Below are 134699 nucleotides of genomic sequence, written 5' to 3'. Positions count from 1 at the left end.
AGACGTGATGACGCAGCTAGCTCAAAGCCGAAAGGACAGCTAGCGGCCGACGGTGCTGGTGGTGAACGGCGAAGCCGATGTTCTAAGGATCAACACGCCATTGGAACCTGGAATGTAAGATCTATGAGCCAGGGCAAATTGGATGTGGTTATTGGTGAGATGTCAAGATTAAAGATAGACATTTTGGGCATCAGCGAACTGAAATGGACTGGAATGGGCCACTTCGCATCAAATGACCACCAGATCTACTACTGTGGACAAGAGGACCACAGAAGAAATGGAGTAGCCTTCCTAATTAATAGTAAAGTGGCTAAAGCAGTGCTTGGATACAATCCAAAAAACGATAGAATGATCTCAATTCGAATTCAGGGCAAGCCATCTAACATCACAGTGATCCAAATATACGCCCCAACCACAGATGCTGAAGAAGCTGAAGTAGAGCAGTTCTATGAGGATCTGCAGCACCTACTGGACAACACGCCTAAAAGAGATGTTATTTTCATCACGGGAGACTGGAATGCTAAGGTGGACAGTCAAATGACACCTGGAATTATAGGTAAGCATGGCCTGGGAGAACAAAATGAAGCAGGACATAGGCTGATAGAATTTTGCCAAGACAACTCACTCTGCATAACGAACACTCTCTTCCAAAAACCTAAGAGACGGCTTTATACATGGACTTCACCAGATGGACAACACCGAAATCAGATTGACTACATCCTTTGCAGCCAAAGGTGGCGGACATCTATACAGTTGGTAAAAACAAGACCTGGAGCTGACTGTAGTTCAGATCACGAACTTCTTCTTGCACAATTTAGGATCAGACTAAAGAGATTAGGGAAGACCCACAGATCAGCTAGATATGAGCTCACTAATATTCCTAAGGAATATGCAGTGGAGGTGAAGAATAGATTTAAGGGACTGGACTTAGTAGATAGGGTCCCGGAAGAACTCTGGATAGAAGTTGGCAGCATTGTTCAGGAGGCGGCAACAAAATACATCCCAAAGAAAGAGAAAACCAAGAGGGCAAAGTGGCTGTCTGCTGAGACACTAGAAGTAGCCCAAGAAAGAAGGAAAGCAAAAGGCAACAGTGATAGGGGGAGATATGCCCAATTAAATGCAAAATTCTAGAGGTTAGCCAGAAGAGATAAGGAATTATTTTTAAACAAGCAATGCGCGGAAGTGGAAGAAGACAATAGAATAGGAAGGACAAGAGACCTCTTCCAGAAAATTAGAAACATTGGAGGTAACTTCCAGGCAAAAATGGGTATGATCAAAAACAAAGATGGCAAGGACCTAACAGAAGAAGAAGAGATCAAGAAAAGGTGGCAAGAATATACGGAAGATCTGTATAGGAAGGATAACAATATCGGGGATAGCTTTGACGGTGTGGTCGGTGAGCTAGAGCCAGACATCCTGAAGAGTGAGGTTGAATGGGCCTTAAGAAGCATTGCTAATAACAAGGCAGCAGGAGACGACGGCATCCCAGCTGAACTGTTCAAAATCTTGCGAGATGATGCTGTCAAGGTAATGCATGCTATATGCCAGCAAATTTGGAAAACACAGGAATGGCCATCAGATTGGAAAAAATTAACTTACATCCCCATACCAAAAAAGGGAAACACTAAAGAATGTTCAAACTATTGAACAGTGGCACTCATTTCACATACCAGTAAGGTAATGCTCAAGGTCCTGCAAGGTAGACTTCAGCAATTCATGGAGCGAGAATTGCCAGATGTACAAGCTGGGTTTAGAAAAGGCAGAGGAACTAGGACCAAATTGCCAATATCCGCTGGATAATGGAAAAAGCCAGGGAGTTTCAGAAAAACATCTATTTCTGTTTTATTGACTATTCTAAAGCCTTTGACTGTGTGGACCATAACAAATTGTGGCAAGTTCTTAGCGGTATGGGGATACCAAGTCATCTTGTCTGCCTCCTGAAGAATCTGTATAACGACCAAGTAGCAACAGTAAGAACAGACCATGGAACAACGGACTGGTTTAAGATTGGGAAAGGAGTACGGCAGGGTTGTATACTCTCACCCTACCTATTCAACTTGTACGCAGAACACATCATGTGACGTGCTGGGCTTGAGGAATCCAAGGCTGGACTTAAAATCGCTGGAAGAAACATTAACAATCTCAGATATGCAGATGATACCACTTTGATGGCTGAAAGCGAAGAGGAACTGAGGAGCCTTATGATGAAGGTGAAAGAAGAAAGTGCAAAAGCTGGCTTGCAACTAAACCTCAAAAAAACCAAGATTATGGCAACCAGCTTGATCGATAACTGGCAAATAGAGGGAGAAAATGTAGAAGCAGTGAAAGACTTTGTATTTCTAGGTGCGAAGATTACTGCAGATGCTGACTGCAGTCAGGAAATCAGAAGACGCTTAATCCTTGGGAGAAGAGCAATGACAAATCTCAATAAAATAGTTAAGAGCAGAGACATCACACTGACAACAAAGGTCCACATTGTTAAAGCAATGGTGTTCCCCGTAGTAACATATGGCTGCGAGAGCTGGACCATAAGGAAGGCTGAGAGAAGGAAGATCGATGCTTTTGAACTGTGGTGTTGGAGGAAAATTCTGAGAGTGCCTTGGACTGCCAGAAGATCAAACCAGTCCATCCTCCAGGAAATAAAGCCAGACTGCTCACTTGAGGGAATGATATTCAAGGCAAAACTGAAGTACTTTGGCCGCACAATGAGAAGACAGGACACCCTGGAGAAGATGCTGATGCTAGGAAGAGTGGAGGGCAAAAGGAAGAGGGGCCGACCAAGGGCAAGGTGGATGGATGATATTCTAGAGGTGACGGACTCGTCCCTGGGGGAGCTGGGGGTGTTGACGACCGACAGGAAGCTCTGGCGTGGGCTGGTCCATGAAGTCACGAAGAGTCGGAAGCGACTGAATGAATAAACAACAACTATTAAGGTACAGGCAACTTATGTGGTTTTTAATTTGATTCTTATTATAGTAGACAGAAATGTATAGAAAAGTTGTAGGAAGGGAATAATTAAATAAGTTTTATCTTTTGGAGGGGCAAAAGATGTTTAGGAGGTTTATATGAACTTTTTTTTCTTTATTTTAATGTAAGGGGGAGGAGTAACTGTACTTACTGATTTTTATTATGTGAAAATGGAATGACTTGTAGAAATAATGTGGTGTTTTGGTTTAATATAGAGTAAGAGATTGATTATGGAAATTTTTGTATATCCTTTCTGTTAAAAGTCAGAAGCCACATCTTTTTGTAAAGTTGAAAATTTTTTCTCTTGTGTTTCCGCACTTTTTTAGTTTTTTTCTTTGTAGTTTTTTGTTTTTTTGTAGTTTTTATTCTTCTCTTGAAACCTAATAAAATTTACTACATAAAAAAAATCACTACAAAATATGTGCTTTAGATTACTACTAACCATAAAAACTCAACCTGGCAGAAATTTCTACTTTACAATGAATGTAAGTACACCATTAATTATAAAAGTAAGAAAAAAGCTAACTCTACTTTTAAGTTTAAGTATAGACATCAAAAAATCTTAAACCTACTCCTAGCCCTAACTTCAGCACAACAGCAAAAGAAATTTTACACCTGAAATGTTATCCCAGGAAGGAGTCCACACAATAACAAGGAAGCATAATTCTAACTGTGTTTTCCCTCTTCTGCTAAGTTTCTTTCCTCAGAACTACCGTCACAGGAAATTCCTACCTTAACATGGAGATAAGCATAATGCCAATAATAAAAACTCAGACACACACTAACCATACTGTTTTTCCCAGGTTTATAAATTTAAATTTATTTAACAACTAGCAATACAGTGGAGCATTTGTTTATTTATTTATTTATTCATCCAATTTGTCCCCGCCCATCTCCTCCCATCGGGGGTCTTTGGGCGGTTTTATATATATAAGTATGTATGTATATAGGCAAACTACATATAATCTATCCTTTCTAAATGTTCATGTTCAAAAGAAATGGTATCTGAAAACTTTCTTGTTCTTGAGAAATAACTTTGGCAAAGAGAAGTGCATTAATTTTATACGCTCCATTTTTAGCCAAGGTGTTAATTCTTCTGACTTTATTAAGCTAAAATCTTATTGATACAATTAGCATCATAGTAGGAGTTAATACCTGAAATTCTGAAGCCTCCTCCATTGTTATTTTGATAAAGAACTTTTGAATTTATTCTTGCTTTTTTGCCAGCATGTATACACTTACTAACCATTTTCTGACATTTATTAAAAGATTTTATATCCATGCATGCCTGTGTAACAAAAGTCAGGCCTTACAGAAAATGTATAAATTACACTTATTGTTTGAATTGGTTGCCATTTTCTTCTAAGTACTTCCTTATTCGTTTGACACATGACATTTGAACCTTCCTAAGTACTATACAGTAACATTTTCTCTGAAAAAATATCAATTAATTAAACATACTGTGATTGGCCTATGACGCCTGACTTTTGGTATACCCCATATATATCTGCGTATATATTATGTTTGGAAAAGCTGAAAGCAGTGAAGAAGTAGCCACATTTTTACTATAGTGCTGTTTTAGCAAATTATGATACAGGTAACTTAAATTTTGATCTCTCCTTCAGTTTACTGAGTGATAGATTAATGGTTTGAAGTTCAATTGAAATAATTTGACCAATTTTTTAGGAATGTGAACCCCTACATACTTGAAAGAGTGCTTACGTATTTTAATTCCTGATTATTTGCTTTGTACTATAATAGGTGTATTTACACAAAGAAATTCTGACTTAGCAAAATTAATACTTAAGTCTGATAATTTACCAACATTTGAAAAAGTATTCATAATTCTGGAGAATGTCTTAGGAGGATTTGATATGATCAGGGCAAAAAGATTTACTTTATAATGTGCAGCATTGATTTCTAATTCTGTATATCCAGGAATTCTTACCTTCTGCGCTAAGGATTCTAATGAGATGGCAAATAGCAATTAACTTGAGAGGTGTGGTTCCTAGTAATCATTTTGTTTTTATATGCTTGCAAGGAATTTAGAATTTTTGTCATTAAATTCATGAAATGTTTGATTAAGATTCTGTAGATTAGATACTGTTTTGTCTATATCTAAATTGTGGAATTCTGTTCTTTTGAAGTTAGTTCACACACACACTGTATATATATAGTCACTCTTCTTAAATATGCAACTCTGGGCAGTAAACAGTACCCTTAGGATAGAAAATGTACCAGTAGCTGATCATCACCAGATGAACCTTCAAACAGCACATTGCACCCTAATCAAGGAACTATTAACTCAGGCAATCAACCAAGCAGCAAACAACAGCCCAATCAAAGAACTCTCAAGGAGAGAACAACACCCCCACCACCACAAGCAGGGCAAGCCATGGCATATAAACTGAAGCAAGGCCCACTCCCTCTTTGCACTGAAGATGTTGCCTAGTCTGGCAGTGAAACATCTGCAAGAAAACAGCAAGGCTCAGAGAGCACCAAGGACTCCACAAGATATATTTGTTTCATCTCTTTCTGTGTAGATACAGATTTTTTTCTTCCCATATAGAGTTACTACTAATCCAAAGGGAAATGTCCTGCTATATATTTTCCTAGACTTTCTAAGATTTTAAAGTCAAGGTTTTAAATTGATGCCTTTTTCTGAAGAGTTTCAGTTGATATATCTTGAAATATTTGGGCTCTGTCTTCACCTCAATATATGTTTTCCATTGTTCTAGCCTTTTGCAAAGCATTTTTAACACAATAATGTGAAAATTTAATAATAATAATGTCTCTAGTTTTTTTTTTATTACCCAGAAGATTATAGTGTCCTATCTGGTGCACACTTTCCATGTCTTCAGGACTAATATTAATCTCTGGTAATAATATTTTAGCCAATTTACTTGAAAAAATATAGCCTGTCCATGTAATTCTTTTTAACCTAATGTTGCAACAGCAGTTGGCATTCTCTAGATACAATAATATCTCACATAAATCTTGAGACTCTCTTTTCATTAGCTAAATTGTGGATGCATTCCTTTCAGTGACTTCAAGTGTTTTATTTGTGGTGTCACCAATGTTTACCACAGTAGAGGACAACTTGAGGGTTTCTTCTTGCAGTGGTTTAATTACTTTTGATCAATTAGCCTTTTTTTCAACTCAGGCACTTTTAGTAGTAAGAGACAGTTCATTACCATCTTTGTGTTGTAAAATATGGGGGCCATGATTCATTATGACCTCTTTTGAGGTCTCTGAAGGAGGACAGGTTCTATCTGCCTTCTTCTTAGAAAAGTAGGATGGTAAATTCTTATTGTTTTTTTTTAACAGCTTTTGTTTTTTGGGACGTACCCCAACAATAAACTTTATCAGGAGACAGAGATAAGTGTTTCTTTTCTTTTTTTAGCTCAAAAGAGGAAAGAACAGTAGAGCTAAGACATAATTTCTATCACTGATGTCACTCCTCCTCCCCCCCCAAGCTAACTGTACTGTTAAATTTTACCATAGGTCTTATGGAAGTCTGACACTAACCCTAACTTCATCCTGATGGCAAAATAAATTTTGGCCTGAAATGTTATTCCAGACAACAATAATGGTATTAGCACTACTACTAACCAATAAAAGCCACCTCTCATCCCTAGAGCCAAGGAAACTCACTCCTCAGCTGATCTTCGCCATATGCTACCCCGCAAGTCACCCTGCCAGGAAATCCCTACCATTACATGAATGTAAGTGTCCACCCCCAGGGTTGCTTAGTTTAGGCATCAGGAAAGGAAGGTAACATATTAAAGAAGTTAGCCCCCCCAAATCCTATTCCTAAATTTAACCATAGCCCACAAGGAAGCCTAACCCTAACCTTATCTCCCTCAGCTACTGGTACATTTTCTATCCTAAGGGTCAATTTTGTTTTTGTATCCACTGTTTACTGCCCAGAGTTGCATATTTAAGAAGAGTGACTATATATATACAGTGTGTGTATATACACACACACACACACAAACACATAAATAACATTTATCCTAACAGCAAAATAAACTTTGTACCCTCAGTGTTATCCCAGGAAACACCGCCGCCTGTAACATGTCCTCAGGAGTACTGCAAATCATAAAATTGTCACTCTAAATTGAACCACCCCTACCTTCCCCCTATTGCCAGTAGAAACCTTCTGTCCTAAAAGTCAACCTGGCAGGAAATTTAAGGGTACCACTAATCATAACTTATATTGATCATCAGGAGGCAGAACAGTTTCATCATATATTAGGACTCATCAGATGTATGTAGCCAGATCTCTCTATGGAGTTCAAACCTTCTATGGGGAATTGAACTCACCAACCATTGCACTTTAGACAACTATATACAGTACATTTGCTTTAGGAGCTATCCAGGTTCTGGTGCTCAGTCATGTTGCAGGAAAGGATATGTGGTATAGAACCTATCAGAAAGGAATACAACAACCCACCTTCCCTTAAGGTCTCAGAGCAGAGAAATACAGGTGTTATGTTATATCATGTCCTAGTGTATGAAATTTACATTATTTCCACCCCCCACTTGGAGGAGTGGTGAGTCCCAATATAGGATAAAGCTGGTCCCATACTGCCTCCTGGTGGTCAATGTAAGTAAAAACACCACATAGGATATATGCTGTATAAAAATAGTAAAGTTTTGCCTCTCCAAGTGGTGCAGGGTGGAAGTCATATAAAACTTCATACATGGGGACATGATATAATCTAACATCTGTATTTCTCTGCTCTGAGAGATTAAAGGAAGATGGACTCTATGTACCCTACGTTTTCTGAAATTTTTTTGTTGCTGGCTAATTTGGAATTGCAGGATGGATATCAAAGCAGGAGGACATTAAAGGAGGTGCTAGGACCAAAACAAACATCATGTTTATTTAAATTGTTTATAGCACTGGGGTCCTTCCCTAATTGCCATGGTGAGCCCAAGTGACAGGGACGGTCTTCAAAATTTGTCTCACAAAGAGATTGCTTTCGCTGGGCAAGTTGTATAAGCCCTGCAAAGTTTCTTTCCCACTCCACTCCCAGAGTTGCTTAGTTTAGGCATCAGGAAAGGAAGATAACATATTAAAGAAGATTAAATGTCTAGAAGGTATCCGTCACCTAACTAAGACAAAAGAGAGAAATAATTATCTAATTGGAGTTAGAGCTGGAAGTTTGTTGTCTCACAGCTTGCGAGAGTAAATAAGAAGGGCTAACTTGTCTAAGCAGCCTTTCTTCCAGGTGTTAATTAAAAAATACAAGTCAATCAGAGAACACCCTAATCATAACAACTAGACAAAAGCTTGCTCCACTTTTACCTTTAAGCACAGACATCAAGAAATCCTTACCCTAATCCTAATCCTAACTCCATTGTGGTGGCAAAATAATTTGTGCAACTGAAATGTTATCCCAGAAGGGAATCCCCACAATAACATGGCCTTAGCATTGCTACTAACCATAAAATTCACCCTAAAGCTAATCCTCATTCCAAACTGAATCCTAGATCCCATGGAAACCAAACCTTACTTTCCCCCTAATGCCAGTAGAAATGTTCCATCCTAAATATCAACCTGACAGGAATCTTTACCATAACATGAATATAAGTGTACTGCTGATCATAGCTTACACAAAAGCTAACTCTCCTTTTAAGTTTAAGCATAGACATGAAGAAAGTCTAAGCCAAACCCTAGCCCTAAGTTCACCACAGTGGCAAAATAAATTTTGCACCCAAATGTTATCCCAGGAAGGAGTACATGTTATAACATGGCCTTAGCAGGACCAATAACCACTACCAGTAAAAATGTACCCTAAAGCTAACTCTCAATCCAGATTAAACCACAGACTCCATGCAAGCCTAACTCTAACCTTATCTTCATTTTGCAGCTGTTATACCTTTTTCTATCTTCAGAGTCGACATAGCAGGAAATTTCTACTTAACATGATAACTCTTTAACATGATAACTCTGCCACTAATCATAAACATTCAGCCAAAAGCTAAGTCTCCTCTTAAACTTCATCATCAGTCTTACTGAAGCTGAAGCCTAACCTTAACTTTCCCATAATGGCAAAAACAACTTTGCACTCAATACAAAATCCCAGAAAGCCCCCTGACAATAAGACTACCATCAACCATAACTTACCCTATGGCTAACCCCCATTTTAAAGTGAAGCACAGACTTCTAGTAAACCTCATCCTAACCCTACTTTTACTGCACTGCCAGTACAAATTTGCCACTGTAAAATTACACTGTCACAAAATCCCCATTGCAATAAATGTCCTATATCATGTTGGAAGGAAATCTTACCAGGGTCTGTTCCAAGCCAGGAATGAAGATACACAGGCAGTTGCTTCAACAGAGGTGATTGCTTTATTGTCCGAGAGTGCGAAATACAGAGAAGTCACCTGTCGGAGGTGGCCACACTTGTATTTCCCCACCAGCCCTTTATATAGGGATGCAGGTCTTATAGTTAATGAAAGAGCGCAAAAGACGATGTTTTGTTTGTGAGAATCCAGCCTGCCTCTGACTCAGAAATCAAAACTTTCTGAGTCAGAGGAGGAAATAGAAACTTACTGGGCTGAAACTGGGAAAGCGAAACCTTGAGATGAGTCAGCAGCATGGGAAGAGTCAAAGGTGCTGATTGGCCAAGATTCAGAGGAGGATTTGAATCGTCCAATCAGTGCACACCAAAGATGGACAGAAAAGCACGCGAAGGAGAAGGCAGCCCGATTGGCTGCAGAAGGGAACAGGCGTGCGAAGGATCGGCATAAAAGGCAGACGCACGAAGAGCAAGCTGCCAGACACGACCGATCCTGCAAGCCTGCAGCGTCCACAGAAGAATCCTTAACCAGCGTCGGAGACAGCGTCTGCTACCAAAGAGGAATCAGTGCTAGTGTTCTCCACTGAGGAGGACTTGAATCCTGCTTCTGCTGCTACCAAGGATCTTCTCCTCACCGAACCCAGCAACCTCAGTCTTGCATCCAGCCTCAGATCTTTGTGTTCACCTTGTGTACGTTCCAGGTGTGCTTCTTGCCCCATTTCAAGATTTCAGCCGTGTCCAGAGTCTCCAGTCCAGCCTTGTCATGCCTCCAGCCCACAATCTCGCTCCAAGCCTTCGGTGCAGCCTTGCAACGTTTCTAGATCGCCACTTAGCTCCAGGTCTCCCGTGCAGCTTCAGTGTGCCTTTGACCTCCAGTCTCACAGTGAATCTTTGGTCCAGTCCAGCCGTGCTTTGAGTGCTTGACCTTGTTCAGGAGTTTAACGCCTATCTAGTTGTGAACCCGAAGTGCTGCCTAGTTCAAGGGTTCCAGCCGAGTCCAGCCTTGTTCCTAGTTCCCAGTTGTGCTCAGAATTCTTAGTCCAGAGTATCCAGCCCAGTCCAGGGCTTCCAGCTGAGTCCAGCCTTGCTCTGAGCCCTCAGCCTTGCTCTGAATTCTTAGTCTAGAGTATCCAGCTCGTCCAGGGCTTCCAGCCAAGTCCAGCCTTGCTCCAAGTCTGCAGCCTTGCTCCGAGTTCCTAGTCCAGAGTATCCAACCTAGTCCAGGGCTTCCAGCTGAGTCCAGCCTTGCTCTGAGTTCTCAGTCTTGCTTCGAGTCTTCAGTTCCCAGTATCCTGTCTAGCCTGAATCATCGAATCCAGTCCAGTCTGGTCCTTAGATCCCAGAGGTGTCCAGGGGGCTCCAGTCAGCCCTGCCCAGAGTTCCGGTACCAGCCTAATTCAAGTGGTGTTCCAGTTCAAGATCTTTTGACTTCAGCTTCAGTAGCGTCTCGCACTCCAGCTTCTTCCAGCCTTCCAGTCTCTGTCAGAGAGTCCTGCTCTGCAGGCTTGCTGTCATCTCCTCCTGCAATCTTGCCAGTTTCCCCGTTGCTGCCCAGTTGGTCTTAACTGAGACCAGTTCTTCTTCATTCTAAGGACTTATTCATTTTATTTAATAAAGAGTATTTTTGATAATTAATCTGCCTGGCTGCCTCTAAGTCTGAACAGGACATTGTCTTAGCCAGATCGCGCTTAGTTGGTTTCCTGGAAAGGTGGCGCTTTCTAAGAATTCTAAGAAGTGTAATTGACTAAAGATCAGAGGTATTTCTGTGGTCGCACCCCCTATTTTTTCGGGGTTTCTTGCTCAATTAAGCTCCGCCTTTCCGCCTTTGTCCTCTCAGTTTCCTGACCTGATCGGCTTGCGTGGAATTTGAACAGGTTATCGGGAGGTTCCTGTATGGCTCATCTTGGTATTCTCCTATTATTCTATTGTGATCCTTTATATTTAAGTCGTTTTCCTTCTATTTTTAATCTTAGTCTTCTGTCCTGAAGTTTCCATCTTCTTACCTGTTCTGGGGACGTGTTTTTGGTGGGAAGTGTCTATCAGAGAAAGATATGGTTCGAAAATGGAAGTTTACAAGAGAAGGGTAAATAACTGTATTTGCTTGAGCCCTTGCAACAATCACTAATCATAAAAACCTCTCAAAAGTTAACCCTAATGTTAAAATTAAGAAAGTTAAACCCTAACTTCAATGTAATTTTAAGAATTTTTTTTATCCTAAAAGTTATCTCACTAGGCAATGCCCAGATAAATTAGATTTTTGTTTGTTTTTTTAATTCATTCAATCATGTCTGATTCTCGGAGACTGCCTGTTCAAGTCCCTGCAGTTTTCTTGGCAAGGTTTTTTGGAAGTGGCTTGCCATTGCCTTAATCCTAACCTTATGTCAGCCAAATGCTGGCAATGGAAATACAGGTAGTCCTCGTGTTATGTTCATTTATTCAGCAACAGTTCAAAGTTATGATGGCACTAAAAAAATGGACTTAAAAAATGGTCCTTGATGTTCTGGCCATTGTAGCACCTCCACAGTCACATGATCAAAATTCAGGCCAGCCCACATTTATGACTACCACCCCTTGCTGCCACCAATATACAGTAGTATACACAGTCAGTATACAGAGATATATAATGAGACTTGCTTGTGATCAAGGACACTATTTTAAATGTTAATAGCTGAAGATTACACTAAATTACTGATTTACAGTATAACAACACCCACAGCTCCAGAAGGCAGGTTGGTCCACTGCTTAATAGATCTCAAGCCAGGAAATTCCTCTTTATTTTGAGTTTGGATCTCCCTTTGTAAAGCTTCTGCCCATTAGTTCTCGTCCTATTCTTGGGCAGTATGGAGAATAAACCTACATTATCTTCACTGTGATAGCCCTTCATATATTGCAAGGCTGCTATTATGTCTTAGTCTTCTCTTCTTTATGCTAAACATACCCAGTTCCTTTAACCATTCTTTGTAAGATTTAGCCTCCATGCCCCTCACCATCTTTGATGCTCTTCTTTGCACTCTTTCACTGTTCCAGTTAGGTCTGACCAGTGCAGTGTAAAGTAGAATTATTGTTTCCTGTAGCTCAACACAAATCGCTCTGTTGATACAACCAAGATTGCATTAGATATTGTGGCAGCTGCAGTACATTGCTGGCTCATGTGGTCCACCAGGATGCCTAGATCCTTCTTAGAAGTATTACTCTAAGCCAGGTAGCATACATCTTGTACCTGTACATCTGGTTTTTCCTGCCAAAGTGCAGAGCCTTACATTTCTTGCCATTGAATTATGTATTTTTGGATACAGCCCAATGTTCAAGTTTATCAAGCTCCTTTTGAACCTTGAGCCGTCTTTGAGTTGTAGGCAATCCTCCCAGCTTTGCACTGTCTGCAGACTTAATGTGTATGTCTTATATCCCCTCACCTAAGTTATTCATGAAAATATTGAAATATGAAATATTTCATGAAAATATGAAGATAGAGAGCCAGTTTGGTGTAGTGGTGAAGTTTGTGGGCAAGAAACCAGGAGTCTGTGAGTTCTAGTCCCACCTTAGGCATGAAAACCGGCTGGGTAACCTTGGGCCAGTCACTCTCTCTGAGCCCAACTCACCTCACAGGGTGGTTGTTGTGGGGAAAATAGGAGGAGGAAGGAGTATTAGGTATGTTCACCACCTTGAGTTATTCATAAAAATAATAAAGGTGGGATTTTTTTAAAATTAAAAATAAGTGCAGTGACTTTCCTATTTTGTGCAAAATGAGATCCTAAACATGTGGTCACAGAAAATACAATTATATTCAAAGGTCCAGGCACCCCTGGTCTAATTACATGCCTCAATGAATCCACATATGAACATAAGCCAACAAAACAACACCTGGCAAACTCAAAGACAACATCTTCCTATTAGTATTATTTCTAGGACAGCTGCCTGACCTTGGCTGATCTTCCAAAAACTAAGCAGGGTTCGACAGATGTAGTTAGTCCTTGGATGGAAGCCCACCAGAAACTCTAAAAAGTTGTAGACTGGGAAGTGTTAAAAAAAAATCTGGAAAGGAAGTAATGACAAGTTATTTCTATACTGCTGCCAACGAAGTACCTGGCCATGGCCATGAAGCCACCAAGAGTCAAGCTTGAGACTTGAGGGAGACTTGCCTTTTTTAAAACTGAAGCAGCATTAGGAGTTGCCATACTTTTGACTGATTTTTTTCCTTAAGTGCCATAACATGTACAAAACAATTGCTGTCTTTCAAACCTGTAATTCAGCTGGACTACATCTTATATTATTAATTTCGTTTCATTTCATACTCTCAAGGCATTTAGATGTAGCAACGCCTTCCCCTTGCGATAGAAACCTGCCCTACTGTAGAGCTATTTGGGTGACTATTTTTGTTGGCCAACCAATGTTAAGCGTATGCTTTTAAGGGCAACAGAACTGGTCTTTCAGTAACTTTTGCTAAAAGGCAAATGTCAAAAAATACTTTTCATATTTTAATAAATTAGTAAAGAATAAGATGACATTCGATTTTTGTTTGAACAGTTTAATTCCATTCCACAGAATTAAAACACAATGCTATGGATATCTATTCAGATAAGACCTGTTTTATCCTCCCTGGGGCTTACTTACAAATAAGTGGGTGAAGGGTTGCAGTATAAGTTGTATAATTCAATCTTGTGCAATTAATAAAATAGATAAGATGTGACTAACTTGTTATTTGACCTAATACTTTCCATCTGATTTGAGTAATCAAACGGTTATTTCCCGGGTTAACAGCCTGCTGTGGGCTTCAGTACGCTTTCAGTGTTTTCCTTGCGTACTGTGAAATTCAAAGGCTCTCTTGTTTTAGGGAACTTTTAAAAAAATAATCCCGTGGAGGTTTTTTCAGTCGGAAATGTCGCCCATCCATCGCGTCTCACAGAGTCGTAAATGAGCTGGAGTAAACGCCGAACAAAGTGAGGGCGCTGTTACGTCAGCTCAGTTCGTTTGCCCTGACCTTAACGCGCATTCTCAAGCAAAAGGGGGCGGGGATTTTCGACAGTCTCTCCTGCTTTCCACGTTCCCCTAGCAAGAGGCAGGACGGCGGAGATGTCAGCCAATCAGCAGCTCCCACGACCCACCCCGGGGAACCTGGTTTAGAATGTTGAGAGTTTCAGAGTCCCGAGGTAAACTTTCCAGCGAGCCCGGAGGTCGTGCGCGTGAGTCGGCAGGCAGTCATGGTTTCTCCTCGGACTTGTATGAACAAGCTTGGCTCGACGCTTCCATTGCTGTTGGTGCTCTGGGATCTCCACTATGAGGGTGAGAGAAAGTTCTGCTGCTTGTAGGCAAACGTTATCTGGAAAGTTTAGCTACTTGGACGAGAGGACTTGCGGCGTGGCGGAGGCAGGAGTATGCGTGCGGGGAGGACTGATAGAAGGCCTCTCCGCTGACTGGGCTGTAAGTGCGTGCATGTATAATGAAGATTCTTCTTATAGAACTAAAAACATGTTCTGACTTCGGATAATTGCAGATGTAGGGGAAGAAGCTACAGCCTTTCCTGTGGAGAGGGGCTGCAGTGAAGCCCCCTTGGAATTATAGACGGGGATGTCCCGAGTCTATAATGCAGTGTTTCTCAACCTTGGCAGCTTGAAGATGTGTGGACTTCAACTCCCAGAATTCTCCAGCTGGTTATTATTAGATAAATATCTAAATATTAGATATTTGCTGGCTGGGGAATTCTGGGAGTTGAAGCCCACACATCTTCAAGCTGCCAAGGTTGAGAAACACTGCTGTAATGTAATCATGGATAAAAAAGGTTTGCTTGTGGTGGGTGGTTTAAAATTAATGAAGCTGAAAAGGCTCAGGAAGAGAGGAGAAAAGATCCATCCATAGTCCTGGGCTGTTGGTTCTAAAATGACAATGTTGTAGCTTATATGTAAGGCCGTACAAATTTGCTCAGTGGGTTTTACTTCATGTGAATTGTGTTTAGGAATTCAGCCCATGAACTGGTAAGTGCCCAGTGTCTGTTTTGCTCAAATCTGCTCAAGTTTCCTAACATTAAACCATCTACAGGTCTTTCGGGATTGGCTCTTCCATCTTTCAGAGAGAAAGTATAACACTGACCTTTGTCACAAGTGTTTTGAGGCAGTAGATAAACTGCATAAATAAATAAAATGAATAAATGTAGCAGCATGCTTAAGGAACAAATGATGAATATAAATTAGCAAAGGATTTCCTCTTAGTGACATCAGCATGCTAAACTTGTATGATGGGACAGAGTTGGCATGCTCCAGGCCCCATCCATTAAGCACTGTCACCTGCTGAGACCTGGAAAGCCTGCCTTTTCCATTGCAGCACCTGCCTCTGGAACACCACCCCACCCTGACCATGTTCAAAAGGGCTCTAAAAAATGTGACTCTTTCCCCAAGCTTGGGTTAGAGTGGGTGGCAGGTCGTGTTTGAGTGTCTTTTAATGGTTGCTTTTCCTCCAGCATCTGTGTGTTTTTATTATTATTATTATTATTATTATTATTATTATTATTATTATTATTATTATTTTATTGTATGGTTGTTTTTACTGTAAGCTGCTGAGAGCTGTCATAGAGTTGGGCAGCCTTATACATTTCTAAAAGAAATAAATTTTAAAAACCCTGAGTTCATTTACTGTATTTTGCAAATAAATTGTTAGTTGGATAATTGCAAATGCATGTGCACAGCTGCAGCATGCCCAGTATTGTTTTAAAGTTTGGTCTCTTGTTTGCTCCCTCCCTTTTATGCAATGGTTCCCCATAGCTGTAGGAGTTCCATGGGTTGCAGATGTTTTGACTTGGTTGTGAAAAAATATTTTATCCTGCAATCATAACTTAATAATAAAGCTTTCACATCGTGCTACCTTTTTGAGTTCAGGGATATGGACTTTTTAGGTACTAATGTATGTTTATTCTGTTGAATTTTACTTAAATAACATGTTTTGCCCTTAAAAAAGGCCTATACGTATTTAAATAAATAGTTCCTAGTTCTCTGTTTTCCTGAGATCCAGATTATATTTAGGCAAAGGCTCAGATGAAATCTTTTGGGGGGAGATAGGCGGTGATCAGATAGATAGGTAGATAGATAGATAGATAAGACTTTTGAAACAAGTATGTTGGGAAAGGGGGCACAATGGCTCAGTGGTTAAGACGCCAGGCTTGTCTATTGGAAGGTCGCAAGTTTGGTGGTTCGAGACCCTAACCCTGCATGATGGAGTAAGCTCCCGCAGTCGCCCCCACTCTTGCCAACCTAGCAACTCGAAAGCATGTAAATGCAAGTAGATAAATAGGTACCACTCTGGTGGGATGGAAACAGCATTCCGTTCCTGCCATGCCGGCCACATGACCACAGAAGCGTCTTTGGACTGTGCTGGCTCTTCAGCTAAGAAGTGAAGATGAGCACCACTCCCTAGACTTGGACACAACTAAACAGGAACCTTTACCTCTATCTATGTTGGGAATCAAGCTACTCAGTTCATTTATGTCATTTATGTCTTGCCCTTGAATGGTGAGCCAGGGACTGTACTTCAGAAAGTCACCAGGACTAACATTAAATTTGATTTAATTAAATGGAATTAAAAGTAAATATAGTTGATTAAATACATCCCACAACTTTAATGATTTCTGGCGTGGGCTGGTCCATGAAGTCACAAAGAGTCGGAAGCAACTGAATGAATAAACAAGTGCAACTGATAAAATTACCTTTATTAATTGGGTTCATTTTTATCCATATTAAAATATTAATTGATGGAATGAATAGGTTGGGAGGTTGGTATAGTATTCACCAGCCCCCTGGATCGCCATGAAGCTCTGGGGATGCACAGGAAGCCCACATGTGAGCCTTAAGGCCACAGAGGCCAAAAGGAGGCTGCTGGGAACACAGAAGTTGTGCAAGTGCATGCAGAGGACATGGAGGCTACTCAGAAGGCTCTTGAGGATGCTGGGGACATGGAGGCTGTGTGGGAGGTGGAGATGCTGCTGAAGCTGCAGTGGCCTCGGAGGCCTGGGGGTTGGTAGCCCTGACCAAAGCCAACATGGATGCAAAGTTTGCTGGGCCTGGCAGAGCTGGTACTGACAAGCATTGGGAGCCTGCGGGCCTAGTGGAGCTGCTGGGGCCAGCAGGGGCCCCAGAATTCAGGGAGCCAGTTGTGTCATTGGAGCCTGTGGTAGGATGATTGCACAGTGGACTGCTTGGGCATTTAGGGCCACTTGTGATGTGTCTCATGCCTGAGTTACCACGAGTGGCTTTTTAACATCTGCACCTTCCTTGGACATTGGATGACTAGGGTGTGGGCTGGTTTGGTCCTCTCAGACTGTCTCTAGACCTGTGTGGACAGTCCTGAGGGCTGCTCTGGAGGGAGGCTGGAGGTTGTGGGGCATGGCCAGGGAGTGCTGGGCTTGGGGATGCTGTGCTTTTTGGGGTCTTTGCTGCCAGCTTGGGGCCTGGTAGTGGCCCGACCCTTCTTGCTGGGCTCTGGAGTTGCCCAACCAGGGTTCTTCCCTGGGTCTAAGAAGGGGGTGTCTTTCTGCCCCTCTGACCCTTTTGGGTAGTGATCTTCCACCCTGATGGTGGGTGGCAGATGGCCCTGGGTGTTCTTTCCCTAGAGGGGCTTGGACCCCTGATCCCACCAAGTGCTCAGAGTGGTTGGGTCCCTTGTGGGATAGGGTGGATTACTGTGGCTTGGTTATGAGTTAATTGTACGTGTGTGATGTGTGCCTTGGTCTGGGAGGAGGGACCAAGATGTGGAGAGAGCTGAGGGGGCAGGCAGGAACATCAGGACAATCACAGGCAAAGGTAGGTATGGTGGCGACCCAGTGGCAGGCCACATTTGAGGACATTGGACTTGCCATTTTTCTAGCCATGCAGGACTGATTTCAGATATCAGTGGTATCAGGGACATTGGTTATTTTTGTTATTTCCATTTTTAAAAAAATGCAGAAACTCACCCTTAATTTTTTATCTTCCTCAGGAGTACAATGTGGCATAAACGCAGAAGTAGAAAAGCAACTTGAATTGGGAAAGAAACTGTTGGCAGCCGGGCAGCTCGCAGATGCTTTGTCACACTTCCATGCCGCCATAGGTACGTCCCAGAAGACCACTGAGTTTTCCTTCTGAATATGTGGGTTTTGCCACCTCTAGTATAGTGAGTTAAATTATTGTGGTGTTAGTTTCTGTGTACTGTCCCTCTCACTTAAATCTCCCCTCTTCCGGGGGAGATGGGCAGTGGCTAAATTTGAGTGAGTGAGTGAGTGAGTGAGTGAGTGAATGAGTAATAAATAAATAAATAAATAAAAAGTTCACTTCCAGATGACTTCTAGATATTTTGTGGTTTGTTTCATTTATCTTTATTACAGTTTGATTTATGATTAGAACACAGATCAATGGAACTTAAGTTAGTCATGGTTTTAATATAAGTTCTTCAAGGCAGAGATCAATTGTGGTATAGTGGTTTCAGAGTTGGGCCCAGGGGCAGACCCAGATTCTAGTTCCCTGCTTGACCATGGAACTCACTGAGTAACTTTGGGCCATATTTCAAACTCATATGGTGGAGATAAAATAAGAGGAGATTTCTCATGTAAGCTGTTTTGAGCTTGTTGAGGAGAAGGGAAACTATCAGTATAACAATAGTGGCAGACTTTGATAATTCCTGCAGGCTCAGGGGTGGCTATTGCAGGTAAGATCTTCAGTACTGCATTGTCGATTGTGACTTGTTCAAATTTTCCAGATTATGATAGGTTTTTACATTTCAGTGGGTGAGTCAGGCTTGTGCAGGGATTCCTAGAATCACAGAGTCCTACAGCCTGTTTAGATCATTGAGTCCAACTCCCTGCTCAGAGTAGGAATTCACTTTGAAGCTTTTTCAAGGGATAGTTTCTAGCTTCCAGTTGAAGTTTTTCAGTGAAGGAGTTCAGTGACACTGTCAAACTGTCCTTACTATTAGGAAGTTTCGTCTAACATTCAGTTGGAATTGTCTGAAATCCAATACTCCATTTTTTGGATTTTGTGCAGATAGAGATCAGGTCTTGGTGATATGTTAGACCCTCATCCTATGCTGGTGTAGGAGAAGATAGATATAATAGGCCTTCATTTGAAAGGTTGCATGAGAGAGGGATGCCGAGTCACTGCCATTCTACCATTTTTCTCTGCAATTGGATGCTTCAGCTATTTTCTCTGTTTGCAACTCCAGTCTTTAGCCAAACAGAGATGAGAAATAGAAAAAAGGGCCAGTGTCAGGAAATTATGAGGGGAGTAAGGTATGGGATGAGAGTTCTGACTTTCTGCCTCTCTGTGCTTCTTGTCATATCTTTATTAATGTGTGATGAAGTAGACATAAGAAAATAAATGTTTTCCATTGTTGATTCGGTATGGTTTTTTGAACAATGGTTTATTAGCTGAGTTTGCATAGCACACTGAACTGTAAACTATTTCCAAAGTAGTGATTGAATTAGGGTTAAAGGAGGGCTAGGATCATGGGTGGACTTGTGCATTTTATTAACCCATTCCCCCAGTTAATACAAGTATGAGATTAAAATTAGGGGTGCTAAGAAACTCATTCTTGCTGAATGAATGTTTTTATACTTGGTTCACAGTTCAAAAATATTCTAACTACCTGAACAGGAATTAAGTGAAAAGGCTGGTATGTTTTGGTTGGGTACATGTTAAATGCTTATTGATAGGGATGGCGAGAAGAACATTCCATTACTGGTCTCCAGCGAGTCGATGATGGTGATGATGATGATTACTCCAGAGAGCAAACCCTACTCCCTTCTAGCACTGAAGATGTTGCTTAGTCAGGCAACGAAACGTCTGCAAGTTCAGAGAGCACCAAGGACTCCACAGTTAGATGCTGTAGCATGTTGGGGCTCAGCTTTATTCCTTAAATGCTCACTTCTGGAAAGCCTTTAGAAACAGTCTGGGATTCAATACCTGTCCTATGCATACCATTTTTAAAATATTAATTAGAGTGCCTACATAGCTGGAGATATTCCTTCATCAAGTTATATGAAATGTCAGACACTTCCCCCGCCTAATAATTGTGTTATTATTCCTCCTTGTTGCTTGCTTCCTTCTTTCCAAAGCTTTGGCTGGCTTGAGGCAATGTTCTGATTGCTACTTTTTCTCTTGCAGAAGGAGACGCTGATAACTACCTTGCCTATTACAGAAGAGCCACAGTATATCTAGCCATGGGCAAATCAAAAGCTGCCATTCGTGACTTAAGCAGGGTAGTTGAATTAAAGCAGGATTTCACATCGGTAAGCAGTGCTTTCTAAAAATTCCTTCAGGGTGGCTGGAAATGGCTTTTGGTCTTTATTTTTCTGTTGCCTTTTAAATGGGAGCCTGTCTCCCTTTCTTTTTTTAGTAAGTGGTTTAATCTAACAGGAAACCTCAATTATACAACTTGGGGGGATTAAATGTAGACTAAAATTGCAGCTGGGGAGACAGGATTTTCATAGTATTAATTCAGCATGTGGATTTGCTCTGATTACTGCAGGGGGTATTAATATATTACTGTGATTTGGGACTGAAGATTTTGGCATAGCTACAAATTGTTGAAGTATGTTCAGATGGATTCTTAAATCCTTTTTAGATGCTCAAGTAGTCTTTCCTCATTATCAAAACCTTGAGTGTTGTATTTGGAGCATCCATAATCTTGCTAATACAGTGGTATACAGCACTATGTATCTTGATGCCACTACAGTATATCAACAATAACTATAATATTTCTAGTGCTTGGGAGGTATATATTTTTAGAAACGTAATGCTGATGCTATAAAATGTTTGAATAACAAAGTAACACTTTTTAAAATTGGAAAAATTTGGAAATATTGTGCTGTATATCAGTACGTAGTAATTTTATTGGTGACAGATTAAAGTTATATTTGTAGATCTTTATAAGATTCAAACTGTGATCTGGATCATTTTTGGAGTAACGTATAGTAATTTGACATTGTCTTGTGTTGAAACCAAAAGCAGATTCTAAAATCAGAAGCAGAGGCATCTGTGTGTGTGTGTATGTTAAAAAGTCAAAATGGGGGCTGTAATGCAAGTAAAAAAGGAGTAAGGCTTTGATCATGCAGCTGCAGCTGCCATATTGACTTTTTTGATCCCTCATGTCTCCAGTCAGAAATATTTTTTTCTCTCAGCAGTAATGATTTTGATATTTGTTTTGATGTTTCAATAAGACCATAATTTGAGGGAATTTCGAAGTATTTATACACATGAAGCATTCACTTGTAAATCCTTTCAATTTAAAGGAAAATTATTAAATTGTGCCTGCATTTGCAATGATACACTTTTGACTTTGGTATACTAATTTTAAAAAACCATTGCTAAAAATATGTAACTTGAAAATGTAGAAGCCATACAGATTAGGCAATCAGGCAAGGTCAGATATTGTCCTTAATTTCTAAAGTAATTTAAGTGGAATGTACTTTTTTGCTTGTACTGAACAGTTCCGTGTACAGTATTTAATAAGGTCTAAGGAGCTATGCCAACCTCTCTATTAGTCCCTTCTCCCCCAAGAGGTAGTGAAGGAGGGAGACTGGGACCATCCCAAGCCTCATTAGAGTTATGCCTTGGAGTACCCCAGTCTTAATCTGGCATACTAATCACAGTGGCTGTTTTTATATTACAAAATTATTTTTCTTTAGGCAAGACTACAAAGAGGGCATCTGCTGCTTAAGCAGGGAAAGCTGGATGAAGCTGAAGAGGATTTTGAAGGCGTGGTAAGTGAAGTGCCTCCTCAAGGCATAGTTGAAGTAGCAGCATGTGATGAAAGGGTTTAAGCAGTGTATGTCCCCCTATTCCTATACTATATGATGGCGGAATAGTTTCAGTAGCGCTGGAGTCAGCAAGAAATTAGGCCCATGTAAATGGTGCTGCTGCCCTGCATCTTCAACTATCTTTTAACATTGAAGTGGCCTAAACCTGGAGTCCTGCACATTTTTGCACCAAGGAGCATACTTGGAGAGCATTAAAGATATCTTTGCCCAATGGTTGCCAGTGGGTGGGTGCATTGGAACATTTCATATCTAACTGGGAGGCAGGGAAGGCTAAAAAAAGAAGAACACCTTACCCACAATGCTAAATATAAAGTGGGGATCGGGGGCGATGTGAACTCCAAAATACACAACAGTTCCTTTTCACAGAAGGTTGATGAGTCAGAGACAAGAAAATGAGTACAAAGTAAAGGTAACAAATGTGACTTAAATGCCTGATTGTCTGTTCTTCTTCACAACGGACCATATTGTGTTATTTCACTGAAAGCAAGCTGATGATTCTCAGAAAAATATGCATCCCAGGAGACAAACATGCCCCAAACCTTCAGCCGAAACCTAAGCCTGGAGCAGAAGGGAAAGTGCAGCCTTTCCCCTGCTTTCTACAGCCTTGCAGGAGGCTCTTAACCAAACTCCAAGCTGTACTGGATGCTCTCATTCACTTCTCCTAGTCCTGCAAGATGCTGCCTCAGCTCATGACTTCTGCTTTGCTTTCTTTTCTTGAGGGAAGAGTGAAATACTTCCGTATGAGGTGCTGACCTGCAACTGTGTCCTTTTCATTCTCTGAGAATGCCTCTGGCTCCCCAGAGGAATTTCTAGAGGTTAAGATGATACTGAAACCTAGCATTTCACTTTGTACCATGCTGACATTTTAAAAAAATTCAGGTGGAGCAGAAGAACTTAGAGGGCACCAAAAGAAGGATCCACAGAACTGTGTTGTCCTTGGGCAACATTATGTTCAAATCAGTAAAAAGGATCAAGCTGCTCGGTTAAGTAAGAGGCTGCACAAGACTATCATACTTAGTCAGAAGTATATCTGATTGTCTCCTGGGGGGACTTATTCTTTATTAGGTATGTACTTCATGTTTGAATTTAGGAGATTTAGGGTGCCTTCTTTCATACATCATAACTTTAAAGTGTTGCATCTACCATAAAAAAAAGAAGCATTTATTAGCCATACGTTTGGTGAAGAGAACTTTTGCTTTGTCTTGAATCTTCTTCACGTCAGCTTCAGCAGGGCGTGTTTTTTGGTTTTGTTTGCTTCCCTTTTATGTTTTGCGTTCCCAGTTTTTTCACTCCTTGCCTAATTTTGATGTGTGTCAGCACCTGATCATTCGAGCATTCACACAATCACAGTCAGGAGGCTGGGCTTCCTTTAACTGTTTTAATGAAGCGTAATGAACGGTACAGAAGGCAAGCTGCGAATAAAGATTTCCTGCTCAAACTAACTTAAAAACTACATTCCCTTAGTTAGTCCCCTTTCTCATGAAACCATGTCATCCCGCCTCCCATCCAGATGGTGTTCCTGGCATATCTCAACCCCGTGTCCTTGATGTCTTCCATAGCCATAATAAACCACTTCACACTCCAACTTCACACCCCCGCCCATGGTAGATGCTCCAATAAGGGTTTCTGGGAAACCTTTGATCGGGGGGATCTGACAATGTGATTATTTTGCATGTACTCAAAATTCCTGAATGTAGAACAGTCAAGATGGTTCTTCTGCTGATACTGCACTTATTGGAGCTCAGAATTCAAAGTAAATATTAGGAGGCTAAAGACCACTCATTCTGCCTTGAAATAAAAAGAAAAAGAACAGGTATATTTTGTTGGCTATTTAATATTTGTTAAATATTATGCAACTTTTTGTCTTTTTTTTTTTTATGAAGCAAATCTTAGTATAGAGGGAAGAATATGACAGAAAGATTTAAAATCTTTAATTGAGAAAACTAGAATGATACCTCATCTAAATTGCAGCCCAGTATATTTCGGATAGAATTAGACTATTATTTAGAAAAATAAAATTACCCTCCAGAAATAAGAAACTGTAGGAGTTAAAAACAGGCAGGCAGTCATTTGCTTAAGCTTCCCAGATGGCAATATTTTAAAAAATAAATCACTAGGAGAGACTTCTTTTGAATATATTTGTGAAGGAATTTTTCTTTGGTTGCTGAGATGTTTGTAGCAGCCCCAATCCTTATAGGAAAATAGGGAGCAAGCCTGCATTGGGATCTTTCGCACATGGAAGTAATCATTCAGCTGGATGTGGGCATTGCCATCTGATCTGCTATGGATTGACCAGTCCCTTGCAAGGTTGGTTTTAAGAAGGGAGCTCAGCCTCACAGTAACTGTTGGCTGGCTGGCAGGAGTGTTTCTAGTTGCATTTTCTCGTATCCCACAACTTGGAGAACAACTGTTTCCCTTGAGAACTATTCCTACAGCTAGAGTTGGGAAAACAACTTCATTTTGTGCTGTTCCACTAGAGGCCAGCAAAGTCTGTCCTTGAGGGCTACCTTTGTTAAACTGCATCTCCCTTAGTGTAAAAATGAATAATAATAATAATAGTAATAGTAATAATAGATTAAACTTAGGTCTTTTATCCTGTTTTATGACATTGTTAACTTTTCATAAATACAAGCAGTTAAGTTTTAATTTGCAGCTAAAGGAAGTGAAATAGGTTCTGTGAAACAATGTGATATTTTCCCTTTATTTTAGTTGGGTTTTTAAAAATGGTAGTGCAGCCTCATTTTTGATCCTGAGTTTCTCTGTAATATCTCTACAGGCATGTACCACATTTAACAATTCTGTTTGTTTCTGAAGTGATCAGGAATTCTGTCCAGCCAAGTGAGCAGGCTGGGGGCGATGGGAGATTGTCTCATTTATCTTTCACCAGCCTCACATGTTTTGTATTCAGGAGAGAAAGAAGGGTAAATGCCTTCTGCAGCTGTCAGGCATAGGGGTCTAGAGTTAGGGATAATGACCAAAAGATGAGGACACATTTGCAGTGATACCTAAGTGCAACCTTCACCCTTCACCCTTTCATGCTTGTCAGTGGTTTGCACCATGGGGCACTTTTGGCCACCTGCCCCCTTGTCCCATGGATTCCCTTGCCATCAGGAGAGGAAGGCTTAATTGAATGGAGTGACATGATTTATTCTTTCTTTGCCATCCCAAATGCTTTAAGTAGCCACTGTTGTCACTAACAGCCTAGTTAAAATGTTTTTAATCCAGAAAAGTTTTGGGTTTTCTCCTTGTGGATCACCTGATGTGACTACCTGCTCTTGTATATTTTTTAACATCCAAGATTTTAATAAAATGTTCTCTTTTACCCCTCCAATAGAAATAGGTAAAGGTAAAGGTTTCCCTTGACGTAAAGTCCAGTCGTGTCCGACTCTAGGGGGCGGTGCTCATCTCCGTTTCAAAGCCTTGGAGCCGGCGTTGTCCATAGGACACTTCCGGGTCATGTGGCCAGCATGACTCACCCAATAGAAATAGATCTGTACTTTTTCATTTTTTCCATTGTTTGGGAACATGATTCCATTGGCTTGTAGCAATAATCCAAAAATACCTTGAATCTTCTTTTTGGTGGGTGGGAGGTCATATTCAAACTAACTTACTGGTGCTGCTTCTTAGGTGCTCCTGTTGACTGTCCCTAATAATGGGAGAAGCTTGACAAACCCAAGTTCATAACTTAGTGTAGATATGAGCTGCAGTCGTTGACTTGTTCCTCTCCTAACAAATCAATCATAAGCCAGGATTTGGCTAATAGTATGTGAAATCCTTTAAATAAAAAAGAGCTCAATGTATTTATCGCTAACTGTGCTGAACTGTATATATGCAGTGAATAAATACTGCCAATGGGTAGTGTATTGAATACAGTATTGATGTGTAGTTGATGGTTGATGGTACTGGATCCTTTGGGGCCCTAGAAAGCAGATTCTCCTCTGGATTACCAGAAGTTGAGCCATTTAATGTCCTTAGATCATAGTTAATAGCTAAAAGAGTCATTCTCCAACCTCTTGTTGTTATGGTTTTATCTTAGAGTGGTGGGGGCCAAGATGAACTTGGCAGACACAAAATTTGGTGCATTAAAATGTAAGAGTAGGAATTTGTCATCAGGTCTCGATCTAGCATTAAAATCACAAGCTAAAATCAAAATTGAATTAGGAAATTGAAAGGTCAAGTGTGTTGCAAAATCCTCAAATAAATCCCAGGAAGCATTGGTCTGAGAAACCAATCTATTGTGGGCAGGGTGGGTGGGGGATATCATTGAAGTTTGGATGAGATCAGAATGGTTTTGCCTCTAGTGCATATCCGCCTTCAGACTTGGTGGTATAGATTTTGAGAAGGGGTAAAACCAGGCAAAGTATCATCTATTGCATCTGTGTTTCCTGAAGTAGTACAATATCATGCTGCTGTAATAAAGAACTGAAAATGGGGTCATTCCAGAAGATCAATTGTAGAGTGTGACCAGAAACTCTAAGACATTTGGTTGAGAGGGGCTACTAGAGAACCTCAGGATAGAATGCAAGTTTGGATTTGGCAAAGGGTGGGTCATTCAAGCATGAGGAATTGTATTTGAATTGGTCTCTGATGCTGATACACTTGAGTTCTAAACTTGTAACTGGCTTTTTATAGTTACAAAGGAATTATGCCTTGGCTGAATTGCCCATGAACATTGATCCAGAGCAGCTGTAAGAGCAGGGTCAGCTTATGACATGCTTTGGCTTCTGCTGGAGCTATTTGTGGGACAATGGTTCCTGTAGTTCAGCATAATGAGAGCAGCAGGTTATAAGATCAAGCAAAGTAGGAAAAGAAACAGGTAGAGTTGATTCCATTAATTGGCAAGCGGCTGTAAGAAGTCTGGCTGATAATGTGAGGTTCTAAGCACTCCTTTGTAGAGGCACAAGGGCTGCTGTTGACATAAAAGGTGGTTTTAAGCAATGCAGTGTCAGAGTGTAGTTTTTAGTCCTCTAGTCTATGAAGAATACTTACTTCTTCCATCTTTAGTAGTGGTTCTTTACCAAGATTTCTTGAGAGAGGACCTCTGGAGTTGAGAGAGTCATATTGTCCTTGGGCAAGTTATTGTTAACTGTGCTCAAGATTAGCCTGTCTCCTGAGCTGATGTTGTCTGGAGGTACTTTGGTTTGTCCATGAAGTGATTTGGCTGCAGCAGCGGGTTGATGTTCAAGTCACAAAAATTTGGGTGGGTTTGACTCTAAAAATTGGAATGAAGTAAAATAAAATAAAATGGAATAAAGCTGTTCACTAAGAATAGTAAATAGCTGGATGGATAAAAGAAGTTGAATAAGAAATACATTGTAAGAACCAGCATGGAAGAGCAGAGAGAGCAGCCGTGACACCATCAAGAAAGAAAGACACACTCTTACTTTACAAATATGCAGTCTAGTGACAGAAACTAACAAAACTCGGGATGACTAGGGGTTAAACTCAACATAAGAGGCTCTGTTTTTGACTTAAGAAAGCAAACTAAATTTGTAAAGAGAAATTACCCACACAAATCATTTTTAAAAGCAATTTGACTACTTGCATCTCATTTGTTTTATTCTGTATTAAGTTACTAATTTTGTTGTTGTTTATTCGTTTAGTCACTTCCGACTCTTCGTGACTTCATGGACCAGCCCACGCCAGAGCTTTCTGTCGGTCGTCAACACCCCCAGCTACCCCAGGGACGAGTCCATCACCTCTAGGATATCATCCATCCACCTTGCCCTTGGTCGGCCCCTCTTCCTTTTGCCTTCCACTCTCTCTAGCATCAGCATCTTCTCCAGGGTGTCCTGTCTTCTCATGATGTGGCCAAAGTATTTCATTTTTGCCTTTAATACCATTCCCTCAAGTGAGCAGTCTGGCTTTATTTCCTGGAGGATGGACTGGTTTGATCTTCTTGCAGTCCAAGGCACTCTCAGAATTTTCCTCCAACACCACAGTTCAAAAGCATCGATCTTCCTTCTCTCAGCCTTCCTTATGGTCCAGCTCTCGCAGCCATATCTTACTACCGGGAACACCATTGCTTTAACTATGCGGGCCTTTGTTGTCAGTGTGATGTCTCTGCTCTTAACTATTTTATCGAGATTTGTCATTGCTCTTCTTCCAAGGATTAAGCGTCTTCTGATTTCCTGACTGCAGTCAGCATCTGCAGTAATCTTCGCACCTAGAAATACAAAGTCTTTCACTGCTTCTACATTTTCTCCCTCTATTTGCCAGTTATCAATCAAGCTGGTTGCCATAATCTTGGTTTTTTTGAGGTTTAGCTGCAAGCCAGCTTTTGCACTTTCTTCTTTCACCTTCATCATAAGGCTCCTCAGTTCCTCTTCGCTTTCAGCCATCAAAGTGGTATCATCTGCATATCTGAGATTGTTAATGTTTCTTCCAGCGATTTTAACTCCAGCCTTGGATTCCTCAAGCCCAGCATGTCGCATGATGTGTTCTGCGTACAAGTTGAATAGGTAGGGTGAGAGTATACAGCCCTGCCGTACTCCTTTCCCAATCTTAAACCAGTCCGTTGTTCCGTGGTCTGTTGTTACTGCTGCTACTTGGTCGTTATACAGATTCTTCAGGAGGCAGACAAGATGACTTGGTATCCCCATACCGCTAAGAACTTGCCACAATTTGTTATGGTCCACACAGTCAAGGGCTTTAGAATAGTCAATAAAACAGAAATAGATGTTTTTCTGAAACTCCCTGGCTTTTTCCATTATCCAGCGGATATTGGCAATTTGGTCCCTAGTTCCTCTGCCTTTTCTAAACCCAGCTTGAACATCTGGCAATTCTCATTCCATGAATTGCTGAAGTCTACCTTGCAGGATCTTGAGCATTACCTTACTGGCATGTGAGATGAGTGCCACTGTTCGATAGTTTGAACATTCTTTAGCGTTCCCCTTTTTTGGTATGGGGATATAAGTTGATTTTTTCCAATCTGATGGCCATTCTTGTGTTTTCCAAATTTGCTGGCATATAGCATGCATTACCTTGACAGCATCATCTTGCAAGATTTTGAACAGTTCAGCTGGGATGCCATTGTCTCCTGCTGCCTTGTTATTAGCAATGCTTCTTAAGGCCCATTCAACCTCACTCTTCAGGATGTCTGGCTCTAGCTCCCTGACCACACCGTCAAAGCTATCCCCGATATTGTTATCCTTCCTATACAGGTCTTCTGTATATTCTTGCCACCTTTTCTTGATCTCTTCTTCTTCTGTTAGGTCCTTGCCATCTTTGTTTTTGATCATACCCATTTTTGCCTGGAATTTACCTCCGATGTTTCTAATTTTCTGGAAGAGGTCTCTTGTCCGTCCTATTCTATTGTCTTCTTCCACTTCCGCGCATTGCTTGTTTAAAAATAATTCTTTATCTCTTCTGGCTAACCTCTGGAATTTTGCATTTAATTGGGCATATCTCCCCCTATCACTGTTGCCTTTTGCTTTCCTTCTTTCTTGGGCTACTTCTAGTGTCTCAGCAGACAGTCATTTTGCCTTCTTGGTTTTCTCTTTCTTTGGGATGTATTTTGTTGCCGCCTCCTGAACAATGTTGCGGACTTCTGTCCATAGTTCTTCTGGGACCCTATCTACTAAGTCCAGTCCCTTAAATCTATTCTTCACCTCCACTGCATATTCCTTAGGAATATTAGTGAGCTCATATCTAGCTGATCTGTGGGTCTTCCCTAATCTCTTTAGTCTGATCCTAAATTGTGCAAGAAGAAGTTCGTGATCTGAACTACAGTCAGCTCCAGGTCTTGTTTTTACCGACTGTATAGATGTCCACCACCTTTGGCTGCAAAGGATGTAGTCAATCTGGTTTCGGTGTTGTCCATCTGGTGAAGTCCATGTATAAAGCCGTCTCTTAGGTTGCTGGAAGAGAGTGTTCGTTATGCAGAGTGAGTTGTCTTGGCAAAATTCTATCAGCCTATGTCCTGCTTCGTTTTGTTCACCCAGGCCATGCTTACCTGTAATTCCAGGTGTCATTTGACTGCCCACCTTAGCATTCCAGTCTCCCATGATGAAAATAACATCTCTTTTAGGCGTGTTGTCCAGTAGGTGCTGCAGATCTTCACAGAACTGCTCTACTTCAGCTTCTTCAGCATCTGTGGTTGGGGCGTATATTTGGATCACTGTGATGTTAGATGGCTTGCCCTGAATTTGAATTGAGATCATTCTGTCGTTTTTGGGATTGTATCCAAGCACTGCTTTAGCCACTTTACTATTAATTAAGCCATAATGTATTTTTTCTTACCTAAATTATCTTGTTATAAGGTGGTCACTTTTTATAGCTATAAGATCTGTTGGTATCATTTTTATTGCAAGAAAACTTAAGTGAACAAACCATTGATGATCATGGGAGTGATTTCTAAGTATGGCATTTTTCATGAAAGGATGTATTTCTTGAAAGAAAGGGTGCCACTAAAATCTCTAAATGGTGAAGCAATGAGCACACACATTGCATAGTAATTGCACAAAAAGTAATGAACAGTACTCACTAGATGACATTGATCTGCTCAGATGACAACCAGAATCTCTCATAGTGCATCGTGTGCATATCTGCTCAAAACTAGCATTGAGTGCAGTCAAACCTCAGGAATTTTAATGTGGTTTTTTTTGGGGGGGGGTCATTGCTTTCAGCTTCTGTCTAACCCAAATGATAAAGAAGAAGGAGAAGCCCGCTCTCAGTTGGTGAAGTCAAATGAGGCTCGGCGCCTGCGTTCTCAAGCACAGACTGCCTTTCTCAAGAAAGATTACTATACTGCTATCAGTCTCTTGGACAAAATTCTAGATGTAAGTCCCAGAGTGGAAATCGATGCGAAGATGTAAACATGGTCACTACTCTTGAATTCTACTTTAAAAAATTAAAAGTTCTAGACCAGTCTACTTTAGAGTTACAACAACATCCAGTTATGTATACTTTTTTCACTAGATGCTTGCAAATTAGAAGACTTTCCACCATTGGGCAAGGTTTCAGTTTTACTGCCCAGCTGAGTGGCAGCACCTAGCTCACCTTGCCTGATTTTAAAAGCTAAGTATGATTAGATCTGATTCGTACCTGATTAGATGGGAGACTCCTAGGATATCCTGGGGCTGTAGGCTGGACTGGGAAGTTGAAAAAACACCCCGGAAGAAGGCAGTGACAGGCAATTTCTTTACTATTGGCACAATTATACAGATGTATCCATGAAATCCTCAGAAGCTCATCTCCCTTCGACTGAGACTTTACCTTATCAAGCTAATCTAACCAGTTTCGAAGAATTGTGTTGAACATGTTGCTCCCACTGCGTAGAGTTATTTGCCAGATTCTTAAAGTGTGTGCAGTATGACCTTGTGTACCTTATTGCCTTGTTCTAGGAGGGAGGGTCTCATTGAATAAGTACAAAAAGTAGTGTTGGACTAAAGTCTTTTTTCATTTTGGTTTCTCAAGGTCTGTGTTTGGGATGCAGAGCTGCGGGAACTTCGAGCTGAAAGCTATATCAAGGAAGGGGAGCCTGGGAAGGCTATCAGTGACTTAAAGGCTGCTGCCAAACTGAAGAGCGATAATACTGAAGCATTCTATAAAATCAGCACTATATACTATGAACTGGGGGACCATGAAATGTCTTTAAGGTAAAGCTAGTGCTATCTGTAAGGGTAGGAAAACAAGTCTTTAGAATTTTAGAAAATTTGCACTGAATGGAACGATGCCTTGCCAAGATGAAGGAGGGGTTATGTGTTGGGGAGAAATGTGGTTATGGAGTTCTCCCAGGCCCCTTGCAAATTATTTTTCCCCATGAGAGAGAAAAGTTCCAAAATGACCTGGTGAAGAAAGGGGAAGTGTTCAGTGTACTTCCATACCACTGCCTTATGCCAGATTTTAAGAGTATCATTTCTACAGTATACTAGAAATCCAAATCAAGAAAAAAAAAGTTGCTGTGTTCTGATCAGAATCTGAGTTTATTCTTTTTCTTTCCTATGCATTTCAGAGTATTTCTTTCTCAAGGAAAGCTAGATTTTTTTCTTTTTATTAAATGGTAGTTTACAAGAAAAAAATAAGTAAGCAAAGAGTGTACAATATTATGAGGAGTAATACAAAAAAATCATATAATTAAATAAAAAATAAAATGCTCCATTAACAATGAAATCTAAAAGTTATTCATAATTTCTATGTATCGTAACAGTTAATAGTGCCTATTCATATTAATAGCACCTATTAATTAATTAACCTATTGCTATTAATATAATGAACGTAATCTGCCCAAATTGGTAACTGTGTGATTCTTGCCTCAAGGAAAGCCACCCATAAAAGTTAATGGCTGTACTTCAAATCATAACGAATCATAAAGTCATATAGATATAAAATAGATATAAAATCAATATAACTATATGGAAACAGAAATATAATTAAATTCTCTTGATTTTGTTAGTGCAAATAAAAATTAATCCTCAGATCTGAAAGGCTGAATAATTTGAGATTATTGCATCAACTTTTTTTAACAGTATCAGTTGATTTGGTGATTTTTCTGCTAATCCTAGAGGAAAGGTTTGCACGTGTGTGTATATGTGTATAAAAGCTGGGTGCAAGAGGCGACAGCCGTGAAACTGGGCATCTCCTAACAACGGATCTCTATGAAAGGGGCCAATAATTTCAGATTTATGATTGATTCCAGGCAATTTGCTATATATACAATTTGCATTTTCTTATTTATATTAAACAGTCAGAAAAATGATTGATTCTTCTGTATAAATGCCCTCATCTTGCAGCTTTTCCAGTCTGTATATTCTGAGATTCCCTCACTAAACTTCCTAGAGCTGATGGACGTATTTCTTGAGTGGGTGAAGTTTTTCTCAGACGTCTTCAAAGCAGGAAAATGCAGTTCCCAATAATCTAAGAAACGTAAGCAGCAATAGCATGTGAAGGGCTTTATGTTTTGCTACTATTACGTTTCTGCACACACCCAACCTTTGAGAGATAATTAATATCCCTATTCTCAGCAGAGGAAGGGAATCTAAGGGAATGTGCCTTTTGCAAACAGACTAGGAGCAAGAACTGAGCTCACAGTGTTTAACACTAGCATCTTGATCACACAACCAACCTCTCTCCCCCTTGTTTTTTCTTGTGTGCAAAGTGAAGTGCGGGAATGTCTGAAACTGGACCAAGACCATAAGGAGTGCTTTTCTCACTACAAGCGGGTAAAGAAGCTCAATAAGCAGATTGTTTCGGCAGAAGAGCTCATCCAAGAAGGAAAGTAAGTTGTCTGTTGTGTGCTTTCGTTTTCTTGGTTGAATTTCCTCCTCATGGCTCTTTTTGAAGGGAGTGAAACTCAGACTGGTGGCCTATCGTAGAAGAAATGTAATGATTGGAAGGCATCCTGGAGATCATCTAGCCCAGCCTTGCCAGTGCAGGAATCCACTACTATCATATCCCCAACAGATGGCCATCCAACTTCTGATTTAACAGAATAGGATGAAGGAGAGTCCATCACCTCCCAAGGCAGTTGGTTCCCCTGTTGTTCCTGCTGTTAAGATTTTCTTCTGATGTTTAACCATAATTCACTTTCTTGTAATTTAAGCCCCTTGGTTCTTGTCCTGTCTTGGAACAACACTGAACAATTCTGCCCTGACTTTTATGTGACAGCCCTTCAAATACTTGAAGAATGCTGTCATGTCCCTACGTAGCCGTCCCTTCCCCAGTCTATACCTAGCCAATGTTTGGACTGTTCCTTACATATTTTTCCTTCCAGGTCTCTTTGTTTTGCTCTCTTCAGGGCACATTTGTCAGTTCCCTTCCTAAAATCTGGTGGCCAGAATTGGTGTACTCTGACCAATGCAGAATAGAAAAGAATGATGATTTATTTTCATCTTAGCACTCTACTTCTGTTGATGAAGGCTAGGGCTGCATTGAGGTTTTCTATAGCTGCGTCATATTGTTGACTCATATTCTGCTTGTGATCCCCCTAGAACCTTTTCGCTTGTGCTGCCTCCCAATGTGGTCTTCCTCATCCTAAACTCACGCCTTTGTTTTTTCTTATTTAAATGAAATATGTTGAAGTCCACATATCCTAAACTTGCCAAGGTTGAGAAATACTGTCAGCCTGGCGAGGTAGTCCAGACAAGAAGCACACCTAGATGAACTAATTCTGTTTTATTGTAAGGTCACATTAAACAGAATCTTGCAAGACTGAAAGTATTTCTCCCCTCCTCTCTTTTTAGTCTCCGGAAAACTAGGGAGGGCCCCTTCTGAAATGCTTCCCATGCTTTTCCCCCACCTATGGACTGAGCTGCCTCTTAACAGACCATGCCTAGGATGGAGGTCTTTGTCCTGTCTTCCAAGGTCATTCCCACACACCATCACAAATACTGCTCTAGAGAGGCAGATACCAGAACTCTCCTTGCTCCTAATCCTGGGGAACATGAGCTACTGTCAATCTATCCTCATGCCAAGGGATTCCTTAGGGAATTAGGGAAGTCTTAGGGAAGGAAGCAGGAAGTTAGCAGGAAGACTTAGGGAAGTCTTCCTGCTAACACCACCCATGATTCAGCAGTGGATGTTATCTGGGACCTCCAGTAGTAGTCTAAGCCCTAACTCCTGTTCGTGCCTTGGGCAAATCAGTCATAGAACATTTAACATGGAAAATGCCATTCCTAATAGCTGGGCAAGCGTCAGAAGTAGATGTAGATGCCAAGAAGCAGTCCTGCATCATCTGGCCAGCGCCATCACTCTGTGCCCAGACCTGACTTTTAAGCCCTAAGTGAATGTGGTTTTCCATCAGGGAAGTAATCCTCCCTTTCTTCTGCCCTAACCCCAAGACTCAGTTAGGCACAGACTAGACCTCAGATGACCAAGATCTACCTGAGAAGAACAGTGGAGTTCACAGTTTTTTCAGTAGCCTCACCTGCACCACAAAGCATCACCAATCATGGTCTTTCGATATTTAAAAGTCTGAATTAGCCTGTGAAACCAATACAAGCCTGACCCACTGAAATGTGGCCATTTCACCTGCCTCCGATAGGGCTGCCAATGTGCTCTCAGAGTTGTCCATTATTAAACACTATAAACTTTTATGCCTCAGCCAAAGCATCCTTCAGCAGGAGAGTGCTGCAGGAAATAGTTCCTAATGAGGACCAAGAGCCATCCAAATATAAGACTCTACCCGTGGGGGCAGCTCTACTATGAAATCCATGGCTCCACTATAGGAAAATGCTACATTGGATTTACCATGAAGGTCCATTTTCTATAATGGACCATCCAGCACACTCAGGAGACAAACATACTGTGGCTCATATTGATACCAGCGACTAATTGTACTTAATTTTTTATATCCCTTCTTTATTCTACTTTTCTTTGAGCTCCCTGCCTAGCATTCCAAAACTGGAGATGGAGCCCTACCCCCAGGATGCAATGTCAGAAACTTCCAGCCCTGTCTCCAGAGTGGGATAGAAGAAGATAACTCTTCTGTACTGCATGTATGGAATGCTGTCTCTCTGCTGTAGAAAATGGATCTTCATACTAAGTTCAATGCACAACTTTGTGCATAGGGATTTTGTGAATGTTTAACAAGTTAGCCATGACTGGAAACCAGTGGGGTCTTTTCTGCTGACAGGAATGCTTCTGTTAGGAAAGTGAAGTATCTCCTGCAACCTTCATACACACCCAGAATTTGCTCCAGAGCATCTCATAAAAGACTAGAGCAGTTTTTTTGTTTTTGTTTATAATTTTTATTGAAGAATTTAATTACAGTAGTAAAGGCAAATACAAACAACTCAGAGAAAGGAGAAATAGAAAGAAAGAATAAAAAGGGCAAAGAAAGAAAAAGAAAAAGAAGTAAGTTAAGAAAAAGAAAAATCTATAAAGAAGTGACTTCTGATCTTGAGCACAAGTATAAACAAATTTGATAACTCTTCACCCCCTAAAAGGTTACAAACAAATATCTCTTCTTCCTGTAACCTATCCCTTATCTACATGCAATTCAAAAATCATCAACTTTTCAATCCTGGGGTCAGCAAAAAGTCCATAAAGGGTTACCAGAACTTTATAGAAACATTTCTTATTTTAACCTTGGTCAGACAAGCCAACTTTATATTTCTTCCTTATACTTCTGACAATCTTGATCATTCATTCAGATGTTGAGGTAGGATTTGGTCTCTCTTCAATTTTTCTTTTTCCCTTCCTGAAGGCTTCTACGAGGCTTTAGCAAACCTTTTGTAAATCATTATCATTTTATCGTCATAAAAGTCATTATCCGGGTCATTTTCTCAGTTTATCATTTGTATTTCCTCTTTGATTTTCAAAACTTTAACCAACTTCTTTTGTTTGTCCGATAGAAAGTCCTTATCCAGGTCATTCTCTTGGCTTGTCATTTGTATTTCTACTTTAGCTGCCTTCTCTGTCTTGTAATCCACACTTTTTTTAATCCTTTTTTTTAATCCAGTATTTCTGGTTTTTATCCAGTATTTCTAGTTCTACTATTTCTGCATCAAGTAAAGTTTGCTTCATATCTGTCATTCTTTCATTAACATCTTTTGGACATAGTCTATCTATGGCAGCAGACATCAGTGTTGACATTGTAACTACTAATTTCTGGCTCCATTCTTCAAAAATCTCCTGAAGTATTTCAAATGTTACATTTTGTGTCATTTTGTAAATCCTTGTACTAACTGAAAACGAAAGGCAAGTTTACACTTTTTTTCCCCTTTTCCTTTTCTCCCTGGAATCTTTAGTCCCCTCCAGTGTCCAATTTTAATCATAAAGTCTCAAATTTCTGCTATTTACAAAACAATTTGGTTCCCACGAAGAGCTGTTTATTTTATTTAATTATTTCCAATAATTATAAAATAATTGAGTAAAAGTCTCAATAGTCCAAATTTGTCTGGACCCTTTATTTATAACTTTCTTAGGTCAAAATTTTATTTTGCTTTTTGCCATTTTCCCGCAATTCTTTAAGCATTTAAACGTATAGTTAATTTTTCTTTTGTTAAAGAAGGAAGGTAAACTCACCAGGTAGCTTTTCAAACTTGTCATTCCGAAGATCTCTAATTAAATAAGATCTCTAAATAAATAAGCAATTTCCGAAAGTGATTAGAAAGTGAGGTTAGTGAACCCAGTGTCCATTAAAAGGCTCTGCTGTGGTTGTGAACATGATGACTGATCACTTCGTCTCCCAGCGCTCAAACCCTTGGGAGACTGCTGTCCTGCAGTCCTTGCAAGGAGCAGCTGTCCGGAGGACATGTGGGTAATCTCCTGTCCTCTCCTTGTCCGGGGAGGTTCTGAAGAACAGGTTTTTGCCGTGGTCATTTCCACTTCCCCTGGAAGTTAGACTAGAGCACTTTTTAAGGATAAAGGTGAGGGCCACTGAAGTGAGAGCAGTGAAGAGTGAAAAGCAGAAGAAAGTGGTGTTGCTTAAGTAAAAGTCCACTTCCACAAAGTTGGATTTCATTCTGGCTTTCATTTCTCTGTTAGCAGAGAATGCAGAGCTGCTGGCCATCAGTCACATTCAGTTTACCTGTTATTTCTCAGAGAAGTAGGTTTTGCTCCAGGAATTCTGAAGGTCATGGTTTATGGCAAGGGTGTATGGTCTCCATCTGATCTGCAAGAGTTTCTGCAACTTCTGCAGCTTTCAGTAATCACCAATGTTGAAAACTAATGGAACAGTTTCCTGCCACTTTACCAACTCACTGAAAACCATGAGTTTTCAGTGAGTTGGTAAAATACACCAATATACTGTACTCAGTTTCCATAGTGGGGTCCATGTCTCTATTTCAGTCTAAAATAGACCACTGGAATATTTATCTTGCACTCTTTAAAATACAGAACAATATAAATTTTATTTTCTTAATTTAATAAATGTCTACTGTAGGCTGATTTTCTTTCTTGATGTAAATAGGTACCCGGAAGCCACTGACAAGTATGAGGCAGTTATGAAGATGGAGACAAATGTTCCTGTTTATACCACTCGAGCCAAAGAGAGAATCTGCCATTGCCTTTCAAAGGTAAACACTTCAGTTCAGTTGGCAGAAAACAACTGAGAACATAATGACCTTGCTGGTCCATCTTACTGACCTTACTGGTCCATCTCACTTTTCTCAGAATCAACAGTCGACAGAAGCCATTAAACTTTGCACTGAAGTTCTGCAGCTAGAGCCAGAAAATGTGAATGCCCTCAAAGATCGGGCTGAAGTATACTTGCTAGAAGAAATGTATGAAGAAGGTACAGTTTGAAGGATAATGAGTACATTCATTGGGGTGTCCAGTTTTCCTGGGAACTTACCAGTATAGGTAGTCCTTACTTAATGACCACAATTGGGACTGGAATTTCGGTTGCTAAGCAAAGCAGTCATTAAGCAAATCCGACCTGCTTTCATGACCTTTTTGCAGCAGCCGTTAAGTGAATCACTGCAGCCGTTAAGTGAACTATATGGTCGTTAAGCAAATCACATGGTTCTGCATTATTTTTGCTTGCTGCATTATTTTTGCTGGCTGGCTGGCAAGATCAAAAATGGTGATCACATGACCGCGGGGATGCTGCAGCGGTCGTAAGTGTGAGGAGAGGTCGCAAGTCAGTTTTTCAGCATCGTCGTAAGTCCGAACCATTGCTAAACCAATGGTCATTAAGCGGGGACTTCCTGTATGGAGTAGCCTGGATTATTTATTGACATTATACAGAATGAATTAGACTAGGAACTAGGGAAGTGCTAAGTCTTCCATTCTGGGGAAAGATCTAGTATCTCATTTTTCTTCAAGATCACATTGATCCAGCTGTTCAGAGGATGGCGTTAATAGTTTTCTGGAGGCTAATCTTCTGGAAAAGGAAGTGGTTCGGGGTACTCTGGATGTGGTTCAAGAGGAGCCTATTAGTGAGTAGGCATGAATGAAATATTGGGATGGTATCTGAAAGCGTAACTGTAGTTAGATCTTGGATTTAGGAATCATCCTTATGCAAACTGCGTTGGCTTATCTGGGAGTATCCTATGAAATTCAGTGGAGCTTTCAGTTATATGCAAGCATTTTCAGAACTGTGTTAAATGAAACTTAAAGCTTATGTCCAATTAATTGCTTTAATTGGCTTTGCTTTTCATTGCCAAAAATGTTTTCCAGGATGGAATTTGTCTCTCCCTATTCCATCCTGCCTTAAAGTGAATATGGGCTTGAAGTTTTCAGGTGGAAGATGCGTACAGTAGATTATGGAAAGGACCGAGTAATGAGTCTAGATATGGAATGTTCAGCGTGGCTCCTTGGTGCCTACTGGGGCCCCTGTTCTGCTTTATTTTTAGAGTTTTTAAAAAGATGGTTAATTTCAAACAAAATTGAACAAAGAAAGCTGGCATGCTTGAAGCAAATCACCAACCTTTGGAATTATCTTTATTTCCAAAAGTGCCCTTGATTTGAGGTACCCTCATATTTTCATTTATTGTATTTGGGCAAGGTTACCTTTTTTCAGTTTATATAAGAATTGGGGCTTTGTTTTTGTATGTGAGATGTGACTGGAAGGATGGCTGAATTTTCCTAGATTGAGACTCTTTGTAGATATTTCAACAACCATATGTACTGTGCGCTCGCTCGCTCGCTCGCTCTCTGTCTGCTATGTATTGAGAAATATCCTTGAGATCTGTTGTTCATTGGCAAAATGGAAGGTGTAACAGATAAAACAGCAATTGAATTTTTCTCAAGTACATAATGCTTGTTTTAGCTAGATACTACTATACATGTATAGTAAATAAAACAGTGGAGCTGGGTCTTAATTTCTTAAGCATGATTCCAATTATGAGGTGACACAGCTAGTAAGCCAGTCAGGGAACCCCAAAGATAGGATGGCGGGCAGACTGTTCAAAGTCGGCAAATATGCAGTTCCTTCCGAGCTAGGTCTCCATTGGAGTTCCATCCCATGGGCTTTTTTGACTAACTTATATAGGTTCTGAACCACATCTGTTCTGATGGTCTCATCTTGCTTCCTTTGCCAAGGACAAGTCTATTTTATCTTGTGCTTGGAAAGCTTTGTCTAGTTCTGCTAAAATGAGAACATCTAGATTAAAGAGTATTTGTCAGGTGGTGATGAGACTATCTCAAAGTTAAGTAGTATTTGTTTCCCAAGGATTTTTGATTGACAATGAGAAAGATCATCCTACTCCACACAAGTGTCATGGAATATAAAGTTCTATGCACCTCAGGGAAAGAGATACACAACACTATCAAATTCCTCCTCACCAGTCTTCTGGTACAACCACCAGGACTATAGGGGTAGCGTGTATGATTTATTTTCCCCTTTAAAAGGTGGAGTTGTTACCAGTCCAATTTGGGATACCATTCTGGAGGTTTAGATTAAAAAAAAAAAGAACTCTGAAATAAGGCTAGATGAGGCAAATTTTATAAATCATCTAGTTTTCTGGTAAGTCTAACAACTACATGGCTTTGACTGTGCCATTAGGTCCATCTTTAACAATCTGCATGCAGCCATCAGCTAAGATGCATTGCGGTTGGTGAAAGAAATGATTCCACAGACATTCATTCATTACCAAGTTTTGATAATGCATACTTTCAAAGAATCAGTGAGGTGATCTTGCCTGTACTGCTGTTGAATGGAAAAGTCCATGAATTTCCTTTTCCAGCTGAGATGTCAGTATAAAGTTTGTAAGATAGGCATTTAGAGCCATACCCTGCTGGCTTTCTAAGTGAATGACATTCACATTTAATGTTCTGGCTGCTGTCAGTCAAAATATTTTAGTGGCACAACACAGTAGGCTGGCTAGTGAAAATGAAAGAGAAGGCAGAGTTCTTTGTTTGCAGATGGACATTTTAAACCACTGGGGTATCAGAAATACTTCCACAATGTTCTGTAAAAAGGGATTGGATACAACCACTGAGTAAATGGTATAAATTGGACCATATCTCCTGCCGGCATGCCTAGAAACAACAAAAAGATAAATGTAATGCCTACTGAGAGAGAACAGCTGCTAGAAGATGATCTGATGCAGATACTTTAGCTCAGCAAAGTTGGATATCTTTAGATCCATAATGAGGTGTTCCAAAATTAGAAACTGAAAACCCAAAAAAAGACTCATTACATAGAAAATGCAAAGCAGACTGTAGTGAAGAATGCTAAAATGGAAATGGAAGCATTTCATTTATTGGTGTGAGACAGTCATACAATTACAGAAAGATTCTTGGTTTTCCTTTATCGGATTTCAAATAAATACCATTTGAAATCTGACCATGCTGGAAATGAATTACTGTATTGCAAATCTCTAAATATACCCTGTTTGTTGTCTTTATGATAGCTATCCAGGACTATGAAACTGCTAAAAAATACAGTGATAATGACCAACAGATTCTGGAAAGCCTTGAGAAAGCCCAGCGGATGCTCAAGCAGTCTCAAAAGAGGGACTACTATAAAATTTTAGGAGTTAAAAGGTAAGCATTTAGCAATTGACAAGCACCCTTGGTTTGCTTAGATGCTGCTTTTTCTTCAAGATGCTATACTGTACTGTATTACCCTTCTAAGAAGCTTGTAAGAAGGAGTTTCTCAAAACTCTCTTCCTAAAGTTCTGTATTAGGGGAGGAAACTTATAACCTATAATCTGCATTTAGAGAAATTTAGCTCTTGAAGGGAATTGAGCATCCTGGGTTCAGAGAGTCGTCATTCTGCCTATTTTCATATTAAAGAGAAGCCAAGTCATATAATAGGACATGGTATCTGCAAAGAAGACAGCCAAAATACTTGAATTCCCATCTACTTACAGGGGACTTGGCTTCTGCCAGATGCTTTCCCCAGATTTCCAAGTACTGTTCAGTGCTGGTGCAGAATCCTAGGTGGGATTGCACTGAATCCATGGAAAACAAGATTTTGATTAATCTTTTGACTTAAGATATTTTCTAATATCTTAAGGGAGTAAGATGGCCATATAATTCTCTCTTTGTTTTAATGGCCTTATTGTAAACTCCAGCATTTCCCTTCTGCATGTTGCAAGTGCCCAGTGCAGAGCTGCTGGTTCATTATCTTCTAGGAGCAGCATTGGAGACCATCCTGTTATCCGTGGCAAAAAATGAGGAGAAAAAGTAGGAGCCCTGGGTGCTCCATAGCATGGCCAGAATCAAACTGCGACAAGCAAAGCCTATGCAAGCAGCATCTGTTCAGTACATGTTAGTTCACATGGAACTTCACTTAGTTTATGAGCCTTTGCTTAACTTCTCTTCACGTTGAGACCATTATTATTTATTATATTTTATTATTTATTATTGGGTATCTATTTATTATTAAATATATATAAGGTGTGTGACAAACATACTTTTCAAATTACAAAAGGTAAAATTGCGATAAGGTAGTTTTCATTTAGCAACCACAATTGGGACTGGCAACTCGGTCGTTAAGCAAAGTGGCCACCAAGTGAAACTTCACTGTGCTTATGATCTTACTTCAGCTTTCCTTTGCTTTACAGACCTGCAAAGGTTGTAAATGTGAGGATTGGTCACAAAGTTACTTTTTCATCACCATAGTAACTGCAGTAGGTCACTAAATGAGGCAGTTGCTAAACAAGGATTACCTGTACATTTTGTTTTGTTTTGTTTTGTCTTTTATCCATTCGAACGTGTCTGATTCTTGGAGACTGCCTGGACAAGTCCTTGCAGTTTTCTAGGCAAGGTTTTTCAGAAGTGGTTTGCCATCGCCTCCGTTCTAGGACTGAGAGAGTGCGACTGGCCAAGGTCACCCAGCTGGCTTTTTGCCCAAGGCGGCTCTAGAACTCAGTCTTCTGGTTACTAGCCTGGTGCCTTAATGACTGCACCAAATTGGCTCTCACCTGTAGTATATTAAAATCTAAAAACAATAAAACAATGGAGTGGCTGGGTTTGCGCACTGCATAACACCGTAGCTTTGTTAACCATGGTTTGTTGATGAACCCACTGTTCACTAAGTTCATGCATCATGCTAAGTCATAAATCATGGTTTACAAGTCACAGTTTTACCTTCGTATGTGTTAAGTCCAAACCAAACAGACCTCTTTATTAGCAGCTTGTTGTTCCACATAAACCTTTTCCTTCCTCCCTTCAACAACACGTTGGCTTTCTCTCTAACTTCTAAAACTTGTCAGTTTGGGTGCTGGCTATAACAAAGCCAAATAATCAATATGAAGAAAAGCAAAAAGGAGGGCCTGCAGGCTGACAACTATGTTAGAAGAGCTTTGACCTCCAAAGTCGAATGCTGCATCTGGAAGATTTAACGTTGATTAAGGAGGAAATTCATTTTGACTGAGTATCATAAGCAAAGGTTGAGTGAAATATTAAAAGTGAAGCCAGTGCTATGCAAAACATTATATTCAAGCTGGAACAACTTGAGAAGTTAAGATGATGATTGCTTGGAAGGCTCCCCTTGAAATGTAGTCCCTACTGTCTTGAGAGTACAGGTGTAGATGCAAATGAAATGAATGCAAATGAAAAAGCTCTACTGTATCACAGGGTTTGTCCAAGAAGATGTTTTCTCCCTCCCCTTTGCCCCCGCCTTTCCTTTGGCGTCAGGAATTACTTTCTAGGAATGTCTTTCACTATTCCTTAGCAACAAGAATGTTGTTGCTTGGGCCAGCAAGTTGCTGGGGCCTTAACATTTGTTCCAAGATTGAGTTAGCAAAATGCTATGAACAGTTTTGCAGCTCTCCGTCATGGCATATGATGCCGCAGCTCTATCCCGGAAGCCACACTCTGATTCGTGGGCCTGCCTTTGCTTGTTAGCGCCTGCCCGTCCTCCATGGACTGATGGACTTGTTCTGCAGGGCACGCTGGAACTATTTGAAGGGTTTGCTGCCTAACTTGCTGCTTCTGAGGTGTAAAACTTCTATTGCTCCATTTATTTAATGAGAGGAACATTTTCTTTGCAAAAAGCCAAGCAGAAAAGGATTTATCTGGGAAATGTTATATTGCCTAGATTTATGGAAGTTTCTGCATTCATATGTAAAAATCTTACAGTGGCGTGAAGGGATTATTTCAAGTTAATTTCTTACGTTTCTGACAGGAATGCCAGAAAACAAGAAATCATAAAGGCCTATAGGAAGCTGGCAATGCAGTGGCACCCAGATAATTTCCAGGATGAAGAAGAGAAGAAGAAAGCGGAGAAAAAGTTTATTGATATTGCAGCTGCCAAAGAAGTTCTCACAGATCCAGGTAAGTGATCTGCTTCCTTTGCTCTCAAAGTACGAGTTGAGCCAGCTGGCTTGTTTTTTATTTCACCTTTATGTGGACAAATCAACATTTATTTTCCTTCGGTGTACGGTGATGTGTTTATTAAGCTGCTTTCACTTTTGAAGGGACTCAGTTTAGCTGATGTAAAGTAAAGAAAAAAAAAGGCATTTTTGCTACCAGATCCACATCGAACCTTCTGAGCTATCCTTGGGATTTCTCCAAGTAGGCAGTAGGTATGTCCAGAAGTTTTTGCTTAAAACTCACCCACAGTGATTCTTCCTTATTCTTTGTCATTCAGTTTAAAACCATTAAATTTAAGTTTTAGGCCATGTTCACACAGTGCACTTAACCTAGTGGCTGCATTGGCACAATGGATGAAGCTTGGTGTTAACTTTAGTGAACTGGCCCACGCTGTTAGTTTATGATTCCATATGTTGTGTAAATCCACCAAAATAGTTACTTCAGTAACAGATTGCGCAGCCATCGAAAATCAGCCACAGTGATTTGTGAGGATGGAATTTGGGGGCTATGTTGTGTCAGGATTACAGATGTGTACTTCTGATTTAAGACTACCGAGGCCTTGGACATGCAGGGGTTCTGCTTTTTTCCCCTCTTCCCTTTACTAAGGTTTGACCCCAGGTTTCAGCCAGTGGCTGGCCTTATCTGAATTTGGAAACTAAGCAGGATGAGGCCTACAGACAGTCCTCACTTAGCGACCACAATTGGGACCAGCAACTCAATCCCTAAGTGCTGCAGTTGCCAAGTGGAAAATAACATGACCATGACAGGCTTACAACCTCACTTCCATTCAGTCATTAAGCAAATCACTCGTGGTCATCACACGACTGCAACTTGAGATTTTACATCCATGTTCTCCATTAACTCTGCTTGTCGGAAGCCAGTTGTGAAACAGACAAATGGCAAGCGTGACCGCGGGGCACTGCAATGGTTGTAAATATGAGGATTGGTCACAAAGCTGTTTTTTTTATGCCATTGTAACTTTGGTTGTTAAATGAGGCAGTCAGTAAGCAAGGACTGCCTGTACTTAGCATTGAGATGGGAGACAACCTGAGCTTTAGACTAGACTGGGAAGTTGCAAAATGTGTTGAGAAACCAGCAGAACATGGCTGTACTATGTCATGAATGTGTCCATGTTGTCAGTAGGATTTGAATTTAACCTGAGGATGTCTTTAGCCTTTCTTTTATGAAAATAACTCCTTTTCATAAATTTCCGAAACTTAAAAAGAGATGATATGTACTGAAGCAAGGAAATAATTTTCTCACATTTTAAAATACCACTGTGGGACCAGATACATAAGAGACATGATGAATGATGGAAGCTGCACTCATTCAGGCAAATACTTGTACAAAATGCCACAGTTTATGGCAGAGAAGTCCTAATAACTAAGCTGTGTTTAGACCCTGCTAATTAATGGTGTGTTTGTAATATTGAGGCATACATCCTCTGAATAGTTTCTGAGGGAGAAAGCCCTTGACTTAGTATAATCTCTTGGAAATTATCATATAATTTAGACAATCTTGAAGGCCAGTTGGGGGGAAAAAATTGGAAAAATAATTTCCAACATATTTTTTTAGTGAAAAATCACATAGCAATATTAGAATAATTGCCTACCACAATAATTTTGCCAGTTTGGTCAGGAAACGTTTATCTTCATGAGCTATTAAATACCACAAGCTCCAAAGTTTCTCATATTTTTGGGGGTAGAGGGAAGTCAAATTTGGGCAAAAGATATGCAGAGTAATGTTGAAAATCATCTCCTTTATGACAGAGGGTCCTTGTGTGAAACATGGTTGCTGAGAATTAATTTAATCAAAATTAATATTGCTCTCTTTGTTCAGTGAAAATAAGTAGGTTGTTCATTTTCAGACATGAGAAGCAGAGAGGACTACAGGTAGTCCCTTCTTAATGACCATTTGTTTAGCAACTGTTCAGACTTATGATGGTACTGAAACTGACTTGCAACCGGTCCTCGCGCTTACGACCATCACAGTGCATTTGTGGTCATGTGACCATGATTTGGGTGCTTGGCAACCAGTTCACATGTACAACAGTCACAGAGTCCCACGGTCATGTGATTGCCATTTTCGACCTTCCTAGCTGGCTTCCAGCAAGCAAAATCAATGGAGAACCACATGATTTGCTTAATGACCATGGTGGTTCACTTAAAGACTTCCACAAAAAGGTCATAAAATCAGGTCAGATTCGCTTAATCACCACTTCACTTAGCAACTGAAATTCTGGTCCCAATTGTGATTGTTAGGTAGTCCTCGCTTAACAATCACAATTGGGACCAGAATTTTAGTCATAGCTTTTTCTCTATGATATTGCTGATAATATTTTGGAAAAGGAGTATTTTTCAGTTTTGTCTAGTCAAGTCATAATTTTGAAGTCCTAGTGGACTGGACTTTTTGCATCAGCAGCTGCTTAATCAAGTGCTCCTAAGTCTGTCCCCAGGTTCTGAATGAACACTTTGCCCTTTGGAGAAAGTTGTGGTCTGGAAGGAACAAGGAAGTTCCAAAACAATCCTGCCATATCTTTTTTTAGGAGCGTATACTTCCACCATTGTTCTTTAATTTTTCTTTTTTGTTGTTGTTGATGCCGTAGCGACTTTAGAAGCAAAACCTTTGGACAAATGGTTATGGGGTCTAATTGTCCATTGTGTCAGATTCAGTTTGCCGCCATGTTTGTATCTTTTTAGAAATGCGGAGGAAGTTTGATGCAGGAGAAGACCCACTGGATGCTGAGAGTCAGCAAGGCGGAGGAAACCCTTTTCACCGAGGCTGGAATTCCTGGCAAGGTTTCGATCCCTTCAGTTCTGGAGGACCTTTCAAGTTTAAATTCCATTTCAATTAGAACTGCTACACTCTTTTTTATCTTTTTTTAATCTTTTTTTTTTTTTTTTGCATCTGGCAATCTGTATTTTTTTTTCTAGGTAACTTAAAATTATGGTTTAGTCCTTGAACAAGGACTTTAATGAGAACCAGTTTCTTGGTGATAGCCCAAAAGGGAGGCAAACCCAGCAATGTTGATAATACCAATCTGTTTGAGAGTTCTGATGGGTTGAAAGCTCCAGCTCAAGACAAACCCTTGCTTGAAAAGAAACTGATTCAAGAAAGCACTTTAAAGTTTACTGAACTGTTAGTGCCCTTTTTGTGGGAATTAGTCACTTGAAACAACAGAAATAATTTACTCCAGCTTTAAGGCCTCAACTGACTATTGGAAGTATTACGCATCAGTATGACCCTTTAAATGATAGAGAACATTGGCCACTGCAGCCAGCTTGGAGACAGTTTTCTAACTTAATGTTACAAGGACAATTTTCTCTGATTAAAATATCTCCTTCTGGTTGCTTCTAAAGAATTAAATGGAATTAAATTTTTAGCAGGTGGTAGAGAACCGTTTTCTACTCAAAGTTTGCTTGACATTTGAGCAGGACTGAGATGTTGCCCGTAATAAACAGAACTTTGTTCTGCTCCTGAAGATTTATTTTTGAAGGGGTGATAGAGGAGAATGTTGAACATCTTCACAACTATTATACACATTTCTATCATCCCACAGAGTAATAACTCATAGACACGATTGAAAGTCTTTTTCCTGCAACTGAATTCTGGTATTGTGAACTGTGTTCAAAATGGAGCTTGGCAGTCCTCTTGGGATGCAATTTTGAACTTGCTCTGTTTTTCACATCCAGTCCTTTTCAAGAATGCTGCTTTGGACACATAACAAAGCGACGTGCATCTTTCACCTTTCTTGCTCTCATAAGTACACATATCTGACCCAGTCCATTTCAAGTGCAAGTGTCAAACAACTGTAAAATAATAGTGGTTGAACCTCACTAGCTTTTGTACATAACATTCCCTTCATTTTGAAATTTTCATGAGTGGATTCATCTCAGAACATACCACCTTGTTGAATGAGGACTCAGATAGTGCTTTCACGTTTCTCTTTTAAGAATGACTCCAGAAATGCTGGGAAAGGTAGATGTTACCTACTAACAATCATGCTTGTATCTTGGACAGCTTTGAAGGACTGCATAAAGTGCCATTGTTCAAATGGGGGTCGGAGGAAATGGGTTTCAGTCGCTGAGTCCTTGTTTGCATAGGACAGTGTTTCTCAACCTTAGCAACGTGAAGATGTCTGGACTTCAACTCCCAGAGTTCTATGCTGGCTGGGGGATTCTGGGAGTCGAGGTTCAGACATCAGGTTGCTAAGGTCGAGAAACACTGGCATGGCTTGGGTTGCACTGGTTTTGCCAGAGCTGCTTCTCCTAGAGGCCCCATCAGGCCTGCACATGGATTGATCAAAAGGTTTGGCAGTGCTTCTGGGCCAACTGAAATAAAACGCTGCCTTGGAAGTGTTGCCAGAATAAAGCTCTCTGGGGCGTGGCGGGGGGGTAGATTCTATGAGAGCTATGACGTTCTTTTGAAGATAAAGAAATACTAAGTGTTCAACAGTAGCACGTAGTTTTAATTGCTTTAAATCTTCAGTCAGAAAGTGGGGTTTTTTGTGCTGGGGGGGGAAGACAAGATAAATTTGAAGTTCACAGTTGTGCCAAACCTTAAATTGTTTCTATGCCAACTAATGAATAGAAATTGCTTTATTATGCTGCTGTTCCCATGTGATTCTAAGTAGATTTTGGGGGAAATTGGAAAAAAGGAACTTACTGCATTCCTTTGGAAATTAAAGAAGCAAGTTAAAAGGCAGTTCACTTATCAGTTGCTACTGAAAGGTATTTATAGTATTAAATGCCTCAAATGTGAAAAAAATGAGACCTTTGGCTCTGCAAAATAGTTTCACTTAAGCAGTACGTTTTAAGAGCACAGAGATTAAATATGATGGTCTTCAGCAGCTGAGGGTAAAAGAATGGCTTGTTTTTCTCTTCTGTAAGAAAGAAAATAGGACAAAAACAGGTTTTAATTACAAGATTTGGGTTGGGGATCAGGAAAAAAATCCTAAAAGAGCATGCTCTTCAACAGTGGAACAGGCTCCCTTGGAACTGTACGACTCCCTTCTGTGGATGTTTAAACAAAGGCTGGAGAACCATTTGTGGATGCTGACAGATCTTGCAGTGGACGGGGTTGGATTAGATGATCTCCAAGGACCCTTGCAACCCTTACGTAGATAGAAATCGGCTGAAATCTCACCTAATCACTATCCTGTTTTGAATTTTTGGCATCTTTATTCAAACTTCCAAAAGATTTGGTGATCCCTCAAGACTACAGCCATGTTTAAAAAAAAAAGGTTCAGTGCTCTCAGGCACTGTATTATCATCCCCTAATTGGCATGGTGGTCTACAAAGGCTTTCAGAGAGAATGTGGGGGTCCACATGAAGAAAAACATGAGAAACTGCTAGAAATAGCCCAATGGACTATTTGTACCTAGAACTGATCTGTCATGCACGTTAAAGGAGGGAACAGGGAACTTTATGAGAAAAAGGTCACAGGAAAAGTTCGTTTTAAGTAACAAATCCTGCCCCGCCCCCCAACTTCATTCTTCTCAAATGAAAGAAAAAGAGTTGCCTTAGAAACCTGGCTGGACTTGATCTAGCCATCCAAGTTCTTTCTGCCTTAACAAGCTGACAGGAGGAATTAGAATCAATTGACTCTTTCGTACAGATTTGGGGGACAATTATGCAACTAATGGCAGTTTAGCAGTGGGATAACCATATACTTCCAAAATAAATATATTCCTGTGGGACATTAGGACTTCTATAGTCTGTCTTAACAAGTATGAGAAAAATTGCTTCAGTTGCCAAAATGTAGAATGCCAATTTTGTTTATAATTATGGTAAATTATTTTCAAATTGAAGTGTTCTACAAAACAGCTCATGGATTTTAACATTACTTTTTAAATTACTCCTAATTTCATATCTGGAAGCTACTTTGTGGCAGTGAATATTTGTATTAAACTGATGGCAGTGGTATACATTTCACCTACTCACTGAGTCTGAAATCTGAAATTTAAAATTCTAGTTGACGATCAAAATAACTATTGCCTCTCTTAGTGGGCAAATCCTTGGAACCTATTCTTCTTTAAAAAGAACAGAACGAGATCAGAGTAATACTAAATATTTACTAGGAGGTATACTAGAACTTCTGAGACCTTCGCCCATTAATATATGATGTGACAATACATGGGAACCATTGCTGAGCCTTTCCCCCCTGCTAAAAGCTATGGCTGTAGCAAAGTGGTCAAAGTAGTAAACTTTCTTCTTCCCATCGTTACCTAGTTTTGTGAAGGGGTAACAGAAACTTGTTGGTCTATTTCACTGTATTTTGCAGTGGGAGGTTGCAATGCTAAATTCAAAATGGGTGTTCTGCCTGATGTTGGAAAAAGAAGTAGCTGCTTTAAAAGAGACAGGCACACATTTTAGCTGTGCATGCCAAAGCCCCTTTTCTGAAAGGTTCCTGAAGTCACAGCCCTACTTTACAGTAAGAGTTGGCAGCAGGCAAGCTGGAAGCACAAGAGCAGGGTTTTTCAAATGGCGTTCTACAAAACCCAAGGAGAGATTAAGGGGGAAAAGGTTCAAATACAGTTTTCAATCACTAGAGCCCACCTGATCAGGAGTTCCAGGAAATTTTTTGACTTACCTGTTCTGTGGCCTGAAAAAGTTTGCAAGCCCTACTCCAGAGATCATCACTGACCTAACAAGGCTGAGATAATTAAATACAGAGGAATATGTATCATATTAAGGAAGGTCCTTTATTAAGGTCACAGAAAGCACCAGGCACTAGGACAGGCTTTCTCATTAGTTGAGATTTTACATAATGGAGCAAATCAGTGAGCATCCCTGAAGAATCAGTGATTTTTAATCATATTTATAAATAAGCTTGAGGCAGAACAAGTTGTGTGGTGATGCCATGGTCAGTGTGAAATCTCTGCAGATTGTAGAATGCCTTAAGCTAGTAAAGGAAGAGGCTGCTTGATGTTTGGGCCCAGCTGTAAAGCTATGCTAACCTGAGTTAATAGAAGCCTTGCATGACCAACAACTTCCAAATGATCTAAATATTTCAAAAGCAAAAAGATCAAAACTGGCCTTGGAGGTCCAAGCCCTCCTCAATTAGGAGTTTGTGACAAAGTTGTGTCCCTCTAATCTCAAGGAGCTCATATTTACAGTATTTCTTCTGGAGAGTTAAGAATTTTTTAAAAATGCTGTTTGAAAGTTGTAAAAAAAAAAATCACAGAGATTGCTATTTCACCATGGCATGTTCAGCTATGTAGAGATAATAGGTTGCTCCTGATGCCATCACTATTATCCATAAGAGCTGTCCCCATCTCCTCATTTCTACTTTAGATAATGTGAGATATATAGAATCTATGGCACAAGTTTGTGAAGTTTGCTTCCCCGCCCTCACTGGTTACTTTTTGCAGATGGAAAATTTTGACCACAGTGATATTATGTCAATATATTTTTCATAACGGGGGAAAACTGGAAGATGATGCAGGATTCTCTTTGGGGGGAGAGGGAGGGGGCTCACTGAAATAGAATTTGCTAGAAGTGATGTGCAGACATGCTGAATAAAAAATAATTTCAAATACTGTCTTAAGTATTAAATACTATTATAGAAGCTCTTACGTGAACCATTTTAAAACTTAAATATTGCAATAAGTGTTCTATTTGTTTTCTACAGAAAGACACACTGATACCATCACTTCCAAATACACTTTATTTACTGGGCATCTTTTGCAGTCTGTTTGTTCCATGTCATGTGCAATGAGTGTAAAGACAGTTTTTTTAAAGATTGCACAGTATTCTTAAAATATACATACACTAATTAAAACCAGCTTTTCTTTTCTGTCTGTGCAGCATTGCCAAATATTCCTAAAGTTCATCATGTTTGGACTCTGTAAAAGAATTATTATTATCATTAATTCTGAATGCACAAAATTACAAATAAGACAATGTTAAAACTGACCAATATTCTCTTTCTTAATGTCATGCTTCATTCTTTCACCACTCTCATGATCCCCTTTTTTATTCAGCCACAACTTTTAGTTGGTGCTCATGACAAGCTGACTAATGAGAGAGAATAGATGGTAACCAAACCAACCCTCCTTACTGAAGTCTTCCAGACGCACTCCAGGACAATTTATATCGTTCCTGCCCAACTTGGTTTCCAGCATTATTGTCACAAATCAATACGGAGGCAATGTACTAGCAGTGCGTAAAGCATCTTGAATCCCGAACTCTTTGAAGTAGCTTGAAGCTGGAACACTTCTGGCATGGTTGGAACCTTTTTCTGTAAGATTGGAACAGCTGTTTTGGACTTTAAAAGGGGTATTTCAAATTTGGAGTATTTTGTGCACTACTACAAAATGCCTTGCTTGTAATACAGGGCAGTTCAAAAAGAGCTATGATAATATCCTTATGTATCTATGTTTCTGGATAGAACAAGTGATGAATTCAAATATTTTATACATGAATCAATCCATAAGAGAATAAATTCAATCTCAAAAGATTCTAGGGTTATTATCCATAGGTACACAGAAGATGATTATACACAGACCGAACAACCTCTGGACTATATTACAGGGTAAAGTTTATTCCAAATATTCTAAAATCTAGTAACTGGGAACTAACTATCCACCAGAAAAACATTTAATTCCAATTATTTACATCCCTATGTTATATAGGTGCAAGACCTATGCCAGGAAATACAAGTCTTTTTTAGGGAAAAAAATCAATTTAATTATTACTAACTTAAAATCTCATTACTTCATATCTGACATGGATGAGCAAATCGTAAGTGCTGGCAAGATGCCTATAAACTTGACTCCTGACAAACTTTTTAAAGTCCTCATTTCATTTACCCTTGTTAAACCAACTGCTGAATGCAAAAAATGTCAATCAGTGCCTCATTCTCAGCTTCAGTAGCTTCTGAGTGAACAAATATCTCCTCAATCCCATCCCAGGAAGGAGAAAAAACACATTGCTGGTCAATTTTCAATATAAGGTATGTGCAGCATTATGTAGAGTGTGCCGGATGGTGTACAGACACTGCAATACAACTTTGCCCTGTTTGTACAATGGGGTGGGGCTTGCGCTGCAATGTCACACCCTCCATCCTGCAGAGTTTGCCCATCCTATACATGCTGCTGGCTGTGCACGCCTGTGTGGCCATTTTGCAAAAAATCTTGAGTTGCTGATGGAAAAGGCACCCGACTATTGCAAGGCACTTCTTCCTGAATGTAAATTCCAAACAAAAGGTGATGCGCTACATAGTGGATTGCAACTGGGCACTCTTCCTAACAGCCACGATCAGTGCTGTAGGCCGCAGCATATAGCCTTGAAGTATGTTTATGGGTGGGGGAAGAGGAGGGGGAGTCTCAAGGCAAATGTTTGGTGCATCCCACCAAGCCAGAGAAGAAATTTGAAACCATGTTTATGGAATGTGAAACTGACTATAAGAAGTAAGATTAGCTTCACTGAACTGTGTTCATGTGGAGTAGCCCACCCTCGGAGTCCCATCAACTGCACAGGATTATGGGGACAATGTTAGAGGAGACCTCCACGTGATGCTACCTCCTCAAGGCAGATAAAACCAACCATATCTGCTCTCCTCGCAGGGCTATTTCATGAGCTGCTGAAGCTTTTCCTTTGCCTCACCTTTTGGATGGAATGGGGTCCCACTTCTCTTGTCTTTCCTGATACGATTTATTAGCTTCTGTATTTCAGAGTCATAATCTGTCCATTCAGGAACAATCCTGATAGCAGCTTCTAGTTTAGGTTCCTTAGTTTTTGGATTGTTGCACTGAAATACGTATTTTTTTAGAAAAAGGATTACCATGATTTAAAGTCCAAAGCAAAACCCCATTACTACAAAAGAAAAATCACCATGGAAAGAAAGAAATACCCATATTAAAATGAGAATGAATAAATTGTAAACGAGTTACATTATCAAAAATGTCATGTGCTACAGCCCTTGTGAGACAATTAGTCCAGAATGCAAAAAATCCTGAGGTAAGTCAATGTTTCAATTTCTAGAGAATCCGAAAGACGGCTGAGAAAGGGAAACAAACCAGATTGGTTTTCTGGTATTCTCCAACATAGGACTTAGACTGTGAGGGCTCCCCTGCCTCTCAAACTAAACTTCTAAAATATACACCATTTTTGTTGCCCACAGCAGTATTACAAAATGGAACTGTGCTGACACACCAGCAACCATTATGCAAATGACTCTGGGGAAAAATCAGATATTAATATTTTACAGAGAACAACATGTCATGCTTTCCAATCGCTACTCTATTAAGCTGTGGAAACATCTGGATAGCATTCTTTTTATAAACAGAACCATCTGTCACCAGCTCTCAGGAATCCTCAACCCCTCCATTCATCTTTCTGAGTGGCTCATCCCCAAGTAATTCTTCTGTCAGCACTACAATTTACAGAGGGCGAGAAGATGAATTTGAGAAAAATCTCTGACAATCAAATTCATAAAATAGAAATCTAGATATGGGCATTATGGACTGTTTTGTTTCATTCTTCTTTAAAAATGCACAAATGAATCAATACCATCCTGCAGAAAAAGGGAAGGAGCCAAGACAACACACTACATATTCTGTCCCTTGGTATTACAATGACACCTTGTTGCTATAAAACGGAAAGTCTCCACAAAGCTACTGCTCAGTTAGCATCTGCTTGTAGTCTTTGCTGCCAGACTCCGTGAAGGAGACCCATTTGCTGTGGGTTAATCCACGTGTGATCAGGCTTCCCTTCTCTCTCTTTCCCCCAAGGCTATGGGGTAGAAAAGTACAACCAAAATACAGAAATAGGTCAAGTAACTCAAGATAAACTGAGAGGTAAATCCTATTAATCCTACAAATTCTGGCACAGCCCACAATGTACTATGATTTCATGATTTCCATAGTTCAGCTGTTAACTTTTACATGCAACAAGAACGGAGAGAGCATCTAGCCTAACCACAGGTTAGATTCCAGGAGCCAGTGAAGAAAAACGCTGTTACGAAACTGCTTATAGCTTCCTAACTTCACTCACCAGATCAATGATTTTAGCCTTTTCTTTGGATTCGTCACTGCACCAAGTTTCACACCACAGCCATTCTTGAGGAAGAGACTTAATAGTTACCTGATGAATCATGTTATTTGGAAGATCCTAAAAAAGTTAAGATTTAGAATTGTTACTGGAAAACAGTATACTGTACATCGGTCTTCCCCAATTTGGTATTTCTTGTGCAGGTTGGATTACAACTGCATCAAGCTCAGGCAATGCAGGTATATTTGGAGAACAAGGCTTGTAGTCCCTTGCTGCTGCCTGGGACCCTTGCTGCTGCTTGGGAAGAGTGATGTGACTGTCACATATAGTATTGAAACAGGACTAAACTCTCCTAGCTAAGCAGCTTCTTTCTTTTCTAGACTTGCTGCTGTCAGTTTCACAAGAACAGAGAAGGAAAAATGGGCTTCCATGTGAATTTAGGGAAAGAGTAACCTTTGAGAACCGGCATGTCTCTGATCTGCATTATTCTGCCGATCCTGCTGCTATATTCCCAACTTGTCTCTTTTTATGCTGGTATATGGCTAAGAGACATTAAAACATTACGTACTAAAGGTCCAACAGACTGGTATGGCGTGCCTTGGCGTGCCTCGCCTCGCCTTAATTTTATTACTTTACTTACTCAGGAAGGGGGCCGTGGTGGCTCAGTGGTTAAGATGCTGAGTCAGAGGACCATTAAGGTCGGTAGCTCAGCAGTTCAAAACCCAAGAGCACGAGCCGCATGACGGAGTGAGCTCCCATCAACTTGTCCCAGCTCCTGCTAACCTAGCAGTTTGAAAGCATGCAAATGCAAGTAGATAAATAGGTATCACTTCAGTAGGAAAATAACAGGGACATGAAAGGAGCCCCCTCGGGCATCCCCCAGGCAACGGTGATGTCACTGTCAAAGTCTTTCAACACAGAAGCACCTTGGTAGGTGCTTCTGACATGCACACACACACAAAAACTTACTCAGGACAGCATACAGGATTTTTTTTTTAAAAAAACCCCAACAATAATAAAATAAAAACTAATAAAATAATAAACACTCAAAAGCTTGGTGAAAGATACGTCTTTTTACCATCTCCCTAATTGCTGGAAGGGCAGGAGCAAGCACATCTCCTTAGGGAGCATCTTCCACAGCCTGGGAGTTAAGGGGAGAAGGCTCTTTCTCATGCACCCACAGTCAAACATCTGGCAGGGGGGCCTCTTCAGAAGGGCTTCTCCTTCTTATTGAAGTAACCAGGCAGGATCATCACAGTGGACGAGCAAGGCAGTCCCACAGATGATCAGGCTCTAAATGCCCAGCATCAGCCTTCAGTACAGGTGATGCACCAATTTCAATTTCTGAACCCTTTTCAAGGGTAGCTACATATAAAGTGCACTACAGTAGCCAAGACAGGTTGTAAATAAGGTGTGGATAACTGTCACTGTCAAGAAGGATTGCAGTTGATTTACTAGCCATAATTGTGACAAGCACACTCCTTGCTACAGCCGCAGCCTGCAAATCCAGTGACATCTGGGGTCAGGAAACAGTTCCATATGGTAAACCTGCTCTCTTGAGTTGGTGCCAAACAATCCAGAATAAGCTTCATCTCAATCCATTTTTCCCTTACCAGCAGTACCACCATATTGTCCCACTTTAATTTTAGGCAATGTTCAAGAGTATTGATTGTTCTTTTGAGTTGGAAGGGAGGGAGCAGCAGAGTGAGAGCATCATATTTTAAAGCTCCTCACTAACCTTCCTCAGTGATTTCCTGTACATGTTAAACAACATAGGACACAAGTCAGAGCCCCGTGGAACATCACATGTCAGTGACTCAGGTGTAGAACAGCAGTATCTCAGCACCAAGCTCTGGGCATATCCTGACAAAATAGTGTTTCCAAGGCCCAAAAGGATGCTATGGTTGATGATATCAAAAGCCATCAAGAGGCCCAACTAGCAGGGTTGCCCTCCTCCCATCTATTTTTTAGCAGTTATCTAACAAGGCAGTCTCAATGCCAAAATCCCCATTGAAATGGATTCATAAAATCAGTTTTATCCAGATACATCTGTAGCTGTGAGGCCACCACTTTCTCAAACACTTTCCCATGAATGGAATATGTGAGAGACTGGTCTGTAATACGAAAGATCTTCCAGGATAGTTTTTTCAATAAAGATTGCATTACAAACTGCCGTTTTGAAGCATACAGGGATATATCCTACATTCAAGGAGACATTGGTTACCTCCTTAACCAGGGGGGCAGTCCCAACCTATCCATTTAATTAGCCAGGAAGGGCAAAGGTTGAGCAAGCAAGGGGTGGCCCTCATCTTTCCACTCATTCAGTCCATATGTTTGAGATCTACAAGATAAAAAGAATCCTATGACCACAGAAGCAGTTCCCAAGGTCCTTTTCTGTGAAATCTGATCAACCTTGTCTGCAAAGAATGATGAACACAGCTCATAATCACACCACGTTTCTGACTGTTCTGTCTCTCCTTCCCCAGTACAAAAAAACCCGTTGATGGTCTGTTCCATGCAAACACCAATGGAACCTCTTCATTGTACCCCATTGCTGTGGAGTAGGATTTCAAATGGGTTGGAAAGAGGGTCTCATTAAATGTTTAGTTAGATCCATCATGAATGTTCTTCCAATCTTCTATCTATTTGATCAGCATCTTGGTAAACGAAGGTGCCAACTGAGTTCTCCTAAGGGAAAGATGATTCTTAGAAGCAAATTTTGCCAACTGCCTGAGCCATTTCCATAGTTTATGGCTCAGACAGGGATTCAGCAATATTGCCAAAAAATAAAAGAGGAAACTCCTCAAATGCGTTTAGAAAATCATCCATACCCATCAAGTGTCTGGGTCAGACCTCTTTGATCAGCACTGTTCAGAGGCTTATAGCTGCCAGTCTAAAATTAACCAAAGAGGGATCATGGCAAGTCAGTTAAAGAAAGCCCCTCCATTGGCAGGAGCATGATGCATGGGTGGGCTAAATATTAATTGTGATAGGATCAAAGTTATCATGGTAGACATAAATCCTGAGCCACTCTACACTGGCAACCTTAGCATGGACAGTAATCTCCCCAACAAGAGGCCCATAGTAGTTAAGTACCATGCTGAAGATCCCTCAGCTAGCTCAGGCAGGGCAGACAGTACATTAATAGTATCCCTGCACTGTCCTAGTCATCCAAATCCAGCAGCAGGAGAGTCTACTCATCATTCACCTCTCAAGCAGGTCTCTATAAATATGCCAGGTCAGCACTTTCACCCAGGATTAAATCCTGGATAACAGATGTTTTGCTTGGTAACATATGTTACGAACTACAGCATACCTGATCTAGATTGGATAAACTGTTTGGATCCTGACTAAGTGCTTGATATTGACCTCTAAGTCTGTCTCCTGCAGCAATCTTCCGGAACATCTTCAGATCCACAACGTATAAAGCACTACAAAAAATAATAAAGATTAGAGTAGTGCATTTGGGCTTGTTTCTCGCCCTTGAAAAATGGGTAAGCATAATCAAAATGTTGCTATTATCATTAGTTGAAATGTATAAAAAGAACATAGTGTTTCTATGTTTTGCCATGTCCTTCAGTGAATCCCGTTCAATGAGATTTTCAATGCAGAACTTTGGGCAGAAAAATAAAAGCTATTAATTTTTACATATGGGAGAGAGGAGAAGAGAAACAGACTTGCAAATTTTTCCTACCTGATATGATACTTCCTTTTCCCAAGGTGCGAAGCCCAATATCCTGACTTCCAGAAACGGTAGCCATCCATCTCTGTACGACTATCACAGAAAGGAGTATAACCATAAGGTGCTCCTTTTAAATTTATGTCGCGGAGTTCTTTCAGATCACTTCTTACAATCTAAATATCAGAAAAAAGCAAGAGGGGGCTAAAATTCCTGATGCTATTGGTTATAGCTGTTATTCATTAAGCCAGGTTTTATATGATGCATCACATAAATGGAAGTAGGCTGAGCTTGGTCATTGTGTCATATTATTTACCTACATACTTATTAATTAATGAATTAACTAATAAGCTATTTTAAAATAAAAGCAATATTCAATCAGCATCTGAGTGTGTGTCAGTATGCCACATATACTTCCTAGTTGACAGGAGGAGAGCAACAGTATGTTGGGTGGTCTTCAGATTAAGTATCCTAACTTGCACAGAACAGTGTGAGCATGCTTGTGGTAAAACAGATTTGGCTGTGCCAAAAGTGACTGGTAAAAACTAGACAAGACTGCTAGGGTATTTGGTGGCAGTCATGCCAGTATGGAAGACTGCAACTTGGTTAAAAGGAAAAAAATGGTAAAGAGCATGAATTAATCACTGAAATGAAAGAAGAAAAATGGAGCTGTTGTGCATCCATTAAACTAAGAGAAAGGGGAAGGGTATAATACCTGAGTGAAGGTGACCTGATCTTGTGGAAAGGAGTTAATGAATACATGTAGGAAAGTGAAGATGTAGGTTTAATAATGAATGAGATGAATAAAATATATGTCACAAAGTATGAACTGGTGTGATCTAGGATTCTGTTAGTGTATATGAAAGTAAGTAACAGTTGCACGTTGTACCCAGGTGATAATGGAAGAAGCAGATATTAGTTTTGAGGAAAAAAGGGGAACATCCAATGTGATTCAGAATGAAAAAAAAACTGTTAGGAAGAATTGACAAGAGTACAGAAGAAGCAACTGGGCCTTTTGGAACCCCAACAATGAATGAGAATAATGACTGACTGAATGAATGAGAATGCTGATAGTTTGCTGAGCACCTGCTTTGGAAAAGATCTGTTCTGCATATGTGGTTTAAACTTGTATCTATTCATGCAAAGGAATGAATATAAATATAAAAGCAGGAATAATTTGATTGCTACTGCTGAAAACCAGAGAAATAGTGAAGGATACCAACATGGAGAGAGGTTTCAGATGTGGGACAGACCAATTTTTTATAGTGCCAAGATGGGATCCTGGGAAAGATGAGCATCAGAGAAAAGGAAGTAAGTGAAAGAAACAAAGTAAAAGAAAGATGAGTCCTGTATGACTTCCTGCATAGGAAATAAGAAAAAGGATGTTTTATGCAAAGGTTAAAATAAAAGTATTGTGGATGAGAACAAAGATACTGCATAATGTGCATAAAATGAAGAAAATAGCTCCAAAGAAAGCAAAGGGAATATGGAAATGTTAAGATTAAAAGAGGAAGAGAAAAGGCAGAGAAATTTTGATGGAAATAACCAACTGCAAAAACTAGAGTTTGCTAAATGTGCCTGTGAAAGTGTTTGACAGAATTCTGATTGAAAGTATACAAGATGTGACAGCAGTGAAGCTTTATACCAGTCAGGAATACCAGAATGTTTCTGTTCAGAAAGTCATTCATAAATGTATGAATGTGAGAAAGCAAGTTGATCATGTGTGTGTTAGTTTAGAGAATGTATATCATAATGTGAATAGGTTTGAATTTTTGAATTATGGGGTGTTTTTTGTAAATAGAGAGTTGAAGGTTGGTTGCTAAATGCAGTAAGAGCGGTATGATAGAAGTAAACCATGCATGAGAATAAATTACATGCTTAGTGAATGCATTGCACTGATATATGATGTCTCCGTAGTTATTTAATGTATTTGTGTGTGTATATACACATACACACACACACAGTATATATATATGGAAAGCTTAGGATAATGCTAGAGATGTGTTGGCTGGGGCATTAATGTACATTTATTTTTCTATGCAGATGATGCCGTGTTTTTGGCCAAGAATCTGAATAATTTACAATGTATGTTATGCAACAAGCTATATGGATCTGAAAATGAATCTATCAAAGGCCAGGGGAAAATGGAATGAACAAGTGCAATATATAAACTGAAATTATACATTGATGGGAAAAAATAGAGCTATTAGAATTTGTACTTTGGTAGAATGTTTGTTTAAAAAGGGGAAATGGATGAAGGAATTTTAAGAGGCGTAAATGTTGTTAGAAGGAAAATGGGCACCCTGTGGTCTATCGCAAGGAACTAATGCTTGCTGAGAGAAGCAAAATTGTTTATTTGTAAGAGTGTGCTCTGCCCACTTCGTTAGATGGAAGTGAGCATTGTGTATGTCAGGAAAAGCATAAGGGTGGGGGGACGATTGTCCCACAATCCTCAGCATTGTTGGAGCCTTCTAAAGAAAAATAGCACACTCTTTCAAAAGAAAGATACTTTAGAAGCTGAGACAACTGCTTCACATACTAGGACACTGGCTCTTAGATTGCACTGTGTTTATGTTCAGCACATAAGCAGAACTCCAGGTGCTCATCAATATACAGAAACAATATACAGAAGCTTGAGACTTAGTAAACTACAAAGAAGACCTCAGGTTGACAACTACTCCACAGCTAAAGGGGGTACAAGGCCAGGAAATGGGCCTCCCCTCAGCTTCAGAAAGCTTAATCACACAGTGGTCATGTAATCAAGTAAGCGCATGATTTAAAACTAAAGAAGAAGAATAGAGCTCACTGCCAGCCCAATATTCAACTTAAAAGCTCATGGTTACAGAAAAGAGAGATGTTCAGCTTCTAGCCCACCTTGAAATAAGCAGGAAAAGCATTTTGAGAATTGCTCTGCAAAAAAATTGGGACCAGGAATTCAAAGCAAACAGATGAGGATATTATCAGAAGATGCATGCAGACTAGGAATAAGTAGCTGGGATCACTATGGAATTTTAATGTAGTAGAGTTTGAATTATTAATAGATGGTTGAAAATGCATTGTTCTCTGAGAACAATTGGAACACAAAGCTTATTTCAAAGCAATCTTCACCCATACTCACCAGAACATGAGAATCTAATTACCATGATCCACATACCCAACATACATGCAGAGCTAGACAGGATATGGTGAATAAAGGCTATTTTGGAGGTATGATTAGGGACCTACTTCCATAAATGAGCGCACACACTGTATCACCAGGAACATTTCACCCCTTTGGGATATAAAATCAGCATCTCCACTTCTACCTAAACTTCCAGCAGAGTTACATGGGAAATGTTTCCCTATACTTTATAACTTCAGTGCTAAAGCAAAGCCACAGCAAGTAGAAGTTCCCAGTTGACCCTGAAAAGGATAGATGGAACTGGTTAGGATGAGGGATCACCAGGAAATCCCAAGGCTATAGGTTAGACTGGGAAGTAAAAAATATGAGAGAGCAGAATTGGCTGAACTTCCCCCAGGCTAATTCAGACAAGTTTGAATGCATGGAGAAAGAGAACATTCAAACTTGCCTAACTTATGGAATCAAATGGCACAAGATAGGAACAAGTTGATGCTGTTGTACAGTGTATCTAGAAAGAAGCACAGACAAATGAAACCAAGGCAAATGAAAACTGTCAGTAAACACACACATTTTAATCAGCCTTTTTACCTGATCAGCATCAACAAATATTATTTTGTTCACAGCCAGTGGGAAGAGAACATCCAAGAAGAGAATTTTATAACCCCAGATGAGTCTTTGTTTTTCTGTCTCCTGATGAAGCCAACGGGGCCATTTGTACTGTACAAGCTCATATTCAAAGCCATATTCTTCCGCCATATGAGGTATAACCTCCTACAAAACAGAAGTGAGACAAGGCAAGCTATGTCCACATTGTTCCTGGTGCAAGCAAACTGGTCAAGGTCACATGAAAAACGTATACACAGATTCCTGCTTATTGTTTTCCATGCCTAGATATTAGTTTAATGTGAAGAGGAACCCAGAAATAAGTGAATTTTTTTGCCTCTCAGGCTGGTGCTGCTGGAAATGTTTTATTTTTCCTTGGAACAGAGCTCCTGTCTTCACAGGCTTTAATTTTACTTTTTGCAACTTCTCTGTCCCTCAGATCATCCAGATGATCACAATCTACGTATAATAAAACTGGCAATCATGAAAGAAAACTTTTCCTCTGTATGATGCAGATGGCCTTTCATGTAATCCACATATAAATCTATGAAAGCAACAGCAGGTAGTCAAGGAGCAGGTTGGCAGTTGCATTTTGCCTTCCAGCAAAGACAATAAACAATAAGGCAATGAGACAGTAAACTCAAATATAAACAAAATGTACACCATGTCTTTTGCAACTATTCAGTATACATTAAATCAGGCTTTCTCAGCCAGGGTTCCATGGCACCCTTGGGTTCTGTGAGAGGTCACTAGGGCTTCCCTGGGAGATCATGATTTATTTAAAAAAATATTTCAAATTCAGGCAACTTCACATTAAAGAGATAAGTTTCTTTCTTTATTTTTCGTTTAAGAACACTATTATTTATTTATTTATCAATCAATCAATCAAATTTATCACTGCCCATCTCCTCGGACTGGAGGGACTCTGGGCGGTTTACAATACAGAACAATAAATATACAATAAAATTCTAATAAATATACAATAAAATTCTAATAAAATCCCACTAAAACAATTTCTTAACTACCCCAGCTCATAAAATCCAGATGGATTAATGCATATATCCAAGCCTACACATGAAACAAATAGAATAATTTTGTAACTTGTGGCCTATATTTGAACCTGAATGTGCAGGGGTTCCCCGAGGCCTGAAAAATATTTCAAGGGTTCCTCCAGGGTCAAAAAGTTGAGAAAGGCTGCATTAAATGGTGAACATTTTTTTAAAAAACAAATCTTGATTAAAATTTGACAGGGACAAGTAAAGGCCAACTTTCTGTGATCTGGGGCACCTAGCCAGGGCCAACTTTCCCTGAGGTAACAGGAGACTCAGCAGCCATGAGAGTCAGCAGATCCTTGGGAGGAGAACATCAGTGAACAGAGAGTGATGTTCAGCACCTGAAAAGCTTCTGTACAGTCTGCAGGTATGATGGGTCAGCATCATTCCAGTCAGGCTCTGTACATGAAATGGGAAAGCCAAATTTTTATCCTTTGCCTAAAGCAGCAAAGTATTGCACGCTGCTGGTTTAGATAGGGCTAATTCAGTTGTAACAGAGTTTAAGAGATTCAGAATAGCCAAATAATCACAAAATGTACTTAGCACCACGAATTTAAAAATTAACTGATTATTCTAATTAATGGGAATCCTTATTCTTTCAAACAAAAAACAGAACAACCCCCCCACGTGTTTCTCAATGTAAAGTTCAAAACTAGAACTTTATTATTATTGCAATGCTAACTTGTTAAGTTACTCAATCTATTGTAAAATAAAACCCAGAACTAGGTTTCCCAAAACATGCTTAAACAAGCTGAAAATTGACACTGATGATTTGCAATCAGAACAGCCAAGATCTGTTTTGATTAAAATTGCAATGAATTTTAAAAGTGAAATACTGTGCTTACTTTAAATGTAGGTGAAAGGTAATTTTTCAGAAACCAAAATTTCACTGGTGTCTTTGTGTGGTGCAGAACTGAGAGCATCATAATTCTGGAAAACAAGAATAATCCAATAATGAGTGCTGTAAGATATGCACAATATGTCACAGAGATGCCAGACAGTAACTTTATAATGAAGTCTTTTCAACTGAGAATAAAATCAATATGATACTGTTTAACTACCCAAGTCTTGCTTTTAAAACTCAAGTAACTCAATTCCCGATATTCAAAACTTCCACATTAGGTATTATTCCACAATTTGAAGATTAAAGTACATACAGTAGGGAAATGCAGTCTACCTTAATATACCCAGCCAGGCACCCAGGTTTCACTCAACCACCCACTCACCCAAATCCTTCAGATACCTTAAAAAGCGCTCATATAAATGGCCAGAAGCAACAGAAAATATGTTCAGTACATCAGTTTTCTTCTCCATTTCTGCTCTCCAAGTTCCTCCTGTAGAACTTCAAAAAGATTTTTATTCAGTTTGTATTTAAGATCTATAAAAGGGATCATCTTGCATTACTGGAATAAGAGAGAGGAAAAAGAAGGAAAGGATTATACCAAAGGAAAAAAAGAACGAAGATCATAATGTGCACAAACTGTTTTTTGGACCAAAACAGAGTCTTCTCCAAAGTAAGAATGTTTGTATTTACTGTATCTAAGCTTCTATGATGCTCCAATCAAGCAAGACTTTGAATGGCTTACAATCCTTATATACAGTAATTAAGATTAAAGCAATATACAGACCAAAATCAAATGCTAATTCAAAGCAATACCTGAAACCAACCCTTACCAAAATGTGTGATATTCTTCCTAAGAGAAGATGTGTGTCAAAACTTCAGTGGTTGAAAGCAATGTAATTCATTACTGATTCCCTGCTCCCCACCACCACCACCACCTTACCTCCACTACATCCTAGAGAAGCAAGGATGCCTGCTCATTTTGGCTTTCCAAGTTTCTCCTTTTGGCTAAACAGAATGAGAAAAACTGAAGGAACGTCTTGCATAGGCCAAGATCATTCTCTGCTTGAGGAATTGATAAATACTACAAAGATAATAAATCAGACATGCCCCCCACCCATCAAGTTTCTTGGCTAGGCTCAAGTAAAGCCCAACTAGTTTACCTGGTCATGGAAACTTCCTCCTCTGCTGTTGTTACTTCATTCAGGAGATCTTCATTATCACTGTCAGGTTTTTTCTGTACCTACACATCAAACCAAATGATGTTTTCAGCATACACAAAATGCTCAGCAAACCCCATTATTAATCACATTAAACATTAACTTAAATCTATCAATCATCTAAGCATTTCAATCTCAAATTGTCAGCATACGTACTTGGATTCTGATGATTTTGCTTCTAAAACTATTTAATACTACAATAACCTCTTCTTGACCTTCAGAAGAATCTGCCCCTTCATGCCTACAGAGGAAAGAAAGTAAGTTATCTGCAAATAAAAATTAAATATAATGATTACTGTTTTTTAAATTATGGAACAGTTTGCTCAGCTGATAATGAAAATCCCCGCTTTCCAGCACACTGATTTAGGGTTTTCTACATTTATATCCTTTCAGAGAGGTTACAGCAGGAGGTTGTATCTTGGGGATCAGTGAAGGAAGAAAAGTTCAAATCAATTTAGGAAACAAAGCCTAAGACCATCTACTACTGTTATACATAAAAATCGACATTTCAAAGATGACGTTTTGCAATTGAAGACCATTTGCTACAAAATCTGAGATATCAGTGTCTACAAGCCACAAGTGGCCTTCTTAGTTAAGTCTTTGCCTTCAGAGTGATTCTTCTTAAGACGTAGAATATTACTGAGATATCAGTGTCTACAAGCCACAAGTGGCCTTCTTAGTTAAGTCTTTGCCTTCAGAGTGATTCTTCTTAAGACGTAGAATATTACTGAGATATCAGTGTCTACAAGCCACAAGTGGCCTTCTTAGTTAAGTCTTTGCCTTCAGAGTGATTCTTCTTAAGACGTAGAATACTACTTTTAAACACATCTCAGAAGGAAGAACCCAAGATTATATTCAGTGTGCTGAAGCCAGCCAGATACTTCTTTCAAAGAAAGTAATTCCGTGTTCTCTTGTAATTGTTAATGATTTGATTAACTTTCTGTCTTTCTGTTTTACGCAGAATGGTCATCAGCAGACAAATATTAATCAAGAAATTTAGTTATTTTTCTGCCTGGTAGGAAATCCATTCTGGGCAGATAACACATGCCCAATCAAGCCTTCTAATTCAGTAGAGGAAAGAAATGTATATGCTAGGAGGAAATAGCATTGTGTACACGGGCTTGATTTGTGAGATTCCTTCCCCATCAACAATAAATACCATTTTTCCTTCTTAATACTGAGAATACTAAAATCAAGATAAGCAGAAGTCCATTTGATACATGTCAATATGTACAACTGAAGGAATCCCAGATATTAAAAAATGAAATAGTTTTATGGTTCTTGTTTGTTGTGTATTATTATATAATAGCCAAAATTCTGGGCACTCAGCCAGCTACAACAAGCGCAGCCAAAAAAAAAAAAAAGCTAAATGGAAGGAAAGCACACACTGAAGAAAAGAATCATCAGAGAGGCCTAGATTTAAGACAACCATGAAGAAGAACTGAGACTGGTGCTCTTGGGCCTTGGAAATTATGTCTGATTTAGCTGCCATTTTGTTTTTGTTCCTAAGATAGTCACATTTCAGTATGTACAGTATGTTGTAAGTAAGGTCTCATGGAAGTACGTGAAAAAAATCAAGAACTTGGGACGATGACAAGGATGATGACGACGATGATGCACAGGAAGACTGTGGCAAGTGGTCTGTGTGATTTTTCGTAAAAACAAATAGGGTGAAGGTACATTAATTATCTCTATTTGTTTTAGCAGAGCAAAGTACTTAAGAAACTGTGGTTCTGGGAAAGTAAAGCTGCTTCACTATAGAACATCACAAATTATGCCCCCCCCCCAAGGTTTGCTTGTTTTCAATGCATTTAAAACTATTTCAGGTTCATTTATTTTAAAAACAGCATTGAAAAAGGCAGGTACTGAAGTGAGAGATGAAAGAGGCTGCTACCCACATATTCTGATTAGTGGAACATCAGCATTTATTTCAGAATGTCTTAATTGTTAATGAATTAAGAGGTACACTTCTCAAGTCAAGCAAAACAAAGAAATTCCAACTTTTCACTTCATCTCATTCAGATTGAAACCTTACAGAGTCCAACAATGGAACAAACCACCTTGGGAAGCAGTGGCCTGTTCTTCAATAGAGGGGCTGAAACAGAGGCCAAAGGGCTGTCAGAGAAGGTTCCTGCACTGACCAGGGCTTGGCCTTGGATCCCCAAAGTCTCTTCGAATCTTTACATAGGATTCTAAGAAACCCTTACATGGAAGCTACTCCACTCAAACTTAATAAGACTTATTTCTGAGCAGATATGAAAAGGATCACAGAGAAATCAGCCTTCTCTGTAGTATGAGAACATCACTGTAACCTAATCTTCAAAATATATATGCAAACAAGTAAGATGGTCCTGCACACAACATTCAGCAAAAAAAAAAAAGATTAATATCAAAATAAGATAGTATTTAATTTCTATCACTTTCCCTTCAAAACTTTGATTTTTGATGGCCAGCTCTCCAATCAGAAGAGGGTAGTTGTAATCTTTTAAAAAATTTCTGCTGCACTTATTAAATATGTTAAGAATAAGGTATTTTTTTAGTTTACATAGCTCATAATTATCCCTAACTAAAGCAGCCCCTCACAAACATAAAGATTATAGAATATAGTACCAAAAAACAAAAACTCCAAGACAATTGCTGCTACACTTTTAGACATACAGAAAGAATGATCCAAAATATTTTATCATTTGATTTTAGTTTTAATAATAATGTGATTAAACTACTGTTTTTTCATGAACAAACCTAGAACTCTATTTCCTCGTTCATAGAAAAAAAATCAATTTTAAGATTAGTGTAAGGGCTACGAAGACAGTTCAAAAGCGGCAATTAATTAAAAATACATCAGGGAAGATTTTAACTGGAATAACTTGCTATGAATCTCTCTTTCTATGGTGATTGCTGACTTTCCATTTTAGAACCCAAATAGGTTAAAAGCTGCATCTTCCTCCATCAATTTACAATGGAATTGAGTGTCGCCAAAACAAGAAATTAAATGGGTGGTAATAAGGATGAAAAGGGCTTTTTTTCTCCACAATTTCATCATTCACAATTTATGGAATTTCTTCACTGGGAAGTTTGTCCATAGCTAACACCTTAGCAAGGAAATGGCATCAGCTGAGAGAATGCAGGAACTCATACAGCAATACAGAAGGACGTTAATTTGGGAAAATTAACTGATTCCCAAGAAAGTATAGGGAGGAGGCAAACAATGTCTAGTCTGCAGAATTCCTAGTTCAAGCTCTGAGGGTGCCTGATAAAATTATAAATAGGTAGATGAGCTCTAGATTTAGCTGCAAATGAATCACAGTGATTAGACTGAAATCCTGTCACTTGAGATTCCAAATTTAGATCTGCCGTCATTCTTAGCAACACAGCATAAAGAATCTGGCTAACAGGTGCAGCTTCTTCTAACTTATGATCTTATCATGAATAACATCGCCATAAATGTCTAAAGGGCAGAGCACTTTTTTTTATAAAGAAAACTTTCAAAACAGAAGGCTGAAAGCTAATGATTTTTTTAAAAAGTGTCAGCCTGACCCATGTAAACCACAAGCCAATGCTTACATGTTTGACTCTCATGAAGCACTTGGCTGTAAACTTTATTTTCTAAGCCTATGTGCTTGTATCTGGGTGTGTATATTTGTGTAAGGAGAGACAGAATGGAAGAGAGAATGTGAGGGTACGCATACACACAAAGCATCTCTCTCTCTCTCTCTCTCTCTCTTCATTTCAGTCCTAGACCACAGCAGCACATATATACTGTACTACAGACAGCTATGAAATTACCCCCAAAACAAGCCAAATAATACACCAGCTTTACAATTTTTAAAGAGAGAACCATCTAAATTTTAACTTAAGTTGAATTCTACAAATCTAAGCCATGACAAATAAGCAAATTTGCACAACTGCCATTTCAGCTTATCTTGCTCCTTACTTTAAAAAAGGCTTTAATTTTATTATTTATTTATTGAACTTACATGGCCGCCCATCTCCCATAGCGATCCCAGATGACTCACAGCAACCAATGAGAACAAGAATAAAAATAGGTCCACCCTTCCCACCAGGTGCCAGACCAACCAAACGGCTGACTCAAGCCCCACCCTAGCCCAGTGCTTGGGGGAAGAGCCCGGTCTTCACGGCCTTCTGGAAGGCTAAAAAGTTTTACATAATTTATGGGCCACTGTATATTTGTGGTGCACTCCTAGCCTTGTCTTCACACTAGGTGGGAAACCTGTGGACCTCTGGGTGTTGCTTGACTCTAGCTTCCAGCATTCCCCACCATTGGCCAGGTTGGCTAAAGGTTATAGAGAGCTGTAGTTCAGCTGTGCTAAATAATGATATTCCTTCATAAAGTGAAGTGGAAAAAGGAGAAATTGTCCTGATTACCAGGAAACACACTGAGGCGAGGACTTGGTCTCTAATATTTATTAGTAGTACTTAACAAGAATCCTAACAAACTGAGAAAGCGTGGGAAAACCCAGCCATATAAACCCCAAAGGTTAAGGCGGTCCCGATCTGTGTCTCTTTGAATGGCTGAACAGTTCCTCAGTGCTACGCATGCGCTTGACAGTCTGGGTGAGAGCCCCCTGCTCGCCATCCTTACTCATGACAGAAATGGAGCAAAAGGATCATCTCTAAGTTAAGAAAGTTTGGCAAACATCAGTAAAGGCTGAAGATGCTAAAAGCAAATCAAATTAGTCCAAAAGGCCAATTCTGGTATTATCTCTGGAATGTGCAAAATGAACAGCATCTTCTGCTGGTGTCTTCAAACTATTTCTTATTTTACTGTAAACCACCCAGAGTCCCCCATGACATGGAGATGGGCGGTGAATAAAGTTATAAATAAATAAATAAAAATTTCTCTTCACCAACTCTAGTTTATGTTCAAGCCAATATAAAATGTGTTCATATTTACAACAGTTAGGCTGTAATTCTGTCTTACTTAAATATTTGGTAAATTTCTTCAGATCTTCCTTCACGTAGTCTCAAAATCCAAGCCCCTGGGTTGGCTTTTAATTGAAAATACCCCTGCAAAGCAAACAGACAAACAAACAAAAGGTCCCACTGGATTTAGACACTGCTTACCAGAAACGGTCTCATCAAACACAGATGCCAAACTATTAAGAATCAGTGAAATCTACCCTTTCTGTTTGGATCTTGCATCATCATACAAGCAAATATATGCACAAGCATTGGCAATGTATTCTTTCATATTTTAGTACTATATTTATACAATCTTTTCTCTAAGACTTCAACATGGTGTATATGAGGATCTCCTCATTTTATTCACGCAACAACAATCCTGAGAAGGAGGTTTCATTGACAAAAAGTGACTGGACCAAGTGAGCTTCATTGTTGAGTGGGAACTTGAACCTGGTCTCCCTGGTCCAAATGCAACACCTCACCACCAAGTAGAAATAATCTAAAATAGATTATTTTAGATTATTTAAATAATCTAAAATAGATTATTTTATGTTGGCTTTTGAATCAAAGAATCAAATCTCCTTCACTTCAGGTGAGACAGTAGATTTCCCAGACACTAGAATTAACAGGCTGCTTTTCTTTCCACTGGAAGCCAAGGTTACTATAGATTTATAGATCTAGAAGAGAAATAAATTAATGCTGCTACTGTTACTTGTGAAATTCATTTATATTGACATTTTGATTCTCAACTTCTTTAGGAAGCTTGGATATGTGGCACTCCAGAAACTGCTGAACTACAACATGCAGCATTCCTGACTATCAGCCCTGCAGGCTGGGCTGTTGGGAGTTGTCTCAGCCATAGCCAACCTGGCTTGGCTTAGAACTAAGCAAAGTTGGGCTTGGTTAGAATTGGATGGGAGATCTCCAGAGTAATCAGAACAATAATCTGGCCTGGGATATTGAAAAGTATCCCAGAAAAAGACAACAGCAAACTATTTCTACTCTGCTGCCAAGAAAACAGCATGGCTGCATCTATGAAGTTACCAGGAGGAGCTCAACTTGAAGAAGTTTGCATAGACTTTGTGTGTTCCCCTATTCCAACCACAAGAAGACTGGAACTTTCCATTTCCATTTCTTAAACTGTTTACTATTACATTTAGCCCCACTTCAGTCTGCGTACATGCCAACAGTATCATTCTGCGCATGGCCCAAAACATATGAACCATGCATGCTTCATTGTGGACATGCACCATTTAAAATCAGCTGTTCAGTGCATAGGGTGCTTTAAACACCCTGATTACCACCGTTTCACAACAACTTTTCAAAAGGCTCTGGAGACCCTACTCAAGACTTTGGGGAAAGGGTTGCCATGTGATCCTGGGGCCACAAGTTTTACATCTAATTATATTGTAACACCATTCATGAGTGTGCTGCTCAGGATATTCAATGACACAGTTAAATGACATCATATGCTATATTATATTCTGATGTCATGTAACTTATTAACTTAGATTACTAGGTTCCCTAATTTGTAAGTGAGATCCACAAGCACAAGTTTTAAGCATTTAATGCCTCAGTTTAAGCATCTCTGATGTTACTCCATAAACAATCCCTTCTTGGCAAGAAAAATTACAAGATTCAAACAATAATAGACCATGCCATTAATAATATTAGCAGACATATTAGATAAGAACAATGAGCATTTGCCTAAATTAGATACATACTCTCCTGCCTCAGCCAGGACCTACCAGGTTGGCCATCACAATAGTATCAACTTTGACAGGATTATTCCTTGTTCCAAGAGTGAACTGCAATCCACGAGGTGGCTTCCTAGTGGTCACATCGTAACAATGTCCTTCCAGCAACAAGTATTCCAATTCATACTCAGCTGAAACCACCCCATCTACCTGTGAAAATGCATATTCTTTAGAAAAAACACATATGAATAGTCAAAAATATTGAGCATAGCCACACACAGAGCACTTACTCTTGCTAGGATAAGTACTTTTCAAATATTATGTATTCTCCATGCCTGGAATGAAAGCTAAAGTTTTTAAGAAAAATACAAGTCCTAAAACATCTGAAAAATGAAAAAAAAAAGAAAGAAACTTGTTAACTATGTATTTATTACAATTCTTTGTACACTATGCTTAAGAACTAGTACTTACATCTTTTAAATGAATGTTGTCAAGGTCATAAGAACTGCTCACTGCTTCAACCAACCAACTTTCTGGAGTTATCATGTTTAGTGTCAGAAGAGGAGACTTTGGCATTTCAAGGAAGTTTGCTCCGGGTGGAAGAGGAAAGAAATTATTGGACCCCACAGAGAGTTCTGGCTCCATAACCAAACGATAGAAACTATGGCCAAAGCAAAAATATAACTAGGCAAGGCAAAGCAAAGCAAAGCAAAGCAAAGCTAAGGGCATTTTGGAGGATTGCACAACAATTTGTAAAAGCTTCAGAATGTTTTGATTCTATTTTATACATTTATTATTGCTGGGCAAGTAACTGTGTTATATTCGAAACGTTCAGTCTGCAAGTTATGAAGAACTTGGATCCACTTTTTTGTGTGCTCCTATTTTTAATTTCTAATGCTATATCGTTCTAACCTGGATCCAATTATATTAACCCTTGACAAAGACGGTCTCTTCCCTGTCAATACAGACCAAGAACATGATAATTGTTACAAAGCTTTTGGGGAAGTAATACATCCAGTTCAGGATACAACATTTGCCAGGAAAACGCAAGTGTTATGGAATGCATTGGTGTCAAGCTTGTTTTTAAAAGAGTGCTATTACCCTAGATAGAAGATTCAGGTAAAAGGCAAGTTGATGTTGATGGAAAAAAACAGGAAGGCAAAGTATTTAAGGAGAAGAAAAGGAAATGAGGATTCTTGGAGGACAGCAGGGAGCAGCAAAGATGTTCCAGAGAACTGCAACAACAGAATAGGGAAGAGGCTAGGGAACCAATCCTGCATATACTTGGAGTAGGCCTTCTTCTCTCAAAGGCCCACTCCTTTGTGGGGAAGGAATTTGAGAGAAGCATGATAGCAATGACTGGACCAGCTGTTTTTTCCTCTTTCTGTTGACAAACCTTGTCTCCTTCTTTGATAGCACTTTCTTCTTTTTCATCTCCCCTCCTGGCTGAGCCAGCTACAAAGGCTCAGAATTCTACATATCAATTGCCAGGACCAAGTGAAATGTTCAAAAGAGGACCAGTGAAATTAGGTGAAGAACTTACACTGTCCTGCCCAAGTCTGCACCAGCTTCTAAGTATAAATCGTATTACAGGTAGTCCTCACTTAATGACCATTCAATTAGCGACCATCAGGAGTTATAACAGCATTAACAGCATATAACAGGTCACGTGATTGCGATTTGGGCACTTAGCAATTGTCACGCATTTGCAACGGTTGCAGCATCCCGTGGTCACACGATCGCCATTTTTGACCTTCCCAGACAGCTTCCGATAAGCAAAATCAATAGGGAACCATGTGATTTGCTTAATGACCACATGGTTAACTTAATGGTCATGTGATTTGCTTAACGACCACAGTGATTCGCTTAATAACCACCGCAAAAATGGTCATAAAATCGGGTCCGGATTCGTTTAATGACCGCCCACGTAGCGATCTAAATTCCAGTCCCAATTGTGGTTGTTAAGCAAGGACTACTTGTAGTGAAATGACTCCTAGGTAAAGTTGCTGGAACGTAAACATGTTGATGTTTCATGAGCCATATTCATTGTCACACATGGTGTTTTCCAGAAACCATTTCACCAATAAAGACCAGCTGTGAAACTCTACTTTCATATTGTTGCACCCATTTTAGTAACAAACTTCTTCATGTTACTTGCCTTTTCAACGGTACTTCTGACAGCTTCGATCTGCAGTTCATGAACAGCCTCAGCTTCATGTTGACAACCTGACCAAGCACCTAATGAAAGCAATTTCCATGTTAAGTCTTCTGCCTGCAATTTTTCCCATTTTCCTAATCCTATCCCTTAATATTTACATAAGCAGTTCTCCAAACTAGAAACAAAGAATTTGCAAATTTACATGCCTCCACCTTCTCTTCCATCCTATACTTATTTGCAATTTCAATAATAAGCAACTTTATTTAGGAATTAAGCCTTAATAGAAAGAATCCTTACTACTCCCCAATGAAGCTAGCGTGAGAAATAATAGTTAGTTTTACCATGAAGCACCTGTCTGACCACAGGAAGATGAACCCAACAGGAAAGGCTAACGCTACCACTTCTAGCTAGAAGGCAGAGATTAAGGCTTCTTCCTGTCCTCTGAAGTCACAGGTATTGATTCAGCCTAGAGTGGTAGAACTCAGCTTTTACTCTGTATTCCACTAGAACAACAAAACTTGCGCTGGTCACGCTGGAAATGGGAAAAAACTATGTTCCATTAGGCACCATGATAGGAGCCAGTGTGAACCTGCCTAATTGTGGGTAATTGAAGTTTCTTATCCCCAGCATAGTGTTTCTTACTGTTTTGTGATGTTTGCATATTGATAATTTTAAGTCGCTTGACAAGTGGACAACCTTAGGAATGAATGAATGAATATGCAACAGTTAGCACAATGCAGCAGAATAATCTGCATCTTGATTCTTAGGCAAATTGGTTTCTCTTTTTAACCCTAGGATCAGACTTTTGGGTTCACCTTCTGGTGATGAGAAAGGTTTTTCAAGGTTAAATCCAACTACCATCCTTGATCCCTGGAGACAGAGCTGTTGCTTGTGATACCAGTTTTTGTATGTGTACCACCATTCAAAGTTGTATCAAATCAACTTTAAGAGCTGCTGGTGGTTGGTTGTCCTGGGTCAAGATTGTCTTACACCTGAACCTAGAAGATTCATATTCAGAAATTGCTCTGTTCAATCTCAGACACATAGTTGTAGCAGCTATGGACTAGATACAAAGTTATCATTCGATCTTGGGACAGAATGCCTAAGTCTCTGGGGAAGTGCCACAGGAATCTAATTTAATTTTCTATCTCGCCTTTATTATTTTATAAATAACTCAAGGTGGTGAACATACCTAATACTCCTTCCTCCTCATATTTTCCCCACAACAACAACCCTGTGAGGTGGGTTGGGCAGAGAGAGAGAGTGACTGGCCTAAGGTCACACAGCCAGCTTTCATGCCTAAAATGGGACTAGAACTCACAGTCTCCTGGTTTCTAGCCCAGCACCTTAACCACTAGACCAAACTGGCTCTCATCTCCTTTTCCTATTCTTCTCATCTCCACTAATGATGAGAACCATGGCCCGCTGAAGCTAAAATGGGGCAATCGGAGTCAAGTGTGCATTTGGCTGCTACTTTGTGCATCACCCTGAATGGAGGGCCATTGAGTTGTAATTTGCTATCATGTTGGTGCCAAGATTATCAACTGATTGATTTATGTCAAATTCTTAGTGACCACACAGACAGACTTTCTCCAGGAATGATCTGTCCCCAACCAGGCAGGCCCTTCATGCAATGGCAGTGGGTACTGCCACTGTAACTGAATCCATCAACTATGCTTTTGGTAATTCTTTTCTTCTTTTATTCCACCTTTGCCAACATTATAAATTTTTCCAGAGAACTAGATCATTGCATTGTGTCCAAAATATAACTTGAGCCTGGTCATTTCTGCCCTAAGTGAGAACTCTGAATTGATGATCTGTGATCCACTTGCTTGTTTTCCTGGTTATCCATGGTATTCTCAGGAGTCTTCTTCAACACCAAAGTTCAAAAGTGCCAATATTCTTTCTATCCTGCTTCTTCACGCTAAAGCTGGTTGATGTACCTGTTGTCATTAGTTTATTTTTTATATTTAATTTTAGTCCCATTTTTTTCACCCTGGTTTTCATTTCTGGTTACTGAGGATATCAAAGTGACCCCCTGTAAATTTAAACCTGGATCTCTCATCATATAATGTATACAATTCAGAGTCGATAATTACAATTTCAAGAAAGAACTTAAATAGAACAGTTACACTGTATAGAAACCAATATTAAATTGGCTTAAGGTCACCACAGTGCACAAGGTATCAGTGTGCTCTTACAATCAATAAATGTGATAACTTCTGGGCTTCTCTTGTTAGTGGATCAACAGCACCAACTACATCAAAGTAGGGTTCACTTTGCTCTGGATTTATCTTCAGTATGCTACGTAGAGAAGGCAAAGGGGACACACATTAAGCATTCAACAAAAAATCTTAAAGGCATGTATGACTTGAAGATGTAATGTTCACAGGAAATATACTGTATTATCTTGTTGCAATTATAAACTATTTTATAAAACATGTTCTGATTCAACAAATGGATGCATTTTATTGAATATATCTCTGGTATCTCCAAACTGTGAACTGCTCCACTAGAAAGACACATGCCATATAATAGTTTATGCCTGTAATAAATGAAAAACTAAAAACATGCATCGGAAGTGATTTTCCCTAGAGAGGGCAAGTATTCAGACCTGAAGTGGGGAAGGGTGTTTTGGATTCATCCTTCTACCTGTTCCCAAATCCTTCAACTACAGTACCATTTGGTTCTCTGGTTTATGGTCTTCAGTTTCAATCTTGATGATAGGAACTATATGCTAGCACGTCTGGAGGCAGCAAGCTGGGGTTTGGGATACACCAAAAGGTAAGAGTTTCATCTCAGTCTGATAATCTTGAAAAAGGTTGTTATTTTAGTCAAGCTCTCCACATTCCTATTGGTGGATACCAAATCTCCCCAGTTCTTCTGAGCTGTTTCAAGTGTGTGCTGCCTCCTACCCATTCTTGTATTTTGGCAAACATGACTTGATCAAGCTGGCTGATACTTCCCCTTCTGTGTTTTTGGAGAATCTAAAACTAACACTCACAAATAAACTTTGTAAATAAATGTAGTGATACAAGGAGATTTCAAGAATATTTATTTTAAATGCTGAATTATTACACTGATTAGCTTCTTAGAGAACTTGTTTTCAGCAAATGGCTAATAAGAGGAAAACTTTCTTGGTGACAGTTCCTTAACGATGGAATACCCTCCATGCCTTATACTTTTGGAGCAGACCTTTGAGAAAGCAGACTGATTTTTCCTATATAAGTAGTTACATATGCACACTCCAATCTTCCTGAAATAAATTCAGCTTAATTGACTTCATTTTGATTATACTCTTCTGGTATGTGTAAGTATGTTTAGTATTTAAAGTCTTTGTCATTTGTTTGTCAGCATTTTTCTATGAATCTCTCTTTGAAAAGTGGAGTATAAATGTCCCAAATAAAGTTAATCACTTGTGTTTTTCTAGTGGTAGTAGTGGTGGTGGCAGCAATAAATATTGCAAACAGAATAGATTGCTAATTACCTGCTCACTATTCATACAACTGAAATGTCATGAAAAAAATAAGGAATAGCTACTTAGAAGGTTTTTTACCTGCGTTGGTCTTTGAAAAATTCAACATCTTGGCGGTCATCAGTTATTGGCAAGGAAGAAAGAAGGGCATTCACTTTCATTACTAAATTACTGCCACTAAAGAAAAGAGAAAAGAATTGGATTTATCTCAGGAATGGAAGAATTTCCTAAAATTATGCCATAAAATATCAAAGAGATCACATCACAACTGCCCTGAAATAAAAACAAGATCTAGTGTGCAATATCCAATATGTGTTGGATTTGGGTCAGGCCCATGGTCACGCTGGTGCACATGAACTCATGAGCTGCCCCTGACTCAACATCACATCACCCAGGTACAGATTAAAATCCTCAAAGACCATAAGCCTTGAGGGGTTCCATCACCAACCCCATGATGGAGTCTAGAAGCTCAGGCAGGGAGCCAGTACAGCAGCAGGGAAGCCAGTACAGCAGCAACGAACTCAGATGCTCCCTAGAACCCAACATCAACCAGAGAGAATCACATCACACTATTTCTGGAGCAGAGCCTCTGAAGGCTGTCAAGGTCTCCCAGATGACAACTGCCACTTCACTCCCCTGCCCTGGAGTCGCAGCTGATGCCAGACTCAAAACCCAGGTGAGAATATTTCCAAGAGGGGCAACCCCTTCCACATACCCCTGAGTCTTGGTTATACAACCCAGGTTGGCTACCTCATCCATCCAAGTTGTGGTTGAGAAAGGTCTTACTGACCTAGCATTCAGAAGCAGCAGCCAGAGTCCAGGGCCACCAAATAGTTACTTGGTTTTTACTATATGGTATAAACTCTGGTAATGTGGTTCTTAAATCATAATTTTGGCTTAGTGCAATGTGCAAACCTAGTCAACAAACAATGGTTAACTAAATAATGCTTCAGCACAATGTGTAAACCCATCTGGAATGCCGCAGTAGTCCACACATATGTAGAAGTTAATCAAGTAGGGACAGCATTGATCAATACTGGGATGTGAGACCACCAAGAAATCCCAGGAGTGCAGAACCCTATATTTTATTGCTAAAAAATAACATGATGTATTCGTGTAGTCAACAGGAGTGGAGCTGGATTTGAGGGAAATTACCTTTTACTGTACACTTCTACTCTGTTGTAATCTCTCTGAATTGTCAGGAATTACTGCCCTGCATGCAAGAATACCCCCTTTTAATGTCAACCATTCTGATATAGACAAATATATAATGCTTCTCAATGAATGCCATTTTAAAAAAAGGACACTGGAGCATTAAAAAAAGGATAGGAAATCATTCCACAGTTGTTCTGCACTGCTCTTGTCAAATGAGGAAAATCCAGTGTCCCTTACTGACTGCAAAACTTCTGCAAAATGTGCTTTACTACAATCCCCTCCACCCTCCACAATAAATGTTACCGTTTACTGTCAACACCCATTTCCTTGACAAGAGTTTTAATCTTTGCAGCTGCTGTATTTAGAGTTATCTTCTCCAACAAATCAAAATCTTCGGTATTTAATTCATCTTCTTTTAAAGGGCCTAATATCTGCACAACAGAAATTGACACAGTTCAGTGTTAGGGGAAGAACACCATACTTCGTTTTACAAGCACGGTGACTTTTGCCTAGAAACTGACTGAAAACTAATGAAGCTGGCACAAAACATTCTTGGCTATAAGCATTAGGTAACAGCTTTGTCACATGTTCTGAAATTTCCCAGACGTTTTCAACCATAGTGAGGGGGAAAATAAATAATAGCATTCTGAACCTGGTTGAATTCAGGATGTGGGCAAAAGTGCTTGTGTCTTACTGAAAGACAGAAGAAAGGCCCAACAAGGCAGAGAATAGGAAAGTCCATTTTTTCCAAGAAGTCCTCCTGTTCTAACTCATTTCTCTTTCATAGCTTTTGATTCAGATCCAAATGTGCTTCAAGGTTTTTCTTAGGTATAAGCCCTGTCAGTTTGCACTGGGCAAGGTTTAATTTTTGGAGGAAAAGGATAATGGAAAGGATCTCCCACAAATGGTGGCTTGTTCCACTCTGTCTTTCATCCCTGGGCATCTGAGCTTCTTTTTTTTCACAAGACCTTGAGCAAGAACAGCTAGAAGGCAGAACCTGCATGTGCCAATTGGGCCCTTTATCTGCAGCCACTATCCTACTGTAGCGCTGGGCAAGCAAACTGCCTGTCAGATGGGATCCCAGACTGCCCAAGAGGGAAGTTTTACCTCCTATGTGATCACTGCATGTCAAACGATGCAGCCATTACAGCATCTCCGTCCTGCCCTGTGAAGTGATGAGGGAATCAGAAGCGGTGCTGTGGCACGGCTGCCCTCCCCCTGCCCTGCTGGCTGCATCTGCACTAGGCCTCTTTCCAGGGGAGGGAAAGGACTTAGCTGGAGTTTCCCTTCCAACCAATGATGGCAATTCACTGAAGTTTAACAACCATTTGCAAATATGACAGTAATAAATGGTAATAAAAAATTCATTTTCCGACCGAAGTGCACATTTACAACCAAATTTCGTGCACCTGAAAACACACACTGGAGTGAGAGTAACGCTGGCATAGCTGTAGGAGAAAACTTTATCTGAATGAGAAGGCAGCAACAGTGATCTTCGCAGCATCTCTCTCTCTCTCACTCTCTCTCTCTGTCACGTGTTCACTTAGCAACCATTTTGTTTTACAGCCTGGTTACTGGAATGGAACACAGTTGCTAGACAAGGAATGGGTGTAAGGGGGATAAAAAGTATAAGCCTTCTGCTCTGAAAGGCTAGAGGAGGAAAAACGCTGGATCATGTTTCTCAATCCAAGGAGGAAGCTCTGCTCCAAAGGACAGGAAAGTATCACCCCCGGAGCCCATGGGGAACTATGAATTGGAAATACATTTCCTTGCTTCTTCCTCTTTAAACAGGCATGACAATATACTGGTATTTCTCTTCAAATACATTTAAATAAAACAAAATGACCCAAGAATAAAATGCCATCTACCCATTCTTTACTTACCCTGCCATTGCTAACAACAGCCATTTCCCCAGGAAGCAATTTGAGAACCTCCTGACAAAATACCTGATGCGTCTGAATTATATCAACACCCAGAGTATTATATTTCTTCTCAAGAGCATCAGCATCCATACCCTGGAACATAAAGTATAAAAGTGCAGTCCTAATTAGAAAGACTACACAAAACGGGTTTAAAACGTTTCTCTGCTGAGAACTTAAATACATAATCCAGTTTTTTCAAGTATTCAGAAAAGCTGAAATAGAAAAGATATTGGTTTCTGTTTCTATTCTATTGCAACGACCTGCTCCCAAGTCTTACTCAATCTATTTGAAGCTATTCTCTGCACTTCTACTCTGCCAAGTATTCAGCATAGCTAAGAAAATTTTAAAACATTCCAGAACCAATTAACTACTAAAGGTCTGGAAAAGAGACGCATTGTTACAGTTTCCGTAAATGCCAGGAGAGTGAGGGCCAAACACAACTCCCAAGAGAGTACATTTGTATAACTTGGGAGCAATGCAGAAGAAAGCCTATATCTTGAAATGATACTGTATTTATTTATTTATTTGTCAGATTTGTATCTTGCCTTTCTCCCAGCAACAATCCCTTCCTCTCAGGTGGGTTGGACTGAGAGAGAGTCACTGGCCCAGATTCACCATGTGAGTTTCTATGGCTAAGCATGGACCTGAACCACAGTCTTAGTCCAACACCTTAAACACTACATTGCACTGGCTGATACAGTATAAGTAAAGCTCTACTGGGTGATCATTCAGTGAATTACCACCAAAACATACACAGATGGATACATATCTGAATATACAAGAACACAATTGCAACATGAGTACAATAGTAAAAACTTATTATAGAAATAGGCTGTTATATCTTTCAAAATGCACAGCATCCAGTGATATTAAGAGAAACTGTTTTATATACCCAGCCAAAATTCAGCTAAGTGCATAATTAGGCAACTACTAACCGGGAAAAAAAACTTTTTAATTTTAGTTCCTGCAGCAAGGGCCCTTGCCGTCTCCTCCTTAAGAATCCGACCAAGAAAATTTTTCAAATTAGAGTTTTTCTGGGTTAAAAATGCTGCCGTGATTGCTCTTGCAATAATAGTGCTATCTTCTGTTATTTTTGAAGTCGGATTATTCACAATCCCAAGCTGAATATGACTGCTGGTTTTCTGTAAAAATAAAGGTAGGTTATAAACTGTGGTTTATTAATACAGCTAATGACTTAGTCCTCCTATTTCTCTTTTCACTCTTTCTGAACAGATGAACACACACCGTTATTACAGTGAGTGAAACACACAGAGACACACAAAGTGTTTGTGGCAAGATTACAGAGATCAGGTAAAAGTAAAATTTTCTAAACAAATTGGAAATAATGAATTAGATCAAACTAAAACACACTATAAATACAACTACTAAAATATTAAAAAATTATGTTAAAACTAAATCACTACAGTAAATTAAAAAAACCACCAAGTGAATTTTGTGTACTTAACACTAAAATACTAACTTAATAAGCTGCTAAAATATTAAAATATTGAAATACTTAGGATGTGATCAACCTCTTTTATTACAGTGTCTGTAAATCTGTGTTTCAGCATGACTCTTGGTCAATCATATCCTATTTCCAGTCTACATACTACTAAAACTCTCCAGTCTGTTTGTCACCTTCAATTAGCTGAAACGGTGCATCATAGCACAACAGTTTTTGAATGAAGGTACCTCAAATTGGCTAACTTAAAGAATGTGTACAAAATTCGGGACCCCTTACTCCCATGTAATTGAAATTTCAAGGATCTTCACACCAGTTGTATTGGCAAAGTTGTGGCCACTGCGGTGCTGCAGTCAGCTGTGGTCATTGATTTCTGACACCCCCTGCCAGCTTCCCACAAGCAAGGTTAATGGGAAAGCCGAAGTCATTTCCACTCCCATTGCTTTTTGCCCATCTGCGGTCATTCTGTTGATCTCTTTAGGTAAGTAAGTATCTCTGAAATGGTGACCCTACAGGTAATGGATTGTCCAGTATAGCATAAAAAGACTCCACTAATATCAACAGGGCCAAACTTTGTGGGAAGAAGTTCAGCTTTAGCCACAATTGCATATTCTAAACCAGGCTGTTACTGCTGTTGCAATGCCTCAGAAAGAGGATAGTGGTTTGGAAAATACTGCAAGTTTAGAACATCTAAACATTTTTCCAATACCTGGAAAACAGATAGCTACTATAGCTCTCCTGTTCATCAAATATTTGTTAGTAAGAGAATGAAGCTCTACAACAGAGGTAAATTGGGTCCTAAAAATGAAAGTATTCAGTGGCTGAGATTTCTGGAGAAGCCTTTATGAAAATCTTGTTGTGGGGTTTACTCAAGCTATCAGGAGCTTAACACAAGCCCTGGTTTCAGTCACAGGTAGGCCTACCTTCAAGCACAATCTGCAGTTGACACAAAACATCCCGCTATGAGGCAGGTGCTTCTTTGTGGCCTAGGCTGCCCTACAGAAGAGGATCTACATGGCACCGGACCTTCGAAAAGATGTAAAATTGGATCCCAAATCACTGGGAGCTTAAAACAAAGATGCCCTTTTTATGGGACTAAATTATGATTTCACCTGGGCTGTCTGCCATAGATAATGTTTTGCCTTTGAAAGAACCAGAGCATGGGAGCAATATTTGTTTTCTTGAGATTCAGAAAGGCTGAGAAAAGAAGAGTCTGGTATGCAAAGTTTAAAAAGCAATTGTTTACTTTGCAAGTATCAGATACAGTAAGTAGATACTTATTTTAAAGCATTTATCTCTTGCTTATCCTCCTGGGTTCTAGATAGCTCCCTGCAGCAATAAAAACACAAAAAACACAGAAACAACAGAAATTCCAGTCCATACTCTGAATGTCAATACCAAGATGTACAGCTCAGGGCAGAAATCTTATTGTCCCTACAATCTTTTGCTTTCACAAAGGAAGAATTTTTGCTCTATCTGTGTTTAATGATAATGCAGAACTGCCAGAAGAAATCTCCTGTCCTCTTTGCTTCAATCGCACAGAATTCTCTTTGGCTTCTTAACCAAAAGTTTCTACCGGCAAAATTTCTTTCTTTGTGTATTACAAATGCATAATCGTTGTCATGTGCAATAATTTTATTCAGTAATTAAACTTTTCACAAGTTTCTTTTGTTCTGTTATACTTTTATTCTGAGGAAAGGACAGAGGTTTAGCTGCAGTCATTTCCTAGCACATATCTGCCATTATTTGTATTTCCAAGCTCATTCTTCTCCAAAATTGGCTGAGGAAAATTATTTGTATGATGTAAGGACAGGAATTTTAAAGAACTGACCAGGTGTTTCAGTGCAGTAGAAAGCAACTGCCTTCCATCTGGCTTGTCATAATCAGCCACAATCCATATGGTTACTGGATAGATTAAAGCATCATCTGAAGAAAAAAAAACCAGCAAGAATTTTTACTGTTCAATATAGGTGATCAAAATGGAAAATGTAACAGCAGAACAAAAGTGTAGATTATTGTAAGAATAGGCAGAAGATTGATCAAGAATTATTGGTAGACTTCCAAGTGATCCACAATACTCTCACAATACTGAAAAATGAATCCTAACAAGTGTGGCTTTAGAGTTGTGTAGTATTTGGATCCCAAGCATGGAATTCTGATTTTTGCTAAATCACAATGATGGGTAACTTAAAAAAAAAAATCTGTAGCTGAGGCCTTTGCCCCCACATCCTTTTTTAGTTTTAAAGTAAACTGGGTACATTGTGTATCCCTGCCAGCGCACAATCTCTAAAAATAAAAGCAAACATTAACCCTAGCAAAAAGATAGCAACCTATTCCTATGCTGAGAAACCAAAATAACTAATCCTCTCATCAATACTCATACGCAGTCTCTCTCTAAATTTACCTCCCTTTGAAAAGCCCTGCAGGCGACCTTCATTACAAGAGGAAAGCTAGAGGGAGCCTACTTTTCCTAATAAAATTGGATGGGCAGAATCATCGGGGAGATTCTGTAGGTATCTGTCGATATCAAAGCCTTTGAAGGGCTTTGAGGACAACCTGTACATGGAAGCTAATTGGTCACCAGTGCAGCCCTCAAAGTAGAGGTGTTACATAGGCAAACCAAGGTGTGCCTGTAACTATTTAACCTGCAGCATTCTGGACCAGCTGTTCTTTCTGAGTGGTCTTCAACGGCAGCCTCATGTAGAGGGCATTAGAATAATCCAAATGGAAGATGACTGTGGCAGCAGGGGTGGTGAGAAGTGCCTTCTGCCCAGAAAAGGTTATAACTGGCACTCTAGATGAATCCGTGCATAGGCACTCCTGGCCATAGCTGCCATCTGCTCTTCAAGCAGGAGTTGTGAGTCCAGCAGGAACCTCAAATTATGAACCAGTTCAGTATGAGAAAGCAACATCGCTTTCACAATCAGAAATGCAATTTGCCTGGAATCAGATGGGTTCTGAACCCACAGTTCTCTGGGATTAAGTCTAAATTTGTTCCTCCCCATCCAGATTCTAGCAGCCTCCCGGTACTGCAACAGCACCTTGATGGCATCACCTGTTCAGCCTGGGGATGAGATGTTCAGCTGGATATCATCAGCATCTTGATGATACCCAACCGTCTGCTGATGCATGAACTTTCCCAGTGGTTTCATGTAGATATCCTGAGTTAAAGCAACCATCCTGGGTTGGCATAATCTATGGTTAACAATTCTATCTGTAAATGTGTTATTACATTATAATCAGTATGAATACAGAATCTGTAATAAGATTAAATGTAACAAAACTTACCTTGCCTTGTAACATACTTCATGTTTTCAGAAATAACAAATGTTTTATCTTGAGAGTCCAAGAAGGAAAATGTCGAGTAGTCATTTGTATCTACAGGAACTGCAAGAATTCAAGATATGGCATAACATCAAGCATGATACCAAAATGAATTCCCCACAAATAAATGAGAAAGAGGAAAAATAGAATTCACTTTACCTGATGGGGATTCAAAATTCAAGTATCTTTTTTCATCACCAAGAATTCTGTCATTTATATGAGAAACTATATTCTGTTGCTCCATGATGAAATCAACGGCATCTTTATGATCATTTAGCAAGCCCTATAACCACAAGAGCAGTTTAATTTCCACAGCATCCACATCTTTAGAATATAGCTTCCTGTTAACTTAAGATAAGCATGTGGAACCTCTGCTGGGTAGAATGGGTATCTTAGCTTAGCCTAATTTTGCTAAGTCCTCTGGTCCCAGCACAGAGACAAACAGTTAGAGAAGCCCTGGAAAACTGGGGTTGTTCAAGCCACTTTTTTTTTAACCTTTCATTCAGAAAAGCAGAAAGAGATAGGGAGTGACCAAGCCTTTCCCAACTCATCTGCAGTGGCTCCAGTCCCCGTCTAATCAATAAGGCAAGGAAGATGACAGCTGGCCAGTCACTGCAGAGTAGCTGGATGGCAGCTAAACTGGCTATTTGCCAGTAAACAGAGGCAATTCCTTGATTTGTCTGACACTGAATCAATGGGTAAGTAAGTTACTCACTGATGATGTCAAATATAGCTGAGCACTTACACACTGCTGTGAATGATAAACCATGGTTTATGGCATAAGGTAATGTGTGAACTGAGTGAGCTGTTACTTATTCAACAAAATATGATGGAACAAGCTACAGCTTAGCAGATCATGAGAAATAGGTTTCATGTCTGACTTAAATCAGAGACAAAATTGAATATTTTCTCCTCTTACATCACCTTAAATAGAACATTTTATATATCCAATTCTAAAGGGTGCAACCCTTGTATATGGGCAGAAATCCTAGACATAGGTATCTGTTATTAGTCCATTTTTTACCCAAAATCTATCCTCAACCCATGGCTCCAATCATCTTAAAATATAACAAGTACATAGTTAAATTCTAAAGTATGGATAATCATTATAGATTAAGTTTCAAAATCATGACTCCAAATTAAGTAATTAGATTTTTGCAACATTAATTCCAAACCACCTCATTATAAAATAAATATAATATAAACATAAATGAAGCAATCTATTAACCCAAATTTCATTGCACATTCCTGTCTTCTAAAGGAAAAAAAAATACATACCATGAACACTGCCCGCTGAAAGGCCTCTGTGGCATCCATGATCTTCAGCAGAGAGGTCTCTAGTTCTGCAATATTCATCTCTTTTCTATTAAAAGGCACACCATTAAAGAGAGCTTGAGGCAATGGGCCCAGGCCAGTCTTCTTATAAAACTTTGCTCCTGCCTAAACAAATTAGGGATATCACAGTTTCACAGAAGATAGCTGACTGTGGGAAAAAGGGATTAATATAAAGAGAAAATAAACTCAAAAGTATCCATATACTGCCTATTGGAAGAGCAAAATGGTTTATTGTCCCCTTTCAACAATATTCCCCAGTCTGATGCCTCCAGATATATTAGACAACATAGCCAAGAATTCTCAGTCAATGTAACTTAAGATAAGTTTAAGAATGGTGCCAATGAAGGAAGGCTGCCTTACAACCTCCCAGAAAGCAATTTTTGGGAGTGGAGAGGAGAAGCTCTGAACAGCCAGAAGAGAATCTGGTTTCCCAAAACAATGTATGACAATAAGAACAGTCAACTAGGACTCACACTTTTGTTTAGATCATGATGGCTTAGTCCAAGAAGTATTAGAATTATGTAATTTTCTGATCTCTCAGATCAAGATGCTATTAAAAATTATCTGAAGCTATTTCTGATGGTCGCCTTTCCCAGCTAAACTATCCCTTGCTATATGGATGCTATGGGATAAGAATCAGGGGCAAAGAAATAATGAACTTCCTCAACATTTATCACCCCCAAACAGCTATTTCAGTGCCAGACACACTGATTAGTTGACTTGACACCAGGCTATTAAACTTTTAGTTTTTTGTATTTCATTTTGCAGTTTTCAACTCTTTCTACCTTTCTCTTGTCATCATAATCAGAGTCAACACCCAGGATCTCCTCCATATCAGCATGAGGAAATTGTCTACGAAGAACACGCTTCACATGGTCCACTGAAAGCGTACCACCATCTTTTACTTCACGATACATCTAATTGAAGAGAGCAAGAGACAGATAAATGATATAATCTATTCTACTGTTAGAATACAATAAAATATGAAATAATATTTAAATTATATTCAGTTGTTATTATTCATACTATAAATAGTTTTTAAAGCCTCCTATCTTCCAAACACAGGTTTGCCTTTATTAGCCAGTTTTCAACAGCAATATCTTCAATCAACTATACTTCAATGCACTCTCACTCTTAATTCATCCATCAGATTCATTTCTGCACTCTCTAAGGAAAAGGAAAGGAATGATGCACAGATTAAACTAGTTATTTATTTTCCGCACCAGCTATGAAATGAGTCAAGCAACCAAGACAAATATTTACATTCAACCAGACCAAAAATATTAGTAAATTTCTAAATATGTAGCTATATTAAAACTTTCACAGCCAAACGAGAAAATCTGTTTAAGTTAAGACAAGTGTGGGATGTATAATCTCACAGTTCTAAATTAACCACAAATCAAGTTATATTAGAAATTGAGTCATTTCTATTATTGGCATACAATTCTGGAACAGTCTCCTTAGAAAAGAATGGACTCTTGCTGGCTTCAAAATGTCTAAATTTAAGGAGCTCATACTTAATATTTTAGTCCATTGCTTCAATTTTGCCTGAAATGAATTGGAAATTTTGTTTTAAATCTCAAATATCTTCAATTCCCATCCTGTTCTAGGACCATGTTATTCAATTAGATAACATCTGTTTCTCTAAAATCCATTTGCTCACTGTTTTGTTCTGAATTCCAAGTGTCCCAAAATAGTCCTTTTACAATTTATGAAGATTTAAATGAATTATGTGAAGATAAGAATCCCTTCTGAGGTAGACCAAATATTTATCTTGATGACATGCCAGATGCTTCTAGGAAGCTCATGGGCAGAATACAAGGCAAACCATCAACACACTGGTGTTCTGGAATGGGAATGCAGTAGCCTATGACTCCTGAACTCAGATATTCAGTAATCATACCACCAATTATTAACCAGTGGAATCTCTAACAAAATATTATTGTAATATATTTATTCCTCCTTAGAAAAGGAATCTTATTCAGAATGGTACCCAGTCAGCCATATTCTCCTCCAGAGAAAAAGGGTCACACTGCTATCATTCTCCCCTCCCTACTATTTTTCCACATCCAGATGACCTTGCTGAAAATGGGCTGCTCTGCTTTAAAGGAGTTATCTCTTTCTTTTTAAAGGTGTTTTTTGATCTTGCATCCCTTCACCAGTGAATGTCAAGACTTGGTTTCTAGTGGTCTCATTTTGATTCTAAACCTGTCAGCACTGAGTTACCTGAATTCACTGTTAAAAGGATTGATAGCCTGAACAGCCTACTTTAATCCATCTCAGATAGTAAATATTACTACATCATACAGTAGCAAATATAATACGTTGCATTACATTCTTATATTACTGATTTAAATCACCTTTTCTACCCATTTTGAAATTCAATCAGAACTCAGTAGAAGGACTATGGAGTGTCTCCTCCCTATAATTTCACAGCCCTCCTTAAATTTTATATTGTCTTAAAAAGACCGTATCAGCCTGCCCCACTTCTTTCCTTCCTTGCTTCTCCCTGACTATTTAGGTGGCCACCTGCCTGGACCTTATAGAAGGAATTACTACAAAGGTTTATACAAAGGATATTTAGATGCTAGCAGTTTTCAGACCCGTTTCTAATCATACCTAGCATGGATACCCCATTTACTTCTGCCCAGGACTAATTTCTCTCTTCATTTAGTTTTATACTTTGCCCTAAGCTTGGAATTCAGGAAGATATTATGCCACAATTTGGTGCCCACTTGGTTTGAGTTTGCTTTCACTTTTAATGTATTCCCTGCCCACCTTAAATATGTGGCACTTCCTGCTTGTGCATCTCAATTTATATACACCATCATTTTATATGAGGCATTTTTATCTTGCGTAAGGTTTTGGCAATGCTGTGGCTATTTTGCATCTCTAAGAAAGTAAGGCTAACCTTAAATAAAGCAATATTTTAATCTCCTTACAAATACTAACATTAATTGTGGAGACAAAAGCTTGAGGGATATCCACTTCATCTGTAACATAGTTAAAAGCTCTCCATAGGGCAACTCCTGCGTCTTCATTTCCATCAACCACTTCATCAGTATTTAAGATGAAAACAAAGCCAATTCTGTTCAGGAAAAAGAAAAATACTGTAAGAATGGCAAAAGTGCATACAACTACTCTGAAAGCAGATTAAATACCACTGGAAGCAGATTAAAATATGTCACTTGGGCCTTCATCAAGAAAAGTATGTGGTAATATTCCAGCAAGATTCAAAAATATTAAAATGAACTCAAAATTAACATTTTATACCAATCTAATAATATCTTTGACAATATATAGAGTCAATGATACCATACCAAACTGTAGTTTTTTTTTTCAAATCATTGATTAGACCCATATCATGGTTTGAATTACCAAAATTACAAGAGGTAAACTATTTGGGACTCTTTTTGTGTGTGTTCAGTACTCAGCTTTATTAATGTGTAAATTCACTCTCATCTTCCTTAGTATTTCTCAATTTTAGGGTAATGAAGCCCTATAGGAACTGTGTCTCTAGCTGTTAACTCTGACATGGATGAGTCATTTTGTCAAGCTGTAAGATTAACAACTTGCCCAATATTGCTGAAAGGGGTTGCAGGTTCCCAGTATGATTTGCTCTTATCCAGTTCCCTATGCTTTTAGTTTGATTTGGTTGTGCACAACTGGAAATATAATATGCAAAAATTATTTACATACATACATACATACATACACATAGATACATATATTCATATTGCAATGATGGAACAAATATCCTATCCCTCTAGAGTAGTCTTTTTAAAACTAATTCTATAGATATGTTGATCTTCCAAATTCCTGCACAGCATGATCTGGGAATCCTTCAGAACTACAGTCTCAACATACCAGGGAGCATACAAAACTGTTTTGTAAGTAGAACTAGATCGATAACTGTCATCCTAAAGATGGATGGAGACCGATCACAGAACAATGTTATAAATCATAATGAAGGTATGATATAAAGTTCATAAAGAATACGTTTTTCTTGTTCCCATTTAAATGTAGCTAGATCTAGACAGACAGAGATACTACCTGTTCAACTGAATTAACAGAAATGTGTGGAAACACAGTATTTACCCAGAATATATACCAATCAATGTATCAATCATCAATTTATTAAAATCTCTCATATCTATTTTGTCAGACTGAGACTTGTTGAGATATTGCAGTTAATAAATCATGAAGGATTGAACATCAATAGATACATGATCCCCAAACTCTTTTTCCCTTTTATATTAATCAACACTCATATAGGGAAATTATTCAGTATAACGTTGTACTGATTCTATAGTTTTTCTGCCATAGTTATGAAAATGAATAAAAGGAAGGGAAATTCTTTCACCACTTTAATCTCAGGTAGAATTTCAGTGTTAATTTACCTTAGCGGTACTTTCTGAGTGTAGATTATTTCAATAAGTTTCATGAAACCAGCTGCTTCTTCCTGAAGAGGGTCAATAAAGAGGACCTAACAAGAGAAGAAAATTTTATACATCCATGGTTTTTACTCTCTTCGTACTTTCCACTTCCTCTACTACTGTAGATTGAAAGCCCCAAGGAAGCACTCAAGGATAAACTGGAAACTTCAGCTGGTGCAGACTGTCCTGGTTCATGTGCTCACTAGAAACAGATACTTAGACTCCATTATGCCACTTAGGTGCCAGCTGCCCTACTTACTTGTGTGTCTCTGGGGCCAATGCAAATTGCAATTTGGACCTTTAGAAACATAAATGGTTTGGAACAGGTAAGTTGAAAAACTGTCTAAAAATTAATACATATTATGCTTTAAGATATGGATTAAAGAATCTGTTCACATTCCCACTTTTAACATCCACCCCTCTACTAGATACAAGAACAGGAGGTTATCAATAATGATAGCTACAACTCCAGGGAATGTGTGATTGGCCCTTCCACTGTAGTATTTACAGAAATTTTGAAAATCTGTTTCAGACAGATTTTAATTTATAGATTTTGTTTCCTTTTATTTTAATCTATTGTCTTGTCTATAGCATAAGATTTTATTCTAATACTCTATTTTTATGTTTGGGCTTTGCTCCTTGACTTAGATGGACTTTGGTCCTGAGGTTGCTTACAAGTAATTACACAGATAAATTATTCTGGAGTGACAAACGTATGCCTGATTACTAATCAAGTTACAATGGTAGGCTCCCATGACTGAATCTTCCAAGAGTTTTCTCCATAGGAAACCTTGATGTCAGAGGGAAAAGCCCCCACCTGTCCAGGCCACTTACATGCTTGTATTCAAAGTGGATAGGAGCTTCTTGAAAAAAAGTAAATTTCCTTTACGGGAATTGTTATGTATCAATTTACCACTTCAGGACGAACTGGTTCAAATGTTATTAATATTTTAGACCACAACTTTTGCCCTTAATACAACACAAATACAAAAAAACTGAACTTGAACCGAAATTTTAAAAGCTTGAGATGAATCCTTACAGTTAATCATGAAAACCAAGGGACCCTACTTGGCATGCTACCACATGCTGGTTCTCTCAAATGAGTGCTGGTAGAATAACTGAAAATGGTGAAAATGATGCTTGAATATAAGTTTATAACACTAAATTAAATAAATGATATGCCACTAAGATACATTAGTTTTAATATAGTCATTAGATTTGCTTAGAATTGACACCAGCAGGCTATCTTGTACTGCAGAAGTAGACTTGTTGTGTTCCACTCTCTGAAAAAACAACTTGCTGAGAGACCTTGGTAGTCAATGGTATGCAAAGTCAAATACATATTCCAGTCAGATGTAAAGGCAAAGTTCACACAATATGCTACAGCATTATGTTGTCTGTTTACTGGAGCACAGTCACTGTGGCTCATAAACAGTTTAGCATGCTGTGTGAAGCTCGCAAATTGTGATTTATTCCATATATCATGGTGAAACAACCGTTGCTAAATGCAGTAGGAAAATGCTGTTGAGGTTTGCCTGTGCTCATGTTAGTATCATCATGAGTACATTGCTGGGTATACTTTGCAATCAGTTCAGTGATACGCTCATAACTGTGATATAAGGGTAAGTGAACTGCTGTACAAAGTGTGCTAAGAATGGGCTTTCTGTGTCTTCCATATATAAAGGTGTAAGGTTAATATATCCCTAATTAGAGTGTTTAAAAGAAAGCACAAATTATTTTCCCAATAACTCACTTCGCACACACCCACACTCCACACTTACCATATTATACAAATTCCGTCTAATCTGTCGCATCATTCCTGCATATGCTGGCCTGAGAAGTTCCTGAAAACTTGAAGGCCACTTGTTATACATAGGATCCGTTTCTATGTTATTGACCCACTAAAACAATACAACAGTAATGGGACACTTAGTGAAGCTATCATCAGAATTAAACCTTGTCAAACACAATGTTCTCAGAAGTTCCATTTTAATAAACTAATAGTCAACATGTTATAATTTTAACTTATTATGGGCTTTGCTGTTGACCTAGGTATGTGGAAACCACTTCGGAAACTAATTCTATGGCTATAATTGGGAGAATATTTAAGGTACAGTTATGCAGGGAAAAACAAGCTGCAAGTATATTTTGACCACAGTTGTAGAGACGCTAACACAATGGAAAAAGAGCTGGATCATTTAGGGTGCAATTCTCTGAGCATCTACGGGGTAGTGCCGCTGCTAAGTTCTGGGTAGGTATGCAGAGTGGAATCATTAATTTTTTCCTGCCATGTGAGAGCCATTCACCTCAGCTTCCATGTGATTCTGGTAATTTTTATTGAGTCTATTACTTAGGCTGCCTTTACACCTACGTACCTCATAAGTAGTTTATTTGTTTTGGCTTGGTGTCTTGTATGTATCTAGTCACTGGGGTTTATAAACCATAGTTTATTGTTGTTTTTAAAAATAACTCAATAAAGAAAAAAATAAAAACTACTTTCTCCTCAATTTCTGTCAATCAGCTCAAGCCTCCAGGGCTATGGAAACGGCAGAAGACATGCCATTTTGCTTCTTAGCATTGCTGTGTAAAAAGTCCAAATATTCAAAATTAAATAAGGCTGTTGCCAGAGGAATAGTAGTATTTATTCATTGCAACTGAAACAGAGAATCTTGTGACACCTTAAAGATTCATATGCATAAAAAATATTACTTACTACAATTGAGGAGTGACGAATGTCTAATGCATAAGATGCATCCTGAGACCGGGCAGCTAATCTCATGAATTTACTTGGAAGATCTCCTTTAATTCCAAGGGAGTGAAGAACATGCATTGCTTTCCCTTCTATCTTCAGAGTTTCTAAAATGCTTTAGACAAAGATATTTTATGTAGAATGCTGTACAGAATAATCCAAAGAATAAAAGCCAAACAAGGAAAAATCAGTGAAAGGCATTCCTGGCACATACAGTATTCTCATCACATTTTGTTTGCAAGGTATTTATAGTGCAATTGTGGTTCTGCTGGTGAAGTCTCTAACTGTGACTATGGTGGTGTGTTGGCAGTTGCTCAGGGAACTGAAGAGTGAGCCTTCTGTGAGGAAGAATTGAACACAGGAGGGTGAAGAGGACCTACGAATAAAGAACCAAGGCAAAAGGTGTTCAGAGGTAAGGAGGCTAGGAACAAAGCATGCAGAAATGGATTGAGAAACAATTCTTTGAAGATGGGAAGATACAGTAAGTGCAGACTGAGGGTTGAGAAAAAAATAAAAGGAGACAAGAAAACTAGTATGAACAGAAGGAAAAGTCCCATCACTGAAGATCAAGAGATACCAATTTGTGTAGTGGGAGAGTACTGTAGTGGATTCCTATTCTGAAAAAGAGCCAGATTTTGAGGCTGGCCTAGAAAACCCAAGACCTTCCAAGGAGGTTTTACCATACCACTACATCTCTTGAAGCATGAAGGACCTTCATGGTATGAGAGTCCTGCATCTTATGCAGAGAGAGGATCTGATCCACCACTTGATCCTAGGCAACGCTTCTAGAGAATATAAACATCTTCCATCTGCTGGTTGCTGCCCTGCTTCAGCTGCCCCCACCCCTCACCGCTGATACCTGGTTACTAGCCAGGTGGGGTCTTAACAAGGCATCGTAAGGAATAAAATAACCATCACAGAAGAAAAAGTAGCAATAAAAGTTAATAATCAGAGCAGCATTATTATTAAAGGGCCTAGGAGAATGAAATGTTTTTGCTTGATGCAGAAAAGACTATGCCAGGTGCACAGGGGATTCCAAAGTCAGGAGGACCACCACTGGGAAGGCCTGCTCCTGGGTACCAATCCACCATAACTCAGAATGGGAGGCTCTCTCCAGAACAAATTAGGTACAGGTATACTGTATATGGGAAGAAGTATTCCTTCACTTAGGTTTGGTGCTGTGGTGCCACACAAGTGCCAGCAGGCAGGAGAAGGGATGCTGCAGCACCGCATGAGTATGGCTGAGTGGGGGAAGGGGTGCTGCATTGCTGTGCAAGCGTGGCTGGGCATGCGTGCGCTATGGAGTCGGGCAGGGGATGCTGTGGGCGGGCACTACAGGGATCTCATACTTTGTAGCAGACTCCTCAGGAGAAAAAGCAGCAGGACTGATTTACTAAAATGACTTGCAACTTTCCCTGCTGGTTTTCCCATTGACTTTGCCTGTGGGAAGCCAGCAGAGAAGGTCGCAAAGGGTGTTCATGTGACTGTGGGGATGCTGTGATGGCTAGAACTTCAAGGACCAGTTGTAAGTACCACTCATTCAGTGCTGTCGCAACTTCAAATGGTCACTGAATGCGTGGTCATTAACCAAGGAATACCTATACAGCAACTTTAAAGGGACAAAAAAGACCACAAACTAGTACAGCTTTCCCAATATTGTATCCTCCGGTTATGCTGGGACTGTAATTCCAATTCAGCAAGACCAAATTTGGGGAGTTGGATGTCCAAAGCATATCTAGAGGTCACCAGAAGGAAGTGGGTTTTACTAATATACACATCTATTGTAGATGGTAAGGAGTTTCACATACTGGATACCATTTCTTTAGTTGAAGGACTGTCATCTTACACTTATTGATTTGAACAATTACTGTTTTAGAAACTAAAGGGGGAGATGTAATAAATTAGTTAAAAGCATTCACCAACAATTTGTTGATTCCTTTCTGAACTACTCATCACTGAATGAGACATTAACATTCCTCTTGAGTAAAGGGTAGTTAAGTACAGATGTCTGGGTGTTTTGGATGGTAAGCAAGCTGCAGAATACTTTACCTAAATGGATCACGAAGATCCAAATCTATTGGAAGGCCATTTAAAAATAAACGTGCTTCACCAGGCTGAAGTTCAAGAGATTCACGCAGATGCTGGAAAGGAAAGGGAAGGTTAGGTTTACCATGACTTAACTAACCATTTTTAAAATACAAACAAACAAGCAAATCTTTGGGACATCAACATACTTCAAATGAGAGCAATTCTGTATTAATCTGAGATGAATAAATTTTAACATCCTACTTAACAGTATTTTTCTAGATAAGGAGTACCTCCTAATTTCTGCAAAATAAATCTGATGCTAAGTATTCCTTAATGATATTTTAAAAAGGTTGAATGATATTTACATATTCACAGTTCCCACCAGAGAGGCTTTAAACTGGTTTGACAAATTATAGTCCACAAATTCATGTTCAGCATTCTAATTATCTGAGCAAATTACAGTATCTCCTTTCTTAAATACAAGAGTTTTAAAAGTCTTGCTGCAATTCTGGTTTCATCTATTCCAACCTTCTCCAACCCAAAGCCTTCTAGATGCATTTGTTTACAACTCCAAGCATTCACAGCAGCACATATCCAGGGAGCAGCAGATTAGAAAGGCTGACTATGCCCCCCTTCTATCCCACCATGATTCAGTCTGAAGGAGATCCCTCCATCTTACTGTATGGGAAGACCAGCCCTCGGCAAATATGACATTGTTTTACTTTCTCATAGCAAATAAAATTTGTTACATGGCGTATTAGGAAATATTCTCAGTTTTGATTTATTTTTTTTAAAAGGCTTCAGTCGTAAGAAATGTATTTGTTATAGTAACAAATAAGTAATTATGACAGTTTCAATTCTTTATAAAGTTGTATGTGAATGATCTATATTGTGAAAGATAGGATATAAGCAATTGTAATAAATGTGTAGAAAAAGCTGGCTGGGCTTTCACATTATATTTCTTCCAGATCAAGTACTTCCATATTATCCAACTATCGGCTTTTTTCTATTATCAATCTTTCTATAGTGCTCTCCACCCAAGCCTCCACTATGCTCACAACCTCTGCTGATAGTTATGCTAGTTGGAGATAAGAACTAAGCTAGAGTAAATTGCTTTAGATCCTTAACAATGGTATATTTTGTCCTAATGGATGTGGCTTTTATCATACCTGCATTATCACTATTAGGTTCTCTGTGTGCTGCGCAGAAAGCTGGGATACATAAATTGAAATAACAGTTCTATATTATATATTATATTGAATCTGATCATGGGATTTTGGTTTTAGACCCCTGTTCAAATTTGTACATAGTGACTACCCAGGGTACATCCTTTTTTCCCACCATCCATTCTCCATCACTAAAATTTGAGTGCGGTCCACACCACGAAGTATGGCCATGATAAAATATTGGGAGAAATAATCTAATGAGGCCACCCCTTCATATCATCAAGTGCAAAAGCTAAACAGTACTAGAACTACACAGTTGTTTGTTTAAAACAGGTTATCCAACAAGCCCAGAATAAAAACAAAAGGAAGTCTTCTTTAGCTGGGCCATAATCTGAAATATTATTTTAGTTTGAACATTTACAATCGTTCACATCACAGCTATTTACTCTTGAATTCTATTCTGACAGCATCTAATCACTATACACTTTAATAGCTTTAAAACTCTTTCCGATGCTGCATTTTCTATTCTACTTTCATTATCTTAGAGGAAAATCTTTCAGTTCTGCACAGCTGGAATCAGGCCTCTCCTGCTGTGTGGCTCAAAAATGTGTGTGACAATTTATTCTGAGGAACCACTGATATCTGAATAGCTGCCTAATTTATATTCGAGAGAGAGGGAGAGAGAAGGGAAGGAAATTGCTTTTTTATACCACTGTGTTCACATGTACTCAAAGCATCTTTTCATGTGGTACTTGGAGACAATGTTGCTGAAAGTGACTAGATTTTATTTATTTATTTGTGCCTTCAAGTCAGTTTTTGACTCCTGGAGACTGCCTGGACTAGTCCCTGCAGTTTTCTTGGCAAGGTTTTTCAGAAGTGGTTTGCCATTGCCTGCTTCCTACGTCTGAGAGTGACTGGCCCAAGGTCATCCAGCTGGCTTTGTGTCTAAGGCAGGACTAGAACTCACAGTCTCCCAGTTTCTAGCCTGGTGCCTTAAACCATTACACCAAACACAGATATAAATTAACATTCAGATTTATCCTAAAGGTCATTATCTATATTGACATAATTTACATTTCATTTTAGTGTTTCTCCTAAAACTATGTAATGTTTTTAACCCCATCAGGTGGCAGGTTCAAAAGAGGGAGTTCAAATATAAAAAATATGCATTTGTTGTTTTGATGTAATGTGTGAAACAGTTTAGATGTAATAGTTGAGAGAAGACTAAGTAAAACACTTTTTCATGAAAGATTTCACATCAAAGTGCATTCACATCTATTTTAGGAACTATTTAACTACTGTTACTGGATGATATTTTCAATACATTTATACAACTGCTATAGTCTAATAAAAATGGGTGACTTGCAGCAAGATTGACAAAAATACTCCAAACCTTAAAATACGAATTCACTTTAAAAAAAGCCTATTATGATTCACTCAACAGTAAAGGAACAAGCAGATACAAGAAATACACTGCAGACTAGCACTCAGTAGAGCAGCCATGAAGGCCTTGGAAAAGATATTCGAATGCTGTGATGTGTCTATACCTACATCAGAATCATGCAAGCCTTGGTATTCCCTGTGACACTCTATGGAAGCGAAAGTTGGACTTTGAAGAAGCGGGATAGGAAGAGTATTGATGCTTTTGAACTTTGGTGTTGGAGAAGATTCCTGAGAATACCATGGACAGCCAAGAAAACAAACCGATGGATCACTGAACAAATCAACCCAGAGTTCTCACTCAAGGCACAAATGACCAGGCTCAAATTATCCTATTTCAGACACATTCTCTCTGGAGAAGGCTCTAATGCTGGGAAAGGTAGAAGGAAAGAGAAGAAGAGGACGACCAGCAGCAAGGTGGATGGACTCAGTTACAGTGGCGATGAGTGCACTGTTGGGAGACTTGAAAGAACAGGTTAAGGACAGATCACCTTGGAGAAAATCTATCTTTGTGATCGCTAAGAGTCAAAAAAGACTTGTTGGTGCATAATCAATCAATCAATCACAATTCAAGGAAAAAATCTAGATTTTTTCCCCCTGTATTTAATCTAGATCAACCACCTAAATATCAGAAATTGAAAAAGGCATGTGTAAAAGATTATGGTACGTGCAACTTTAGAATTGTTCCTGTTCATTTTATAATGATAGGCAAGATTCAAGGGAAAGGGTCAAAGAAACATGCACATCTAGTTGGATTTGACAAGAGGCAAAAAGCAATGGCTTCATCCAGCTGATTTTGAGCATCATGAAGGCCAGAAAGCAGCAAGCTAGGACATCTCCAGGCTGGAGACAGCTGTATCAAAGCAAGTAAGGAATTTCTAGAACATATATATGGATAAGGAGCTTTGGAGTCCTACTATAGCTGAATACCAACATTATATGTCTAGACCCTCAGGTACCAGAAAATTTAAATAAACAGACCTGAATGACAGGGAAAAACCAAAATGGAGACCAAATATTTTACCTCCTATGTTAGGTTTTCTAAACATAGTGCCCTTCAGATACATTGAATTTTAAATCAATGTGTCTGAATATAGGATAATTTGAGCCTGGTCATTTGCGCCTTGAGTGAGAACTCTGGGTTGATTTGTTCAATGATCCATCGGTTTGTTTTCTTGGCTGTCCATGGCATTCTCAGGAATGTTCTCCGACACCATCATCTCCAAACAATGCATGCTCTGGTTTCCGATAATATTGCAGGAGATTTGGAGAATGCTAGGCTGAAGAAGGCTACCCAAAGAATTGAGACCATATAAGAAAAGGTAACAGCTATCACAAATATCAGAATATTATTTAAATATACTCATAAAGGGACACTGATGAGAGGTAGTGGTCAATACCATTGAAACATACAGTACTGAAAAAACAGAAAACTCAGAAGAACTATTCATTAGGAGCCAAAGCTTCTTACATCTTCAAAAAAGACCACTGCATAAATTCCCCAGTGCGAACAAAATGGTATGTGCTGCACCGATTTATGTTCAGCTTCAGAGGTCAATTAAAGCTGCTCAGCTTAGAGCTAAAGCTCAGCCCCTGAAGGCATCCCTGGAACATTAATGGTCTGATCTTTAGCACTCTCTTTAGGGGGAAATGTGGTTGTCCAACAGCTTGGCAAATAGAAGTATACATTATCCAGGCAGAAGGATGAGATGAGATAAAATGAGCGGTAATTTAATAGCAAGTTTAATTTTTTTCTAAAAAATGAACATGTTGAAATTCTTCCATTTTTTTCAAGGTGTATGAAGGCAAATACCTCCTAGTAGTAAACAGTAAATTGTTTCATTTCATATTTTAAAAAGGGTAAGAACCAACCTTTTGATTTTCCTCTATTTCTTTTCTCATTTGCTGGTTTACTAACACTCTAGTCAAGGATCTGGAGAAAAAAATGTGCAGAAATTGCTAAGTATAGTAATTGTTCTGTGTTTAAATATTTACTCATCAATAAAGTACTTCATGGCCCAGTGTGGATGCAACACTAAACTATAGTTATAGAGCTACATGGATGAATCTTGATCAGCCTTGGGCTCACATGCTCCTCTCTCCCCTCCTCCATACACTACCCTCATGAGAGTAGAAATACCAACTTCCTAGTTGAATTTAATGGCAATTTGCTACTACATCCAAACTGAATGTTTATTGTTTAAATCTTATTATATTATCAGAAGAAATGGGATTTACAACACAAGATTAACAACATTAAAGATTATCAACTTTATTTATGATCAAAGATCAACTTTAAACAAACACCACAGTTACACAAAGGGGAAAAAAGTAATGATTTTTAAAAAATAGATGTACTGTAGGGGCATGAAAAATAAAATTGGTACAAGATTATACAATATTAGATTTGGGGTCAGGGTCATACCATATTAGATTATCCAGAATATTCCCACAGATACTCTTGTGCACAAATGGCAGTTGAGCAAAATTTTGCAACTTCCTTTGATATACATGGAAACTTATCCTTCAGTAATTTATAAATTCAGTTCCTGACCTATCTGAATACTACCTACACTGTATCTCCATGGACACACATACTCTATATTGGGGTAGTTTTTCCCCTCTCCAATCAATTGGAGGGAAATGCATTTATTTTGGTCAGAGAAAAAGCAATCTAATGTCCCTCATAAATGGTGGTACGGTCAGGGAGCTTGCAGGTTTCTTATTATTGGGGAGGGATAGATCATCGTGGTCTTTTAATGACTGGTTATCTAATACCTGATCTCTTATTTTAACGTCTGCTCTCTATACCCAATCAATGACTGGAATGAAAACTCAGAGTGTTGCACATCTTGTTCACTTTCTTTCCCAGACTTCTGATGGTACAATATCAGAGCATTCTACTGCCCAGGATATTCCATTACAGATATCCAGTGGCCTATCAAGGTGGGTGGTGGAGATAGTGAGCACTCTGCCCAGGGTGCAGGCAATAAGTGGGGTGCTGCTCAAGGAAAAAGGCTAGCAGCTGGTGTGCAATCAGGTCACTGCTGCACGCTGAACAGCGGTTGGGCAGACAGTGGCAGTATAGCAGCAATGGAGGACAACAGTTGTGCCTTCAAGTCAGCTTTGACTCCTGGTGACCACTCCCTGCTTTCTTGGAAGTGGCTGGCCAGTATCTTCTTTCTAGGGCTGAGAGGGTCACCCAGCCAGATTCGTGGCTAAGACAAGACTAGAACTCACAGCCTCCTGGCTTCTAGTCTAATATCTCAACCCACTGCACCATCAGCAATGAAGGATGGGGTCTTTAAAAGTGATCCGCTCCAGGTGTCAAATATGCTAGGTACACCACTGCAGATATCAAAGTGGCTTTTTTGGAATAAATAAATTTATCAGCACAATTGAGCAAGAGATTACTGACCTCACATACATCAAAGGTGAGGCTCTCAGGGTACCTCTGAGGTCTTAAAAAACAAAAGTAGAATTGCTAATTGATGGCCATGTGTAAGTTTTTCTCTTTTGCACAGGATTTCTAAACATTATTCTTATGTTACAATCCAATATTCTTAAATTGAACTCAGTGAATCTGACTTCCAAGTAAATTGTCATGATACTGTACCTCAAAAACTTTTAGGGGAAAAAAGGACTTTTGATGGAAAGTTTACTCAATTTATATTAAAATATTTCTAAATGTTAATTATTCAATTTCTGTATTACACATACTATTGGTCATGCCTAATACCAAGAACACATTCTCACTGCTGCCTTGTTTATTTATTTATTTATCAAATTTTATCATTGCCCATCTCCACCCAAAAGGGGGGACTCTGGGCAGCTTACAACAAAAACAAAGTTTAAAATTCAGTGCTGTTAAATACAATAAATATGAATATAAACAATAACATGCCATCTCTGAATGACCAGGTGGAACAGGTCGATGTGATGGGGATCAGACGGTCCCTCAGGTCACCTGGACCCATGCCAGGTTAATTTAATTAATTTGTTCCTATACAAAGTTGCCGCAATAGTTCATAAACTATTGCCAGCTGGGTCTTGTAAAATCAAGTGAGCACAAAATGATATTTGGGATTCAAGGCATGGCAGGCAGTAGCAATAGCCTATTATTTGTTGGAACAGTAGAAAAAGGCATTTGATTCTTTTAGTTCATCTGTTGGGATCACTGTGAGGGTAAATGGGATAAGATCTGAAAAATACATTTAACATATAAAATACAGTAAAAAGCTCGGTATAATAATGTCAAAGCCTGATAACAGAGGAAATATCACAACATGTTGTCAGATGCCTAAGCATGTATGAAGTAGCATCTCTTGGAACAGAAAGCTGCAAAAATCTATCATTGCAACCTGAGGTCATATTCCCTAAATCTGGAGATTTGCAATGAATAGGCCATTTAAAACCAAATGTTCATAGTTACACGCTGGATTTTCTCATCTGTTTAATTTTATCAATTTTCATTCAGGCTTTTAAAAAAGGGATAACAAAAGACATCATCTCCATGCAAATTAAAATCAATTATAATGAGAAACAAGCACAAAGTCCAAACATTCATAAGACTATAACAGAAATAAATTGTACCTGGCCTTTACTGGGAAGTTCTGTGCGATGTCTTTCATTACTTTTAATGCATTGTAAACAGGGGTAGACAGAATTTGAGAGGCTGCTTGTAAACTAATATCTGCAAGAGAATAAAGCGTTGCCAAAGAACCTCAGTATTCGACTCAAAAACTTTGTAAACAAAACAAAACACCTTGTTTTGGATGACCTTGGGCACAGTGCTGGTGTTCACACATTGCAGTTAGTCATACAGTATTCAATAATCCTTAATTGTCTTGCTTCAGAAACTGTACTAAGCCTTAAACCAACCCCAAAGAAAGCATAGTAGGACTTAGCATGTTTTATGCACTCTAATCCACAGGTAAAGTGAACAGACAGACTATGATTTCTGAATATGGTTAAGGTTCGCTGTGTCAAATACAATCTCAAGTCATGTTCTGGGTTTGCACTAAACCAAAGGAAAAAAAATGACTCAATGCAGTGCATCACAAAAAGACACTTAGATCATACTTTGCTACAGTCTGAACTGGAACCCAGGAACAAAGTAAAAGCACAGATCAGAAGCACTGGCTGGTTTTCTATCCTAAGTTATATGAAATTTAGCTACCTAACTAGATTAACTTCAGTTGGACTAAGGCCAATAAATCTTAGCTTCTTCAATAAAGACTGCTTCCATATTTTCATTCTGCTAACCAATGCATGTGTAATATAAAAGTTATGAGAAACGATGACTAATAATGTTGACAAGGAGGAAGACAACATACCGTGTAACTGTCATGTTATTATGAAAAAAGCCTAATCTTCTGCAAGCTTCATGGTCAATTTCCCTCATTCTCAACATGTTGTGAATATGACAAAATAGCTGTTAAAGTGGCATTACAGTTTTTATTTTACAAAGAGAGCACTTCATGGATTACTCCCATGCCCTGTTAACAGCAACAGTAAAGATAACTTTTGCTATAGTGATTTCAGGCACAGAAGATTTACATAAATATTTTCTTCTTTCCTCCTCTTGGCACCATGACAAGGTCCAGCTGAACAGAAAGGTCATTCCTTCTTTACTTCTTGAGAAACTAATAATATTTATATTCTTTATAAAAATATTTTAGTTGTATACCTCCTGCAATTTCCTCTCCAAGAAAGAAATATAAAAAGGAGCACATAGACAAGGTCTGCAGCTGTACCATGGATATTATTACTGGCACATAGCATTTCACAAAGATGAACACCCAGTATAATGAGTAATACCTTGTAGTTCCCACAATTTCAAAGGCTCTGTATCGTCACTGCTTTCAATCAGGTATTTTCTCAACTCCTTCAGATTGTCTTTGAGATCAGGATAGTTCTGCCTGGTTTATAAAATATAAACAAAGTTAACATTAAAGAGCATTTATGTATAGTATGTTACAGATAAAGAATCACAGAGCTGGAAGGGATCTCAATTCCTGAGCAAGATTTATTTATTTTATTTTATTTTCTATCCCGCCTTTATTATTTTTATAAATAACTCAAGATGGCGAACAAACCAAATATTCCTTCCTCCTCCTATTTTCCCCACAACAACCCTGTGAGGTGAGTTGGGCTGAGAGAGAGTGACTGGCCCAAGGTCACCCAGCCGGCTTTCATGCCTAAGGCGGGACTAGAACTCACAGACTCCTGGTTTCTAGCCTGGTGCCTTAACCGCTCTTAGATGTTGCACTAGATGATCTTTCAACACTATAATTCTGTGACTGTTTCTAGTATCAAAGTTCTTAATTTTAATTTTTTATTTTACACCATGAAGAGATCTCAGTAGTCAGTAATGTAGGTTTTATAAATATAGTAGATGAAAATATTTGGGTGCTGCTTAAATTCTTGCTTAAATTCTCATTTGGTTTTTTTCTCTTTTTAAATGAGTTTTAGTTTTCTTGCAGTATTACTGTTAGAAATATCTTTCCATAAAGGCTGCAGCATTCCTTTAGAAATGAGTAATCTACCTTAGATCTTCCAAACGTTTTGGCCAATTCTCATAATTCCTTCCATATTGACTAGGACTGATGGGAGTTGATGTCTAAATTTAGTCAATAAAAAATAAAAATTGCAATGTTTATGTTACTATTAAGAGAAACTCTATTTATTATTATTATTATTAATTGGGGGGGTGCCTTTGAGTCAGTCTTGACTCCTGACAACTGCCTGGACAAATTTTCTTGGCAAGGTTTCGGATGTGGTTTGCCATTGCCTGCTTCCTAGGGCTGAGAGAGAGTGACTGGCCCAAGGTCACCCAGCTAGCTTTGTGCTTAAAGTGGGACTAGAACTCCCGGTCTCCCGGTTTCTACCCTGATGCCTTAAGCAGTACACCAAACTGGCTCTCCGATCCTTTTTAAAAAATATGTTTATTAAACAGAAAAGGAAAAAGAATTTAAAAAAAAGGAAAAAAGCAAATCAATAAAATTATTATATATATATATTGATCGTAACACTTATGCAACTGCTTAAGTTATATCCGTTAATTATATATCTCAAAACATTTGCAATTATTAATTCAAATTTATTTTATAACACATTTATAATTTCATAAATTGATTTTTCAGTACAATTCTTTTAACCTTTGAAGTATCATTCATTCAAATGTGAAATACAGAATTACGACTGAAATCAACTCACATTAATGTGTCAAAGAGAAATCCTTGGACTTCACTTTCCTTATTCTCTTCTTCCTCTGTTCCATTTCTTGTAGCTAAATATACATTTAAAAAATGACAATACATTCACTTTGCAGACATTGTTACAAATGACTTTTTCCCTACCCAAAACAAGAAAAAAGAAATTATAGACAGGATCCCAAATAGAAAACAGAAACAGAAGACTGTGATTGATGTACGTTCCAGCTCACACAGGTTTCCATCTACAAAAAATTACAGATATACATTACTATATTGATTCTCAGTGCCCGTGGCTACTTTTGCCATCTCCCCCAAAATGTAATAACAACCAACAGTGTGTGTCAGGAAAACAAATACTAGATGAATTACTGACCCAATAAGGCATTTTCCATTATCTTCAATGAGGCTATGCAAAAGTTTACTGCCTCCAAAATCTGAGACATATTTTGTCCTAATACCGTCTCCAGTTATACCACACACAAAAGAAAAATGTACCTTCAGCCTGCGATTCATCCACCGCTTTATATTCTGTACTCTTTATCGCAAGCTCCACACCATATCCAGACAAATACATCTTCTCAGAGCTTGGTTTCTGGATTAAGCATGCATGGTTTAAAAAAAAAAACACTGTTATGAAATCATTGCTAAACATTGGACTTCTGGGGAAGAAATGGCAAATGACCACGGCAGAATGAAGTGCTGGGGAATAGACCTGCTCTTTGTAATTCCTCTCCGGACCAGGAGAGGACTTGAAATTGCTCACAAGTGCTCCAGACAGTTGCTCCCTGCAAGTAGACTGCAAGACAGCAGTCTCCAGCAGGGTTAGAGCTCTGGGAAATGAGGGAATAGCCATCTTACTCAAACCACAGTCGGCACCTTCAAAAGGACACTGGGTTCACATACTTCCTTTTCTAATCACTTTCAGAAATTGCTTGTTAACTGCTTTTCAGCTATTAGCAACCTTTGGATCGATGCATTTTACAGCACTGGGTGAGTTGCCTTCAATCCTTAGCAAAAGAAGTTTTAAATACAAGTTTAAGGACTTAATTTTTTTTCTGAAATAAACAGGAAAAGGTGATTAAAACATTGATTTTAGAAAGTTACAAACAGACTAAGGGTCCAGATAAATTTAAAATAAGATTTTGGAATTAATTTTAATCTCCCCCTTTTTGGGTGATAGAAATTTGAAAAATAAATAAATAAAATCATAAAGAATCCTTCCCATGGGAAAATGTTTTTGTTTTGAATTAAAAAAAACATAATAAGATACAACTTTAACAATTGGACACTAGAGGGAACTAGAAGGAACTAAAGATTATAATTAAAGGAGAAGAACATTCAAACACAAATTACTAATACAGAATGAAGCAAAATATTTTAACATTGAACATACTGAAGGATATTTTTGAACAATGGACCCAGAAATTAATTTTAAGAGTGTCTGCCTCTATAGATAGACTGTGTTTAAAAGATACTATGGAAGAGGAACAAGTATTACCTGGCATGATTGAGACTGATTTGACAGTGGATTTAAAAATGACAGGCTACAAGAATGACATGGAAAAAGATGTTACACTGGACATACAAAAGAAACCAGCTGAATAATCGTAACAATGAAAAGGAATACACAAATAACAAACCAAGGGATTGAGCTGTGTGGGAGTGCCAGGCCATGGACAGTGCCTGCTTGGTCCCAATAAGTTTTAAAAATTCTTTCCAGAACCTAGATGTAAATTGTGTGCCCCTATCAGTCACCAAACAGGAGGGGGCACCGTGGAGTTTATAGATGTGGGTAAGGAATAGGCGTGACAGCTGTTGCGCGGAGGGGATGGACGCGCAGGGTATGAAGTGTGCCTGCTTGGAAAAATAGTCTTTTACCACCCAGATGACCGTTTTCCTTTGGCTGGGTGGTAGGTCTACAATGAAGTCCATGGAAATTTCCTCCCAGGGACGGGAGGGGCTTGCTACTTGCTGCAGCAGTCCTTGGGGCTTCCCCACCTTTCGTTTTGACATGGCACATGTGGGGCAAGCAGCGACATATTCTTTAACGTCCTTTCTGAGGGTAGGCCACCAGAATTGTCGCCTGATTAAATGTAATGTTTTGACGAACCCAAAGTGCCCAGCCGTTTTGTCATCATGGGAGCGGTTTAAAACTTCCGCTCGCAATGTCTCTGGCACGTACAGGTTCTTCTGTCTCCAGGCTAGACCATTCGTAACAGATACATGGTGTTTGTTGGTTTGCAACCATGTATCTGTCTCGAGGGCTTGAACGAGCCTTTGTTGCCAGTTCGGTGAAATTGACCTGCGGCTCCCTCCGTTGCGGGTGTTTGTGCTGGGGTGCGTTGGGTTCTTGTTTGGCTGCGCGTGATGGCAGGGCAGCCCAGCTGTGTGTCGGTCCACACAGTACCCACAATGTCCGATGCCTGGCTGGCATCCTGAGGCCGTCGGGAAAGAGCATCTGCTAGGAAGTTCTTCCTCCCTGGTATGAACTTTAATTTAAAGTTAAACCGGCTGAAGAATTGCGCCCAGCGTACTTGCTTTGGGCTGAGGCGTTTTGGAGTGCTGAGAGCCTCTAGGTTTTTGTGGTCTGTCCAGACCTCGAAGGGGCAGGAGGCCCCTTCCAGGAGGTGCCTCCATGTCTCTAGGGCTGCCTTGACTGCGAACGCCTCCTTTTCCCACACGTGCCATCTCCATTCCGTTTCGGAGAACTTGTGGGAAAGCAGGGCTTCAGCTGATTGTCAAAATCCCGCTGAAGCAGGAGTGCTCCGATGGAGAAGTCAGACGCGTCGACTTGCACAACGAAGGGTCTGGTGGGATCGAGGTGTTGCAGTACTGGCTCCTCTGTAAAGAGGCTTTTGAGGCGTTCGAAAGCCCTTTGACAATCAGCTGTCCAGTTCAGGAGCGCCCCCGGGTTCCTTGATTTACGTGTGTCTCCCAGGCCCTTTGTCCAGAGTAGGTCAGTTAGAGGTAGCACAATTTCTGCCAGCCCCTGGATAAAACCCCTGTAGAAATTTGTGAAACCGAGGAAACTTTGGAGTTGTCTCCTCGTGCATGGGTGCTCCCACGCCAGTATGGCTTGGACCTTACTTGGGTCCATCTCGATCCCCCTTGCCGAGATTCTATAGCCCAGGTAGTCAATTTGGTCCTTGTGAAACTCACACTTGGAGAGCTTGGCGTATAGCTCTGCCTTGCGGAGTTTCCTGAGCACTTGCTTTACTAGGCGTTCGTGCTCTTTTTCGGTCTCTGAATATATTAAAACGTCGTCGAGATAGACAAGCACCCCCTTAAATAAGTGGTCGTGCAGGACCTCATTAATTAACTGCATAAACACTCCCGGTGCCCCCGCCAACCCAAATGGTAAAACTTTATATTGAAAAGACCCCAGCAGGCAGTTGAAGGCCGTCTTCCATTCGTCCCCCTCCCGTATTCGTATTCGGAAGTATGCTTCCCTCAGGTCCAGTTTTGAGAATATCTTGCCCTTTGCCAGGTGGGCAAGAATGTCCTTTATTATGGGCAGGGGGTATTTATTTGAGATGGACGCGGCGTTCAACCCGCGGTAGTCGGTACAGAGCCTCAGTGACCCATCCTTCTTTTCCCGAAAGAGGACGGGGGCTCCGACTGGTGAGTTTGCAGGCTCAATAAAACCCCGCGCTAAATTTTTATCGACAAACTCTCTTAATGCTGCCAGCTCCTTCTGGGTCATCACATAGATTTTTGGCTTTGGTAGGGGTGCGCCAGGGACCAGTTCTATGGTGCAGTCTGTTTTTCTATGGGGTGGGAGCTTGTCAGCCTCCTTTTCGCCAAACACATCGGCAAACTCTGCATATCTGGCTGGCAGACCCTCCAGGTTCGCTGCCTCCAGATGCATCGAGGTAGTCGCTGCCCTCCCCATTGCAGCACGGGGAACCCGATCCCCTGTGGGTGCTTGATAGCGCCCATCCGAAAACGTGATTTCCCTGGTTGACCAGTTTATTCGTGGGTTGTGTTGCACTAGCCACGGGATCCCTAGGATGATTAGGGGTTGGCCCACTGGTGCCACGATGGAGGGCAGTCTTTCCTTGTGGCTGCTAAGCTGCAGCGCCACTTTGTCCGTGTATTGGGTGACCGCCCCCCCCCCGCCACTGATCCATCCAACTGTGTAAAAACAATATGGTTCTGAAGTGGATAGCAGCGGAGGTTTAGCGCGGTCGCCAGGTCCGGGTGCATAAGGCACTTCGAGCAGCCAGAGTCAATTAGTGCCCAAACTTTTTCCGTCTTCCCACCGTGGGTTAGGGTGACTTTCACATATAGGGTGGGACAATTTTCACTCACCCCGAAGTCGTCGCACCTCTTGTTTTCTTCCACCTGTCCTCTGGCGCTCCTTAGGGCAGGTGGCTGGCGTTTTCCGCCGGCTTGTCGTTGCCGCTTTCCTCGTCTTTGGTGCAGTAGGGGAAGTCCTTTGCCGCGGTTTCACCCGCCGCGACTGGCATTTTCCTGGGTGCTGGGGTTGGCTTGATTGGTGCCCTCCCCGAGCTGTCCCTCGCCTTCGCTTTCGGGCAAGCCGCCGCCTTGTGATCCTCCTTCCCGCACCTGAGGCACTGACCCTTTGTGAACCGTCGGTCTCTTTCCTCCTTCCAAGGTTGGGGTCTCGACTTCGCCGGTCCTGCAGCTGTGCGGGGTCCTCTCGCCGCCTCTGCCTGCTGCGCTTCCCTTTTTGCTTGGAGGAAAGTGTCCTGGGCGTCCTCTGCCTCTCCTGCCAGCCAGATCCACTCCACCAGAGTGTTGGGGTTATTTCTGCACAGTGCCCACCTGAGCACATTCAGGTTGAGACCCTCCTTGAACCGCTCAATGAGGGTGGACTGGGACCATACTTCGACCTTACCGGCCAGGGCTTGGAACTCCATGGCATAATCTGCCACGGAGCGCTGTCCTTGTTTGAGGGTTTTCAGGGCTCTCTTCGCCCTCTCCCTTTCCAGGGGGTCCCTGAAGTGCAGTTCCACTGCCCAGAGGAATTCATTGCAGTCCTCTAGTTCCAGGGCGCCTGCCTGGCATAACTGGACATACCAGTCGGCGGCCCGTCCTTTTAATTTAATTGCTAAGGCATTTACCTTGCCTTTCTCTGTTCGGAAGTAGGGGCCCCATTCCTCCATATAGTTCCTTGCGTTGGTGAGGAAAAAGGAGAGTTTTGTGGGGTCCCCATCAAACTTAACACCAAAGTCCTTGATCGCTGCTCTTGGTGGGCTCCAAGCCGCATCTGGGCATCTAGGTGTGCTTCGGGCAGTCGGGACTCCGTGGTCTTGACGTGGGGATTCCCTCCATTGGGCGTCGGGTGGTGTTGGTGCCATCTCTTGCCTGCTCCCCTTCGTTCCGGTCGTCTCGCCATTGGGGTGGGAGGGTGGGGTGCAGCCCATCTGGCGGGTTCCTGGAAGTGGACTCTGCTTGGTGCTGCATTGTCCTCTGGACCTCTCCTCCGTCTCTCTGCCTGGTGCGTCTCTGAGGGGGGGGTAAGGGGTGTCGGGCATTTGGTGCCTGGTCCTTCCGTGCCCCGGCTGTGGGATTCGTACGCCTCTGCTTACCTCTGGAGCAGCTGCTGCATCGCCTCCAGCTTTTCCTCGACCACGCTCAGCCATGCTGCCATTCGCGAGCCCTTCTTGGTGCGGTCGCCCCTCCGCTCTCCTTCGGTTCCTGACGCCGTGGATGATGGGACGTCCCGCGGTTCCTCCGGGGTTCCAGGCGATCCAGGTGAGGAACCCCCTGTCTCGTCAATGGTAGCCCACATGCCACGGGACTCACAGGTGGCGTTCGTCGTCGCTTCCCCCTCCGAACTTGATCCCGAGCTCACCTGGTCCTCATGCCGTCGGGGCCTCGGGCACCTTCCGTTCGTGGGGATGGGCGTTCTGTTGCCAGTCGCTGGGTAGCCGCCTCACCGTGAGATGCAATCTTCCATCACTAGCTTGGTTCCCTCACAGATTGGCTCTGGACTGCTGCTAGTGGAAAAATTTTTTTTCGATTCCCGTCTTTATGTCAGGGCAGCCTTGCTCCGAATAAGACACGGACTCACTTAAAGGGTTTAAGGATTTCCGGGTTTATTGAAGCAGAATGCATGCGGAGAAAAAGACGGGAATGCGGGTGTGGTATCAGGGTCTCCCGTTTATACCCCGGTGGCGGACCTTGTTCTCCTCCACCCCCTATTGTCCCCCAAGCCAGGTCCGGATGGGTGATTAGCGTTGGTATGGGTCCGAAGATGGGTGATTCGGGCGATCTCCGACGTTCCCCTTTGTCTCCTTGCCTTCGTCCGGTGCAGGTGCGTCCCCCGGGGTAATGGGTGGGAGTTCCCCCGATCTGTCAATGGTTTCCAGATCCTGTCCGAGGTGCGTTTCTATTGTCCTGTTGATTTATTTATGGATTTGGGTGCTTAAGGGATGATGTGTGTGTTTAAAGGATAATGGTTATCCCTTCCTCTTTCCTGATGTGCATGTTCCCCGTTGTGATGCACTTATGCCTTGCAACGGGGAACATGACAATATGGCTGCAAGAGCTGGACCATAAGGAAGGCTGAGAGAAGGAAGATAGATGCTTTGGAACTGTGGTGTTGGAGGAAAATTCTGAGAGTGCCTTGGACTGCAAGAAGATCAAACCAGTCCATCCTCCAGGAAATAAAGCCAGACTGCTCACTTGAGGGAATGATATTCAAGGCAAAACTGAAATACTTTGGCCACATAATGAGAAGACAGGGCACCCTGGAGAAGATGCTGATGCTAGGGAGAGTGGAGGGCAAAAGGAAGAGGGGCCGACCAAGGGCAAGATGGATGGATGATATTCTAGAGGTGACGGACTTGTCCCTGGGGGAGCAGGGGGTGTTGACGACCGACAGGAAGTTCTGGCGTGGGTTGGTCCATGAAGTCACGAAGAGTCGGAAGCGACTAAACGAATAAACAAGTAACTGATAATGAAATCACAGCTGGCATCTGATTTAATGATAAACATGAACTCTGATAACTTTTGAAAACCAAACTCTATTTATGTCCTACTGTCTTTGAAAATCTGAGCCAAAATTATAATAATCTGATCACATAACTATGAACACTAACACCCATCTTTGGAGACTTAATTTCCAAAAAAATAAAATAGGAACCTTGTACCACAGTGGATTTCTTATTTTTGTGAATGAATACCAGGGGCCAATTAATAAGATAAGAACATCACAAATGCCTCCTGGGGGCAGAAAGAGGAAAAGAGGTGAATTCAAGAAACAATGGAAAATAAAGATTCTAACAAAGCAAGAGTGAAGCCAATTATGTAATTCTGCAGAATATTCAGTTTTCCTATGAGTTACTTGATGTGGGTAGCTAATAATTCAAATGAATAATATTGTTTATTCACTTAGATCACATGAAATAAAGTATTCCCTGTAACTGACTTATCCTTGGCAACAGCATTCCCAAAGACATGGGAGGAACTACTGATTCCTTGACCAGTTGGTGTAACAGAACCTGTTTGAAAATTGAAGACCTTGAGCAAGACTTGTGTAGACATGATTAATATAGCTGCTATTAAGTAGTGGTTAGCTGACTGTGAATGCAGGGCACCAAATTGCTGACAAAAGCAGGACTTAAAAATGCTTAACTGGGAGTAAAAACCACTGGACACATAGAATTTTCTTCTGATTAAGTACACGCACATAGGATGAAGAACCACTTTAATTCCATCCCCCAAACTGTGTGTTGTAGGCATCAGTATGCCAAAACAGATAAAGAATGGCTTACAAAATTGAATCCAGCAGACTGGATGCATTGATTGCTACCTTTCAATCAAGGGCATCTAAGGCAGCACTAATTCTCCCTGGCCTTTCAAGAAGCATCATCTGGAAGAAGGAAGTATAGAGTTTCCCAACATACCAGTAGTAAAGAACAGGACAACCTGGGAAGTATTACTATTACTTAGGAAAAAAAAATGTATCCCCCTACCAACCAGAAGAAAGACAGGAGAATACACAAGAAATATATTAACTGGGCAATTGCAAGGATTATGGCTTATACAAAAAAAATCATGAAAACAAATCATGGCTTAATGTAGTGATTGATCCAGCCTGTTAGTATGTAGAAGCTTCTAGCCACAATTGGGAGACATGAAGCATACTGAGGCTTAACACACTTTCTCTTCCTCACAAATGATCCATTCTTGTTTTGGTTCATTCTAATAACAGTGTAGCATTAGATATATATATATTGGTTATAACCATAGCTAACATAAAACACATTTCTTCTAATGTTGGGCATTTCTAACATTGCTCTTGAAATCAGTGTCTGAAAACAATCTTCACTAGTATTCCTCAGTCTTAACTAGGCATTATAAAAAGAATATACTGTATGTACAGTAGTCTCTGTGCATGAGTTGAATCATTATTCAACCCAAGATTCCCTTCCCATGTACAGTTAATGCTTCTTGAGAAAGTACTGTGTCCATCTTTTGGGTAAAACAATGGTATACGACCTTTTCACGTATATAGACCAAAATGTCACTGGAAACATTTATGGACTGAGGTCAACAATGCAGCATCCAGAGACAGAATTCATTTATGATGTATTTGGTGATATTGTGAAAACTGGCAATATCAGCAAAAGTCACAAGATTTTGTAAGATTTTGGCCATTTTGTGAGGTTCTGTCCATTTCAAAAAAATATATATATTTTGGCACCTGCATCATGGTCAACCTGCAGTACCCTCTGCAAAACACAATTTGGGAATTTAAAGAAAGAATTAAGTATTAAATGCTACAGTGCATTGGAAACGTGAAAGGAAATCACTATATTTTTAATGTTCGTTAACAGTAACATTTCCACATATACCTACCTGGACAAAATGTCGGAGAATGTAAACAAATTCCTCCTTTTGTGCTTTTTCAGATAGGACTTTGTGAAATGTGGCAAAATCTTTTGTACCCACTTCAGCATAAAGGATCACTACTAGGGCAGGTTCCATGAGTGTAGGGAATTTATGGTCTCCTTTGAACAGATATGGCTTGGGCCTTGGGTTAAGAAAAAAATAACTGTTCAGCTCAGCATGAATGATACTTCAGTTAAATATGCCAAAAAAGGGGCAACTGGCAAAGTATATAATAGTGCAGATCTAAAACTCACCTTCACCAAAGTTAGTCCTACTGTGTTGATGGGGACTACCATATGGTACTTAGGTATTGGACTATAACTAGTTGCAGAATAGCACCAACAAAGCAATGAAGCTACTTTATTTATCCTGCAACATGAATACTTCTTTGGGAACATGGACCAAATAAATAGTCATTACAGATTAATAAATAGCTCCAACTGCAGCTGAATTTATGCTTGGTTGAAAGTCTAATGCTAGAGGAAGAATATTTTTTCTCTTGAACAAAATGTGCCCCCTATCTATGTTGCCTATCTTGCTTGATAATATTTGGCACACAACCCGTATTGTTTTAAAGCCCTGGATTTTACCCATATCACTGTGTTTAATGTTCATCTTGCATGGGGTAAGGAGCTTCAAAAAAAAAATTAAAAACCATTCAATATAGCTCACTACATTTACCTTGATGCAGCTGTCTTCAGAAGCTTCTTAATTTCGTTAGTCTTACAGGTGCTTTTCCCATGGATAACCACAAATGCACTGCAACCTCTTGGGGGAGGCTCATCAGCTGCGATCTAATATTTCAGCAATTACATTCAAGCCAGCCAATACATTTTCATTTCATATTACAAATAATGTAGCCTACTTTGATTAAAACAGTTCATCAACTGCTATCTCATTGTGTTTAAATACCAAGCATGTGAGGAGAACATAATGAAAAATTCAAAACCCGGGAAGAACAGTGTATCAATTTCTACAGACTCCAACCATCATCAATATCACTAGTTTAGCAAAAGAACATTAGAGAGGTTTGTATGCAAACTTTTAAACAAATGTTCAACATACTTCCATAATATCAGTGCACTTTATAAAGTTCAACTTTCAAAAGCAGATTTTGTGAATTTCTGAAACATACTTGAGGTTGTCATATTTCTATCCAGCTAATTACAAATATGACCTTCTTGTATGCCAACATCTACCAGTTATAGGTTTCTTGGAAGTTTGTAGCACAGAGTAAAAACAAACTAGAAATTCATATCCTCAAAAGCAAATTGGTTAATTCTAAACAGTAAAGGATTTTTTTCTGCATACAGGCTCAGGCAGACTTTTTCTTTTTCTAGATGTAGTTTCCTATTGTGGAATCAGGCAAAAGTCTTGAAATCAAAGTTACTCAAGACTTGAAACAAAGGTGCTTTTTACAAGAGGAACATTGTCCCAGCCAACAGGGCCAGTGGTGAGGGACTTTGGAAGTTGTAATTCAGCAGTTTTTGGAGTAACACCAGTCCCTGATCTCTGTTCTTAGCTTTTTAAGACACCCACAGGATTCACCTAAAAGACACCAAACTGTACCTTCCCTTACTCTTCCACAAGATATAAAATGAAGAGAACTTGTATTCAGAGTAATAGGTTCTCCTGGATCTCTCAATAATTATAGAGGCCAATTGGAAATCCACTTCTGAGCAAACTCTGGATAAAGCCCTGGAAGAAGAGGTCATTCAGATGCCTCTAATCACATTTAGGGACTCATCTTGACAGTTGCTTACAAGGTAGCCATCAAAGGGAGACTAAGGGAGCCATCAAAGTCATCTAAGCGACATGGCAAGCATCTGCAGGAGAACTGCTGAGTGAAGGCAGCCACTAAAAGGAGCTATTTTTTTAAAAAGTTTCTATTGGGGTGGTTCATATAAAATAACCTGAGAACTGTAATCATACTCAGGTTCCTAGCATGTACAGCCAATTTTACACACCTGTTGAAACATCTGAATAGTTGGAGAAAATGCTCGTAAGGAGAGAGAAAATTTCAGAAGATTAATCTGCAAATTTGACAGGAACTGCCCAGCTTTCTTCAGGAGTAAATTGTAATAAGAGTGTTCCGAGACTGTATTAAAAAAGAAAAGAAATATAAGCAAAATATAAATATCTGGGTAAAACAAAATATTTATGGAGCTTTCAAACATCAGCAGCCTGATAGCACAGTGTTCAACTTTATAGTTGTGGGCTGGGAAGAAGAATGGAAGTAGCCAAGTAAGAAAGCCTGAAGAAGAGACATGGGTATAACTACCTGGTAAAGTCTTTCAGGGGAGCATGAAAAACTGCCTTAGAGTGATGCTATAAAGCTGCAAGAGTTGCTACAGAGGGCATGACTTGAAGCAATGTTAAAACTTAGGTTCAGGTTAATTATTTGGAAGAACCGGAGTGTATGAGTTGTCAGCCAGTGGAACAGGCTGCCACATGAACTGGTGAGTTCTCATTCACTAGAGCAGCTCAAACAGAGGCTTGGATGGTCATCTGTTAGAGATGCTCTAGTGCAGTGTTTCTCAACCTTGGCAATTTTAAGATGTGTGGACTTCAACTCCCAGAATTCCTCAGCCAGCCTTGCTGAAGTTCACCCATTGTAAAGTTGCCAAGGTTGAGAAACACTGTTCTAGTGGATCTGCATTGAACAGGGAGTTGGTTTCTTCCAATTCTATGTCTATGTGGTCGAGCCTAAGATAGATGTGAAATCCCTTTGTAACCTCTACTAATTGCCTTTATTGTTTTCATTATTTTTCTGTTTGCCTGTTTTTTTTAATATTTCTACACACTGTTCACAATTCAGGTAACTCTGTAATCCTCCCACATAACCTGGGTTATTGGGCAGATTAAAAATAGCAAAAATAATCACTTTGCCAAATGAAAAGACCTGTAATGTGGATGAAATGACAACATGAAGGCACACATGTAAAAGTGAAAAACACAAGGTAGAATTGGAGGCAGGATAAACAGACGGAAACAAAAACAGGGCTTTTTTTCCTACAAAGTGATTATGGACACGACTATCTTTTAATAAATAGCAATTACAGTTCCAAACCTGACTGAACACCTGGGCAGGTCCTGAAGGACTAACAATTAACCTGAAAGCACCACCCTCAAAACAATTGAAACATTTAAGGACTTTGCCTTACTGAATAAAGCACTTTGAACATGTAACAATTTGATATGGGGACGAGAGAACATCTACTGTAGTTTAGGACACACTCTAAGTCTGAAGTCCACCCACTACACCTGCCTGTTCCTTCTTTGCCTTTAGATACTGAGAACATGTAGAGTCCTGGGAAATGGAGGGAGTTGTAAGGAAATTTAGTTTTTTTACCTACTAGCTCTAGATAAGTGTGAAGAGATAGATCTCCCTTGAGGACATGGTCATGTAGTTTTTTTGGCAATATTACAGAAGCGGTTCTTCAGCAAAGGATCGTTACCTTGTCGTGGTGCTGGAGCTTGAGCACCTCAATGATGCCATAAGCTAAACCGTGAAGGGCCACCCAAGACGGGAAGGTCATGACAGAGAGGTCAGACTAAATGTGATCCCTGGGGAAGGTAATGGCAACCCACCCCAGTATTCTTGCCGTGAAAACTAAATGGATCAGTACAACCAGAGATATGTCAGTATACCATCGGAAGATGAGACCCCCAGGTCAGAAGATGGTCAAAATGCTACTTGGGAGGAACAGAGGATGAGTTCAACTAGCCCCAGACGTCATGACGCAGCTAGCTCAAAGCCGAAAGGACGGCTAGCAGCCGACGGTGCTGGTGGTGAACGGCGAATCCAATGTTCTAAGGATCAACACACCATTGGAACCTGGAATGTAAGATCTATGAGCCAGGGCAAATTGGATGTGGTTATTGGTGAGATGTCAAGATTAAAGATAGACATTCTGGGCGTCAGTGAACTGAAATGGACTGGAATGAGCCACTTCACATCAAATGACCACCAGATCTACTACTGTGGACAAGAGGACCACAGAAGAAATGGAGTAGCCTTCATAATTAATAGTAAAGTGGCTAAAGCAGTGCTTGGATACAATCCAAAAAACGACAGAATGATCTCAATTCAAATTCAGGGCAAGCCATCTAACATCACAGTGATCCAAATATACGCCCCAACCACAAATGCTGAAGAAGCTGAAGTAGAGCAGTTCTATGAGGATCTGCAGCACCTATTGGACGACACGCCTAAAAGAGATGTTATTTTCATCACAGGAGACTGGAATGCTAAGGTGGGCAGTCAAATGACACCTGGAATTACAGGTAAGTATGGCCTGGGAGAACAAAACGAAGCAGGACATAGGCTGATAGAATTTTGCCAAGACAATTCACTCTGCATAACAAACACTCTCTTTCAACAACCTAAGAGACGGCTTTATACATGGACTTCACCAGATGGACAACACTGAAATCAGATTGACTACATCCTTTGCAGCCAAAGGTGGCGGACATCTGTACAGTGGGTAAAAACAAGACCTGGAGCTGACTGTAGTTCCAATCACGAACTTCTTCTTGCACAATTTAGGATCAGACTAAAGAGATTAGGGAAGACCCACAGATCAGCTAGATATGAGCTCACTAATATTCCTAAGGAATATGCAGTGGAGGTGAAGAATAGATTTAAGGGACTGGACTTAGTAGATAGGGTCCCGGAAGAACTCTGGACAGAAGTTGGCAGCATTGTTCAGGAGGCGGCAACAAAATACATCCCAAAGAAAGAGAAAACCAAGAAGGCAAAATGGCTGTCTGCTGAGACACTAGAAGTAGCCCAAGAAAGAAGGAAAGCAAAAGGCAACAGTGATAGGGGGAGATATGCCCAATTAAATGCAAAATTCCAGAGGTTAGCCAGAAGAGATAAGGAATTACTTTTAAACAAGCAATGCGCAGAAGTGGAAGAAGACAATAAAATAGGAAGGACAAGAGACCTCTTCCAGAAAATTAGAAACATCGGAGGTAAATTCCAGGCAAAAATGGGTATGATCAAAAACAAAGATGGCAAGGACCTAACAGAAGAAGAAGAGATCAAGAAAAGGTGGCAAGAATATACAGAAGACCTGTATAGGAAGGATAACAATATCGGGGATAGCTTTGATGGTGTGGTCAGTGAGCTAGAGCCAGACATCCTGAAGAGTGAGGTTGAGTGGGCCTTAAGAAGCATTGCTAATAACAAGGCAGCAGGAGATGACGGCATCCCAGCTGAACTGTTCAAAATCTTGCAAGATGATGCTTTCAAGGTAATGCATGCTATATGCCAGCAAATTTGGAAAACACAAGAATGGCCATCAGATTGGAAAAAATCAACTTATATCCCCATACCAAAAAAGGGGAACACTAAAGAATGTTCAAACTATCGAACAGTGGCACTCATTTCACATGCCAGTAAGGTAATGCTCAAGATCCTGCAAGGTAGACTTCAGCAGTTCATGGAGCGAGAATTGCCAGATGTACAAGCTGGGTTTAGAAAAGGCAGAGGAACTAGAGACCAAATTGCCAATATCCGCTGGATAATGGAAAAAGCCAGGGAGTTTCAGAAAAACATCTATTTCTGTTTTATTTACTATTCTAAAGCCTTTGACTGTGTGGACCATAACAAATTGTGGCAAGTTCTTAGCAGTATGGGGATACCAAGTCATCTTGTCTGCCTCCTGAAGAATCTGTATAACGACCAAGTAGCAACAGTAAGAACAGACCACGGAACAACGGACTGGTTTAAGATTGGGAAAGGAGTACGGCAGGGCTGTATCCTCTCACCTTACCTATTCAACTTGTACGCAGAACACATCATGCGACATGCTGGGCTTGAGGAATCCAAGGCTGGAGTTAAAATCGCTGGAAGAAACATTAACAATCTCAGATATGCAGATGATACCACTTTGATGGCTGAAAGTGAAGGGGAACTGAGGAGCCTTATGATGAAGGTGAAAGAAGAAAGTGCAAAAGCTGGCTTGCAGCTAAACCTCAAAAAAACCAAGATTATGGCAACCAGCTTGATTGATAACTGGCAAATAGAGGGAGAAAATGTAGAAGCAGTGAAAAACTTTGTATTCCTAGGTGTGAAGATTACTGCAGATGCTGACTGCAGTCAGGAAATCAGAAGACGCTTAATCCTTGGGAGAAGAGCAATGACAAATCTCGACAAAATGGTTAAGAGCAGAGACATCACACTGACAACAAAGGCCCGCATAGTTAAAGCAATGGTGTTCCTCGTAGTAACATATGGCTGCGAGAGCTGGACCATAAGGAAGGCTGAGAGAAGGAAGATAGATGCTTTGGAACTGTGGTGTTGGAGGAAAATTCTGAGAGTGCCTTGGACTGCAAGAAGATCAAACCAGTCCATCCTCCAGGAAATTAAGCCAGACTGCTCACTTGAGGGAACGATATTAAAGGCCAAACTGAAATACTTTGGCCACATAAAGAGAAGACAGGACAGCCTGGAGAAGATGTTGATGTTAGGCAGAGTGGAGGGCAAAAGGAAGAGGGGCCGACCAAGGGCAAGGTGGATGGATGATATTCTAGAGGTGACGGACTTGTCCCTGGGGGAGCTGGGGGTGTTGACGACCGACAGGAAGCTCTGGCGTAGGTTGGTCCATGAAGTCACGAAGAGTCGGAAGCGACTAAATGAATAAACAACAAAGAGAAGCGGTTGTATTACCTTCTTCCAGGATTCCTTTTTTGACTAACCAATGTAGCCCACAGCCCTAGCGTTTCCTGATATTCTCCCATCCCAGTATTAATCATGTCTGACTTGCTTAGCTTTTTCAGTATCAGTCATGAGGGAGGGGAAGAGATGCTGCCTAGGGAAGAATCAGATAAAAGGGGGAGGAGCCTGCAGCTGCATAACGGGTGCAGAAAGAAACTTAGAAAGGATCCACCCTAACTTATCAGGCTGTAAAAAGAGACAGCGGGAGATTAGTTCTTTCAGACTTGAAAGATGCTGTTAATGTAGCCTTACAATAAAAATAGAATTAGCCCATCTTGTTGTGTTTCTTGTCTGGTCTACATGGGAGCTGACAATCAGCTAGGTTTTGCTACCTGCTGTGATTCCCAGTATGTATGCCATTTCAATCCAATTAATACTGGAAAGATTCCATTAGATCTAGAAATAGATGCAAGTGGAAAACCCTAGAATATGAACCCTTACCATTTCCTTTATATGGTCTCTGGGTGCTGACAATTTGTTGCAGCTTGACTGAATATAATCTTGAATATGATCAACTGAGATTTACAAAAATAACTTTACAGCTTTATTAAAAAAATAAATTTTCCCTAACATTCAAGCAAATCCAGATTTACATGAGTGAAGAGATCATTAGAAGCACAATCTTCTAATCAGCATGATTAAAAGAGTTAGCAACATTTTGAAATTTGACCATAATTCTCACTTTCACGCTTTTGATTCCCATAGCAAAATTAAACTTTTTGCCTCTAAATATAGAGCTAATTTTTTTTATCACTTTACATTCAGAACTTTCAGCCATCAAGGGGTCTGACCAGCGCTCTCAGTTCAACCCAATATCTGGGCTTGACTAAATGCAAACACAGTAAAGCAAATCTGTCACATGTACAATCACAACTTGTTCTTAAATCTTGCATAATAAAGTATATTCAAGAAAACCCAGTCCATTCTGGCATTGAAGGCACAGCAAAATGGCTTGGTTAAAGATGTTCAGGCATATAGCTCAAGAGAGCAAGCATCCAAAAGATCAACAATTGGCCAGCCAAGTACGAGCAGTCAGAGATGAGAGGTAAAGGGAACAGCAGTTAACTAATGAAAAATCACAGGGGACAAAAGGCCTTCTGACTGCTGACTCCCACAAAGAGTGTGGGAACAACCCCCTTGGAATTTAAGGAAGAAGTATGAAAACCCCTAAAATAAGTATAAAAATTTGGCATGAGTAATTTAGAAAAAAAAAATGTTTTTACTCATTTATTTATTTATTCATTCAGTTTGTTATGATCAGTGGTCAAAACAATAAATTGATTGAATTGAAGTATTCATTCATTCATATACTCCCCATTCGAAAATTCTGAAAGTTTAACCAAGAGAGACACCATAAAATCAAGATCAGTAAAAATCAGTAAAATCAGAAACCTAGCCTCACCAGCAAATATCAACACATACACACAAAACATAAATCAAAGCCTGCCTGACCTAAATAATCTTAACTGCTTTGTGGAAAACATATAATGATTTACCTAGGCAGGCCTCCAGAGGCATGGTCTGGCACAGTGTTGTATATATTGTGTTTGTACTATGTTCTATAGTCTATATATTGCTTTGTACAGTCAGCTGATAGTGAATTTGAGGGCAATTCACATCTTATTTTTTTCCCAGGGTAGCTTCCTGGGGTATACATGATGGGGTATACCATGCTCTAACGGTAGTCACACCAATTGTAGTAGCCACAGAAATAAATGTACAGGCACATATAGCCCAATTCACACTGAGGTTCATCATTTGCAAAGGAAAAATAAGCACTGTTATTTGCTACAGTTAGACCTGCCAAAGAGATTGTGTACATTCATTTAGCAGATCTGCACTACAAGTGTGCCTAAGTTTGATATACTGGTTAATACAGGCACTGATGAGAGCCAAGCTCATGTCCTCCCTCAGCCATAGAAGCTTGGTGGGTAACTTTGGGCTAGTCCCTCCTCAAATTTTCAAACAGAGGCATCAGTACAGATGAGAAATTCATCTCCAACCAATGATTTCCTTTTTATATAGTCTTTAGATTGGCAGAAATTAAAATGAGACTAGAAAAAAGAAGAAACAGTGTTTTCGTGTTGCATCTGACTTCTTAGTGTCCTATAGAGGATTTCTATAGGAAACTCAGGAACATTTATTTTCAATCATCCTTAGTTTTGTTCTGTTTTGTTTTGTTTACAAAAATCTGCATCTTACTCAAAAGGTCTGAGTTAGAACATAAAGGGCATAATTTTACAAGTCCTAGTATTATACCATCTCTTAAAATAGAATAAGCCACTTAAATTATTGTTCAATCCAGGGCAACTCACTTCAACTTTGTCCTGTAATGACTCTGTGCTCCATGGATCTGTTTCAGTACACATTTCCTGCTTTGGGTTGCTATACATGTAAAAACCATATATGTCACAGTCAGCAGAGTAATAGTGAGGTGATGCCAGATGTTGTAGAATGACTGGGACAGCTTTCATCGAAGTTGTATCCTTGAGATACTTGGAACTACATTGCCCTTCATTCCAGTCAGATGAGGGCTGTAGTCCAAACAACTGGAGAAGTCTGAGCTAGGGATTATTATCAGATTAAAAAGAATATTCTTCCCAGACTTCCAGTGGAGACATGGCAAGCTAAACACATCTCTGTGGAGAACAGAGACAACGACCGCAGCAAAGCCCAAAGAACCAGTGAGTAGACAAGTTCTTTGGAACCTCTCCAGACAAGGAGAGGACAGGAGATCATCCACATGCGCTCTGGACAGTTGCTCCTCTTGAGGAGACTGCAAGACAGCAGTCCGTGGATTTGAGTGCCAGGAGACAAAGGGATCAATCATCAAGCTGACAACTGCGGCGGAGCCCTTTAAAGGACACTAAGTTTGCTAACCTTGCTTCTAATCATTTTCAGAAATTGCACATTTAACTATTTTAAGGCTATTAGAGATCTTCAGAATGACAAGTTTGAAAAGCCACCTGGTGAATCTATCTTCATATCTGAACAAAAGAAAAATTAACTATAAGAACTTAAAGAATTTGAAATAAATGGCAAAAAGCTAAGTAAGATTTTGAACCAAGAAAGTTACAAACAAATTAAGGGTCCAGACATTTGGAATATTGAAACTTTTACTAAAAGGTTTTGGAACTAACTATATAAAATAAACAACTTTTCATGGGAACCAGAATTATTTTGTCTACTGAGATTATATGAAAGAGATAATAGAGATTAGAGACCTTATTATTTAAACTAAACACTAGAGGCTTGCAGAGATGGCTAAATTGGCTTCCTTGATTACAGAAAAGACAGTATCTACATTTATGGCTGACTGAAAACCCCTTACAGATTTTTTTCATGAAACAGAAAAAAATTGCACTTATGACTCGTGGTTTTGATGATTAGAAAAAAAATTAGACAATACAAAAAAGTGAGCTTTTTTGTAATCATAGAGTAAGAGATAACTTTGTAATCATACTTACATTTGCTGCAAAGGAAATCGGAAGCTTTTTCTATTTCTTTTTACCTTTTTTTCTGCACTTTTTTTCTTTACCCTCTTTTTTTGTTTTCTTTACTCTGTATTTGTTTGTGTTAGTTTTTATGTTCTCTCTAAACTTTTAATAAAATTTATACAAAAAGTAAATAAACTAGACACTAGAGGGAAATAAAGATACCAGGCAAAATGAAAAAAAAATCTGCCTTTGGTTTTGATTCTGATTGGGATTTACAAAATGACACAAAACATTTAAAATATTAAAGGAAATCTTTGAAGAATGGGGCGAGAAATTAGCAGCCACAACATTAACAATATCAGTAACGATGTCTGCTTCTATGGATAGACTGTGTTTAAATGATGTTAATGAAGGAATGACAGATGTGAAACAAATTTTGCTTGATGCAGAAATAGTGGAATCAGAAATACTGGATTAAAAAAAAGTGTGGATTACAAGATAAAGAAGGTATTTAAAGTGGAAATACAAGTGGCAGGCCAAGAGAATGACCTGGATAAGGACTCTTTACTGGATATACAAAAGAAGCTGGTTGAAGTTTTAAAAATTAAAGGAGAAATGCAAATGATAAACCAAGAGAATGACCTGGATAATGTATTTTTATTGGATTTACAAAAGAGGCTTGTTAAAGCCTTGAAGAAGCCTATGTGATGGGACAAAGAAGAATTGAAAAGAGATCAAATCCTATGGCAATATTTGAATGAACTAAAGATTAAGATTTTCAGAGGTAAAAGAAAGAAATATAAAGTTGGTTTATTTAGTCAAGGTTAAAATAAGACATGCTTTTATAAAATTCTGGCAATCCTTTATGGACCTTTTGCTAACATCAGGATTGAAAAGTTGATGTCTTTTGGATTTGCTTATAGATAAGGGATGGGTTATGGGAAGAAGAGATATCTGTTTGTAACCTTATAGGGGGTGAAGAGCTACCAAACTTGTTTATACCTGTTGTGATGAAGACTGGAAGTCACTTCTTTATACATACAGTATATTTTCTTTTTCTTTATTTCACTCTTCCCATTTTCTTTTCTTTCTTCTTTTTTACATTTTCTTTTTTTGCACTTTTTACTCTTTATATGAATATTCTTTCCATAATATTTTCTCTCCCCCCCTTCAAGTTAGAACATCTGTATCTAAAATACGTTGAAATAAAATTTTGTAAAAGAAGAAAACTTCTGAAAACTAAAGATATGATGAAGGATAAATACAATGGCAGTGAGAACATAAGTACATATTGCCAGATATTTAATGAAGACCTGAATATAGGGCTAGCTTTCTCTGTGTCCGGGGCGAGGCACCTCATCTCATACAGCAGACATTAGGAAGAGAGATGCTTCCTTTGGATTTTCTGTCCAAGATGTTTTTAACTATCTCAGGAAACTTGACTCATTGGTGACAGACTCCAGACTGAAATACAACTTGAGATTATATAGCTATTCACAGAAAGATTTTGACAAGTTGCTTACCTCCTTTTTTATATATTGTTAGTTCTTTCACCGTTTCCAAAAACTGCCAGAATTTCTCATTGCTTTCTTCTGCAATGAATTCACTGTTAAATGTATATTTAAAAAATTAATATAGTTCATAACAGATACATTTTAAAAAATCTAAGTATTTACCAGGATGTAATCTATCACTTACCTCGAAAGAACAATGAACACTTTATAGGGAAAATGAAACTATATAGTGTTGTATAGAATGGTTTCTAGACTACAAGCTAGTAAACCAAGTCAGAGTGAGAAGTGCTGAAAAAAGACATATGTAGCTGTAGCATACTGAAGTCAAAAGACAGTCAATAGGGCCGTAATCCTGTCAAATGCATCTTGACAGTTTTCTACTTGAAATTAACGGCTATGTGAGAAAACATGCTTAGGACTGCTCTGCAAACTCCTCTTAACAGGCTTTTTATAGAGGTGCAATTATTGAGTCTAATAATATTCACCATCACAAAAATAATTCAGAATTATAGCATTCAGTTGGCCGAGAACTCACTAGACAAGCAAGCATTATAAACTGAGTTGATGAATACTGCAATACGAGAAGTACAAGTTCTTCATTCTTCCACATATACAGCATTTGTAACATTTGAGACTACTGAATATAGACTGCTGATTCAATATAAGAGATTTGGAATCAAAATCTGTATATTTTGCATGTTCAGAGATTTCACTGGGTGTCAATGAGATAGAATCCATGAGAGAACATTTTAATTCACTGAATAATATTTTTATTCTACATCCCATTTCTATCTCTCACTGTTCAAAATGAATTAAGAGTATAAACATCTTTGCACACAATTAACTGGCTCACACACAGCCATAATGTGATTAGCTTGGCTTTGACTCAGCATGTTGTATGAACTCAACTAACTGTAATTTATTCACTATACCTTGAATAATAAATCATTGATGAATGCAATTTGTATATCTAGCCAACAGTTGGTCATGCTAACTCAATATGATTCAATCTTGCATTATCAATTTCAGTGATTAACTCATTCTGGATCCAACCCAGAAGCGAGTGGGGACTTGTAGTCCTTCAAATGTGGATGAATTACAGTTCTCAGCATCAATCACAGTTGTCTGTATTAGCTGAGCTGATAAAAAGATTCTCTAATTTCTCCTGTTTACCCTACATTAATAGAACGAAATCAAAAGTTAAATGATCAACTGGATTTTTCTTATTTATTTTACTGAAAATACAACACCGTATGCATTGTCAACTGAAGCAAACTCTTCAACCAACATCAAACTTTTAAAAAGAATCTCAGAGGACAGCTTACTGACTTGTTTATTGCTGAGACATAGCTTGCATCTATTTTGAGGGCAGTGGAAAGAACAAGCTGCCAAAGAGAACAGCACTGATTGCTAGGCAATACATCATAATCTGAGCACCAGAGAATATTTCTTACCTATACAGTATCAAGTAATTTTTTCATTCTTGATCACAGGGGAGGATTAGTTTAAACATAACTGAATGCATAAACGGGTGTGCTCATATCCACATATATGTAAAGTAGCATTAGGCCAAGATTAAAACATGATATCAAGAACCAACATCAAAGTAGCAACTTTTCACATCTATGTCTTGTAAAATGAAGTGTTTTTTCTAACATTCTGTTACTTCATCCAACATAATGCCTTCCACATATGTGTTACACTGTAACTCCTAGTCAGCATATCTGTTGACTATACTGGCTAAGAATTCTGGGAGTTCAACATATCCAGAGAACATCAGTTTTTAGGAAGTAGGTCCTATGATATTGGAATCAGGTTCACAGGACAAGACTTCTACAGCAAAAGGGGGTTTCATCAAAAAGGTGAAACACACTGTACATTGTGATGTAATGACAGCAGCTCTGCCCTGATGTCACATGTCACAACACAAATACAAAATAGGTACATTTGTGTGACAGTGTTGTGACACATTTGCCCACTTTTCCCAAGCCCGCAGATAGCCATGTCACCGGATCACTTGAATTCTGTAAATATTGTGGTGGATTTTTTCCCCATTACAGGACCTGTTAAAAAAACACCCAGTCACCATTTGACTGTCTCCTCTTTTTGGAACTAGCAGCATGGTGATTAAAATGTTATAAACATATTGAAGGAAGGCTGAAAATAAGAAAACTTGGAAATTAATAATCTATACTATTTAATTAGTGGTTTGCAACTTCAAGCCTCTTATTTTGAAGTAATCTTCCTAAAATTTCAGTCTTTGGGAAATATCCTGGAATAGGTCCCAGAAATAAGCACACAACAGATACAGTATGGATATCTGCTGACAAATAATTTAATGCACTTATTCCTTTTGTATGTCACCTTTTCCTCCATGTAGCTCAAACAAGAAGCCTGGTGAAGTGGGTTGGAATGAGAGTGATTAGCTCCAAGCATCCAGTGAACTTCCATCATCACATGTAATCCAAAACCAGACTTTTAAGGCACTCTGCCCTTGCTTGCTCAATCTGGTGTTTCATTAGGACAGTTGGAGAAGGTATTCAATCCAAGTTGTCTAATGATTGGCGCTGGATTTGGGCCAGGGAGACCCACATTCAAGCTTCCACTGTAATTATGGAATCATTGTATGTTTTTTTGTCAATTACTCTCCCTCAGCCTGACCTACCTCAAGGGGTCACGGCAGGGATAGGCTGGGAGGAGACCCATGGGGGAGAGGGGGTGATCATCACACGGGTTGTGATGTCATTGTCTAAATGATGTGGGTAATGTACTGCATGTCCCTTGTGTCATGATGCAACTGATGAAAATTACCCAGTTTGCACGATGTCACTGTGGCTTGTGTGTGGGTTGCTAATGGGAAGACCATGTAAGTCTTCTTGAGCTCTCTAGACAAAAAGTGGGATAATAATGCAACAATAAATAAATACCCTGCATCTCAGTCTACGAGCTTCTTCATCCGTTCACCCACAAGGCATTCCAAAACTTAAGGAAGCCTTTCCAAACTGGAACCGCTGGATAATTAGAGTTGTAATATCAACACATCTGGAAGGCACTAGCCTAGGGAAGGTTGTGCAACGCTTTCCCACCTCTTGCAACTTGCTCCACTGGATTAACTCTTTTCTCGCCTCCTCGTTTGCCTAGCAATTTGGGGAAGAGGGCAGGTTGCGTTTACAAGCCCAGGGGCCATCCCGCCCGATGCCAACAGCGGAGGAAGCTTTTCCCGGGAAGAGGGCATGCGTGTGCCTCTGCTTTCCCGGACTGATTCTCAGCAGTTCTGGCGCTTACCCCTCCACGCACGCACCCACCCACCCACCCACCCAGGCACGCACCTGGCCTCCAGGAGCAGCGGGGTCGCCGGCCACTTGGCCGCCAGCCAGGCAGTCACCGCCTTGCGCGAGGCGCTTTCGGCGCCTCGCGGACCTATGCTAAGGAAGAGCATCCCGGCCACAAAAACAGGCACCAGCCCGGCCATGATCCTCTCGAGTTTTGCCTTTCAAAAAAGGAATCGCCCGGAGCAGCTGCCACGCAAGGCTTCAGCCCAGCCCGGGACCCCGTCCCTCTCTTTCCCGCGAGCCAATCCCTTTGCTCCTTCCCGGCGCGCTCCCGCCTCCTTCAGCCCGGCCTTCTGGCCTCGCGGCTCCCATTGGAACTTTCCTTGGACCAATCGGCGACGAACGCAACAGCGGCGGCTCGGGGAAGCCGGCGCGCGCGGAGGGGAGGGACCTGACGAGCAGTGGGGGCGCGGGGAGGCCACGCGCGCACGTCGCCCCGGGACTGATGGCTGAGAAGGGGCATGCACTGGCGGCGAGGAGCTGGCTGTGATTCGGAGAGTGTTTGTGGAGAAGGGCTTGTTATTTCCTTCTCTTCTCCTATCCCCTTTGTAATCGTCATTCTTTTCCTCAGACTATAACACTTAATAAATTGGTAATCCGCCCTTTCACTATAGCACGGCCTGAGCGAGCCTCAAGATTTAACGGGGCGAGGATAGCGCACAACTCAAGTGACTTTGAGAGGCGCCTACCTCTGTGACCGGGAGCGGGAGGTCCAGCCCTCGGCCCCTGTATTGTGGGGTGGCCCAGGGTTTCTCCGCTCCTGTTTAACATCTATATGAAACCTCCAGAGGAGGGCACCTCTATGTCACTGCCCCTGATAAAGTAAGCAATGCTGTCGATGCCCTGCCTCAGTTATGTAAGAAATACAAGGTAGGGTTTTTGTCTATTTTGAAAAACCTGCTATTTGCGTGTATGTTGCTTGAACCCAGGCAACTTGATTAACTGAGTAAACTATGGTTAAGATAACCAGAGACCAGTATGTCATGCAAACACAGCCCATATGCCCCTCAAATGTCACATCTACCCCTATTACACAGGGCCAAATAAGTTATACAAGGATCTGGTTCACACATCATATTAGGCCCTTGGTTGCTTTTAAATTACATTAATTAAATGTCAGTATGTTATTTTTAATTAAGATTCTATCAAGATGGAGTTGCTACTTGTAAACATCTTTATATCTTGTAACAGAGCTTGCCTAGTGGTCATCTGGATTTTTGCCATTATATAGTTTTGCGAACATTATGGCAACTGCTGCCGTATTTAGGGGAAAACAAGAAAAGGGGCAGTCACTCCTTGGGTTGTTTGGTAGGAGACAGCAGAAGCAGGTCAGAGCCAACTCTGGGAGGAGGAGGAAAGGAAGGTGGCTTTCAGAGTGAATGAGCATTCCTCCACCTGGGGAGAAAAATAAGAGGAAGACAGTGGAAATCCCAAGAACTGAAGTATGGAGAATTGCTCCAGTTCCCAAGAGAGGGCCAGGGAAGGAGGTGGGTAGGAATGGGATTCAGTGAAAGGAGTCCCTGGGTGGGGAAAGGCCAGAGGGTACTCATGGCCCATTCTCCTGGGGTAGCAATATGCTAAAGGCAGATCATCTTCAGGAGAACTTCGAAGCACCACCAGAAAGGTATCAGTGCTGGAAGGCTGGGAAGGCCCTGTATGGGGAGCTAGGGGTACTGGAGGGTGAAGTAGTGATGGGCAGAAGAAGGTATGGTGGAAAGCAGGGGGGGCAGGTTATTACAGAAGAAGTGGGATTGGGTATTTGATGCCAATCCTTTCCTTTGGTCCCCCAGCCTCAGCCCAAGGCCTTAAATGCCTAGCCTCAGTCAGACAGCTTCATCAGTTTGGAACTGTATGCCACCAAGGTCAGGATGGTCCCACCCTGTTAACCAGTATATTTTGGGAATTTAAGTATTCTTTTTCCAAGAAATGTGTCTCGAATACTTACACTGAACATAAATAATATACATAAAGAGGTTTCTCTGGATATTGATAGATGGGGATCATTAAACCTTTGCCCTACTCTTCAAATGAATGTAATTCCCAGGTTCCTGTGTACAGTATGTAGAGAAAATATTTTCAAAAACTAATACACTGTTTCATAAATTTCTATACATTTCTATGGAATTCTTTAATTCCAAAGATATATTTCAGGAATATGCAATTGTCAGTTAAAGATGATGGTTTTGGTTTTCTGAATCTTTAATTATACGATTATGCTTATCTTTTGACCAGTACAAAATTTTGGATGTCTTCACTTAGTACAACTTCTCCTTCCTGGACCCTTTTGGAATATTTGTATATAACACTTATACTTAATTGGACTGTTTTAGATTCTAAATTCTAAAGAAAGAAGGAAAGCCAAAGGCAACAGTGATAGGGGGAGATATGCCCAATTAAATGAAAAATTCCAGAGGCTAGCCAGAAGAGATAAGGAATTATTTTTAAACAAGCAATGCGCGGAAGTGGAAGAAGACAAGAGAATAGGAAGGACAAGAGAAAATTAGAAACATCAGAGCTAAATTCCAGGCAAAAATGGGTATGATCAAAAACAAAGATGGCAAGGACCTAACAGAAGAAGAGATCAAGAAAAGGTGACAAGAATATACAGAAGACCTGTATAGGAAGGATAACAATATCGGGGATAGCTTTGACGGTGTGGTCAGTGAGCTAGAGCCAGACATCCTGAAGAGTGAGGTTGAATGGGCCTTGAGAAGCATTGCTAATAACAAGGCAACAGGAGACGACGGCATCCCAGCTGAACTGTTCAAAATCTTGCAAGATGATGCTGTCAAGGTAATGCATGCTATATGCCAGCAAATTTGGAAAACACAAGAATGGCCATCAGATTGGAAAAAATCAACTTACATCCCCATACCAAAAAAGGGAAACACTAAAGAATGTTCAAACTATCGAACAGTGGCACTCATTTCACATGCCAGTAAGGTAATGCTCAAGATCCTGCAAGGTAGACTTCAGCAATTCATGGAGCGAGAATTGCCAGATGTACAAGCTGGGTTTAGAAAAGGCAGAGGAATTAGGGACCAAATTGCCAATATCCGCTGGATAATGGAAAAAGCTAGGGAGTTTCAGAAAAACATCTATTTCTGTTTTTCTGACTATTCTAAAGCCTTTGACTGTGTGGACCATAACAAATTGTGGCAAGTTCTTAGCGGTATGGGGATACCAAGTCATCTTGTATGCCTCCTGAAGAATCTGTACAACAACCAAGTAGCAACAGTAAGAACAGACCACGGAACAACGGACTGGTTTAAGATTGGGAAAGGAGTACGGCAGGTTTGTATACTCTCACCCTACCTATTCAACTTGTACGCAGAACACATCATGCGACGTGCTGGGCTTGAGGAATCCAAGGCTGGACTTAAAATCACTGGAAGAAACACTAACAATCTCAGATATGCAGATGATACCACTTTGATGGCTGAAAGCAAAGAGGAACTGAGGAGCCTTATGATGAAGGTGAAAGAAGAAAGTGCAAAAGCTGGTTTGCAGCTAAACCTCAAAAAACCAAGATTATGGCAACCAGTTTGATTGATAACTGGCAAATAGAGGGAGAAAATGTAGAAGCAGTGAAAGACTTTGTATTCCTAGGTGCGAAGATTACTGCAGATGCTGACTGCAGTCAGGAAATCAGAAGATGTTTAATCCTTGGGAGAAGAGCAATGACAAATCTCAATAAAATAGTTAAGAGCAGAGACATCACACTGACAACAAAGGTCCGCATAGTTAAAGCAATGGTATTCCCCGTAGTAACATATGGCTGCGAGAGCTGGACCATAAGGAAGGCTGAGAGAAGGAAGATAGATGCTTTGGAACTGTGGTGTTGGAGGAAAATTCTGAGAGTGTCTTGGACTGCAAGAAGATCAAACCAGTCCATCCTCCAGGAAATAAAGCCAGACTGCTCACTTGAGGGAATGATATTAAAGGCCAAACTGAAATACTTTGGCCACATAATGAGAAGACAGGACACCCTGGAGAAGATGCTGATGCTAGTGAGAGTGGAAGGCAAACGGAAGAGGGGCCGACCAAGGGCAAGATGGATAGAAGATATTTTAGAGGTGATGAATTCGTCCCTGGGGGAGCTGGGGGTGTTGACAACTGACAGGAAGCTCTGGCGTGGGCTGTTCCACGAAGTCACAAAGAGTTGGAAGCGACCGAACAAATAAACAACAAGATTCTAAATACAATAATTTGCTGTGTCTTTTCTTATGCTTATATTGATTTGCAAACATAATTTCTGGAAAAATGTGTTTTGGTCCTTTTTCTCATGCTAAATTGATGCTATGAGGTAATCCAGATCTTTTATCAAGTTGATTAAAATGGTTTGTGGAATTTTTGGATGGATGCTGGAATATTAGATCAATCAGTGGATGATAACATGATTTTTTGTTAATTTTCTGTGTTATAAGATAAATATCATTTTGTCAGTTGCCACACACTGGCAGTATTTACAATTGCAACATTTACTGACATCTCAGTTTGGACCAGTGGCATTTTCAGACTCATAGGCATCTAACTTATTAGATGGGATCATTAAATCCTGTGAGACAAGAAAGCCCACAATCAGTTTTTATATATTCTGTTTTCAATAAATTGTGTTGATATGC

The 134699-nt window shown here is 39.8% G+C and overlaps 2 protein-coding genes across 2 annotated transcripts; one reads left to right on the top strand and one right to left on the bottom strand.

Moving 5' to 3' along the window:
• The first annotated feature begins 14327 nt into the window (after positions 1-14327).
• On the top strand, positions 14328-51347 carry DNAJC3 (DnaJ heat shock protein family (Hsp40) member C3). The gene is made up of 12 exons (XM_063304650.1): positions 14328-14561; positions 18240-18350; positions 20399-20523; positions 21922-21996; positions 30681-30833; positions 31471-31652; positions 33152-33271; positions 37907-38012; positions 38110-38230; positions 41295-41427; positions 44018-44166; positions 46905-51347. Exons 1-12 carry the CDS (start codon positions 14480-14482, stop codon positions 47057-47059), a joined length of 1512 nt encoding a protein of 503 aa, XP_063160720.1. The 5' UTR covers positions 14328-14479; the 3' UTR covers positions 47060-51347.
• Positions 51348-51858: 511 nt separating this feature from the next.
• UGGT2 (UDP-glucose glycoprotein glucosyltransferase 2) lies at positions 51859-130284 on the bottom strand. The gene is made up of 39 exons (XM_063304651.1): positions 130072-130284; positions 126752-126834; positions 117035-117165; positions 115749-115861; positions 115035-115209; positions 106698-106794; positions 106204-106276; positions 104806-104906; positions 103579-103678; positions 100858-100918; positions 96401-96492; positions 94316-94466; positions 93384-93503; positions 91567-91652; positions 90119-90254; positions 87952-88083; positions 87110-87271; positions 85991-86114; positions 85796-85894; positions 84339-84433; positions 81981-82187; positions 81007-81138; positions 79427-79554; positions 78050-78145; positions 76695-76797; positions 74494-74573; positions 72807-72996; positions 72387-72545; positions 70658-70743; positions 65872-65956; positions 65659-65738; positions 64898-64996; positions 64500-64584; positions 62588-62770; positions 58894-59054; positions 58516-58630; positions 55203-55319; positions 53814-53958; positions 51859-52051 (listed from the first exon to the last, which is right to left on the bottom strand). Exons 1-39 carry the CDS (start codon positions 130212-130214, stop codon positions 52029-52031), a joined length of 4548 nt encoding a protein of 1515 aa, XP_063160721.1. The 5' UTR covers positions 130215-130284; the 3' UTR covers positions 51859-52028.
• Positions 130285-134699: the final 4415 nt, after the last annotated feature.

Source organism: Candoia aspera, chromosome 5 (genome assembly GCF_035149785.1).
Source record: "Candoia aspera isolate rCanAsp1 chromosome 5, rCanAsp1.hap2, whole genome shotgun sequence".
Lineage (NCBI taxonomy): Eukaryota > Metazoa > Chordata > Lepidosauria > Squamata > Boidae > Candoia > Candoia aspera.
This window is presented reverse-complemented; position numbering and strand designations above follow the sequence as displayed.

Excerpts from the sequence above, each read along its gene's own strand:
- DNAJC3 (XM_063304650.1), top strand. The coding sequence starts at position 14,480 with ATGGTTTCTCCTCGGACTTGTATGAACAAGCTTGGCTCGACGCTTCCA. Across the intron at positions 18,351-20,398 it reads ACACTTCCATGCCGCCATAG|AAGGAGACGCTGATAACTAC; the intron begins GTACGTCCCAGA and ends TTTCTCTTGCAG. Across the intron at positions 30,834-31,470 it reads TCTTGGACAAAATTCTAGAT|GTCTGTGTTTGGGATGCAGA; the intron begins GTAAGTCCCAGA and ends TGGTTTCTCAAG.
- UGGT2 (XM_063304651.1), bottom strand. The coding sequence starts at position 130,214 with ATGGCCGGGCTGGTGCCTGTTTTTGTGGCCGGGATGCTCTTCCTTAGC. Across the intron at positions 93,504-94,315 it reads TTCGTCACTCCTCAATTGTA|TGGGTCAATAACATAGAAAC; the intron begins GTAAGTAATATT and ends GTATTGTTTTAG. Across the intron at positions 72,546-72,806 it reads ACAACATTCATTTAAAAGAT|GTAGATGGGGTGGTTTCAGC; the intron begins GTAAGTACTAGT and ends GCATTTTCACAG.